The following is a 118,065-nucleotide window of genomic DNA, read 5'->3' as shown; positions in this document are numbered from 1 at the left end:
TATTATCAATCCCAACTTCCTCAGCCTTTATTTAGAAGAGGTAGTTTCATTCAAATTGGCTAGATAAAATTACCGACACTCATAATGCATGTTAATATATGTGTGTGTATATATATAGTGTTACATAAATGAAATTCTTTTATCAATAATACTTCAAAATTTGACATTCTACAATAGCATGCCTACAACATCAACAACCAAACTTCAGAATAAAACTAAAATAAACGTGTTTATTGTCCCTTGATTTTGGTTTACTTTTCGTTGTTCAAATCCTTCGAAGTAAACCATATATAACTTTTTATAAAATATGCAAATGTCGCAAAGAAAAAAATTAAATCGTAAATACTAAATTATGTGAATATATGTCTGAACTATGGTCAAGAAGTTACGATGTCAATCAAACTTCTATGTAGTGGTCAGTGGTCAGTTGCGAACTCCAATGGGGAGTCACGATTACAAACACCAAACAATGAAAGTTCTGAAATTGGAGATTGATAATCCATATTAAGAAAAGAAATTTTAATTTAATTAAAATATTGGAAATGACATTGTTTCAAATCTCCACCGCTTATTATTAATCTTGTTATAACAATTGCTATTTAAGTAATTATAGTTAAGTTATGAGATTGATTTAAATGATAATTATTATGCTGTAAAGTTATAATCAAATATTTATGTAACAATTCAACCCTTATATTTATATTTAAGTGAAAAATAATTTATGTGGTAACATTTTTTTTTAAATTAGCTATAAAAAATCCAAACAAATTAGAAATACAAAAACAATTTCGTCACTATCATTTATGAGTAGTTGCATACGCTACTTCACACGCCAACCACACTGTCGATTTTTTTCTTTGTCTCTTATTTAAGTACTAATCACAAGTCACTTTTATCGTTTTTTTTAATTAAGTACAATTATACAATTTTATAATCCAAAACTTTAAGATAATACGAACCTAGATCCAACCTAAATAATTAATGGTTTACGAAATTAATCATGCATGTTAAAGTAATATTTTGGTGCCGTGGTGCGCATCTCTTTTTTGAAGAGAGAGTTTTATAATTTATTATAGATGATATGTAAGCTATCGTGTCACTTCAATATTTATAAGTCCACATAATGACAAATTCATAAAAATGTATTTGTGGATAACGAAAGCAAAAGCAATGCAACAGTCATTTTGAAGGGTTAGGACTTGGAACAAAACCGTTGTACGGTTGTAGGCTTGTAGCATAGAGTCGGCTATAGATCCAGTTACCGAATTTACCGAATTTAAGTAATTATTCAATTCCTTGCATACAGGCGTGGAGTCTGTCAATCACCCTCGATCCTTCTAGATTCAATTACTGAATTCAAGTAATTTTTCAATTACTCGTGGATTGCCGTGGATTCTGTCAACAACCCTCGATCCTTCGACATTACATATACATATGATTTAAGCTATGAATTGTATATCTCCAAATTAAAATTCTAAAGTTTAATTTTATTCTCACGTTGAAACATACATTGTGTTTTGTACGACTTTTTTTCTAAGGTTTGAGTCATCCAATTTACCACAACCATTATTTTATTAAAATTTTTTGATAATAAGACATGTTTTATTTATAATTTTTACGTGTTAGGATATATTTATAAAAATCAAATATTGGTGTGATTTATAACGAAACAAAAACAAAATTGACAAGTATTGAGACTTTTCCTCTCTAGGAAATTTCTCGGATTCAGGAGTAGTAAATTAGTAGTACTAATAAAATATAATAAGTACTTTTGGAATAAATTTAGTGCAGAAAAAAGCAGTATATATATTGACTAACCTAAGTAATGTTTTTTTAAACATATTATAGATATTTTGAATTATAGTAGCAAATAAATATCAATAAGATACTATTAATTATATAGATTTACGATCTAATCATTATTATATTAACATTAGTATTGTGTATATTATGTGAAGTGCTATTTAAAGGTGAAAACTTAAATAATTTATTATTTAAACTCTATTATGTTTATCGAAATATATTACTATTAGCGAATATAATGTGGAGTATATGCAGTAAATATTCTGATTGGAATATTCCTTTTCTCTAAACAAAATGCTCTCTGCTTCCTCTGATTCCTCCCTCTATAAATATACCCCAAACCTCTCTTATTTCCCCAAAACACTGAGCTAACTTCCTAGAATATCATGTGCGAGAGCCTCAAACAACACTACCAACTCTGCGAAGAGCTCGGCCGCGGCCGATTCGGCGTCGTTTACCGCTGTTTCTCCACCGCCTCCTCCGATTCCTTCGCCTGCAAATCGATCTACAAGCACTCTCTCACCGACGACGCCGACCGCCGCTGCCTCGACGCGGAGCCGAAGATTCTCCACCTCCTCTCCGCGTGCCCTAGCATCCTCCGCCTCCACGACGTCTACGAGGACGACGACTACATCCACCTCGTCACCGATCTCTGCGACGGCGGCGATCTATTCGACCGGATCTCGTCCGGCGATCGCCTCTCCGAGCCCGACGCCGCCGCGATTCTGCGCCAATTGATGGCGGCGGTCTCGTTCTGCCACCGGATGGGGGTCGCGCACAGGGATATCAAGCCGGACAACATCCTGTTCGATTCCAGAGGCCGGCTGAAGCTCGCCGATTTCGGATCGGCGGAGCTGTTCGACGTCTCCGAGATGAGCGGCGTGGTTGGAACGCCGTATTACGTCGCGCCGGAGGTGCTGATGGGGAGGGATTACGATGAGAAGGTGGATGTGTGGAGCGCCGGCGTGATTTTGTACATAATGTTGGCCGGCGTGCCTCCGTTCTACGGCGATGGCGCGGCGGAGACGTTTGAGGCGGTGCTTCGGGGGAATTTGAGGTTTCCGCCGAAGATTTTCCGTTCCGTGTCGCCGGAGGCCAAGGATCTGTTGAGGAAGATGATCTGTAGAGATCCTTCTAGAAGGCTCTCGGCTGAGCAAGTCCTCAGTGAGTATTATCTCTCTACATTATAGATCTGTTCAATATGTCAATTTTGAGTTTAATTTTCATCTTGATTGCTAATTTTAGGGCATCCGTGGATCATAAACGGAGGAGAGATGTCATCAATGGCGGAATTAACCTAATTCACTTCTGCTGCTGCTGCACCAATGGATAAATACGATCACCGGAGCTGTACATAGAGGCGGCGGGGGCCAGCCCGGCGGCGGTGGTCGGAAACATCATGGTGAAGCAGAGGAATAATAATACTACTATCTAAGTTCTACTGTATGTTATGCGGCTTAGAAGATGAATCTCTCACCCTTTTTCATCAGAGGCAAATTAATGGCAGATCATCTCTTTGTTTTGGATGAGTGGTGGTTTTGGATCATACTATTTCCTCTAGTGGTGAGAGATTTGAGAATAGTTTGTGGCAAATAAATGAATAATGTATGCATCTAAATCTGATTTAGGTGTTGAGTGTCTTCTAATTTTCCATGCCTTTGTATTGTTTTTTGGTAATCTGAGGTTTGATGGAATAAAGGAGAAACTTTGTTTGATACTCTCTTGCTTCTCATTTTTCGGCAACGAAAGACTTGTGTCACAGTGTATTCGAACTCGAGACCAAAATTTCTTGTTTTTCTTTTTTTTATATATTAATCTTGAGACTTTCAAAATGTATGTGCTTGAGAGAGTTCTATTTCGAGTTGTAGTTTTTTAATGTCAATAATTACTCGAACTTTAGACATATTGAACGAAGGATATCAGAAGTTTGCGTTTCATCTTCAAATGGTCTCTTTTGTTTATGAAATTGTTACTTGGGATTTACATACCTATCTCTTTTGTTTATGAAATTGAGACTTCAGATTTGGAAATGATAAATTACTAGGCATTTGATAATAAATATTAGATCAATCTGGGATTAAAAGTCACACCTTGATATTATCTCGAATTAAATGCCAATTTTGACTTATCATAAATTTAAAAAATATGTACGTGATTCTCATTTTTATTTAGTATTTACTTTAAATGGATATGGCAAAATAATAATGTAGGACACTAATAGTGGATAGAAGAAATAATGTAATTATCTTCAAAACACAAGGGATTAATAAAAAAAATGGCAAAACACATTCTTAGATCTTTATACTTAAATCAAAATGTTTATAGGATTCTCATACAATTTTTTCGTTTTAATAGGTTAATCAATAATTAATGCAAAAATTGGTAATTCCGTTGTATTTCCAAAGTATACTACATGGATTTATATTCAAATTAGGTGTCAAAAGGAGAAAAAAAAAGTGAGTAAGACGTGACATTTAATGCACAAATTCATAAATCCTAATTGTTGACAAAACAAAGTGCCTAACTTGATAAGCAGCCTGGCTATTTTGATAAGATAAGGACATCTAGAATCTTCTTCATAATTCAATTATTTAATTATTTATTTCTGGAATAATGTCTGCTACATTAATTTTGGCTAACATCTTTAGCATTATTTTATTCTCAGTCTCCAAGAGATTCTTCCACCAATTAAGGATGATGCTTAGCTGTTTGAAATTTGAATTTTAGTCAAAAGCATGAATCAGTACTCCACAATTTTCTTTGCAACTTGTGGAAAAGAAAAAGCCATGCCCCATGTGATACGGTTGAGGGAATATTATTTAGGATATGCTTTGGACTTTGGAGTATCATATTGAGAAGTTGACCCCATCAACCATCACTTATCACCTTTTCTTAATCTAAAGATAATTAATAGTAGTACTTAGTACGTTAACTTACCGTTTATCACAGTGATTTGAACTTCGATGAATAAAGTAGTACTCATCCATCCATAAAAGAGGCCACCCTTATGGGACGAAACGAGATTTTAGGATATTTTATATTATGTATTAAGTGGAGAGATAATATAATACTGTATTTATATTAGCATGAAAGAAAACTTTTTTCTATAAATGAAAACGTGAAACTAAAAAGGAAAGTGGGTCAAGAGCCTTTGTCCAAGCGGCAAGGAGCTTAGACATCAATGTATGAGGTGTCGAGTTCAAGCCCTCTTCTTTAGACCAACTTTGCCAGTGCGGCACGATCGACCGCAACATCATTATTGCATTTAAAAAATAAATAAAATCAATCCATGCAGTCTCTCTCTCTTTGACATAGGTCGGTTAATTAGGTTACACAGGTCGAACAGTCTTTCCTCTCATTTTACCACTCAGCCAATGAGATTTGCCATTTTTATTTGATATTATTTTTTTTATAATTAATATATCTTTAATATATACTATTATATTAAAAATTATAAGTCATATCAAAATTCAATTTTTCTTCCTCTATAAATAGTGGCCACATTTGCTATAGTTTTGCATACAAAAAATATCACTATAATTCTTCTTGTTTATAAAATTTCATATTTTTTAATTTCTTTTGTTGCTAACTATGGAGGATGATGAGAATAATATATTCTCCGATTCCTCAAATTTCTATCCTTCCCAAAACTTCAACCCTTCCCAAAATTTCAATCCTTCTCAAGATTATTTCCCTAGTTTTGATGATTTTTCGAATTCTGATCAATTTCAAAGTTCATTTCAAAACCAATATTCAAGCCAAGGCATATTACAAACCAACTTGAGTGCTTCAAACACTCCACATGGTTGGAGTGAGCAAGAATACATGACATTAATGTCTGCTTGGTGTTTCGTGAGCGTGAATGCAATTGTTAGCACCAACCAAACTAGTGTCCATCTATGGCAAAATGTTATTGATCTATATGAGCAAACAAGAAAATAAAATCCAGGAATGAGACAACAAAGAAGTTCAGAGTCATTGAGACAACGCTACAAATGACTCAACACAAATGTCACAAAGTAGGTTGGTGCATACAAACATGCGCATGATCGAGCTACGAGTAGCCAGTCTAAAGAGGACATTGAGAAAACCGCTCAACACATGTATGGTAAGAGCAAATTTACACACCATAAGGTGTTTGAGAAGGTGATGAGACACAATCCAAAGTGAGAATTGAAATTGAATAGCACCGATTAACGTGTTTCCAGCCAGACGAAGATAGTCTCGAAGAAAGTTGTGGGAGTCGTTCTTCAACATTGCAACGTCCTATCGGAAGAGATCAAGCTAAGGCTTAGGCTAAAAGAAAAGGCAAAGAAGTTGCAACAACACCATCATATACAATCCCTAATGATTTCATTGCAGCACTGTGTGAATGAGAGTCACATGTGAAATGGAATGTGATATTCAGGAACGGAAGATCAAGGCAGCTAGTGATATTCAGGAATGAAACATCAAAGCAGCTATCCTTATTCCGCTGATGGCTAGGAGGGACTTAACCCCAGAAGAAGAAGATCTGAAACGCAATCTAATAGAAGAATTGTTTGGGAAGCAATCGTAATTTATCTGTTTCCAATGTATGTTTCTTAGTATGTACTCCCTCCGTCCACGAATAAGAGTCCCGTTTTTCCATTTTGGTCAGTCCACGAATAAGAGTCCCGGTTCATAATTACCATGAATGGTAAAGAGACCCCACATTCCACTAACTCATTTAACTCACATATCATTTAAAACTAACATATACAAGTGGGACCCCTATTCCACTAACTTTCTTCCACCCACTTTTCTTAACATTTCTTAAAACCCGCGCCATTTAGAAATGAGACTCTTAATCGTGGACGGAGGGAGTAACTTTCAACTTCTGTTGCTTAGTATGTAATCTTCCATTTCCGTTGCTTAGTATGTAACTTTTAATTTTTGTTGCTTATGTCAGGGACGGAACCAGAAATATAAATTAGCCGGTGCTAAAATTTAATAAAAAATAATATTATTTAAAATAACATTAATATTAAAAAAATTAATTTATTGATATACTATACAGTTTGATTTATTGTTCATTCAAATTTTTTTTGAATAAAAATATGCAATCAAATTTAGCAAACCTAATATTTTATTCGATATCCGAAAATAAACTAATGTATCTATAAGAGAAATATTAAAATAAAAAGTTAAGCCAAGATGTATTTTATTTAGGTATGTTTTAATTGGATTTTATGTTTTTTTCAAATAACTAAAAATAATTCAAATTACAAAATCTATGAAATTGATGATTAGATCATGTTTGTACTCAAAATATTTTATCTATGAAATTTTAAATTTAAGGTAAGGATGTTGAAAATATAGAGTGTGCAAACTGTATATTCTTTTAAGAATTAAAATTTGGACAATTTGGTTACAAGTGTCCTACTCATGATTAAAAAGGAAAATAAAATGAGAAAAAAAAGTAAATTAAAAGAAGAAATCAAAAATTGTGAAAAAGAATTAATGCTCGGCTGCATAGCATGTGGGATTTAATTGTTGGGTTTTACTGTTTATGTGTTTAATTGTTTAAACTTAGGCTTGTTTTATTATCGTAATATTCAATAAAAACATCCCAATAGTATATAAAATTTAAGGCCCAATAGGAAATTAATACTCCAACATGAGTTCAAACTTCAAACCCATTTTCCTTCATCTTCTTTCCCAAATCTGGCGACGCAGCTTCTCAACTTTGAACATTTCGCATTTGAAGTCGTGGCGCTGGGGCGCCGCGGCGGAGGGCGACCATGGGTATGGAGGTTCCGGGACCGGCCAAGCCATCGCTCCAGCGGGTAAGCCCTTCAATCAAAGCATGAATAGAAGAATTGTGCTCATACGTGGTGGAAGAATCTAATGACATCCATGTGATCAAGAAAATCAAAGAATCACTAAATGACAAGTCATTAACTATCACAAGTGGCGGTGGAATCCAATAACAACCCATGTGATCACGAAAATCAAAGTATGACTACACGACAAGTCATTTTCTATCACAAGTGGTGATGGAATACAATGACCACCCATGTGATCACGAAAATCAAAGTATGACTACACGACAAGTCATTTTCTATACAAGTGGTGGTGAAATCCAATGACAACCCATGTGATCACGAAAATCAAAGTATAACTACATGACAAGTCATTTTCTATCACAAGGACATCCCATGTGATTACAGAAATCAAAGAATGACTACATGACGGAACAATTTCTTTTTACGAAAAAATAATATCTAAATATTTAAATAAAAAAAATATTATAAATAACTTCTAGTACTTATCTCACCCAAACTTCTCGTCGCATCCTCAGTCCCTCCTCTTCAACGTGGACAACTACCTCTTCTAGCTTTTCCCTCTTATATAAAATATAGATATAGAAATATTTTATTTTTAATAAATTAATAACGAACATACTTGATTATTTTTTTCATTCCGTAAAACAATTATGTTAAGATATTTTGCTCATCATAATATTAAAAAAAGATCTCGGCCCATTTGCAATTCTCCATAATCCATTATCTAATTTTTGACCATATTTAGCCCAATTAAAATCGGCCCATTACTAATCTGGGAAGAAACCTCCATAACCATGGCGCCTCCATCTTCAACAAAATTCTCTCTTTTTGCAGAATCCAATTTCTCCTTCAGCATCAATTGGCGCATCGCATCGTCAATTCTCCATGTTTCGATGGTAATTTCCGCCGTTTCAATAAACGAAGCAGCGCAGCTCCACCTCAATCCAAGCATCTCGATGCATGGCAAGACTCCTCAGTTTCAGAAACCTTCTCCTCCTCCACTCGAATCCATTCAAACCATTCTCCTCTTCACCCCTCTCTCCCAATTCGGAAACCAACGCTTCTCATTCCGTCGCAAGCAGAGCTCTCCATTTGCTCCAATGCTGCAAGACCTCAATCCATCTCTTCCAAATCCAATCGCACTTGATAACATCCGGCCTCTTCCGCGACTCCTCCTTCGCCGGCCGCCTCCTGAAGCTCTCGTCGAATTTGATCAACGATTTGTGCTACACGCTACTGATTTTCAAGCGCGTTGAATCTCCCGATGCATTTTGCGTCAACACCGTTATAAAACAGTATTCCTGCAGCAGCTATTATGAGAAAGCTGTGGTCTTCTATGTGGAGATGCTGAGAGTAGGTGGATTCTACCCCAATGGATTCACGTTTCCGCCGTTGATCAGTGCCTGCGCGAAATCGGGGTGTTTGAGCTCGGGCCGAATGTGCCATGGGCACATTGTGAAATTGGGTTTTGACAGTGTTTTACCGGTGCAGAATTCGTTGATTCATTTCTATGCTTGTTGTGGGGTTATGGATGTCGCGCACAAACTGTTTGTGGAAATGGTTGTTAGAGATTTAGTTTCATGGAACACTGTGATTGATGGTTTTGCGAAGGCTGGTGAAATGGGATTAGCGCATAAGCTGTTCGATGAAATGCCTGAGAGAAATGTGGTCTCGTGGAACATTGTGATTACCGGGTATTTGAAGCTTCGGAGTCCGGGGAATTCGTTGAAATTGTTCAGAGAAATGATGGGGCAATATGTAAGGAGTAATGACACTACCATGGTGCAAGTGATCACTGCTTGTGGGAGGTCTAATAGATTGAAGGAAGGGAGATCTGTTCATGGATTTCTCATTAGGTCCTTTTCGAGTTTGAGTTTGAGTTTGATTATAGATACAGCTATGATTGATATGTATAGCAAATGTGGTAAGGTCAATTCGGCTCGACTGGTTTTTGAGAGGATGCCGGGGAAGAATTCTGTTTCTTGGAATGCAATAATTTTAGGGCACTGCATTCACGGCAATCCAGTTGAGGGACTTGGTCTATTCGCAGAAATGCTAGTTGAAATTAGGGGAAACGATAGGTTAGCTGCAGATGAACTTACCTTCATTGGAGTTTTATGCGCTTGTGCGCGCCTAGGGTTGTTGGAAGATGGGAGAAATTACTTCTCCCAGATGACCGATGATTTCGGCATCAAACCTAATTTTGGTCACTACTGGTGCTTGGCTAATCTGATGGCCAACGTAGGTCTAACGGAGGAGGCAGTGAGTGTTTTGAAGAACATTCCGATTGATGAGGGGATGTCGCAAGAATCCTCAACGTGGGCGGGGCTGTTTGCCTCATGTCGTTTTGAAGGGGACATGGCGATGGGAGAGCAGATAGCCAAAGACTTGATCGAGCAAGATCCTCATAGCTTCTCCGGTTACAATATTCTGGTTAATGTTTATGCTGCAGCAGGGAAGTGGGAAGATGTTGCTAGGGTTAAGGAGATGATGAGAGAGAGGGGAATTCAGAAGGCTCCTTGTTTTAGCCTTAAAGAGTTAAAGGAAATTGTTGAGCAACGTTGAAAATGGCATGAGTAGGCTGTACGGATTGCTCAACAGTGCATTGGCTTGAGCTCGTGGTTCTGGGAAAGAGAGCTAGCTAGACACACTCTTGATTGTGATTTTTTGATGGTAGAGATTTGAGAGCCAAAATTTATGCCAATGTCACATAAATAGATTCATGTTTTGATCATTGCTAGTTTACATCGTTACAGATTCTTGTTTGTGATTTCCAGCCTAAGCAAATCCATGAAATCAAGGACTTCCTTGTCGCTGCTAGAAGGAAGGGCGCATGCTCTGTGTAAATAAAGGGGAGCAAGGATGTTGCAAAGCTCAAGATTCGTTGCTCCAAGTATCTTTACGCATTCGACTCTGAGAAGCCGAAGCAATCTCTCCCAACAGGTACCCCTTGCTATCCAAACTAATAACATATTATTGGTGATCATATCTGTGATGGTTTCTCACTAAGTTTCTCGATATTTTTGTCGAATTTTGATTACGGGCTTTGCAACTGACACTGTCGTTTTTTGATAGGCTCGATCGTGCCAGAAATCGGGGGTGGAAACTGCACTTGCTTTCAGTTGTTGGCTTTACTTGACTTGCATTGTTTTCCTTTAGGATACTATGGTAAGTGATTTTGAAGCCATGGGGCACAATTTTGAGCAGTTACTTATCAATTGAATTAATCTCTCTGAATTTGTGTTTTAGTTATTCACAGTATATCAATCACTTATCTTTACAATACGAACAAAGTACTTCCTAAAACTCGAATTTTTCCGGTTTTACATTAACATAGGTATCTAGTTCGGGTTTGGATCCCCTGCCGTGACTCCAAGCACATCTAGTTCTCTATAGCTCCCAATCTTTGTGACTATTTTTTATGCAAAACACTAGAAAAGTTGCACCACATTCATATCTAAAAATGTCACCACATCATTTTCATAATTCCACAAATAAAATAAAAAACACAAAAAAATGTAGGTAGTAATCGTATGGCTTTGCTTTGCCCACATATACCACTCTCTCTCACCATAAACATTCTCCATAGCCAAATAGATCAAACAATATCCATCACTCTCTCCAAATTCCACACAAATTCGCCGCCGCGATGTTGGTGTCTGTGCTGCTGAAGTTCCTGTACCCGCCGCCGGTGAGCGTGGTGATAACGGCGATGTCGGTGATCAATGTGCTGTCGATGAGCAACGCGGGGTGGATGGAGGCGAAGGGGAAGAATATGCAGTACTCGAAGCTGCTGCGCTTGGACGACGACAAGGCGAAGGAGAAGCCTAGAGTTTCCGGAAAAGTAGGGATGATCGCAGTCTACACGCCGGCGTTTTTGGCCGGAGTTGTCTCTCTCGTCGCCTTACCTCTCGGAGATCTGCGGTTCACACTGCTCCGTGGTGCTATCACCACACATTTCTTCAAGCGACTCGTTGAGGTACCAAATAAATCCTCTTTTTATATATTGCTACAATTACAATTTTGCAATTTGATATGCTATTAAACTTCTAAATTTAACATTTTGTTTTGTTTCACAAGTCTTATTTCACTAGTTTATTATATTATATTATATAATCATAATATAATAATCATTTAAATTATAAAATTTGATTAAATTTTGATTGATCCCACAATGTTTGGAAATGATATAAAAATTTAATTTTTCTCAACTTTCTTATTGTGTACAAAATGAGATCTTTTGGGATGTTTAAAATGATATTATTTAATAGTCTGCACTCTCAACAAAAGACCACTTATTTATATATGTAAGGATTAGAAAAATTTGTAATTTTGTGATTTAATGTTTCGTTTTTAAGCTTTATGAGATTCATCGAAATTGATTAAAATTTGTGACTTAAATTTTATTCTCACTAAATTAATGTATAAAAATGATAGGCTCATTATAAGTCAAAGTAATACAGCTAAATTGAGTCTATAGTATTATAGTAAGAGGCATCACAAATTCAAAATTAATTTGCACTATCATATTTAAAGACATGGCTATTGAAATATTTTATGTCGACATGAAAATTAAAAAACATAATGTAAAAATGTATTGCACATCACGGGTCCAAAACCACCTAAAATAAACTTTGGAAACGGCTAATACAGTAAATATACTTTGGAGTATTACAAAAATAAATGACGGAGGACAAATTTTTGGAATGTGTGTTTTGGAGATAGAAACTTCCTACTATTTCCTAAGCAATACAAAAGATGAATTCTTGTGCATACATGTTCTTAATAATTGAGATATAACGTTTGAATTTATAACTATACTTACCAACCACATAAATTAACTCTAATCAAGATTATATTCTAGTTAACACTAATTAGCACTAATTAATTATTACTAAGTATACTAATTAAGTTAGCATGGCTTCTACCATTGCACATACGTCCGCACACGGCACATCATTATTCTATTCAGTTTCGAAAACTCTTGAAATCTATAAGTTTGTTTAAAGAACTATTTTCAATTCTCCGATAGGTTCTATTCGTTCACAAATACAGTTCAATGATGGAAACCGAAGCCATGTTCGTCATCTCCACGGGCTACTTCCTCTCCTCGGCAACCATGATCTACAATCAACAACTAATGCTACAACTCCAAGAGCCTTCTATCGATCTCAAATACATAGGAGTGGCATTATTTTTAGTGGGAATTGGTGGGAATTTCTACCACCATTTTCTTCTATCAAAATTGAGAAGCAAAGGTGAAAAACAGTACAAAATTCCACAAGATGGCCTCTTCTCTCTAGTGATATGCCCCCACTATTTATTCGAAATCATTGGATTTTGGGGAATTTCTTGCATTTCACAGACAGTTTTTTCGGTTAGTGTTGGTCTCAGTACAACCTTTTATTTGATGGGTAGGAGTTATGCCACTAGAAGATGGTATCAATCCAAATTTGAGGATTTTCCTAAAGATGTGAAGGCTTTGATTCCTTTTATATTTTGAGATATGAGTATATGTTAGATTTGTTCGTCCATTATTTTTCTTATGTAAGAATTTCTGATTGATCATTTTGCTTTTGTCATTTATTGATTTAAATATAAATGAATAGAAATTTAAAGGATGCGTTATGATGGATTCGAATTCAAGACCTTTGGCATCATACATTAACCGCAATACCATCAGACCAACACACGTATTATTCTATTGTTCGCCAGTTTTTGCTCTCAACATTTCTTTTACTCAAGGGCATTGTATGGCCCTATTTCAACATTCTTGTAATTTAGGAACATATTAAGATATTCCCTAAGATTCTCCAACCTGTTATAATTCGTTGTTAATTATGACGGATTAACAACGGATCTCTAATGGGCCTTGGCGTGAACTGAACACACCAAAAGTTCCAATTACATTACTCACGAGCTACTAATATGCCACTTTTACCGGACCGATACTATTGTACTATATTCACTAAAAAAGCAAAGATCAATTAGCAACCGATTCTCTAATGGATACAATTCATCTTTCATTACTGACGAATTGACGACGGATCTCCAACAAACTTTACTCCGAAGTTAAAGCCCAAAATATTCCATCAACATTACCAATATACCAATTTTACCAACGCATTTGGCAAAACAAATTTAAAAAATTATCGACGGACATGATTTACCAGTGCATTCCCGTCGGTAAATCTTCCACAACCTTTGCTTACAGACGACAACTCACCAACAACAGTCGCCATCGATAATCCGTCGGTAAAATTCATCGAAAGACTAAATCTATGCATTCCTTCTTCCAATTTATATCTTGAAACTAGTATTTTTATTCAATAGCCTTACTTTTCCAATTACACCTATCTCTCTTTTTTCTCTATAAATACTTCACTCCTCAGCCAAAAAAATCACACACTCTCCAAATTCCCTCCCTTCACAAAATCGCCTCACCGAGATGGTCTTCTCAATGCTGCTGAATTTCCTCTACCCGCCGCCGGCGAGCGCAGCGATAACCGCGATTTCGGCGATCTGTTTGCTGGCGATGATCAACGGTGGGTGGATGGAGGTGATCGGGAAGAATATGCAGTACTCGAAGCTGCTGCGCGTGGACGACGCGACGAAGGAGAAGCCTAAAGTTTCCGTCAAATTAGGAATGATCGGAGCCTACTCGCCGGCGTTTTTGGCTGGATTTTTCTCTCTCCTCGCCTTCCCCATCGGAGATCTGCGGTTCGCACTGCTCCGCGCGGCTATCATCCTGCATTTCTTCAAACGACTACTCGAGGTAATTTTTTTTTTTTCATTTTTTTTTGCTTATTCATATGCACTGTTACATTGGTTAATATAATAAATTTTGAATAAAATCTAACTAATCTTATTTTTTAATTATATTTTCACTTACTAAATTGCATCTAGTAATAACTAAGCATTTAATTTGAAATATTTATTTGAATTCAGGGATTATTTCCAATTTGATTTGAGTATAATATCCAATAGAATTAATGTTTTACACATATAGATGTTAATTTAAACGAGGTTTATTTTTTTAGTTATTGTGGAAGGATAAACGTATTGCGTTAGCGTTACTAATTCATTTTTAAATTGGTTAACGTATTGATGTTTACGCTTCTGCAATAATTTTAAATTAAACATCTGGAAATTAGGAAGAGATTTATTTATTTTATTGTATGCTGTCACTTTATCTGTTTATCATAAATCTTTCGAATCAAAACCTTTTAAATCATACTCCTAATTTATTGCAATTTAATACAGGAAAATAATTAATATTAACAATGATTTATATAAAATCCGTCCAATTCAATTCAATTTACAATTTATGTTTGTTTATCTTTATGCCATTGGTTGATTGTCCAATAGTAGTATTTCCTTGGATTTGCTTTGTACACACGATTTTCAAAGTATTTTAATCAGACTTAAATCATTCATATTTTATAATTATCTGGTACATTATAATTAGGGATCTCATGTAGGTTGCGTAAATAATAATATTTGAGATAGGAAGTTCTAGTTCCTAACAAATAGCTAGATAGGCTTCATTTTCAATTCCTGCCTCCACTATATATATGTTTAATAATTAGGCATTTCATTTATTTTCATTTCCATGCATCCACCATAGTATGTGTTTAATAATAAGGCATTTCATGTATTTTAATTTCCATGCCTCCACCATAATATATGTTAAACAATTAGGTATATTTCATGTAGGTTGTGTAAATTAATAATCTCGAATTTATACCAACGAACCACATAAATATACATTAATATGAAAAGACTCTCTTGCAGTCCCAAAAAATAATTATGCTACTACTATAACTAGTTACTTCTGTTCTTACTTATATTCAAATGTTTTCCATGTTCAACACATAATTTACGTGAATTATTATTTTCAATTAAGAAAACATCACATATATAGTCCATTCACTAAAGAAGTATACATTTTCAATTTTTCGATAGGTTCTATTCGTTCACAAAATGAGTGCGATGATGGAGATTGAAGCCATGTTCGCTATCTCCACGAGCTACTTCCTCTCCTCGGCAACCATGATCTACACTCAACAACTAATGATACAACTCCAAGAGCCACCTATTGATCTCAAATACATTGGAGTCTCATTATTTTTGGTGGGAATTGGTGGTAATTTCTACCACCATTTTCTTCTATCAAAATTGAGAAATAAAGGTGAAAAACAATACAAAATCCCACAAGGAGGCCTCTTCTCTCTAGTGATATGCCCACACTACTTATTCGAAATCATTGGATTTTTGGGGATTTCTTGCATTTCACAAACTGTTTTTTCGGTTTGTGTTGGTTTGGGCACAACCTTTTATTTGATGGGTAGGAGCTATGCCACTAGAAGATGGTATCAATCCAAATTTGAGGATTTTCCTAAAGATGTGAAGGCTCTAATTCCATTTATATTCTAAGAGACAACGTCTATGCGTCTCTTGAAATAATTTGAGCGATATTAGAGGATGGAAGGAATTCACATAGAGACATTGATTTTGTGCTCCTCTTTTGCTCTTGTTTTTTGGTATTCGTCAGTTGCTTTTCTTCTGTAGTAGTTTTGGATAGAATGTTTTCCATTTATATGTACGTTGATTTTGTTGCTATTTCCATTATAAACTTTTTTATGTACGTTCTCAAAAGGCAAATCAGTTCTACAATACAAAACACATGAGAAAGTCTACAGTCTAGTCCATCAAAAAGATCTAAGCAGCCCCAAACGGCCCTATAAATCCACCCAAAACATTGACCATTTATTGCTTAAATCCAAAAAGATATAAGCAGGCCCAAACACCCAATAAATCCACCCAAAACATTGAATCATATATGGAATGAAAAAAAGGGAGAAATGGTGATTTTTTTTTAAAAGTAGTTCTATTGCATTCAATTGGACAGTTGGTTGGTAATTAAGTTGCAATTTATTATTTGTTTTATTTATTTTGAAAAATGGTTATTTGAATTTATTGTAGATTTGATTTACCTATAGAGGTAGAAATTTATTAACCTATTTCAATATATTTAAGTGTATTTATTTTTATCTTTATAAATTTATCTTTAACTGTCCACATCTTTGATCATGCATTTAATACTTTGCTTTTGATATAGGCAGGGAAATAAATATCAAGGAGTAATGAAGCATGTGATGAACATAAATATTACCACAAGATAATATCACAATTCATTAAATTCCTCACTCAAACCTAATTAAAAAAATAGAAAAAACAATAGTTCTCCTCTTAACAATTACTTTTGCATAAGAAAGACAAGCTAGCTTCAAATAGAGCAAAAACAAATTGAAACACAAGGCAAAAAAAAAGACACCAATTGCAAACTAAAACATTTAATGAGGTCATCATGTCTGAGAATCCATAGCTAAGATGGTGCTGAGATTCATGGGATTCATGTAGCTCAAGTCTCCAGTCAAGATTTGCTGCACAATGATTCTATTTGCTCTCTCAGAGGGATGGAATGGGTCCCAAAATGCGTACACATCTCTGTTAGGGCACAGGTTGGAGAGCGGCGTGCATAGTCCTATCCCGTTGTACCGTCCCTGACCGCAGCACGCGACCTTCGATGTCACAAACCCTAGCCGAGAAAACGCGTAATTAATTAATTAGTACGTGTTCGTGTCATGTGTTCGTGTGTGTGAGAGGGAGGAGAGAGAAATATATATATTTATATATACCGAATGCTTGGGGGTTGTTGATGAAGTCGTAGTGAGTGAGTTGTGTGTTGGCGGCGACGAAGATGTCGCCACCGAGCTCAGAGTTGAGGGAGAGGAGCATTTGGGTGAGCTGTGGGTTGAAGAGGCCGGCGGCGCGTTGGAGTTCGGCCGAGCACTCGCCGTTTCGGCTATGCTGGGCTAGCTCGGCCGGGACACACCCGAGTGGACCGGTCCCGGTCACTAGGACCTTACGGGCGCCTAGGCCGTGAAGTCTCTGCATAGTCAATTTAATTTATTAGACTCGATTTAGGAGGCGTTAGAATGTGAAGTCACTAAACCCTGAATCAGACTCGATTTAGAAGGCATTGGGTTGGGACGTCGCGAAACCTTAAATCGGACTCATTTAGAAGGCGTTAGATCACGACGTCCCAAAACCCTAAATCAGACTCGTTTTAGAAGGCGGTGGATGAACTATCATTAAATGACTATAATTGACCATTAAGATTAGATAAAGTTACTTTTGTTGACTAAGTGGATCTATGTTGTTGATTGCAGAATTCAAAATATTCAAATTATTATATGAATTTATTAGGAAGTAGATAGTTTACATTTATTCCCTAATTCAATGCTAGTAAAGACAGCCACCAACATTTTGTACCTTGACAAGGACTTATCTTTAGACAATTAATTAACTACAATAATTTTATTTCACTTCTATACCTACATTTTAATTAAATGCACTTTTCTCGACAGCTAATAGTATTATGTTTTATCATGTCACACCAGTTCCATTTTTATCAAAACATGTCATGTACAATACTTATTTTAAATGGGGCTTAACATGAAAATGGTCATGCAAGCAAAATTAGGGTTTTAATTTTCACTACTAAATCAAGATTATCTTTTAATACCGATTTGAGATATTTATTTGTTCATTTGCCAACAACAATTAATAAAGACCGATCTAGCGAGAACCAAAATATGCATGAACGGCGAATGCTCATAAAGTCAGGAGTTTACCTTAAGAACCTTGCGATACTCGGAGATAATGAAGGGAACATAGTTCTGAAGAGTATATTGGCGCGACCGGGCGGAATATGGTACCAAATAATAGTTGTTAACAAAATCATTTCCCCCCAAAGTGATTAGAACCAAAGCTTGATTTACTAGTCTCTGAGCCTCAGCTGGTCCAATTATTTGACTCACTCTTGATTGATATTGTTGGAAATATTGCAATTGTTGCCCAATTCTAATTATATTCACCTGTGGAATTTTGCATACAAATTTCTATAAATTAATAATCAATAAAAAAGATAACAGATATTTAAAATACAAAATTTGGTCATGATATCATGATCTTAATTCCATATTTGAAAATAGAATATTAAATTATTATGTTCAGATTTTTCTTAATTGTTTGGATGCTCAAAATAGTAATTCTAGTACTATGAAATATGTACTCCATTTATTTTTATCATAAATACATCTGTCTGGTTTTAAATTTTGTGACACGTTTTCATACCTACTAAACACTTAATGCTCTGTGACACTTAAATGTGATTGTATTTAAATATTTTCTATATATAGCATTCCAAAATTAGATGCACTTCTCGAATCCATGAATACATAATAGCAAAATTAATGATTCAAATGTGGTCTTTTTTCTCACTTTTAAACTAACATTACAAACAAAAAATATTTCCTAACTCAGGAAAATAAAACCAAATAGATCTATATATGTAGGCTTTTCCAAATTTATATATAATACACTTTTTACAGAAATACAAAGAAAATGTCACAAAATAAGTGAAGAAACTGAAAACGATAACCAATAAATTCAATTAATTTGTGAAAGGAACTAAATATATATAGTTAATTCTTTTATAAACATTAAAGTCCAACTGATAATAGCACTACTGTCTACTAATCAAGAATGTAATATTATATATGAATCTTGAATAATCTCTTGAAATTAATCTAAAAGTACAAGTACATATAAATTTAGAAAAATAATTAAATGTATACTTACAAACTGAACTCCAGTGTCATTGAGAATTCCAACTCCAGCAGAAGCAAAATTTGCTCCAATTAGCAATTTTGATCCACTCATTGATGGACTCAAGTAGGGTAGAGGTGATTCACTTTGACCAATGCTCTGACCTAAATAAAAAAAATATTTAAAAATTAATTAGTCAAGTCGTGGTCTAATTAATCTCATACTTTATTTCATCAGTTCAAAAAAATATTAGTAAAAGATTAATCATGTCACGTGGTCTAATCTCGTACTACTACTTTATTTCGTCAGTTCACAGACACGGTCCGTGAACTGACGAAACGTAGCACGGGGAGGGGTTCGAGGCTCAACTGATGAGATCGGGGATGTTGAAGCCGTTGGAGAACCGGCCGGTGGCGCGGCGGCCGGGGTAGTCGATGCCGTAGGGTGGGGCGTCGGCGCGGGCGGTCGTCGCGAGGTAGTTGTTGTTGCCGGCGTCCACGAGCGAGTCTCCGAACACGAAGAAGGCCCGGGCTTCGACGCGCGTCATCGCCGTCGAGGCGAGGAGTGCGGCCGAGAGGAGGGCGAAGAGAAGGGCACTAGCCATTGCCTTTGAGCACTCAAGAAAATGCTCAAAATTGTTTTTATGGATTGGTTGAATGATAAAAGGGGGGATTGGGGAGTATTTAAATAGAGGATTGGTGATCAATGTGGAAATAATAAAATAAATAAAATAGAAAAAAAAACAAGTGGTAGTTTTAGTGCATTTAATTGGACAGTTGAGCTTGGCTGGTTATAACTTATGATTTCATAAGAAAGGAGCAACCTTGAATTAATTGTTACCATGTTCAAATACAAGTAGCAATAAAATCTTGGTTTTCATGAGGTGGTTGGTAATTATGTTGCAATTTATTTTTTATTTCATAATTTATTTGTTGTGGTAATTTTTTTGGAATCAATTGTACACATGTCTGATTAGGTGAAAATTGATTATTTTTGAATTATTTTCTGAATTTACTGTTGATTTAATTTAACGTTTCCGAGAGGAATTTATTAAGATTTTCAAAATATTTTGGTGGAATTTTTGAAAAATCTATATACTAATGTATGATGTGGGAACTATCTACTATTCCAACTTTCACACACCTAGTTTATATGAAAGTATGGTTTCAACCTCCATCTTTTGATATCAATTTTCCGTTTTTTGCTATTTGTGATAGACATATAATGATACGATGTGTGTTACTCCTTTACTTTCGTTTTGTTGTGCTCATCGCGAATTTTCTATTTCTTGCTATTTGTGGTTATCTGACAGATATGATCAGATTGTCGGACAACTTCAAACTTCATGTTCGTTGCTTTTCTTATATTGAGTAGAGTGAATTGCATGCTATTGTTTTACTTTGATTAATTCTGTCAAGCTCGGGCTTTATTCGTTTAGCTAAAATGCTTCACTAACAGAACCAGATTAAAAATATAATTAAGAAAATAACTATCAGTATTTCTCACCAAGTGTATGAATAATAATATCACGGGCTAATAATGGAAGGTAACTTTTATTCATCTTTATAGATTAAACAAACATATAAATTGTGGAGTAGTAATGTTTAAATTAATTCGATAGTACAAATATTATTAGATGTTTAATAATTAAGATTACGATTAACATATTTATTACCATATATAGGTCGTTTAATATATATAATTCTTGTGGGTGACTGTGCTCTTTTTAATTTGTATTTAATTAATTAGTAGCTAGCTTTATATTATTAACACGAATTCATAAATCCTTAAGCTGCGCTATTGCTTGTAATTATCATGCTATAATTAAAAATTATAGTACTGGTTAACTTATAGACAACACTACATTACTAGGCCTAGTAAAAGTGGGTGTGTGTGCTGAATAATTAGGTGGAATATTTAAATTATAGTAGATTTAATTAAGACAAATTGAAGATGATTGGTTCACATTGATTAGTTATTGCACTCACTTCTACCATCATAGTAATTAATAATGAAATCAAATTATGCAAACCTCGCAAGATTAGATTAATTAAACCAGCCACTAGTTTCATTAATTACTACTATGTAATTGTGATTAATATGCGTCAACTTCTAAAAACATTTATACAGAATAAACAATTATTTTGTTGGGAAAGATGGAGTATAAAATTTGATGCAAGTATTATACTAACTCTTTCCCGTGTTAATAAAAATTTCTAATGACGTTCAAGTTATATTAACTAGTATCTATCTTGCATTTTGGAACTCGCTTTTTTATTTTATTATAAATTTTTCGATTCTTAATATTCATGTATTGAACTTTAGGCATATTCTAATGAGACGGATCGAAGAGAGTAAAACTATACTTTTTACTTTTATCGAATTTCGTCATTCAAAGCAATACAACTATCTATCGATTCTAGAAATTAAGAGAGTTTTATGTGAACTCATCTCTGTAAATTTTATCCATAAATTCAAAGATAAATATACTAATTTTCTTTAAAACAGATGGAGCAATTACACCTCTCTAATTTTTTTTTTTAATTTTGAAATGTACAAATAAATCATAAATTCGAGCCGACAGTACAACACAACTTATAATGGAAAAGTCTGCAATGTAGAGTCGTGGTCATTTATGATTTTATTGTTAGAAGTACAAAATATATATAATAATACCAATCCAAATAGTAGAGTCTACCCGTTTTACAAAATTTTAAACCACATATTTATAATTTATTCGTTTTAATATAAGTTGTGATCCTTTTGTGTCGAAACTCTAAAGTTCCTTAAGTTGTGATCCTTTTTAATGTTTTATCAAACATAAAAATTATAAGTCTTAACTTAACATTAGTTGCAAATATCCCACACCGAAAAATTTTCATTGGAATGTAGATTAATGAATATTCTGAATATGAAGATTTAGAAATAGATATTAACCCAAATTTTGGCTTTAACAATTTCAAACAAAATTCATGATTTTTAATTGATGTTTAAAGTGAACTAGAATTTAACTAAATTTTATAGCAGTACTCTCCCCGTCCCACATAATTTGACCCAGTATTCCATTTTGGATCGTCCCATATAATTTGACACACTTCACTTTTACCAATTTTGGTAGCTGACCTCATATTCCACTAACTCATTCATATTCACATTTTATTATAAAACTAATACTTTAAAATTATGACTCACATTTCATCAACTTTTTCAACTCGCTTTGTATTAGATTTCTTAAAACCCATGTTGGGTCAAAGTGTCCTAAATTATGTGGGACGGAGCTCTTCCTTCCCAGCCGTCACTATCATGCAGCTGTCAAACTCCCTCAACCGACAAGTGTTTGATAAAAGTCCAGACTGCAGAATCTCTAGCGAATGCCAACTGTTTGACCTGAAGTTGAAGGAATTAAGCCGCAGACATTCCAGATTACGCACAGAAACTGTTCGATAAAAGTCCAAGGAGAATTCTAGGAGCTGAGCAAGTTCTGCTATGGCCTCCAGGTGCTCGCTGAATATCCTAAAGGAAAATAGAATTTGTTACTAGTGATCACGAAAACGATGAAATGAAGGGGTGAAGCAATATATATATATCTGAAAATAAAATAAAATAAAATAAAAAAATTCCGTTGCCGGGAATCGAACCCGGGTCTCCTGGGTGAAAGCCAGATATCCTAACCGCTGGACGACAACGGATTTTTGATGAAACTGTTATCTACAAATTATGTATCATAAACACAAAATGTTTATGAACATTTGTTGCTCCACTTGCGATTGGAAGAAAAGAATTTCACAAATCCACGAAGAAATAATTGACTTATTAAATTATCTATCTGAGCTATGAAAATTTTCAATGACGGAAACAATTGTGCTACTATTTGTTTTACGTCAAGCAAAACGCGGAGTATGTCCCGATATAGCAACAAAAGCAAAATGTGTAGGTGGATCTACTTATTAAGTTCGAAAAAGAAATTTGGATTGATTCTACCTCCTATTTTATGAAGAGAACTACTCCATCCGTCCCCGAATAATATGCATTTTGGGTTCGCCACGAATTTTAATGTAAAATTGGTAAATTAAGATAGAGTAGAGATAAAAAGTAAATAAAGTATTGTTGGTGGAGAATGAGTCTTATCTCGTTAGAGAGAAAATAGTTCCAAAATCAGAAAGTACATATTCTTGTGAGACGGACTAAAAAGGAAATAGTGCATATTCTTGTGGGACGGATGAAGTATTCTTTTTTTCGAATGATTAGAAAAAAAAAAGTACGGTTTGAACTAAGGAAAAGGGATTTGTAGTCCTCCACCTTATCACCAGGCTATGCCGCCAAAATGATACAAAGCGTAACGAACTAGAGTTGTGAAGTGCTCTGTTATTTTAGTTGCTTACTCTTTATATGGATCGATTTTATTGAAAAATACGGCAATATTTATGACTCGTGAGACTTGTTTTACTATATATTCCGGAGTAAATGTTAAAAGTTTTAGTATTTGTTCTTATTCTCTTATGCATTTGTCACATATACAACAACAAAAAAAAAGTACTATAACTTATGAGACTCGTTTTACTATAGTCAATGCTAGATTCAAGTGAAATCAATTAACTTCATTAATGGTGATGATGACAAAAAATACCTCCATTAATAACTGACATCGAATTATCACCGACCTCACGATGCCGCAACTCAACCTTCACCCTCCGGAGTTGGTGCATACTTTCGTTTTTTCTTTTATCCCCATCCATCATCAGCAATGTCGACACATCGCCTCAGCCTTCGACAACGCCACAACATTCCTATCTTGCAAAAAGTTTAATTTTTTGAATCTTTGACTTCAGTACTCCACATACATGAATTTTTTATGATCCCTAAAATAGTCAAAATTGGTCAACATCAAAAAACTTTAATAAAACGAAAATCGATTTGAAATCGAAAATTCTGATTTTGTTGGGAATGAAAAACGTATGCGAAAGCGTCACTAACTTTTTCTTTTTGGTTAATAATGAAAATCACAGAACTCAATTTTGATTCCAACACAACAGCATTGGTCCACAGTGGTCATCACCACTCAATGAGAAATTGACATCAAATCCACCAGCGCCGCCGCTTCAATTCCACAGATATGCTAAAGCAGCTCCACGCTTTTGGAGTGGAGAAAAACATCTGCTTCTCAAATCGCAGCTTCCAACAGAACCAAACAAATTCTCGAGCTCGCCATTCAAATCCCAGCACAATTCCCATGGCCCAGAATTCTTCTTCGCCGCTTCCGCCGTTGAAATTCGAAGCCAAACCCCCAAACCCCGTGTTTGATCCTCACGGTTTAGACTCCAATTTGCTGGAGAAAATCGCGTATGATGCTCTGGTTTGGAGCTCTCTCCGTGGGTTGCTTGTTGGAGACAGGGCTTCGCAGGTTTGTTTCGATTGAGCATCCCAAAATTTGATCTTACTTTTTGGGTGTCGATTTTCGACTTGATTTGGTGATATTGATTGAATTGGTGGAATAAGATGGTTTCTTTGCTTGAGCTGGAAAAAGGAGTGTTTTTTTTTTTGCCTTTATTTTGTTGTTAGTTCATTCATTTCATTGTAGGGATTGAAGAGTTTGTTAATGGGCACATTGAGATCATCCATTTCCCCTTTTTCGGATTGAGTTGAATTGATTCTTGATATTTAACTTTATTTCGAGTAATCTGTCAAATTGAATGTGTGGAGTGGTGAATTAGGTTGTATTGTTCTTGATTTGTTTGATGATGTTGATTGAATTGGTAGATTAAGATGGTTTCTTTACTTGTTTGATTAGCTGGAAAGATGAGTGTGTTTTTGTTTTTATTAGTTTATCCATTTCATTGTAGGGATTGAAGAGTTGTTAATGGGCACATTGAGATCATCAATTTCCCTGAACTTAATTGATTCTTGGTATTTAACTTCATTTTGACAGTAATCTGCCAAACTGAATGTGTGGAGTGGTGATGTAGGTTGTATTGTTCGATTGTCCGGGTTCCGATTCTTGATTTCTTTGAATTTGCAGAAATCGGGAACTGTTCCGGGTGTGGGTCTAGTGCACGCACCTATCTCCCTGTTGCCAATGCCATTTCAAGAAAGTCATTATAAACAAGCTTGTGAAGTAGCTCCCATATTCAACGAACTAGTTGACCGTGTCAGCTTAGACTCGAACTTCTTACAGGAATCGCTTGCCAGGTTAGATGGGTTGTGTTTATTCCCGCCCGTGCGTTCATGTTGTCACGTATCCAAATGTCGGAATCAGCCTCTAGCACGATGATTTCTTTATAGAACATAATTTTGTACTCGTGTGGTTTGCTTAGCTTATAGATCGATGGATATGATCCCCGAGCATTATCTTATACTATTATGCTTATAGTACTTTATCAGTTATCACCATGTTTACGACTTCTTGTTTCCCGAAATATGGCTGTTGGTGAACTTAAGATGTTGGATTTTCGCTATGTATACCAGATAATGTTAGAAGTCAGTGTTGCTTTCAGACTATAGTTTTGGAACTGTTCATTTACGAAGGATTTTCAGAAAGGAGGCTTTATTCGTAAGTTGGAAAGAACGGAGTATAAAATTCTATGCTATACTAATTTTGTTGCTCGTTTTTTTACTGCAGGACGAAAAAGGCGGATGCTTTTACATCCAGGCTTCTAGATATTCATGCCAAGATGTTGGATATGAACAAGAAAGAGGTACTTCTTCGAGATGCATTTTCTTGATTCCATAGTTGTTTCTGACCGTTGTCTTTTTCTCTTCCAAATCAACATCTTTCTTAAAAACGAAAGCATTTACTTTTATTGACATTCGTCTTTTCCTAAATCCAATGGACTCTTCTGGTGAGGATGCTGACATTGTTTGTACTTGTAAACTAGGATATACGCTTAGGACTACATCGCTCTGACTATATGGTGGATGAACACACTAATTTACTTCTCCAAATCGAGCTCAATACAATTTCTTCTTCATTTGCGGGGTTGAGCTGTCTCGTTAGTGATCTTCACAGGTTATTTTAGTATATATTGTTATGTCCTTTACCATCAGTTGACATTATTATTTCCATGGATTCGTCAATGAATTATACATATGGATGTTTCGAATTGCTCGAGAATTAAAAGTTAACTGCACTGACAAAAGGAGAAATGTACGGAATACATTTTCTTGTTTTGTGTATGTCGTATTATATTTCAACTTAGATTGACCAAATAGAACCATTTTTTGAGATTTCGCTGCTACAAAAGCAGATGCATTTGTACGTTGTATCTAAGCATTCTCTGTGAAAAGCTGTATCTTTAAAATAAGCATCTATAAGGAGGAATAGTTGAACTTTCAGGAGCTTGCTTCATCAATTCAAGCAACACCTTGCTTTGGATCCAGAGAGGATTCCCGAAAACGCTTCTGCTAATCAGTTTGCGGAAGCATTACAGAAAGCCTGGTCTGAATATAATAACCCCAGGTTGGTTTTCAAACGATGTTGTGCTTTCGAGACTTTTTAAAAGTTACTGAAGAAGCCGCTAATTAATAATTTCTATGCAGGGCTGTGGTTATGATCGTGGTTCAAGCTGAAGAACGGAACATGTACGATCAACATTGGCTTTTTACGCTCTTGATGGAAAAATATCCTCTCTTGGCTACTTTTTCAAATTTCGACATGTATAACTTTGATGATATTGTTGATAGATCGTATGTGGATTTACTACTATATGTCTTGGGCTTTTTGATATTTCTTAACTCGAACGTACATATCAAGTTAGAAGTATTAGGAAAACCTTAGCAGAGATCGATGCACAAGGGGAGCTTCTGGCAGACGGAACTCTTGTTGTGTAAGCATCTCGAGGAACTGAGTTGCATTACTACGCTACTTGCTATCATCGTTTTTTACGTTTTAAAACATTTACAATTGCAGAGATGGTGAAGTAGTTGCAGTGTCTTACTTTCGAGCTGGATATGCACCTACTGATTATCCTTCAGAATCGGTAACTCGATTCTTATTTAATTAACTTCTTGTTCAGTTGGCACATCGTAGTGCACTTCTTCTATGGTTCTCGTTATGCTATCTTAAGGCTTATCTATTTTCATATAGGAATGGAGTGCTAGGCTTTTGATCGAGCAGTCGTGTGCAATCAAATGCCCTTCAATCGCATATCACTTAGCCGGCACCAAGAAAATTCAACAAGAGCTGGCGAAACCCAATCAGCTCGAAAGGTTAATATTTGCTACTCATACAAAAGTTTAATTTGTCAAACTTTCTCCTATAGCTTTTTTCGTTTTCTCGATTCCACAAAAAACAGATTTCTTGAGAACAAGGACGACATAGCCAAAGTACGCAAGTGCTTTGCCGGATTATGGAATTTGGAAGATTCGAGCATTGTCAAGGATGCAATTGAGAGGCCAGGACTATATGTCATGAAGCCCCAGAGAGAAGGAGGAGGTATGATATCTGAAATTGCTACGCTTATGCTGCCAAATTCGCTGTCATCGTTGAACCCATGCGACCTTTCTGCACAGGGAACAATATTTATGGAGACGATGTAAGGGTAGCACTGCAAGAAATGCATAAGAAAGGCACAGAAGAAGATGCGGCTTACATTCTTATGCAGAGGATTTTCCCAGCTACTTCGCCCGCGATTCTAATGCGCGAAGGCATCTCTCATAAAGAGCAAGTTCTATCAGAACTCGGGGTATATGGAACCTATTTAAGGTAAATCATTGGCAATGATTTTTTTCATTATCATTTCATGGTTCAATTAACCATTATCTGAAGTTTGAAGCAAAGTACAATAATGTAAGTTCTAAGAGATAACTGCATAAAATAGGTGCTAAGTTAGCTAGAAAACATGAATCAATATACAAAATGCTAATAGTTATTATAAAAAAATCATGGTTTTATATTTTTTTTTTCGGTTTATTAAAAATCACACAGGCTAGTCACATAAAGTTTGAAAATGGAATATTAAATCACAAATTTTTAGTTTTTCTCAGTTGTCTCATTCGTGTACAAAATGGCGTCGTTTAGCGATGCTTAAAATGATGTTTTCTTAAAATAAGAAAAGAAGGAAAAGAAGAGAAAAACAGTTGTTTTAATGAAGCGAGGTCGTTTTGAGAATCATATAAAACATCGTTTTGCACACAAATGAGACAATTACGAAAAATTGAAACTTCGTTATTTAGCATTTCATTTTCAAAGCCTGACCGACAGACCAAAATCTGACCAAACTTAATGATATAATCGACTATTATCCCCTTTTTATACAAAATATGGTGATTTTTATTACCAAGAATGCAATCCACAGGAACAAGGAGAAGGTGATCATGAATAACCATTCTGGTTACCTGATGCGAACAAAGGTGTCGTCTTCAAACGAAGGTGGGGTTGCTGCAGGTTTTGCTGTTTTAGATAGCATATATTTGGTGTGACTGTTGGATTTTGGTGGCTATGCTACTTTATAATTGAGCATTAATTTCATCATGCCTTTCCTGAAGAAAAAAGCAATTGTTGCAGTTCTTCTCGTTGAGTAGGAAAAACAAGAATGTGTGGATGATGGATATGTCTCACTTGTTGAATATTTTTAAGTTGTTTACAAATAAAGTTGAACTATATTATTCTGCATATTCTCAATATTGAAATTTATCTCTCATTTTCTTTCCGATTTCGTATGTGTTTAGTATATAAAATTTGATTTCTCTCAATTTTCAACACATATAATGTCAGAAACGGATATTTGTATAAACCTAAAGAAAACAAAGCATCAATTTATAAAAGTAGAAAAATATTAACAATAACTATACAAGACTATCCTGCAAAAATGGCTATGCTAGAAAAAAAATGAAGTAAAATAACTGAACCTTTATTTTTACAAAATTTCGTTCATGTTATTCACGTCACCATCACTCCAGCCATAGCCCAGCGCTCGACTCATCCACAGAGCCGTAAGCTTGCGCTCGTCGATCAATTCTGCTCTGGCTATTTCCCTTGCAGCCTCGCACGTCTCTACCGCTGCGATGCATTTAGCTGCCTCTTTCTGGAAGTGCGAAGACGCTCTCTTGGCGCTCGTAATCAGCTCATTTGTGCGTTGCAAGCTATCACCGGTCACATTTGCGTGTAAGCCGATTTCCTCGGTTAGTAGGTCGATCATATTCTTCTTCATTTCATCCCTTGTTTCAGGATCATCTTTACCACAGTCTGCAAGCATGTTGGGAAGATTTCAGTATATAACTTGGAGAAATACTGATTGAACGAGAACATTAACAGCGTCCTTTCAAGACAGGAAGTAAATGTGTAATTGTTTTCTGAATTCTGGACATAATCTCGTTGTCGATTAAAGAAAACAAAGAATGAGCATGGAAAGGAGCACACCGGATTTCGAATAGAGATTTCTATGTTATATGGCTCTTATAGAGTCACAGGGAATAAGACATTCATATCAAATTGTATATACTTATTTATACTTATAGAACTCTGATGAAGAAATGGGGAAGACCGGAAGACAGAGAAGCTATAACTGATCATTATTATGGACAGTGAAAACTAAACTGACCTGCAAATGAGGTATTGAAGAGATCTGCAAAATAACAGAAAGGAGGTAAATTACCAACATGAGCCAACAATAATATGGTCCGAAGAAACATCTTATTTCAAGAAGAGTGGGATATATAGGTTATGACGGAAGATTCAAAATAAGAGAAATGCATAAGAATCTGCCAAAACAAAAAGTCAAGTACATTTACAGTAAAAGAAATGGAGTACTCTGAACCTTCAGCGAGCATATTATTATAAGTCTATGGTATCAGCATGTGAATGATAAATCCATTCAAGGAGAACAGACAAAAGAAGGCGAAAATAGACAAAGAAGTGCAGCAAAATCATGTTTATTCTTTACGAAACTAGACCTTTTCTGGAATTCATAGAAAGGGATTGGAGTCACAACTTCGGTGAAAAAGACTATACTCATTTCTTGTAAAGTTTTACAACAAACAAGGAAACACCTTACATCACCACATCCATGCATTAGAACTTAGAAGCATATCCATTCACTGCCTTCACCAGCCCATTACATCAACATCAACACATCTTCTCAAGAGCAAAATAGTTTTCTAAAATACATCTTCAAACGATTTGCACAAAAAGGGCTTGTCTTTCCTACTTGCCTCCCTAAAATGAGTAGTTAGTTGTTTCACCCCTAATCATTAAATTGATGTAACTGGTGACCAACCCGTGTTATGCCATAACAAAACTCCAATTCAAGCAGTCATAGTCATAGAATAATTACTAGGTACTACTACCTTATAACCAAATAAAAGTGCCCCGGATCAAGCAGTAGTCTATCACTCCAAATTAATTTTTCCCTAAATCAACAATAAGCTATTAAATCTTTTCTACAAACAGGAAGCTAAAAAACTGTTCTGTTTCCATATACTCTATGCCTCTGTAACAATGTTGATCCAACTCTACTTTACACCGTTAAAATCAACAAATAAACTTCGATAACATTTTCAAAAAGCAACATTAAATTTACACTAAAGGTGTTATAAAATCATCCAGCAAGCATAAAATAAAGATGCAACATAAACTAATTCCACACACACACACTCACTGCGTGTAGAATGTGAATACAAACTCACCAATCGGCGAAGACGCGAGGGTGGTGTCGGAAACACAGTCACAAGAGCAAGGCGAGCACGAAATCGCCAATGCAGCTGAATACTTTCTCGAATGCATCTCCATATAACAAATCATCAACAATCCTACTAACACTAACACCATCCTCAAAACCTTGACGCGGTTCACCCTCAAATCCGACGCCGAGTGCGAATTCGCCATAACAACCACGTCTTCTCTCGCCTGAACTCAACAAAACAGATCGCATATGCAACAGCAATTTACACAAATTCGAAACAACAAAAATTGGGGAGAAATAGATTGGAATCGTGCATTAAAGTATTGCTAGAATGCGGAAACTCACAATGTGCGATCGAATTCAGCACCTTTCCTCCGTAGCGGCGACGATAACTGGAGAATCGATCATAGTTTGATACCTAGATTTTGGAGATTGTTGAGAGTGAGAATACTGCCGATGAAATCGAGGCAAAAACAATTAGAGCACTCCCAATGGAGTTCCCTAAAAACTCCCTTATTTCTCCCTAACTCCTGCCACATCAGCGCCACATCAGCACCAAAATTTATCCCCAGTTTTTAGCCAAGTGCTACATTGGTTTCTCCCTTATTTCTCCCTTATTTCTCCCTAACTCAACATTTCATTTTTACATCATTATTTTTTATATTATTTAATTTTCCCTACAAATGTATTTAATAAATAGACTAATAATGAACAATTCATCGTTGTATTAATCATTGGAAAATATAATACAACGAGAAAAAAAAAACTACAAATAAAAAACGCAAATAAACAAAGATTTAAAAAAAAAAAATCTAAGACGGAGGGGCCGGAGGGGCGTCGGGATCGAGCCCCAGCGTACTCTGCAGGTGTTGGATGCATTTCCAGAGGGCCGCCTTTTCTTCAGGGGTCCCGCCGCCGGTGAAGTACAGCGTGTACATCTGGGTCAGATTGGCGACATTGCTCGAATAAGTGGCTTTTTCTAAGTCGATGACGGATTCCGACGCGACTTCCGACGTTGCGCCCTTCCCCTTCCGCCTCCCCTTCGCCTTCTTCACTCCCTCCGGGCGCTCGTGCGGACCATCCCCACTCAAGTCGATGTGGGCCGCGCTCCCCTCGCTCTCCGAAACGCTAAGTCGCGAGCGCACCGATTTCCCGTGCAGCGCGTCGTGCATTCCCGTCCGGAATTTGGGGAGATCCTTCAGCTTATCGTAGATGTTCCAATACTTGAAGCCCTTCGTCGACAAGTACTGGCTACTATACATCCGGATGGCCTCATCTCGGACCATGTGCTCGTTCTGGCCACTCGTCATGTGAGTCATCAAGTTAGAATAAATACCGTTGAAGTGCCCGCAGTCCCTCATGAGGCGCTCCCAATGCCGACGGATCGCCTCGCTGCCATGGTCCTTCATTGAGGCAGTCTTGTGGCTCCTGTACTTCGCGGCAATCCGCTCCCAGAATATGATCTCAGTCTGGTAGTTGCTGCGCTCCGCGTCCTGTGACGTGTCCGCCCAGCAGTCGGCTATCAGCTCGGACTCTTGCAGAGTGTAAGTAGTCCTTACCCGCTTCGGCCTCTCATCGGAACCCGTATCAGTCGCAGCCGACGACGCCGGCGCCTTCCCCCTCCCGCTCCTAGAAGGCGGCTCGGTGGGCGTTTCTTCCACCTCGAAGTCCTCCGCGCTCAGTGTCGCGGCCTGAGATTCTTGGTCGCCTGGGGTTGATCCGGGGGTGTCGAACTGGGGCCGATACACATCGTCGGCTGGAAAGGGCATTCTGCCGGCAGAGTTGAAGTACGGAGAAAGTCTCCGCGCCGGAGGAGTCTGCAAAGGAGACGGACCCCCGTATGGAAGTTGGCCGGGAGGAGAACCCATCGCCAACAACGACTGCATCCACTGCTCGTTTGCTTCATCCGTGTTGGGAATTTGTGAACTCGACTCTTTCCCCTTACCCTTATCCTTACCCGATCGGGAACTTTTCTTCCAAAAGCTCATAATTTTGATGAAAATTGAAGATTGGGAGAAGAGATTGAAAATGGAGAGAATGAAGATTGTGGGTGATGAATGGAGGAAGTGGAGGAAATATTTATAGGGGTGGAATGTAAAATAGCCGTTGGGTTCAAAAAAAAAAAAAAAAAATTTTAATTATCGCCGATTATCGCCGAGCGTCGCCACAGTGGCCGGCGATCGCTCGGCGATAATCCGGCGTTAGAACGCCACTCGGCGAAGCAACGGCAACATTATCGCCGAATTATCGCCGACTTCGCCACAATGGCCGGCGATAATTCGGCGATAACCGGCGATTTATCGCCGAGAATTCGCCACCTCCATTGGGAATGCTCTTACTCTTTGATTAATCGCAGATCCACTTTGAACGTGAAAGAGTTTTGAGTTTTATGAGTGTAGAACAAATCCCTTCAATTTTTCTGCTTTTTTGGTTTTAAATATTTAAGCAAAAGATTAGTGTTTAATCATTGGATTAAATATGTCGAGGGTTAGATTGCTATGGTCACATATTAAAACAATAATTAATGTTGATATTTTATCAGGAAGTAAAATATACTATATCTCAAGTTTAATTTGGTTTTTATATTGCTAAAACTCTTTAACAAAAAGTTTTTTGCAAATTTTTTTTGTCGTAACATAATACTATATTCAATGTGCATGATAATGTGATGCGGGTGAGCACTTTCTGAAACCAAGCATGGCTCAAAGCTTTGAGGATAGTGAAATGTGCTTATAGAATCCTGAATGCTCTTTTGATATCTTTCCAAGCGAATCGCAAAAAGAGTACGTTTGGTTTTTGTCGGCAATTGCGCGGCTTTACGAAGGCCAGCCAACTCAGATAGGTGTCATCCACTTATCAATCCATGTCGTGATGTCAAAGTGGTCGATCATGTTGATATCGTTGTTTGATTCAGGGACACTGAAAAATGCATGCCAAATTTATAGACTATAATCAGCCACCGCCTCTAGCACTATCATCATGTGTGAGCCTTGCTCTCGCTCGTGTATGCCCCGCCTCCCCTAATCCGCAGTGACGGATTCAGGAATTTTAGATTGGGGTTGTGATAAATAATTAAATCAACTTGAAGATAAAAAATTTAATTTGATATTTCTTCTTCTACTATATCGATAATGTATAATTTCATTGTATATAAAAAACAAATTATTTTTAGTGTTATTGCTCGATAATTTTCAGTATTTAAAATAAAACAAAAAACTATGTACATCATATATAATTATATGATTTTGAATATGAGCACAATTAGAAATCATAAATAAATATCTAACATGGCTTTTATTTGTAATAAAAATTGCGAAAACAATAAATTTTATATTTAATTATACATTATTTAGAAACATATAGTATAATAGTAATTGATGATCAATATTTAATCATATGCAACGAAAGTAAAACGGCAACGGATAAATAATTACTTCGTAAATAATAATATTCATTCATATGTATGTGTAACACGAGTAAAACAAGCACTCCATCCGTTTCTTCATAGTTGAGTCATATTTTCTCGTTTTTACTTTACTCTCTCTTACTTTATTATCTCTACTTTATTTATTTTATACTTTATTCTTTCCACCTTTTGCATCCCTCTTACTTTTTTATCTATTTATTTAACACACCCAACATTCATTTCTAAAATTACGAGTCGAAAAGTTCCGCCTTAACTATGGCGAAACGGAGGGAGTACTAGTATAACTAGATAATATTCATTCATATGTATGTGTAACCAGAGTAAAACAAGAACTAGTATAACTAGAAAGATTAACAAAAAATGCTCATGACAGAACTCAAACATTTCACCACTAGAGTATTCACACTTTTGGGATACAATTATCCCCCATTGTTCTTAATTGCATCCGCCACTGCTGATCTGTCCCTCCGGCATGTGACTGGGGCATCCTAAAAACTTTGGCACATGCCCTAAACCCTTTGAAACATATTGAATCATAAAAAAGAAGTTGAAGGGAAATCAAAATCAGTTACAACTATTTACAAAATCAAAAGTTTGAATTTATTCAATGAATAAAATCAATTTATAAGAAGAAATAAATGATAAATAAGCGACACTGTTAAGAAATCGCCCAATTCCCTTCTCTCTCTCTCCAATCGACTAAAGCATCCAAAATTTGAAACCCTAGAATCAAAGGTAGCGAAAAAACCAGAAGCAGAAAATCCGGTGGTGAAGAAGTAACGATGAAGAGAGTGTTCGGAGCGAAGAAAGACAAGGAACCTCCTCCCTCCGTTCAAGATACTTCCGATCGGGTTCGTAATTTAATCAGCTCGATTTGCAGCTCTCTGATTTATGATGAATTTCCGCATCTAACTGTTCGACAAATCGCTATTTAAATAGTTGAGCTATGCTCGTTTTCTGGTGCTTCTACAGTGAGTATAGCTGAATTAGTAGATGCTTGTAATCGAAGCTATATTATTCGCGTTGGTGTATTTGCTGCTTAGATTGACGTATCCGTACATAATTTTCCTTGTAGATCACTAAAAGAGGTGACAATGTTGAGGAGAAGATAAAGAAACTTGATGCTGAATTAGCTAAATATAAGGAGCAGATCAAGAGGACTCGGCCAGGCCCGGCACAAGAAGCTGTTAAAGCTAGAGCAATGAGAGTGCTTAAGCAGAGACGAATGTAAAATGCCTTTTTCGTGTGTTTTTAGCTTATGTTAGTTTTGTTTACCGGCGTGTGGGTGTAATTGGGGGAAGAACAATGCTACTTTCCTCATTCTGTGCCTGAGCTTGTCGACTAACCTTTATCTCTTTATCTCTAGATAACGTGCGCTATTTCTCCATATTTTTTGGACAGGTACGAAGGTCAGCGTGATATGCTGTACAATCAGACGTTTAATCTCGATCAAGTCGCATTTGCTGCAGAGGGAATAAAGGATGCTCAACAGACAGTATGTCTTATAGCTTGATATGCTTTTTAATAGGAGTATTAAACGAATTACTGTTGAAGGCGGTAATCCAATGAATCTCGATCTAGTTGCATTTTGATATTCAATGAGTCGATCAAGTTGCATTTACTGGTTTTTTCGATGTAATCTTGTGCCATGCAAATAGAGTGGTTTTTTAGGCACATAGTGGAATTTATGGACTTGCTATATCCATAGTCTTGAATATATACTTTTTTGCGGTGATTATGACATGCTAAGGTTAAATCAGTAGTTTGATGACGGTGTTATGACTGACAAGTGACAACTTGTTTTATTTTAAATCTGTGCTGTAGAGTCAGTCAGAATATGTGCCTCTTTCTTTATGATTGCAATTGTTTTTAAGTAACAGTATTCTTGGATCATTAAATTCACCGTAAAATCTGTTTCCCTTGGTAGCGCTCTACAGGGCAAAGTTCAAGGCTTGCCACGCGGAGCATATTCTGTAACGTCCTTGGAACCTGCTGCCTACCTCCTTAGAGGTAGGAGGACCCCCCATTTGTCACAGAGAAGGAAATCTCGTTGTCTTGTGATTGCTTATGTCTTAGTATCGTTGTTGCTCTTACCTTTTCTGTGCGTACACAAAGTTGATTTGGATGCTTATTTTGGTTCTTTTAGAAACCTAGATGCTTGGATTACAGTTTGATTTCTTCTGTGACCAATTCCACACATATTGCAGATGTCAGCCTTGAAATCGGCAAACAAGGACCTTAAGGGAATGATGAAGACTGTGAACATCCAAGACGTTGATGTTTGTACCTCACTCGTTGTAGCTTTCACATGCACATGATGATATATATTCTTGGATAACCTTTTTATTGCTGGGTGGGCTTGATTTTCTCAGAGCCTGCAAGATGAGATGATGGACCTCATGGATGTGAGCAGCGAAATCCAAGAGAGTCTGGGGAGGAGCTATAATCTACCTGATGATATTGACGAGGATGAACTCCTGGGTGGTAAGAGAAGATTCTCTCGTCGCCTCTATATTAATTTACAATCTTAGATGTGAAATCCATTATGGAATTTGGAAAAGCTTTATGGATTCCTTGAAGCAGTCAGTGTCAATGATATCGAAGATTTTGGTTGTCTTTGTCGTCCAATAACGAGTTAGTATTACTGTAATGCAGAGCTTGATGCACTGGAAGCAGACATGGGGTTTGAGACCGAAGGTGGAGTGCCTTCGTATCTTCAACCTGATAAGGAATCTGATCTCGAGGGAGAGCTCAACTTCCCATCAGCACCGACTGGACACGCACCCGTTCCTCCTGGTAGAGTAAACATGCAGGTAATGCCATATGTCTTTACCACAGGAATTACAATGTCACATTCTTACGCTTCAAAAAGCATCAGACCTTAGATTGCATCATCATAATTACGAGCATTTTATAGCATAGCACGTAGGGGTTGGTCCGTCTTTACCTTGTAATGCTCAGTAGCATCTAATAATTGATTTCGATGTTTTGCAAGGCTGAAGATGAACTAGGGTTGCCAGCAGTTCCCGGACCTTCCCTCCGAAACTAGACAACAAGTCGGTGTGCTTATATGTGTGTTACTGTAACTCTGTAAGCACAAACTACAGAATCTATCATTGTATATGTGGTTGTAAGACTTTTGGCTACTGCACAAATAAGCATTGGACAATTCGAAACGCATATATATATATAGGAAAATTGAAAAGTTTGTTGTGTATTTCATTCATTTTTCAGCCCCATACAATAAATATCGAATTAAACGTGACACACGTACATATAATGAATATCTAATATTATCACATTATTTAAAAAGTATTCACCGATCTTAACCACTCCCTATGTCACTACTCTTTGATTGAGTTTTTCTTCCTTATACTACAAATTAAAAGTGAGAGTTTTTAAATAAAGTGACTAGAAATTAATTAGGAGTTATTCTTAGCAAACAAATCTGATTAGTCCAACAAATATAGCTATACGTATATACCATTGAATCATGCAGATCGTATATACCATTGAATCATGCAGATCGGACGTGTGCCTTTTTTAATGATTTCTTGTTATAAAATTCATGAGAATCAAGACGTTACAAATAATATTGTAGATCAACAACCTTTTCTTTTATCATCAAATCAAAACTTCACACATTTTAGGTCTCTCAAATCTTCAACTCCATTCTGAAAAATATTACTCCACTGTATTAGTAATAAATTCGTACATTAAATTATAATCTTATGTTTTGGGATTGGAAATATGTGGGTAAGCAATTTCACATGGAATGTAATTATTTTTACAATATAGAATTGATAATACAAAATACGTGGTAATGTTATAATTAGAAATATAAATAAGGTTTATGTGTAATATTATTAATGAATATAATAACAATTCAAATAAAGAATTACTGATTTTAGGGTAAATTGTCAAAAATCAAAACTTGATCAAATTATGATAAGTCATGCATCTTTAAAATCTTTAAAAATCAGTCGAGAAAATAATAAAGTTTGAATTTATTCTTAATTATTTCATAACGAAATTTTTTTGATCAAACACATGTAATATTTATTGATGTTTTATCAATCAAACGACAATATTTTATTTATGAATAGACAGCGTCATTTAACTCGTCAGTGATTATGTCACATATGATTAATTGACTTCCATATCTTATAGAATTTCACCAAAAAATAACTTAGTGATTGAGAACAAACCAATATTTCATAATTTTTGGTAGATTATTAAGTTACGAGAAATACCAGAATTTGTCCAAATTCAATATTTTTCCTGCAATTTGCCCAAAATTTTACAATTTGCAATGTGTACAGTAAAACGTTAAATATTAGTACTCCAATTTGCCTAAAATAAAACAATTTTTTACTTTCTATAGAAATCAGGATAATTCCAGTTTTTTTAGATATTTTTAAATAAAGTACTACATAAAACATTAATCGCAATTAAATTAGGAAAAATATTTTATAAAAAAGGCAAATAACAGAATTAAATCAGATAAATTTAAAAGTCCAAACAAAAATAGGAAAGAAATTAGAAGCGTGTCATCAGGAAAAGCTCTAGAATGTTCTATACTCTTATTTAATCTCAGCCGTCCAAAAGCTCATCCCCTCCTCAATTAAAACCGCAGATCTACACTGACCTAATCTCTCTCTCTTTCTCCTTCGCTCCACCTTCGACGCGCCTCCGCCGCTCCGTTACTCAGCTGTAAGCTCTTATATATATGTGCTAATTCACACGCGCATCCATAGATCGATACCTATTTATCAATTTACAAGCCGATTTTACTCTGCTTGTTTGTTCGATTCAATTTCAATTGATTTTGAAGGATTTACAGAGCAGCAGAGATGTTCGGGAGAGCGCCGAAGAAAAGCGATAATACCAAATACTACGAGGCATTGGGAGTGCCGAAGAATGCTTCGCAGGACGATCTGAAGAAGGCGTATCGCAAATCCGCGATCAAGAATCATCCCGATAAAGGCGGAGATCCGGAGAAGGTAGCTTCTTGTGGAGTTAATTTGGTTTTTATGTGTTCAATTTTTGATTGGTGGAGTTCTAGATCGGTGAATTTTTATTTGCAATGTTGAATGTGTGAAGATATTAGTTTTATTTTATGTAGGGATGGATGAGTTTTGTTTGATTGCATAATTTGCTCAATTGAGCTGTTTACGTTATTTGAGTTGTTATTTGAAATAATTTTGGTTGAGATAATCATTCAAGAAGTTTAATATGCTGCCTCTTTTTACAGGAATAGTGATACTTTACTCCCTAATCAGCTCAATTGAGCTGTTTAAATTATTTGAGTGGATATTTGGAATCATGTTGGTTTAGATATTCATTCAAAAAAATTAATTTACTGTTTCTTTTTATAGGAACATTGGTTCTTTGTGCACAAAGTGAGGTCAATCAAATTGGAATACACAATGCTGTAGCTGTAGTAATTTTCAATAGTTTTGATCCTGTGAATTTGGTTTAGTTCTCGATAGCAATTCTTTGTGATAGTTTCTTAATGCCAACTATGGTATCTAAAATTGATGATTTTGAGTTGAGCTGTTCCTCCTACTGCTTTTTCTAGCTTTGACCAACATTGAGGTATTAAATTTGTTTGGATGCAATATAAGAAATTATCTTTCTGGGTGTTATAGTTTAAAGAGATTGCCCAAGCCTATGAAGTACTGAGTGATCCGGAGAAGCGTGAGATCTATGATCAGTATGGTGAGGATGCTCTCAAGGAAGGAATGGGTGGCGGTGGTGGTGGAGGCCACAACCCCTTTGACATCTTTGAGTCCTTTTTTGGCGGTGGCAATCCATTTGGAGGTATGCAATTATGCATTTGTTTTGCCATGTCTTGAATTGACTTGATTATGCAAAAAGTAAAAAATCTGTATTTTTTATTAATTTTTTTTGATTGTTGACAGGCGGTGGAAGTAGCAGAGGTAGGAGGCAAAGAAGGGGTGAGGATGTTATTCATCCTCTCAAAGTTTCTCTGGATGACTTGTATAATGGAACATCAAAGAAGCTGTCTTTGTCCCGCAATGTACTCTGCCCCAAATGCAAGGGGTGAGTTTTATTGTGTCATATGAAGTCCTGAGTCTTCATTGTAATTGTCAAGTTGGTCGTTACTGAACTATTATGTGTTTGCTGGGGCTGCAGGAAGGGGTCAAAATCTGGAGCTTCATTGAAATGTTCTGGTTGTCAAGGATCTGGAATGAAAGTGTCTATTAGACACCTTGGCCCTTCTATGATTCAACAGATGCAACATCCTTGCAACGAGTGCAAGGGTACTGGTGAAACCATTAGCGACAAGGATCGCTGCCCTCACTGCAAGGGTGAGAAGGTTATGCAAGAAAAGAAGGTTTTGGAAGTTGTGGTTGAGAAGGGCATGCAGCACGGACAGAAAATCACGTTCCCAGGCGAAGCTGATGAAGCGGTATCTAAGAGTCCTTTTTAGTTGGTATTTACTGAAGTAGCATCTTAAATTTGTGTTGTTTCTAACTGATGGCTTGTATTTTTGCAGCCTGATACTGTCACTGGAGATATAGTCTTCGTACTTCAACAAAAGGAGCATCCTAAGTTCAAGAGGAAGGGTGATGATCTTTTTGTTGGGCATACATTGACACTAACCGAAGCACTATGTGGCTTCCAATTTATATTGACTCACTTGGATGGCCGCCAGCTCCTCATTAAATCCGAACCTGGGGAAGTTATCAAACCTGGTGAGTTAAAATGTCGTATAGAAATTGCAATTTGGACTTAGTCCGACCTATGTTTTACCTTAATGTTTCTTTGACTCAGACCAATCCAAGGCGATCAACGATGAAGGGATGCCAATGTACCAGAGGTCATTCATGAAAGGAAAATTGTATATTCAATTCACCGTTGAATTCCCTGATATGTTGAGCCCGGAGCAAAGCAAATCCCTGGAGGCTGTACTGCCCCCAAGGCCTACAACCAAGCTGACGGATATGGAAATAGACGAATGCGAGGAGACTACCCTGCATGACATAAATATGGAAGAGGAGATGCGCAGAAAGCAGCACCAGCAGGCCCAAGAGGCATATGATGAAGACGATGACATGCCGGGAGGCGCTCAGAGAGTGCAGTGTGCCCAGCAGTAATGACTACTCGGTATCGCTATCTCTTTTCCTTTCCGGGGATGGCTTGTTTTTTTCGCAAGTTAGAAAAGACCATACTATATTCTTCAGTTGATTGATGTGTATTAGGAATTATCTGTTTTCAAAAAATTGGTATTGCAATCTTAAATCTATTTCATTTCATTGCTTAGTGAATGCGTTTATATAGTCTTAGCTCTATTTGGGAGCTTTGACTCATTGATAACATTATGGATATTATTGGTTTTTTCTAGTGAGATAATCAAAAGTCTAGTTCAGTTTTTCTACTAATCCACATATTACCTTAGCTTACATGTCTAGCATTCATTTCGTTATGAATTTAATCATTAAAGTCTTGGTTTTTGAGAAGAAATAATGCAATTTTTAATACTATTACTTGTCAACTCTACTAGATTATCTGCTTTTCCTCCAACTTGTTTGGAATTTATTAGCTTTGTTTGCACATATAATAAATGCCCAACAAATTATTAAAATGTGTGTTGAAAGCAAATGAGATTATGCTTATATTGTCCATTAAATTAAAATTCATGGTATTAAAATTCCCGACCAAAGCAAATGAGACTTGCAAGAGGAAGAATATTGTTTGAAATTGTAATTGGGTTCAATATTTTACTAACCTTGTTGTTTTGGTGATTAAAACTAATAATTAATCAAAAACACAAAGGTCATTAATATGATGTCTATTTTTTCCTAGAATTGTAAGTGACATTCTGACCAAACTTGTTGTGGCTCGTTGACTGTCGTAGTTATCAACTTGTTACAATAAACCTCCACTAGATTTATCAAACTACAAGATCAGCCAATGGGATAAGAATACCATTATAGTTGACCTCTTAGTAATACCAACATTGTCAATGTACATATCATATGTTGTCGACAAGCCCAAATAACACAATCTCTATTCTTTTTAAATATTTGACATAGTATTAAATTTTAGTATAAAGTTCATTCATCATTTATCAATAACAAACATATCTACTAATTCTCTCGCTGATCTGTAGACGGTTAAAAGTGTCATTAATAATTCATGAGTTTTCACTGATAAATATACTAACTAATTCTCTCGCCGATTTATAGACAGTTAAAAGTCAATGAGTCATTAGTTTTAGATGACAAATATATCAATTAATTCTCTCACTGATTTGTAGACAGTTAAAAGTCAATAACACCTCCACGAGGATTAATCCTCCCACATGTGAAAATTTTCTTTTTTTTCAAGTGTATTATTTTTAAAAAGGGGGTCAATTATGATTATATGTTTATATTGTGATAACTCGAACACTTAATCTTTTAAGCACATGAAAAACATTTTACAATTAAGTTACGCTTCATCGTCATCCCCTCCCGCTTTCAGTTAAAGAATGGATGAGTCTCCAAGTAAATCATAATTATGAAAAAACCTCATTTTATCCCCCTAAGATTGAGTTGACTCCAAAAGGCAAGTAGGAGTAATTAACTAATATGAAACCAAAACCAAGTCTCTATATATACCCCTATATCATAAAGTTGACTAGTGGAGAATGTCTTAATTGAGGTGGGCTTTTTCCTTCCATCTTTTCTCTCACCAAAACACAAATAAAATCTCCATAACCTCCAAGTAAAAAAAGCCACCCTATTCTCAAACAAATGAGCAACACCGCCGCCACAGACGACTCCGACAGCCCCATCGGGGACACGGCCCTAGGCGGGTTCGGGTACGGAGTGGGGCTCTCCGTGGCCGTCCTCGCCATCTTCGTCGTCATCACCTACTTCTCCTACAAGTGCAAGAAATCACCACCCCCAAATTCCCTCTCCTTCTCCTCCTCCTCCTCCTTCCGCAGCCGCTACTTCGCCGGCGATCACGGCGCCGGCGCGCCGGTGCAGGTCGTCGTCCGGAGCGACGGCCTCGACGCGGCCGCCATCTCGGCCATCCCGCTATACACCTACGGCGGCGCCGGCGCCGGCGCAGCCGCCGCGGGCGGCTGCGCGGTGTGCCTCGGGGATTACAAGGAGGGCGAGGAGGTGAGGCTGATGCCGGAGTGCGGTCACGTGTTTCACCGGAGCTGCATTGATCCGTGGCTCATGATTCACCCCACCTGCCCTGTCTGCCGGAGTACGCCGGTGGTGGCGGTGGCGGCGGTAGAACAGCCTGCAACAGTTGCCAATCAATAATGTATATTTTTGTTTTTGTTCTTTTTTAATTGTTTGATGAATGGAAACAGTCGTATGTAAGTATTTTCTTTTATATAATATGTTGAATTAGTAATAGAAATATTTTGTGCGTATTAGCCGATATTTGAGCAATGAGAAAGTTTGGACATCATTTAATACAATTAAAATCTATAATTGAATGAGTTGCCTCATTTGTGGAGGTGCCTACAGATTAGTGTGTGGAATAGTTACTAGGTCTGTCGTGGTTCAGTAGATACCTTTGGTAATTACCCAAAAAAAAAAAAATCTATAATTTGGTGTGTATTAATCTTATTTAGTACTATTGTATTAGAACAGAGAACCAGTTCAGAAATATGAGCGTATTTTATTTATATAGAGTCGAGAGATGATATAGAAAAATATGGGGTCTATAATTTATCAGAATTTAAGAAGACAAATTATCTTGTAATATGATTTGATGATGGAACTTTTTAACTAAAACTTGTACAAAATGTCGATGATTTGATGGATTTATATGAATAATTAAATACTCAATCCGTCCACCATTTAAAGAACCATTTTGACACGACACGGATTTTAAGAAATTACTGTATTTGATTTTGTGAAGAAAAGTAAAGGGAGAAAATGAGTAGAATGTGAAACCTGTATTATTTTAACATAGATTGTAAATATAAAAAATTAGTGTAATATGAATTTCAAAGTGAAATAAAGTAAATTATTCTATAAATTGCAGAAAATCTATATAACAAAGTGGCTCTTTACGTGATGGACAAAGGAGAATCTATTTCTTGGTTGCATTATTTTCATAATGGAATTTTCTAATAATTTCGTGATGATTAAATCAGAGCGTTTTACAATTAAGTTTCGTGGTAATTACGTATATAGAGGATGGTTTAGTTACCTAAGTAAATCTTGATTTGGAAAAAAAAAACTCATTATTTACCTAATGGTAATAGGACTAAGTAAGTCTATATATATGATCATAAAGTGGAGAGAAAAAGAAGTCCACAATCACAATCTCCAAGTAAAAAAACCCTATCCTCCAACAAATGAGTAAAGACACTGGCCTCGGCCGTTTCGTGTATTGCGTGGGGCTCATCTTCGCCGTCCTCGTCATCTTCGCCGCAGTCACCGACATGACATCACCAAGTGCAAGAGATCATCTCAGCCCATTTCCCTCTCCTCCGCCGCTGATCATGCCGCTGCCGCATCTGTCCACGTCGTCAACGACCTTGACGTTGTCCCGGTCTACACCTACGCCCGGCTCGGGCCCGTGTGCCTCGTGGAATATAAGGAGAGCGAGTTTTACCACCATCTGTGATCGTCCCTTAAAATTAGACCAATTCTAGTTAATAACGAACTTTTTTCTTTGTATTTTTTTGAAGGACGGGGAAGCTAGAGTATTATTATTTTTATTTTTTCTAATTGTTTGATGAATGGTATGCAAGTATTTTTATTGTATATATGTGAAAACTGAAAACCAAAAGGTAACTATAATCATATTCATATATAAGATGAGGTCTATTTTTTCCTAGAATTGTGAGTAACATTCTGACAAAACTTGTGGTGGCTCGTTGATTATCGTAGTTAGCAACTTGTTTTAATTAACCACCACTAGACCTATCAAACACAAAATCAACCAATGGTATAAGACTACCAAGATAGTTGACCCTTTCTAGTAATATCTAAAATTTCAATATAATGTAGACATACCCAAAAGAACTTAATATCTAAAGTTGAGGATCAAACCCTCTCACATTTTTTCCCCTTTCCTTTTTTATAGTGCAATTTTTTAGATAGTTCTATTTAATTTGTGATAATTCAAACATATGTTCTATTATATGCATAATGCCATACAATTAAGTTGATCTCCTCTGATTTAGTTAAGGATATGTGAATTTAAGTAAAGGTTAGGTTTAGAAAAATCCTCATTATTTCCATAAGATCAAGTTGACTCCATAAAGTACTAACTAATATGAAACCAAAACCAAACCTATATGTATATGATCACAAAGTTGACTATTGGAGAATGGACCTAATTGAGGAGGGCTCTTTTTGATTTTCTCATAATTATTCTCCAAATCACACACATATATAAGATTGGGGAGAAAAAAAGAACTCCATAATCCCGTAGTTAAACAAAAAATGAAAAACAACACCACCACCACCACCACTTTCACCTACTACGGCGACGATTCCGACAGCCCGATCGCCGACACCGCCCTCGGCGGCTTCGGGTACGGCGTGGGGCTCTCCATCGCCATCCTCGCTATCTTCATCATCATCACCTACTTCTCCTACAAGTGCAAGAAATCACCCCCCAACTCCTCCCCCTTCTCCTCCTCCTCCGTCCGCCGCCGCTACTACGCCGGCGCCGGCGATTCCGTCCACGTCGTCATCCAGCGCGACGGCCTCGACGCAGCCGCCATCTCCGCAATCCCGCTCTACACCTACGCCCGGCTCGGGGCCCACGGCGGCGCCGTCGCCGGAGGCGGCTGCGCCGTGTGCCTCGAGGAATATAAAGAGAGCGAGGAGGTGAGGCTGATGCCGGAGTGCGGACACGTGTTTCACCGGAGCTGCATTGATCCGTGGCTCATGATTCATCCCACGTGTCCTATCTGCCGGAAAACGCCGCTGCCGGCCGTGGCGGCGGCGGTAGAACAGCCTGCCAATCAATAATGGTCTATCGGTCTCTAATTTTTTTTGGTTTTTCTGATTGTTTGTTAGTTGCAACAATCGTATGTAAGTATTTTTTTTTGGTGTACGAGAATTAATGTTGAATTATTAAAAGAAACATTTTGATTAGAGCCAATATTTGAGCTACTAGATATTTTTACATGAGCATCCGCAATGGTGCTTAGGCCAGCCATTCTCTCCCCTGCCACGTCAGCAACAATAAAAAAACTACTTGCCACATCAGATTTAGGCCAGCCATAGGCCAGCCGCAATAAAAATAATTCAAAATATACCACATTTACGGAATTAAAATTACGATTAAAATACGGAATTAAATTTACGACACATATACGGGAAAAATAATCCATCCATTAAAAAAAAAGTACAAAGATTAAAAAAAAAAGTACATAAATAATTCAACACACGACCCCCGCCACTCTCTACTCCTCATCGCCGTCGCCGTCGTCCTCGTCGTCGCCGCCATCGCCGCCGTCGCTGCCGCCACCCGTGGTATCTGAGCCCACGTCGGAACCCCCCAGCCGTGACCTCGCGATCTCTAAATCAGCACGCATGCTCTCGAGCATCTCGTAAAGAAACCTCTTCTCCGTGGGGTCAGTGGCGTTCTTCCACTCTCGGAAGACCTGTAACATCTGAGCCCGCGTTTGGTTACGCGAATGGAGAGTGTACTCGAGTGGGGCGGCTGGGAGGGCGGAGGACTGGACCTCGCGGGGCGATAGGGGGGATCCGCCCCTCGCAGCCCGTTGCGCCCGCTTCTGTCCAACCGGGCGGGGGCGACCAGTAAATGAAGGAGGGAATGGAAACTCCTCAGCATCTAGGGGGAGGTCGTGGGATCCGCCGCTGCTGCCACTGTAGTCGCTGCTATAGTTCAGTCGCTGCTATAGTTCAGTCGCTGCTTCTTCGGCCACCCAGCGTCGCACCCCGCCCGGAACTTCTCGGAGTCCTTCAACAACAAGAAGCACTCCCAGAAGGTGAACTCCTTATACTTCCCCTCCAAGGGGAACTGACTCGCGGCTATCCTCCGGGCGTCGTCCTCAGTCCCACTTTTGAGCTGACGGAGGGCGTTGGCGTACAAATTCGCAAAATGGCCCACCGCGGCCCTGGTGCGCTCCCACCCCTTCCGGACCTCCTCGTTGCTGAAGTCCTTCCCGTGCGGGCAGTGCCTCTTATAGGCAGCTCTGATCTTCGCCCACATGTTGACGACCCGCTGGTTGTTCGCAACCAGCGGATCGTCGCACACCTCCAACCACCCCTTGGCCACCCCGGCGTACTCATCCTCCGTCCACTTCCTCCGGCCAGTGGCAGCGGGCTGCGATGACTCGCCGACCGCCTTGCCCTTCCCCCTCCCCCTCGTCTTCTTCTTCGGCGCGGCCGGCGTCGCTTGAACGGGAGTATCATCGTCCCCGAGATCGATCCCCATATCATGCAATGACAAAAGGTCATCGCCAGATAACTGCGTCTCCACCGGGGTCGACGTGTGAGACGAAGCCGTCAAAAAATCAAGCGAGGGTCGATATACCGCGTCCCCTCCCGGTGACCCCTGCACCCCCCCCCCCCCCGGCATCCCGGGATGCATACCGTGCGGCATCCCCCCTTGCCACATCATCCCCATCATCTGCTGCTCCAGCTGGGGCATACCCCCCCACCTGGGCGCTGACTGCCCGCCGCTCCCCTGCCCGCCGCCCGGCATCCCCCACGGCATACCCCCGACATACCCCCCTGGTTCCCCCCCATCACCCCCCCCCCCCCGGCGCACCAGCAATTATCCCCATCATCTGATTCCAAGGGATGTTAAACCCCGAGCCCATCTGCCCCCATCCAGATCCCACTGGTACCGTGGGAGTCTGAGATCCACTCGTCGCTGGACTGGACTCGTTGTTGTGATCCATCGCTCGATGATGCTCTTGTACAGAAAGTTAGAGAGAGAGAAAACTCGTTAAAACAAGTGGTGCAAATGAAAATGAAACGAAAATCGCGTTTATATATGATTTAAAAAAAAAAAAATTCAAAAATCAGCGCTGGCCGATCGGGCCGCCACAATGGCGGCTAGCCGATCGGCCAGCGACGAGCGATCGGCCAGCCCACGCCGATCCGCTCGCCGAAATCGCCCTCGCCGATTGCAATGGTTCGGCTAGCGCGACGAATCGGCTAGCCGGTCGCTAGCCGACCATTGCGACCAAAAAAATCTATAGTTTGATGTATATTAAAGTTATGAGCAGATAATTGGATATTTTAGGTAATTCACATTTATAATCGGTACATGATTTTTAATTCCTTTTAAATCAATTAGCATATTACATATTTATCCATTGAGAATAAATATACCATAAATGACTTTTCTCTCATAGTAAATTCATTTTCTTGTATTACTTGCATATGGATGAATACTTTCATCCTTCCGCTGTAATGCAAATAAAATACAAAGAGATGGAGGACTATTTTTCCTCAAGTTTTCGACAATGGGAGTTTTCTTTACCTTGTAAATTTTCGTCCCTAGTTCTTTTGCTTTTTATAAAACTTATTTCCACATTTCCCCCCTTTATGTCAACACAATCAAGTGATCTTCGTCATATTAACCATGTCGGACGAGCAAACTAGATGTCAAAATTTTTTACTAAAGAGAACCTGCCAATTAGTTCGACATAAAAGACTATATGAGAATTGATTTAATTAGGGAAAAAAAGAGGATAGATGTAGAAGCAGAAGAAAAGATAGAGAAATAGTATATATTTATTATCTTTTCCAAATATTTTATTTCATATTTGCTTGATTCCTTATTTTTATGCATTTTGTTTGCTGAATATTTTATTCCATATTTGCATGATTCCTTATTTTACGTATTTCGTTGTAACTAAACACTACTTATTCGTTATTTGCTTGCTAGCATTATTTTATAATCACTTTTTTTTTTTAATTTATACATTTAAATAATATTATAAAATTTAAATAGATTTATAAATTAGCATATTTGTATCAGATTGTAACCCTGATTTATTTTTTTTAATATTTTTAATTCTATTTTACACTTTTTCTTTGTTTATTTAATATTGTCATTTAATTTTTTAAAATACTTTTCATGCAAATCTACAAAAATAAGAGATAGAAACGACATAAAATTGAAATAAACAAAAATAAATCAATTCCATTAACATAATCAATTGCAAATTAACAAATTGAATAGAAAACTAGAAAAAAAACAAGAATTTCTAGAAACTAAACTTAAATTAAAATGCACTAAAACATATCAATCCAGATCTATTATATCGTCAGATCTATGAGTTACTCGAGGTGGAGTCTCAACAATTCAACATCAACATAGATTGTATGCTCCTTTACATCTCGATACATAGTGTAGAGTTTGAGGAGAGGGTCGGGCTCGAGCAACATATCCTTTACACGATCTGAATGTAAACATGCGAGCAAGCGATCTTTCGATATCCTTACGTAGAGCCGTGTTTTCCTCACGTTGCATAAAATAGAGCATCTCCAAACTTTGAATAGAGGGTGAAGACGTCCACTCCGACGAGAACCTTCTTGGCACAGGGTGCTGCCTCGATGGTGAAGACTTGTTAGATGATGGGGATGACATTTTAGAAAATGGGAGAAGTTTGATGAATTTAAACTTGTGAGAAAAATTATATGCGAGTGACAAGTATATATAATAGTTGGACGTGATTTTCCATATCTATTAGTAACATATATTTGATTTTTTAGAGAGTTTTAAGGAGGTACTGAAATTTTGAAGTTTTGGTACCACCAACTAATATGATATTGATATTGATATCGATAAAATTGTATTGATATCTAGGTTTATATATATTCATTCAAAAATATAATATAATTGACAATTAATAAGTTTAATTTCGAATAATATCTTAAAATATGTATGCAAATATATTTTTGAATTGGACGTATAAAAACTTCTTGGTGTGGTACAAATTATTGTTCATAATTCTTTATTAATAAATTAATATTTTGGATACATACATTAATGATTACTATTAAAAAGTTAAGGACATTATGTACGCTAGAAATTATGTACGAATATCTTTTCCCATTATGTTATTAAATAATGTGTGTTGACATATTATACTCCCTTCGTTGATTTGATGGATTATAAAAGTAATTTTCTATTACTAATTAGAGCATGCACAATGGCAATATTGGCAGCAAACATCAATTTCACAATGAAGCGCTTCTTAATTGGTAAGACGTTTGGTTTGAAATAATAGATTGAAGGTCCGAATTACTATATCTACAATCACAAGAATAATTGAGAAACAATTATTAGTTACAACAAGCATATAATGACCACTTATTATATCTAAAATGACCATAGTAATATATCGAAACTTTCGATATATTGTGAGCATACCCTAATAATGCAATAAGTAATCCTTTTAAATATTTATTTAACACATTATTAGTTTATAGCAAAATTCATTTTTTTTCCTATTTATCTTCTAGTGTAGTATCATATTTCAACAAAGTCAATAATGATTTTCTATATATTTCGTAATGGCTCGAACACCTGACACATTTAATACTACATGCCATATAACTAATTTACGCTTTTGATGGAACCTTAATCTATCATTGTAGAGAACAAACATTTTGAAAGAACAATATTTTCCACACACGAATACAATGAATCATAAAAATATTGTTTTATTTCTTCTGATCAAATATTTTCCACATATTAATAATTTAGCTAGGAAGATAAAAACGAATATCTAAGAAAGTAAATCATATCCTAACAAACTATTAAAAACAAATAAAATACTTGAAAAGTAGTAAATCATATCCTTAAATCATACAATAAAGTTTATTAGCTCCTTTAAATATAAAATACGTACAAATCTAGGTCCTTCCATTATCAAATATGAATCCCTCATATATTGGTAAATTTTCAAGTCAGTCTTGATTTGGATGAATCCTTATTATTTACACAAAATCGAGTTTGACTCCGAAAAGTAAGTAGTAACCAATATGGAGTAAGAATCATTATATAAACCAAAACCAAAACCAAAACCAATTGAGAAAAAAAAACTCCATAAATCCCAAATTAAAGAAAAATAAAAAACCCTATTCTCCAACAAATGAGTGACTCCGCCTTCATCGCCGCCGCCGCTACCGCCGTCGCTGCCGCCGCCGCCTCGACCGCCAACTACGGCGATGACTCTGAGAGCCCGCTCAATGACAGCGGGGTTCGCACATTCCTCTATATCGTCGGCGCCGTTGCCTTAATCATCGCCGTCGCCGTCATCTACTACGAATACAACAACTACAAGAGCATCCTCTCCTCCGCCGCCCTCCACCGCCGCTACTCCGCCGGCAATCATGCCGCCGGCGCATACGTCCAGGTCGTCGTCAAGCGCGACGGCCTCGACGCCGCCGCCATTAACGCCATTCCGGTCTACTCCTACGCCGGCGCCGGTGCCGTAGGCTGCGCTGTTTGCCTTGTGGAGTATAAAGAGAAAGAGGAGGTGCGGCTGATGCCGGAGTGCAGGCACATGTTTCACCGGAGATGCATTGATCCGTGGCTCGAGATTTGCCCCACCTGCCCTATCTGCCGGAAAACGCAGCCGGCGGCGGCGGCACCACAGCCTGCCAATCAATAAATTGTCTATTTTTATTTATTTTTTATTATTATTTTTTTTGGTTTTTCTGATGGTTTGCTAATTGAAACAGCCAGTATTTTTTTTGGTGATGAATTTGTTAAAATATTTTGTGCATATCAGAGCTGATATTTGTAAGATTTATTCAAACAGCATTTTTAAGTATGTTTGTGGAAAAACTATGCCATACAGTAATGAACAAATAACAAACTTAAGCTCATTATAATGAATTATAAATTTTAAATTATGCAGGATGATGTCATTACTTTTAGAAGTTATTATAATGAACGAATAACAAATTTATAATGTCCAAAAATTCTCTTGCCTTGGGGGCATTTTTGATGCAAAATTTGATAAATAGTGAAAAAAGTCTCATAAATGTGATTATACCTTAGTTCAGGGACTACCTATGATATTTTTAAAGTTCAGAAACTGTTTGAGTGCAAAACAAATAGTTCATGGACCATTTGTATAATCCACCCTTGTTTTTAAATCTCTGAATTCCGTATAATGAACTACAAATAACGTTGTAATGAACTCTACGTTATTTTATAATGATGTGTTTATATTTTGCGTTTAAAACTAGTTTGGAACTATACTATTAAGATAACCCAACAGGACTATACAAAAAAGAAGAATTTGTAAAACAGTAGGCAATGCTTATACAATGTGATATTGAATTACATGACTTATTCTTCAACACAGCTTCAAGTTCAATTACACACACCTCTCCTTTCTAACAATATCAATACATTCTACAAAGTTTGTTCCTCTCAAAATTTCCATATAAGGAAGATGAAGAAGACATTGGTAAATCCGCAGACCTTTCCGCGGCGACCGACATCGAAGAGCTGATGGATGGATATCCCAAGCTTTTCTTGAATGGATATCACAAGCTTCACTTCTTCCTGTTTTTGTTTCTATTGACTTTCACAAACTTTCGACCCGACTTGTCGACTCCACCACTGCCCAACGAGAAGCTGCCACCGGCGTTGAAATCCAGACTATTTGATGCCTGAAACATAGAAGGGTTAGGAGGAGGGGCTTGACTTTGCTGACTGCCAAACGCGAAGGGGTTGTTCGATTGAGATGGAGCTGCTGATCCGAACATGAAGCCTGAGGGAGCAGGGGAGGCTTGGCCGAATGCAGGAAGAGACGGTGCAGTTGACTGCACTGGATCTTCGGCCATACTGTCTTCTCCGTTCATCTGAAAGTTGTTCCCTGGCGAGGAGGCTCCAAAACTGGGGGCCGGGTTGCCAAATACCGGCTGGCTGAGAGATGGTGCTGGTGAAGAAAAGACTGAAGCAGGGGCGGAGGAAAATGAGAAAGGGGAGCTCGATGGTTGAGCTGTTGACGAACCGAAGAGAGAAGATGCAGCATTGATTGGAGCGGAGGGTGTGGGCTGTGCACCAAAGGAAAATCCAGTAGCTGGAGACGGCCCAAAGAGAGGAGACGAAGGAGCTTGCATACTGGAACCGAAGGGATTAGAAGGAGCACTGTTGGAGCTAACAGAGGTGGTGATTGATGAGGATGAGGCCGAATAACTTGCACCAAAGCTAAAAAGTCCAGTGGCACCATTGCTGAATGGGCTAGCAGCGTTAGACGCTGGGGCAGATGCGGGATTGCTCAACCCAAAACTGAACGGGGATGGAGCCGCACCACCAGTTGATCCAACCGCACTGCTAGCAGCATTAGACGCTGGGGCAGATGCGGGATTGCTCAACCCAAAACTGAAAGGGGATGGAGCCGCACCACCAACTGATCCAACCGCACTGCTAGCAGCGTTAGACGCTGGAGCAGTTGCACCACCAGTAAAAGAACAGGAACTGCCGAAAGTGTTGGTGGTTGCTGGCGCAGGACCTGAAGAACTCGCACCAAAACTGAAGACTGGAGCAGCAGCACCACCAATTGATCCAACTACACTGGTCGAAGAAGGGGCACTGCTGAAGGAGCCGGTGGTTACTGAAGCAGGGCCTGATGAGCTCAAACCAGCACCAAAAACTGGAGCAGTTGCACCGCCAGTCGATCCAACTGCATTGATTGTAGAAGAGGAAGAACTTGCACCAAAACTGAATAAACTTGAAGTAGTAAAACTGCTAGAGCCACCGGCGCTGCCATTTGAAACAGCAGTAGGATTCACACCAAATAAACTAGATGCAGATCCGCTGCTAGAGGCAACTACACCAGTATCTGATGAGGAAGCTGACGGATTAAAACCAAAGGGCACGACCTGACCGGAAACAGGAGCACTGGACAAGGAAGGAGCAAAAGAAGTACTGCTGCTCGTATTTGATGCAAATGAATTCAACTGAGAAGATGTCCCCTGAGAAATAGTTCCAATAGCAGGTGCAAAAGATTTACTGGCACCACCGAATAGGGAACCCACTGAATTATTTGCAGATGGATTACTGGTTGATGAACTCAGTCCCGAAGTCATATTTCCAGAACTTGGTGTCCCAAACAATCCAAAATTGGTCAGAGAGCTAAATGAGCTTCCAGAACTTGGAGCGATGGTAGTTGACGCTGCTGATACATTAGTAGATGGATCAGAAGAGGCACCGAATTTGATTGCAGTTTCCCCTGAAACTTTAGGAGTTTCAGATGCTCCAAAAGTGATTTTCCCAAAGGTGGCTGCAGGGATGCTGCCTGTACCAGATGGGACAGAGTCCGAAACACTCACAGAAGAGGTAAAAATAGCAGGAACAGCAGTGGAGATGGGATTTGTACTGTTGATGAATGTGGCAGTCAATGACATTGCAGGAGTGCCTGCAACAAGCGGCCCATCAGATGCAGGAGAGGCAACAGTATCAGATTTTCCATTGGTGTCTTCAGCAGCAAGAGACTTCAGGTATCCACCTTTGCCTGGCTCCGAAGATGTCACCGGAGAGCTAGATGTAGCGAAAACATTCAACAAGCTGCACATGTAGTAAACAGGATTTAGATTAGGAACTTGACAAAAAGGGAAACCACTGGTAATAAACACTAAATATATAAGCTTAACTTTTATTGTAAAAACTTTAAATATATTAAGTGAGGTACAGAAGCTTGTTCCCAAAGTTTGGCAAAATAATTAACTTATTTGCAACAACTGACTCCATAGTCCATACACTAACAAAGAGCAAAGGATAGTTTTGAGTTCTCAAGATATGTAAATCGAATTTGAGCCTAAAATCGTAAAGTTAAAGGAGATCACAACAATAAACAAATGAGGGTGTAGCACGAAAATATCTTCAAGAAGAGGAACATAACCATATCCCTCAAACAGTATGATACCATTTTCGAGCTGCATGTATAGTATAGAACTAACCTGCTAGAGCTTTCTGGTTTACTGGTGCTTGATTCCGGCATCAAGGAAGGGAACTTATCTGTGACTTTAGAACTAAAACTGTAATGAGATGGTGGATTATTCATCTCCTTAGATTCATTAAAAGCAGCAACTGATGGAGGGGTAGAGAACTGAGTAGCAGCAGAAACGTTTTCTGAAGCAGGGGTTGTGGCGCCATTATTTTGTTCTCCTGATGGAGCAGCACTATTAACAGCACTGCTATCTTCGTTTGTTTTACTCAATATAAGGTCCGAATGCGATTTCAGTTCTGGCTGGATAGTTGTTTCAGACAGTTTGGTTTCTTCAGGAGGCGAGAACTTGCTATCTGTGAGATGGGCCTCAAGTGATCCTCCAATACTGGGCACGTCATCATCAAAATCGACATCATCCTAGAAATGATATCAATAAGAATTTCAAGTTCAACGAAAAGAGCAAAAGATAGGAAACTGTATTCCAGCGCCCATGGAACTCAAACAAGAAAGATATGCACTTCAAGCCTTGATAAAATTAAGCAAATTTAATCATACAGCTCTTAAACGAATACTAAAAAGAACTGGATACTCTAACGAATTGTCTTGATTTAAAAAAAATGAAGCACCCTAAGGATACCAAATAGAGACCTGAAAACAACATAAAAGTTCAATCTCCTTACCTCCAGCGCACTCATTCTAAAAGCTGCCTTGTTTTGAGGTTTAGACAAACCATTTTCTACATCATCTGAACTTCGACCTCTAGCCAAAGAAGCTTCAAAGGATACTGCAGAGTCACTGTTATTTACGGGGTCGGAAGGGGAAGAAGTTTCTACTGGCCCATTTTCGGCAGTTTTTACTTGATCTTGAGGCGTAGAATCATGAGTGTCCAATAAACCAGCGCCACTATCAAATTTGTAATTGTCTTGGGCATTCAGCAGCAACTCTGAAGAAGTGGCATCCTCCATGCTCCTAAGAGCCTGTCCACTAAGCATACTTGGCGTCAACATAAATTTTGACTTCAGAGGCACAGCAACCAAATTGGAATCTGATGATTTGGGCTTTAATCTTCCAAGATTTACATCTGCACCGTTGGACTTGGAAGGAACTATAGCATAACTAGTGCTTGGGTTGCTAAAATCAGTATAAGTATTTCCCTCGATAATTCTCTGGGTGTGCCCTCGATCATCAATCAAAGGAAGCTTCTGCTTTGAAGATACTGGACTAGCATCAGATTTACTTCCGACTCTATCAGAATGAATTCCATGTGCTATTTGATTAGATTTCTGTCGGATTCTTCGAATTGAACCACCAGGTCCAATTTCATCATCTAAGACAAAACTCCTACGCTTTAATGTCTGAAACACAAAATGTTGCATCAAAATGAGAACAATCAAAACTGCTACCGAAATTACAACAAAACTATTTCAGAACCAAATATACCATTGACTTGGGCTCAGATTTTTCACCATTTTCCAAAACCATAAGAGAAGTTGAGGGCACCAGGAATCCAGAATGGCCGTTATGATTGATACCATTACTCTGAAATTTACCAAATCCACAAAAATAAGCCCAAAAAATATGGAGTATATGAAAAAGCTAAGGACGTTAAATGGTACAAGTTACCTTTAAGTACGGGGTGCGAGCCATGTTGAAAATAGCAGATCTACCAAGAGATCTCGGGTTTGTAACATGACCATTACCAGGTGAACCAAAGCTGACTGGATACTTCGTTGTCAGTGACATGCTGACAGGTTTTGTTCTCATGTTACTAAGCATCTTGGTATCATCCCTAAGTGTAACTTGACTATGGTTACCTAGCACTGATGGTGATAAGTTTGAGGGTTTGCTGCCCATGTAAGCTTTTGCAAGTTCAGAAGGAGAAGCAATACTATCCCCAAGAACCTGAAGATATATCTATCAGCTATGCTAAATGACTTTGTTGTGAAATATGAAAATGGTAACGAGTGAATGACAAACCACAGCATATGATAAAGAAATGCAACATAATTCCCGTTACCTTTGAATCAACTCTGAGAAATCTATCCTCCTTGTTTCCATTTGCATTCATACCATTTTCAATTTTTCGATGCCTTCCAAAATCTGACACCGTCTCTTCATTTCTTTTTCCATCATCCCCAACAGAACTTTCTCCACCTCTTGAATGCAACAGTTCCGTCAAATGGTCAATTTCAGACCTGTAAAGAGTTTTGCTAGTTAACAACAGATGGGAGTGGGGAGGATAGAGAAAAATCATGACAACTTCATAGATTATAGTGAAGGTAACAAAAAATTTGGATAAAACCTCACCTGGAGAAAGTCTTTTGTTTCAGCAATTGCTCAAGGTCAGATATCCCAGTCCCGTTAGAACTTATTGGCTGGCGCTGTTCACCGCCTACAGGCTCCTGTAGACCATATTGATTCTTGAACCATTAAAGAAGATAAAAATAATCTTTCCTAATTTGATAACTACATAAAGAAAAAACACGATGGCCATCATTTTCAGAAAAAAGGATAAGCAATTGGCGGATCTACTTCTCTACTAGTGCCGCCCATCAAGAACATTGAATCAGACATCGTTCATTACTACTCAATGAAGAACCTGGCAGGCGACCTTTCCTATTTTCATCTTCGATTGGTTACTAATTACACAAATAAGAATACGGACACTCTAATAATTCACAACTCCAATCAAAACAGATTCCACCTATATGGGACATGACAAATACATAACGGGAAATGAAACAACGAAGATGGAAAAACAGAGGAGCCCATAGATCTTAAGACTTACACTTAGAACTGCGTCTGGACGTGCACCACTCAATACATGGTTTGACTCTGTTTACACCAACAAATACATCAGTAAGACTTCAAACTAGGTGAGGCGCGTCTAGACTTACGGAGTTGTCCCAGCCCAAAAGCACCCACCTTTTCATTGAATACAATAATTTAAATAAATCAGGCAATTACTGAATCTTGGCACACATAATGGCAGCTAAACTCGTAGCTAAGATCTCACATAATTAACATTTTCCAAGATCAGGAACTGAAAATTAACGCATCTCGTTCGAGAAAAATAAAAGCTTGCACAAAATCGAATAATTCAGGCACAAAATCGAATAATTCAAACGAATCACGAATTCGAAGATTCGCAGCTGAAATCAAAACATCAAAGCAAACGAAAAGAAGTAACCTGATATCTGCGGAGGAGGAGGCGGCGCAGGAAGGCGTCGTTTGCGGAAAACAGAATCAAAGAAGCGGCGCGCGCCATAGGAAATGAGCTTGGAGGCGGGATCCACCACCAGCTTCGTCAACCAGCTGGTGGTGGTGCTGCTGCTGCTGTTGCCGCGGAGGGCGATGGGAGGGCGCTCGTAAGGCGTCGTCGGTTTGCGGAATGGCTTCTTTCGGAACTTTCCCCCAGCTCCTCCTCCTCCGCCGCCGCCATAGGAAGGAGCTGCGGCGGTGGTGGTGGTGGTGGCTCCGCCTTGTTGCGCCGTCGCCATTTTGATTTCAAAAAAAGTTCGCCAAAAAAGAGAGGGGTGTAGGCGAATAATTAGGGTTTTAATTTGGTGTAGAGAGAGAAAGAGGGAAAGGGGAAAAAATTAAAAAGTGAGAAAATCAGAAAATAGAAAAATCTGGGTCTGGTAATATTAAATGAGAATATCTATTTTTTAAAGGAGAGAAAATTCGAAATCTGGGTCTGCTAATATTAAATACGGATTGGTACATATTTCAGTTTATTTTAATTATGGAGTATATTTTTAATTTAACTTTTTTTTTTTCTTGTGAACGTACATTTAGACTTGGATCTTAATTTAATACTACTTCATTCAAGAATGTTGATTATTGAAATACTCTGATCATATGGAACCTAATTAAATACTCCTTGGTTTCAACTTTCACCATTGAAGTCTCACTTTGAATTTAGAATTTTGAGACAATAATTTTTCTATATTTCGTTATAATGATATGCATTTTTGCTAAACGGTTTATACAAAATATATCTTATTATATTTATCGATATGATATGCGAAAATAGATCGTAGGAGTAGTAAAATTTTCTTCTCCTCTATCTTTATCGAAATGGTATCCGATCAAATAAAAACTTTTGTACTAATACATCCAAAAGGGGATAATATCAATTGGAATGCACTCCAGATTGACGGGTTAATATTGAAGTAGTTATACGTTCTTCGAATTTGTTTTCGGAACAATTTTGGCTTTTGTATTTTAGCGGGTCTCCATCGTCCTTTTGTTTTATAGTCAAATAAGTTAATAGAATGTACCTATAATTCGATTATTAAAAACATTAAAAGGTGATTGAGATCGATCAAAATAGTAAATAAAAACTCATAAGGATGCATGAATATATTCCTATAAGAGGAGTAAATGCTTGTTAAGAAAATAAAGGGGTTGATCTTACACAACCATAATCAGGATTATAGTGACAAATTGCATTTATTGCTATAGAATCATGAATAATTGGTGCCATAATAAATAATTTCGTGATTCAATGAATCTGAATCAATTAATAAGCTTCTGTGAACTTTGGTGCAAAAGCACCAATTAATAATTGTTTGTCATTTATTACTTGGGAGGTAATAGTTTAGTTTTCATTCAGAATAGATTAATTCACCATTTATTTTATTAATTCATAATTAATTATGTTTATAAACACAATCACAGACACCAACAATTAAATAGGAGCCAAATAAGATTTGAATTAGGACTATTATTTTACTACTAAGATACTGAATCCCAATTAAGATTTAGTTAAGAATCACATGCAACAAATCTTAAAATTATTCAATCCACCAAATTATGTAATGGTATAATCGGCATCGGCTTAATAAATTTATCAATCCAGCAAAATATGTAATGATCGACTTAGGCTAATTTGTCCAGAAATTATTCAATATCGACTTAACAATAACATGAGATTATCCAATATTAATTTAATATTACATTGAGGGTGAGATTGGTAGAAAATGGTGAGGTTTATGAATTTCCCATATAGTTCCTTTTCCTGTGATTTTAAATTAGCTAATCATTGTTATGATGGTGTTTGACTGTTTGGTACAAATGTTTTGTGAGTTAATACATCATTTGGTAGCCATTAGTCATTCCTCCAGAAAAATACTCCATCCGTCCCACTTAAGATGACACGTTTTCCTTTTTTGTTTGTCCCAACTAAGATGACACATTTCCTTTTTTGGAATTTTCTCTTTCTAATTAATAAACTCAACCACTTTTTCTCACCCCTATTAAAATATGCATCTTTCTTTCTCTATCTATTTTAATACTTTCACTCACTTTTTCTCTCTCTAATTAAACACATTAACTAATAACTCCTAAAATCCCGTGTCGGCTAAGGAATGTGTCATCTTAGCTGGGATGGAGATGTCCCCCTTGCCCTCCATCCTCCTTGCAAATCTGAAGCAATTGGAGGCAATCGAGCATCTCGAATTGTCCTAATTTCTTCACAACTCGGAGAATTTGTGCAGTCGTGAGGCCGAATTTACCTTTCTCGCCGGAGGTGGATCCGAAATGGCCGGCGTGCTTCGTCCGCAGCTTCGCGCGCTGGCCAATCACGGGGCTGATGCCCAGTTTCCGGCCGGCATCGATCACGACGTCGAGCTCATCCTCTTCCTCAAGCACGATCACGGAATAAAAGTGCAATTTCTTCGCTACAAGCGCGAGAGAAACACACCCTGCATCATTGAATCCGTTGCAGATCAAAAGCGCGTTGGGGCTTCCGCTGCAGAGACAGCTCATCGCTAAGAGAAGCTCCGGTTTGGATTGGTGCCGAGGCTGGACGCCTTTTTCACAACTTTCAGAAGATCGATCTCCTGATGAATGTGTGGTGCTGCCTCTGTGTTTGTAGAGATATAAAATTAGGAGGGCAATTTGGGCATAGAACTCCAAAACACAAAGTCGATGAAACTGAGATAACTTAATACCACAAAATTTGGGGCATGATTGGTAGCTAGTAAAAGCCCATACACACACATAAAAGCCCAAACTATGCGTAGCTGTATCACTTTGTCGACTGCTTGGTAGAGGCAGTCGAAATCAGGCGACCCGGCTGTAACACCTGTCTTTTTGCACCTTTTCACATTGAGTTTTGTTTTGAGAATGAGCGAGTGATAGACCTTGATTAAAATATCGTCCTTGTTTTATTTGGTTGCTTTTGGAAATATTAAATGAAAAGTAGTCGGCGAGTTTGACGTGAGAATCATCGATGAGAAAATTGGCGGTTCGTCTAAGTACTTGGGATAACACCAAAGTACTAAAATAATAAAACACCACAATTAAATCTAAGCACTAAATTTCATATATTTTTTGGCCTATCACTTTTGTTTTCATTCTTTTCTAGCTCTTTTATCCTAATTCAATTGGGATATTATTAATATAGCCATTTATTCATAATCCCTATTTAATTCATGCAGTCAAATACTCAGTCAAAAATAATTCCTTCTTCTAATCCTATTCTACACGTTTTCCTCTTCACAAAAAACCTCCACTCCCTAAAATCTCCCCAACCACTAAATCCATGAATATCTTTATCAGTTTTGCTTATAAAATACACATTCATGATCCTTTTCAGAAACGTGTTGCAGTTATTTCTTCTTTTTTTTACACGAAGGTAAATTCTCCTCAATCTCTTGAATAATAAACCTTCGCATAATCATATTAATTTTGTAGTCAATTCCATCGTATTGCAGTTCTGAATCGAGAGAGCTGTGGTATCAATTCCTCCAGTTCACTTACAAGCTTGATTCTTTCCAAAGGTATAACCTTTAATCTGAAATCCTCTCCTCATCATACCATGACTTAGTTCACCTATTCACACACGGGAATAAATCTTTTTGAAATTCTTGAGACTGTTCAATGATGGATTCGTGTGAAAGCCTTGATCTTTAACACCATTTGGAAGCTGCCATTTTGTTTTCCCTTCAATTCAATTATTGGAAATATTAGTGTCTGCCCAAAAATGTTTTAATCGAACACATGAGAAAATTTAATAAAAGATCAAATTCTGGAACAAGGGAGATTGGAGTTTTTTTTTTTTTTTTTTTTTCCTGCTATTGTTGTTTGTGTGAGGAAGAATTTGTTTGTGGATGGGATAGGTGTACTCGGAGGTGATTGGGAGTATATAGATATTAAATCAATTTATTTAGTTTTACTTTTGCTCTTTAAGTTTTGTGAGGGAGTATGCGTATTTATAAATCCTTTTATTTGGTTTTTGCTTTTATTTATTAAGATTAGTGTGAAGTTGGGACAGAGAGTGAGACAGAGTATGGAAACATGAATTACAGAAGTAGAGATAGAAAAGAATAGTAAAGTTTGAATCGTTGAGGAAGCCGTAGGCGACGACTCCCAGTATTTTATGTTTAATCGAATTCAGGTCCCAGTAGGACCGTAAACCCTGCTCGGACTAGTGTACACCCAGTAGATCGTGCGCTATCTATTTGGAGTTGGTCGGTCTAGTGACTTGGTTCGTGGCCACATTCCTTGTCATGTATGTTCAGATATGGTGATGGTGAATGTGGATGGAAAACGGTTGCAACCGAACTTGGGTTCTTTCTAAAACCCCCAAGATCACTCGTTATGGCTTGACAAACTGATTTGGCATGTGTCCACTGAGTGCATCAAGTACTCAGCCCTGCATATTTGTTTTTCTTAATGTGCAGATTGAGCGACGACGGGCGTGGAGGATGTTGAGCAGAATTCATGGATTATTTATGACTTGCTTAATGTCGTTGGATATGTCGTGTCTTCATACTCGGCATTTTCCGTGTCTTGAACGCTTCCGCAATGTGTCTTTTCTTTAAAATTCTTTTAGCATTGAGAGTCTAACTCTTTTCAAAATTGTTTACTTTCTAGTCTTTATTTCTTTAGAAGTTGGTACTTTGTTGAAATGATACTATGTTGTTTTCTAAGTTATTTCAATTATTTAAATATTTTGATCAAAGATGTGTGTTTTCCCCTTTCTTCCCCGCTTCTTTAATCATCCCCTAGTCGCGACCAACCGTGTTTTCTATCCTTAGAAAATACGGGCGTGACACCGGCACAACACAGTCGGATCTCAGGGATATTCAGACTAAAATCAGCGTTCCTTGCAATTCACTATCCCAGAAATTTTGAGGTATTACGTTTTCCTCGTTTCATCGATTTGTGGTTTATGCAATTTATCCCCAAATTACCCTCTTTTATCCCCGAATTGGCCCCTCCTCAATTCCTTCCCGATTGAGTACTTCGACTTCACGTCCTCAAACGGCTTCCCAAGTATGTTATTCAGTTCCAATCTCTGATTCGGAGTGTGGGGAGCTGGAATTGGCGGCAGCGGCGGTTGCTGAGCTTGGGACGGCGGGTGGTGTCGCCGCCTCTCAGGGATGGGGCGGTGTTTGAATTGGGTGGGGAAATCGGTTGGTGGTTTTTGGTAATTGGTCGCTTTTTCTGGTGTGTAGCTCTTCAAATCTCGGTTTTTTTAAGAGGATCGTCAATGGTTCCCCATCTACCCCCATGTTGAGTTCGAGTTATGGCTAGTTGCCGGCCAACTTCAGAGCTGGGTAATGGCTAGTCAACTTGCCAGGTCCACAGGGGAAATTAATCCCAGGTTGCGCCTCCCAGGGGTCGAACTCGTGACCTCCAGGATATGGACGCGGTATCCTTGCCCTTTACCGCTAGGCCAAAGGGCTTGGATAAAAGAAGCAAATATTGGATTGCTCTTCAAATCTCGGTTGTGGTGCTCCTTCTTGCTAAACCAGCCGCCCATTTTTGTCAATTTCTCTCTTTCTCTCCAAATTATGAACACAAAATCATTAAAAAAGATTGAATTTTGGAGGTGAAAAGAGGTTGTTCTGTGAAATCGTGAGTGGGAATGGTTGTGATTGTGAATGGGATTGAAGGAAACAGAATTTGAAAGAGAAATGGAGGATGCACGTCCTTATAAGGAGATCATGCGGAGAAGATGGCTCCGAGTGGGAAAACCTGCGCGCCAAATGTAGGAAAACATGGAACATGTGGGAAATTTGAAAAGGCTAGGCCTTTGGCCTTTCATCTTTTGGTAACCTCCAAATTGTTATGAGGTGCCTTAATGCAGAAACCTCTCATATAGTCACTCCTATCCTATAAATAGGTGTGGATATGAGAGATTGAAACACACCAACAATCATTCTCTCTTCTCTCTACCTCTCTACATCATAGTTCGCATATAGAAGCATTGCATAGCTCGGTTCTCGCCTCCAATTCAAGTTCGCCGGAGCCTACGAGTTTGAAGTGCTTCAACTCGGTAGGAGGAAAGTCGTTTCATTTTTGGGGACGTTGCGCCAATCCGTGAGCACTAGCCGTGGCGTATCTCGTCTTACGAAGAGAGAGATACCTCAACTCGACTTGAAGAAGACTATAGTTTGCTTCTTGTTCCTTTTATTGTATTTACTTTGATATATTTACCTTCTAGTTTTTGGTTCTTTTGTAATAGCAAGAGTTTGCCCGTGTAAAGGCTACACTATTTCCAACAATCGCAAGACGAGATAGTGTACTCTTGCCATCATCATGTCGACCGAAGCTGGAGGAAACATAAAATTCAAAGCTGGAATGAAACAACAAACAGACGCAATGTCGATGCGCAATGAAGTGGTTAATTTCTTGAGATCCATTGTCTTGATAATTGTGTTTATCGTTTGTCATTTGACAAGCAAGACCAGTTTTGACTTGGTAGTAATAATGCATGTGGTGTTGATTATACCAATGCACATATGGTTCAAGATAATTGTGTACTTATTGATGGAGACAATATTGTGCAAATTATTTGAACGTGTTGTTATAAACAACAAAGATCACGAGGTGGTCGCAATAGTCTCCGACGTAAACCATGGTAATAATCCAAATGAATGGTTTGTTGATACGGGTGCCACATGCCATGTGTGCTCCGAGAGAAGCGTTTTTTCTACTTGCAAATCTGTTGGAGGTAGAAAAGTACGCATGGGAAACCAAGCCTCTTCTGAGGTGGTTGGTGTGGGTAACATGTTCCTAAAATTAGGATCTGGAAAGGTTCTTACTCTTAAGGATGTGCTGCATGTCCCAGTCATCCGAAATAATTTGGTGTCAAGCTCACTTCTGATAAATCATGGATTTTCACTAGAATTTGAGTGTGAAAAGGTTATATTGACCAAGTATGGAAAGTTCATAGGTGAAGGTCACCTAGTGAATGGGCTTTTTGAGCTGAATGTTTTGGTCATTCACCGTGGAAAAGCAATAAGCAATAAGGAAGATGACACATCTTCTTATTTGCTTGAGTGCTGTGATTTATGGCGTAAAATATTGGGACATGTAAATCTAAATGCTATAAAAAGATTAGTAAATCTTGATTTACTAAAAGTTGATGAGTTTAATTCACAAAAGAAATGTGATGTTTGTGTTGCAATGACCCTTGAAGTTTGACAATGTGATGTTGTCAAATGGATTCACTATCAATGAGTGTGATAAGTATGTTTACATTAAAAGCACAGATAACGGGTTTGTTATTGTGTGTTTGTATGTTGATGATATGTTGATAATGGGAAGCAATAGTGCCATTATTAACGAGACTAAAAACATGTTGAAAAGAAATTTCGATATGAAAGATATGGGACTAGCTGATGTGATTCTCGGAATCAAAATATTGAGGACTAATGAAGGAATTTCCTTAACGCAATCTCATTATGTTGAGAAAATGCTTAAGAAATTCAACTCGTTTGATTGTAAGCCAGCAAAGACTCATTTGGAGCTCAATGTCCATCTAAGCAAGAATATGGATGAGCCTGTTGTTCAAGAAAAGTATGCAAAGGTTATAGGAAGTCTGATGTTTATCACGAACTGTACTAGACCAAATCTTGCTTGTACGGTGAATAAGTTGAGCCGATTCACGAGCAATCCAAGCAAGGAACATTGGAAAGCTCTGTGCAGAGTTTTGAGATACTTGAAGTATACTATTGACTTTGGACTGCACTACACAAGATATCCCCAAGTACTTGAAGGGTACTGTGACGCAAATTGGATCTCTGATTCAAAAGACTCATTTTCGACGAGTGGGTATGTGTTCACTGTGGGGGGTGGTGCTGTTTCGTGGAAGTCAGCGAAACAAACGTGTATCGCTCGCTCCACCATGGAATCTGAGTTTATCGCTTTGGATAAAGCAGGGGAAGAAGCCGAGTAGCTCAGAAATTTCCTAGAATGTATTCCATGTTGGAAGAAGCCAGTGCCCACAGTAATGATACAGTGTGATAGCAAAGCAGCTATAGGTAGAGCACACAGTGGCTTCTATAATGATAAGTCTCGACACATTCGTCAACGACATAATACCGCAAGGCAGTTGATCACAAGTGGTTATCGCAGTTGACTATGTTAAGTCAGTGGATAACAAAGCGGATCCATTAACAAAAGGTTTAAACCGTGATCAAATGCATAAATTGCTAAAAGGAGTGAGACTGAAAACCACATCTTAAAAGATGAGTATAGTGGCAACCCAACCATACGATTGGAGATCCCATGGGATTGGTTCAATGGGAAACAAAGCTATACAAATCTAGTTGTAAGAAGATTTTAATCTTCGCTCATTCTTTAGAAAACATTGGGTGTTGTAACCTGCACGTGGTAAGAGGTTAAGTCTTTTGACTTTTAATGATTCTTGAAATCTCAGGGAGATGAAGTATGGCAGGATACTCATGAAAGAATCACCTATGTAAGTGAGAAGTGGGCCCGCTTCGTGTGTGTGAGTCACTTATGAATTCCAAAGAGGTGTTCCACGGCCGAAATGGACACAAACGTGAGAACTGATGGAGTTGAGACAATATTGTGTTGATGCTATTGACTAGGCATACACCAAGGAGGAATAGTTCAAAGCATCACGTCCACTAGCCCGCCGGTATGTCCGATAGTGTTGACTATGGAAGGTTCAAAACCACAAGTTACCTCTCCAAAGACAGTATCGTTTCTCGAGAACTGAGCGAAGAGTCTGCATACATACATTTGTGTCTGGTGTTGGCTTGAGCTTGCAGCGCTCTAACCAATGTGGGGGATTGTAGGAAAACATGGAATATGTGGGAAATTTGAAAAGGCTTGGCCTTTCATCATTCGGTAACCTCCAAATTGTTTATGAGGTGCCTTAATGCAAAGACCTCTCATATAGTCACTCCTATCCTATAAATAGGTGTGGATTTGAGAGATGGAACACCAACAACCATTCTCTCTTCTCTCTACCTCTCTACATCATAGTTCGCATATACAAACATTGCATAGCTCAGTTCTCGCCTCTAATTCAAGTTCGCCGGAGCCTACGAGTTTGAGGTGCTTCAACTCGGTAGGAGGAAAGTCGTTTCATCTTTGGGGACGTTGCGCCAATCCGTGAGCACTAGCCGGGGCGTATCTCGTCTTGCGGAGAGAGGGATATCTCGACTCGACTTGAAGAAGACTATAGTTTGCTTCTTATTCCTTTTATCGTAATTACTTTGATATATTTACCTCCTAGTTTTTGGTTCTTTTGTAATAGCAATAGTTTGCCCGTGTAAAGGCTACACTATTTCCAACACCAAATATGCAGACAGGGAAGGACGAAGGAGGGCAAAGGGATCATTTGTCTTCTAAAAGGAAGGGCAAATCGGGCTTCACAATTTGTACTATGAGGATCCAGTAAACAGGCAGCGGTCTACCAAACGGTGGATTAGGCCCAAGATTGTTGCTACCAAACACCATCAAAGCCCACAAAAACTATCTGCAGTTGTGGGAATTTAAGTTAACTGAGATTTGAGCATAAGCCCAAGATTTCTACCAATCGCGCCCTTGTGGTATAGTGAATTGTAAGAATCGCCGATTCTATACTCAAATTCCACGAGATCCGGTGGTTTTGTGCCGGGTCTGTTGATAATTTCGGCCTCTACCAAACGGTGGAGAAGATGAGATAACTCTCCCACTTTTGGCCTTTTACTTGTATTTGTGGGTTTATAGGGGCTACCAATCATGCCCTGAGAGTATCCAATATTTATACTAATATTACATTGATAATAAGATTATCAAAGATTAATTTCGCCATCATCATGAGAAGATAAAAAAAGATAACTATAACACTGTCAGGCGATTAAGTATTATACTCCAAGAGGCTATTCTGTCAGTTGTCAAGATTGTATCTCAAGATTAAATTAACGTGTTTGGTTCATGAGATTGGATCTAAGATGGTGATCAGTTTCATAGATAAAACTTTCATAGATAAAACAATATATAGATATAATATAGGATTAAGTTGTTAGATTATTTTAGTTGGAAGATTTTGGCCTGACTAATATTGAGTTGTGGTATTGAATTTCATAAACTAAACACACTTCATGTTAATCCCGGAATACAATCTTGCAATCCGAACACCTACTAATACATCAAACCGACATATCACCCCAAAATATTTATGTAGTAGCATGTCTTAACTATTATCGAACAAATAATTGGCTTGTAGATAAAAGAGAGATTGAACCAATTCTTTAAAATATCTGCAACGATGAACCTATTTCTAACTAACAAAACAACCAAAACTGATTCAAGACATTTTTAATGAAAATCTACAATATGAAAATGTGAAAATTTCATTACTCACATCTCAAAAGTAACCAAAAAGATAAGACCGAACGTTTAGAGTCCAAGATTCAAAACCAAGAAAACAATAGATGGGATAAAGGCTTAATGCAATCAATTGCAGCACAACAACATAAGCACACCAATTAACCAAGGTTCCAAACTTGATCACCAATAAAACCTTCAATTTTAATAAGTAACATCTCAAAAGTAATCAAAAAGATTATACTCAAAGTTCAGAGACCATGAGTCAAAACCAAGAAACAAGACAAAGCCTTAATGCAGTCTATTGCAAACTTGTTCATCTAATACAAACTTGTTGTCTATTAAAAAAGTAACTGAGGTTCCGAATTTCATCACCCATATGAACTACTTGACTGCACAACTTTACTTCTCAGATGAATTTGGCCCCCTCTTCTTTCCAAAGCCAACCACTGCAAGAAATAGAAAAATTCGCATACATCATAAACAACAGATCTCTGAAGCTAAACATAAGCAGATCAATTCAAATTAAATTAACCATAAAATTAACCATAAACATCATATCCTACAGCTAAAACAGAGGCAGCTCAATTCACATTAATTAAACCATACTATCTAAAATAAAACAAAAGCAACTGAATTCACATTAAACTAAACCATAAACAACACATCTCTAAAGCTAAAATAGAAATAGATGAATTCACATTAAATTAAACCATAAACAACATACTCTCTAAAGCTAAAATAGAATCAGCTCAATTCACCTTAAATTAAACCATAAACAACATACCCTCTAAAGCTAAAACAGAAGCAGCTTAATTCACATTAAATTAAACCATAAACAACATATCTCTAAAGCTAAAACAGCAGCAGCTCAATTCACATCAAACTAAACCATAAACAACATCTCTAAAGTTAAAACAGAAGCTTCTCAATTCACATTAGAGTTAAACAACATATCTCTAAAGCTAAACATAAACAGCTCAATTCACATTAAATTAATTTCACACCACATACAATGATGTGGATTTTGATAGCATAATCACAAACATGTTCATGAAACAAAAATCAACTCCCGTATCAATTCAAATTCAAAAGACCTAAACCTATCAGAAAACAAAATCATCAAAAATCCAAAATTGCAAATCAAAATTAAGTCAAATATAATTTTTTGAGATTAACAACAATCATATATCCTTACATTACACGCAAATTAAACCGCAAAAAAAACAGAAAATTAAAAAAAAAAAAACAAAGGGGAAAATAGAGTTACCGGCTGTCACAAAACGGCGGTTGTATTGCATCCGCTTGTGAGCGCGGCCGCGGGGCTTCTTCTTCTTGTCCTGCTTGGCCACCTTGGGCGTCTGCCCCCTCACCTTTCCGGCGCGAGCAAGAGAACCGTGGACCTTACCTGCAAAATCCACTCAACTCACTACAAAAACATACCAAAAGTAACGTAATTCAATCACGAAGAAACGACCGAGATGATTTACCCATGGCTGATTGATTTTGATTGAGATCGCTAGAGCAAGAGAGATTCTGCCGGAGGGGATGAGAGTGCGGTGAGATTAGGTTTAGGGTTTTGAAGCTTTTATATTGTATGGATTGGACCGTAGCATATAGTGATTGGGCTTTTAGAAATTAAAATCCAATAGCAATAAACTTTTTCATTGTTATTCTTTTGATTAATACTTAGGTAACAATTAAATATTAAAATAAATAATTCTGATTCAACATACATAATTTGTACTTTGTTAATTAAATACATTGTTAGGTATTGATTTAAAACAGATAAATAAATCGCCTTTTGTAATTTTTACTTTTATGAAAATTTAATAACTAATAAGTTGAATATACAAATTATTATAGCAAGGGGTGAATAAGAAACTATTATTAATAATTTTTTTGTTAAATGGATATGCTAAAATATATTTGTTTGAGGAATTTTGACTTTTCCAAATTCGAATTCGTGATTTTAAAAGCCAAATTTTATAAGTGCTACTTTGTTTGGCTTACTACTCATATCAAGGTTCAGAAAAATTCAAAGTTAAATGTGTAGTAACATGCAACTGTGAGATGTGTAACCTTTCCAAATTTAGCGTGAGTGAAAATAAAGCATGCTAAAAATGTTTGCGTTCGTCTTTACTTATAAAACATGACCATAAACATATTAGCCAAACTATTTGGTATCATAAGTTGGATCCAATTTAAGTCCATAAATAAAAGTATATGTGTTATACTCCCTCTGTTCTGTGGTAGTGGATGTGTGCGGCATGCGATTTGAGAAAAATAGTGTTAAGCGAGTTAAGTAAATAAAGAATGAGAGGCTGATCCTCTACTGTTGTGAAAAACACAGTAGAGAATGTTGCGCATCAAACACACACCTTTACACATCATGTGGGCCCCTTGGCTACCTCCACTTGCTGTTGTTGTAAAGGTGTGCGTTTAATGCACGACATTTTCTACTGTGTTTTTCACAACAGTAGGTGATCTGCCTCCGAAACAATGAAGTATGAAATGAAAAAGGTAGATGGATAAAAAGAGAATAAAGGTCCTACCACAACGATAACACCAAAGGTTAAGCTGCACTTGAAAAAATTGCATATTTCGAGGGCTTTAGCAAACAAAATCCAAGAGGGTTTTGTTTTTAAGACACGCCCCAAAAGATCTTGTACTAAAAGAATATGGATGCATTTATATTTTGTATATTTCAAATTTTACGCTGCGAGATTGTTTGAACCCCAACTATTCGTAATATTGCTCGGACGTCGATTTGATGTGTCGCCAAATCATTATAAATGGGCAGCAAATAACTAATTTGTGTAACAAGTTCCCCAACATACCAAAATAATATGTCTATATGCATTAATGAAATACCTAAGTATTTGGACCACCTAACTACGCCCAACCGTCGCATCTGCCATATCCAACGACATATGCCTAATTCCTTAATTCACAATATTACTAAGAAGGGAAAGACAACAAATGTGACGCAATACATTACAAATTGTATGGTGCACAATTTTATTAACAATTAGAATATTCAAGTTGTGGCTAACAATTGGAATTTTGGAGTTGGGTGTTTTTGGTAGTTATTAATCTATTTGTAATAATTTGAGGAGTTTTATTTGGCTTGGATGATAGACCCTTGCCAAAGTCAATTAGTTATCATTTCTTGCTCCTTATAGTAGTTGTGGATACGAGACTCAGTTTTGCTGACTGATTCTAATAACTGTTTGATTGAACAAATCATAAATGTCTAACTTCACCATTGAGATTTATAATTAAACTAAAATTTTCAAATTCACACACATTTTTGGAGTAATCTAAAAGTGTCTAATATTAGGGTTGAATTTCTCATTTTAAGTGTCTTTTGGTTGGATTTTCCTCCTGTTTCGTCCTTGCATTTATTATTTGATGGTTGTGTAGTTGTTATTTTTATTTTTGTGTTTGAATTGGACATTCTAACTCATTAATTCATAGCTTAAGCGACTATGTTTCTTGCATCGGAAAAGCGAGTCCGTCGATAACACATTGTTGAGTTATATATATCTATACATGATGGCATATGAATCATACTATACAAAAGTGTAAAATTAGGAATCAATCATTTGAAAAACTAAAGTCATCTTATCACTTATAAATATGTTAGTATATGAAAAATTATTTGATCATTCTCCTATAGTATAATATAGGTCCACAAGCATGCTAAGAAGAAAATGACAAAATGGATGTACCCTTCTATCCTTAGAAACAGGGCATTTTTTTGCTTTAAAGGGGAAAGGTATGGGCTTTTCTTTCTTTAATATGCTTTTCGCAATTTTTTCTTATTAAAACCAAACAAAACATTAATACAACCTAAACTAGACACTTAAATTATCTTTTTCCCTATTCCATAAAAATGATATCTACCTCAATTTATTTGGCCAATCTATGTTTCATTAGTATGATATATCATGGGTTAATTATTGCTGATTAAAATATCAAATTGATTAAAGAGAGTTTTAAATTATGTACACATAAAAAACTCAAATAAAGCAACTTTTTTATTGTATTAATAAAGACGTGATTCTTGCAAGGTTGTTGCGTTTAACTTATTATTATTTCTGGTTATTTGAATTATTTGCATGTGCAAATGTGTTAAAATGGGTGTCTTGATTATGTTACAAAAATCACTAAAATAATTTCCCCAAAACCAAAGCGCTTTTGAATATCACTTTAGAGCATTCCCAATGGAGGTGGCGAATTCTCGGCGATAAATCGCCGGTTATCGCCGAATTATCGCCGGCCATTGTGGCGAAGTCGGCGATAATTCGGCGATAATGTTGCCGTTGCTTCGCCGAGTGGCGTTCTAACGCCGGATTATCGCCGAGCGATCGCCGGCCACTGTGGCGACGCTCGGCGATAATCGGCGATAATTAAAATTTTTTTTTTTTTTTTTTGAACCCAACGGCTATTTTACATTCCACCCCTATAAATATTTCCTCCACTTCCTCCATTCATCACCCACAATCTTCATTCTCTCCATTTTCAATCTCTTCTCCCAATCTTCAATTTTCATCAAAATTATGAGCTTTTGGAAGAAAAGTTCCCGATCGGGTAAGGATAAGGGTAAGGGGAAAGAGTCGAGTTCACAAATTCCCAACACGGATGAAGCAAACGAGCAGTGGATGCAGTCGTTGTTGGCGATGGGTTCTCCTCCCGGCCAACTTCCATACGGGGGTCCGTCTCCTTTGCAGACTCCTCCGGCGCGGAGACTTTCTCCGTACTTCAACTCTGCCGGCAGAATGCCCTTTCCAGCCGACGATGTGTATCGGCCCCAGTTCGACACCCCCGGATCAACCCCAGGCGACCAAGAATCTCAGGCCGCGACACTGAGCGCGGAGGACTTCGAGGTGGAAGAAACGCCCACCGAGCCGCCTTCTAGGAGCGGGAGGGGGAAGGCGCCGGCGTCGTCGGCTGCGACTGATACGGGTTCCGATGAGAGGCCGAAGCGGGTAAGGACTACTTACACTCTGCAAGAGTCCGAGCTGATAGCCGACTGCTGGGCGGACACGTCACAGGACGCGGAGCGCAGCAACTACCAGACTGAGATCATATTCTGGGAGCGGATTGCCGCGAAGTACAGGAGCCACAAGACTGCCTCAATGAAGGACCATGGCAGCGAGGCGATCCGTCGGCATTGGGAGCGCCTCATGAGGGACTGCGGGCACTTCAACGGTATTTATTCTAACTTGATGACTCACATGACGAGTGGCCAGAACGAGCACATGGTCCGAGATGAGGCCATCCGGATGTATAGTAGCCAGTACTTGTCGACGAAGGGCTTCAAGTATTGGAACATCTACGATAAGCTGAAGGATCTCCCCAAATTCCGGACGGGAATGCACGACGCGCTGCACGGGAAATCGGTGCGCTCGCGACTTAGCGTTTCGGAGAGCGAGGGGAGCGCGGCCCACATCGACTTGAGTGGGGATGGTCCGCACGAGCGCCCGGAGGGAGTGAAGAAGGCGAAGGGGAGGCGGAAGGGGAAGGGCGCAACGTCGGAAGTCGCGTCGGAATCCGTCATCGACTTAGAAAAAGCCACTTATTCGAGCAATGTCGCCAATCTGACCCAGATGTACACGCTGTACTTCACCGGCGGCGGGACCCCTGAAGAAAAGGCGGCCCTCTGGAAATGCATCCAACACCTGCAGAGTACGCTGGGGCTCGATCCCGACGCCCCTCCGGCCCCTCCGTCTTAGATTTTTTTTTTTTAAATCTTTGTTTATTTGCGTTTTTTATTTGTAGTTTTTTTTTTCTCGTTGTATTATATTTTCCAATGATTAATACAACGATGAATTGTTCATTATTAGTCTATTTATTAAATACATTTGTAGGGAAAATTAAATAATATAAAAAATAATGATGTAAAAATGAAATGTTGAGTTAGGGAGAAATAAGGGAGAAATAAGGGAGAAACCAATGTAGCACTTGGCTAAAAACTGGGGATAAATTTTGGTGCTGATGTGGCGCTGATGTGGCAGGAGTTAGGGAGAAATAAGGGAGTTTTTAGGGAACTCCATTGGGAGTGCTCTTATCCCTTGATTTGTGACACTGCATAATTTTGTCCATACACAAAGAGGATAAAGATATCAACTATTGCTTTTTTATTTTATTTTATCAATGTTAGTAATATATAACGACTAAAAATATATGAGAATCATAGAATGAGGCAATGAGCCATCCATTTGTTTTTCCAAAGACACTTTACTGATTTATAACGTCCCATGAAATAATAAAAAAAAATAGTAAGAAGCATATATTTAGGACTATTATTAGTCGAAGAAGAATGTATTTAAGACGAGTCATTTTTTCTCTTTATCTCTCTCTTAGTGGACCTATTTTGTATTGAAACTATATCGTCTATTATTAAGACTATTTGTCGTCGACGAAGGATATATAAGAACAAGAAATCAATAGCATCACCTAATAAACTACTTAAAACATCCAAAATTAATTGCCATTCCATTATCTCTACATACGAGAGTGAAAGAAAAAGAGTTTCATATTCATTCAAAATACACTGTACAAAAAAGGCATCGATCAATCGACCACACAAGAGAGAGAAGAGAAAGACGAAGACGCAGATGAGTACACAGTACTTGTCTCACCTGACAGTACTGTATCACACGTCTGCGTCTTCGTCTTTGCTGCAAAAGCCACTAACAAATCCACAAACGCACCAACAATAAATCCATGATTCATCTTCCGATTCATCCTCAAATACCACGACAACAGCTCCTCCAAACAATCCCAATCATCGAACAATCCCCGGCTCTCCACCATCTCCTCCATCGACCTCTTAAAATCGATGTACGGGTCGTCCGACTCCAGCGCCATCGCCACGCTGTCCTTGAACGGGGACGAAGCCTGAAGTCGTCGTCTCACGATGGAGCTCGTCTCCTCTGGCTCGAAGAACAGCCGCTCCGACAGCCTGGCGGCCGAGGGCGGGGAGGCGTCGTCAGGGAGGCGGAAGGAGAGGGTTTTGGGGTGGTGGCATGGGGAGGGCCATTGCCATGGTTGGTTGCTCTTGAAAATGGAAGGGATGATTTTCATTTTCTTTGACATTGTGGCTTTTAGTGTCATGCTTGTGTTTGTGGGAATTAAATATGTTAGGAGAATTAATTTAGTGGGTTTTTATTTGTGAGAAGTTGGGGATATTAATAGGGGTGGGGGTGGATAAAATGTGAGAGATAGGTGGGACAAAGGGAAAAAGGACCTAAGCCTAGGAAGTGGTAGGCCATTCAATTTATGGTTTCTATGGTTGTCATGTATAGCTATAAGGTTGTTTTCGATGGAAGGCAGAGGTGGTGCAGTGGCCGTCACTGATAGTAGATGGCGGACAACGAATAAAAATGAATCGCAATTGATGAAAACGTCTTAAAGTAGTGAGATTGGAAAGTCAATAATGTCATCATTGAGGTTAGTAAGGAGGGGTGGTGCAGCAGTCATCACCGACAATGGATGGCAGACAAAGAATAAAAGTGAATCATAGCGTTCCACGAAATGTTTGATGATAACTAAGATCGGTTATCGACCCTCAACCCCATCTACGTCTTGGACATATAGTAAGTATATATATTTTAGAGGATTTTGCTATTCTCATTAATGTAAGTAACTCAAGAAAATAAATCATATAGTACTATATTAAATCAAATAACTTTGTTTTGTCCTTTCCCCTAAAATCTTGATTTGTCTTTTCTAACTTCCAACGTGCGGTTGGAAAGACTCCACTGATGAGTTTATTTCCTTTTTAAATCCATACTTCGAATTTCTCAAGTTGAAATGCTAGTATCCCCTATATATTTATTGTCACTTTTACTTTTATTAGTATCATGTAATTATTTGTCGCATTTTATGTCACAATTTTTTTTATGAATATACGACTATATATAACTAATGAAAACTAGTGAATATAGAGAATGTTTATCTATATAATAATGTCTGTAAAATCATGAAGTTTATCACATTCTGATCTAGTTATGCATTTTTCAAAATTTGAATAACAAATCGCGAAATTTCTTAAAATTGCAATTGCCATACAATATTTTTTTTCAGGCAAATGCGACGTTGAACTGGCACACACATGCAAAATTTTGGTGATATGTATGAATATTGGCGCATACATGTATTAATGTAACCATGTGGACGACTAAATAACATCATTTTTAGCCTTAGAAAAATTAAAACAAAGCCAAATAAATTCCTCTCAATTTTCCCAATATCTGTCATTTGAAAAATGAAACACAAATAAGAACTGACTTATTTTATGAGATTTTATTGGTAAGTAACCCTATAATAAAATATGAGATTAATACCATGTGAGGTAGTGATGTATAGTTGGTTGAAAGTTGAATGCTTGTATCTACCTTTTGTTGTTAGATGCAATAGAGAGGCAATGTGTTAATATATGATAGACACTTAACTTCCTACTTTCTATCTCCGTTATATCTGTTTATGCAATTCAGGGCCCTTTGTAACTATTAATTACTAACAATTATTTTGGTGATTTAGTTGTCTTTGGTAAAGCTATGAATGCTATTCCACCAAATAAAAAAGGAATTTGTTTATGCTATCTTTGTCTTTGGTGATTTAGTTGTCTTTGGTAAAGCAATGAATGCAATGTGTTAATACATGATAGACACTTAACTTCCTAAGGAATTTGTTTATGCTATCTTTGTTCACTATATTTATGTAGGTGGTGAGATGACATAATTTCAAACAAATAAAAAACTTGCTTTACTATATTATGCTTGAAATAAAATCAAAGTTGAGACTATAAGGTTATCTCCAACTATTTATACTAAACTCAAACTCATTTTTCAGTATATTTTTATTTCAACCATTTACATCATATTTAAGTCAATATTACCTTATAAAATTTTTGCAATAAACACCATATTTGGTGTTATTTGATTGAAAAATAAAAAATGAATCTGAATTTGGTGTATGATTAGATAAATTGTCTATAATAAAATGAATTTTGGTGTATAATTGGAAATGATCACGTGAACAAAGTCTGAGTTCATCCTATATGTATTGAATTTTGATTTGAATCTTAATCGACTTATAGACCAATGGGTTTTTAAGCCCAAAACCCGATCACTCAATGAGCCCACATATTAGCCTTTTAAAGCCCTAATGTTTTTAGGCATAGCTCTGTCCAATTCTAAATTTGGGTGCGTTGAGCCGAGCCCAATTTTACTAAGGCTTATGGCACTACCATTAATTAGCACCAAATTCATGAACTAGTAAATTAGTTATGATGGTTAAATTTTAATTAAGATGATTAAGTGTTAATTAGGGTGAACTTTTTTATGTGCGCACGACGACCTGGAGAGCCACAAGAGAGACTCTTTTTCGGGTGTGTGAGTTGATCAAACGGTAGAGAGTTGATGTCTGAGACCAAAGATCTCGACTTTGAATCCTTCATAACGCAGTCTTTAAATTTATGTTCATTTACCTATAAAAGACTTTTTTTCTAAACATCCACACTCAATTTTCATGTTTCATAGTCTTTTTCACATTAGAGGGCGAACATTCCAAATTGAGATCGATTTTCATCATATACAAATCAATTTAGAAATTCAAATTTTGAGAATATTTAAATTCAAACCGATCCAAAGTAGTATATTACATTGAAATCGTTTGTGAAAATCCAATTTTTATAGTATTAATTAAATCTGCATGAAACAGAAATATTCAAAATAGTATCTGAAAAATGCCAAAATAATAAAATTCTCAGTTTTTAAAAATTACTAGTTAGAAACAATTTTTAGAAATAATAATATTTATTAAACATAAAACTTTATTTTTATAAATTTGTTTTGTAGCTACAATTTTTTTTCAATTCAAAGTTTGTAACCCTATTTTGTGCTCACTCAGTAGTTAGCTTTTTCTTGAAACCACACTTCCATTTTTCGCGTTTCAATCCACAGCTCTAAACAGATCGATTCATCCTCACAAAACGAAATGTCTTTGAGAGGTGTGTGGCAGCTGAAAAAGCTCGTTGTCAGTTTCTGCGATTGGGGCGGCAGTAGCAGAGGCATCAGGTGACTCTATATGCGATTTTTTTTCGATTTGTCCCGACCTTAAACATCAATTCACTGGGATTTTGGTTTAATTTCGGATGCTGTAGTGATTTTCTGCAGTTCTTGAGAAATAAAGTTAGGGCTTTTTGTTTTTTCTGTTATTGCTTTTCAGAAATTAGGATTAGGGATTTTAATTGAATGCATTTGGTATGAATTTCTTATATAATTGAGTTCCGATGAAAACCCCCCAAATCTAACATGCTTATATGATGATGATAATCTGTGAAATAGATGGAGATAGATGTTTAGGGATTTGGTAATTTGCATTCACAATTGATATTAATTAAAACACAGTAGCTCTCTTGTTCAAGCTTAATCACTTTTTAGTATTGTGATTTGTTTGATGAGGTTGCTGCTGATTGGACTTTATCGTAACGTGACCGTGGGTGAACCGGCAATGATAGATTACAATGTCGGATTATATGATAGGAAAGGGCCATTTGTAGTGAGAGGCTTATCGGTTTTTCATTTTACTCGAGTAACCGACCATCTCCATGGGATTCTTTGTTATAATCTTATATTTTTGTTTAAAACTTTTGATTAGAAATGGAAAAATGGAAAAATACATTGATGGTTCGACATGTTAGTAAGAATGCTTCCTTGAGATTATAGTCACCAAGAGCTAAACATTTGGTTAAGGAGCATCGCTTCATTATTTTTTGTTAAAAGGGTGCGTAGATGTTTTGGAAGAGTTATCTTCTCATTGTCATATATAGTGGTTGGGGTTGGAGTCGAAATGGGAAGGAAAAACAGCTTCGTATTGACCGTTTCTATATCTGATTTAGGGCGTTTATGGAGTCTGAGCTGCCAGCTTTTATAGAGAAGAATCCTCAGCTTGAGGTGGTGACTGAACTAAATCGTGGCTACCATCCACTTTTGAAAGGATTCTATAGTAAGACCTCTCTCTTTATCCCTTGTTGTTTTGCGTCATGTTGATCTGTATCATGTCTAGAAAGTTACTAAAACTTGAAATTAGTCCGGTTCCTGAATTGTGGCTGATGGTTATCAATTGTCTGCTCGTTCGCCTTCTCTTTCTTTGCATTTCTTATTAGCAAAATCATGCATCAAGATATAAAAGAGTTTTGAATCCTTTCATACTTCCTTTAATATGGATACCACGTTTTCTCTTTTCACTTTCTTATGAGAAACGAGATCATTCTCGTGGATTCTTATAGCTTGTGATCTGTGGTGTGCCTAATGAAAGAGAACAACGAATTTCCTCAAAATTCATTAAACTGAGGCATAAACATCGCATGTTTCCCTCTTCTGCTATGTGAGTGAATTATCCGAGTTTAACCAGAAACACGAAATGTGGTATTTATGCAGAGAACAAAAATGAGCGCGTTGTCTGTGTGAAGAATATGACTCCGGAGGATGTGCTCCAGTGTGCAAGCAGGCTTAGAAATTCTCAAGGAAGGAAAGTGCTGAAGCTGAAGACGAGACACGTGACTAAGCATCCTAGTGTTCAAGGAACTTGGTCGATTGACCTGAAGATTGCAAACTGAACAAGGGTTGGTTGCTTTTGGGATTCGACTCCATTTTCTGGACTTGGTGAAGAGTAGATGTCTTCTTTATACAGTTAAATCGAACCTTTGAGCCGACGATAATGTTCTTGAATTCTTCAGGCATCCGAGATGATTTCCTCGGGCGAACATGATTTGCATTACTGGCTGGTAGAATCTCGTGTTTTTATTAGTTGATCCACATGAATCCTCCAACTATAATGGTTTAGTCTTTTATTTAGCGTGAGTATACGGATTTAGAATTGGATATTTGCAACTTGTTTTGCATACAGAAAGAAATAAAAAGTGCTCCAAAAACATTTAATCAAAACAAACACGAATCTAATTTTTAATGAGGAAAAGTAACAAAAAATGAAAAACAAACAAACAAATACACAAACAAGATCTAAGATCTACCCATTGTTGCAACAAAAATTCCACAAGAGATACAAAAAAATCCTACTAATCATCTTTCACTGATTTGCTTGAAGATTGTTTGAACAGAGGGCAAAATACATGGCTACGAATAATATTGATCATAACAAAGGTATTGGCTGCCAAGAAGAGTAGACTTGCCATCCATAGCTGAAGGAAGACGTTCTTACCTCGAAACTCGAGCAAGTAGCCCCACATCAGCCAATGCGTCTGCGCTCCAATCCACACAGACACACAAGCCAGGCCTCTCCATTTGAGCCTCATATTGCTCCACGGGAGTATTAGAGGTAGTAGACAGAAGAACCACACGAAGTACTGCGCTGTTATGACCTGTAACGAAAGACGAGAATTAGACAATGGTACATGTACATTGCTGAGGAAGTGATATTACATTGTCACTAACCTTGTTAAATGCTACAAAAGCCACTGTCTGAAGAAACAAACAGAATGGCAAGTCCGGGGCGAAGCGCAGGATTATAATCAGCTGGACTATGAACTGTGGAAGAAAGGAGATGAGTTTTTCAAGGATTGAAAGCTCGTGTTCGTAGTGGAGGTATATGTGGTAGAAATAAATCGAGAAGTTGTGGCGAGGGTCTGTGCGTGTGAGATGGTATAGCAGTGCCTCGTGCAAGAAATCCCATCCGTATAAATAGAAACTCAATCCTGTAAAGATTAGGAAAGTAGTTCCAGACAGAATCCCAAACACGACCCGTCTCCATGTTATTAGGCTTCTGAAAAAGTTCCAAAAACCAGTTTTTTCTGCGTTGCTTGAGTCAAGGGATGACTCTGAGGTTCTAAAACTCCACTTCCCGAGGGCTGGCTTTTTACCGTGTCGAAAGTACAGTGGATCAAGAAGTATGATGATCGGAAGTGCATAAATTATGGGATATATTCTCAAGTGAACAACGAGGCCATACCAAAATGCAGCCTGTATGAGATTGTCTGTAGTCCACAGATAGATCACACAAATTACACCACTAGATTTTAACCCCAATTACACCAATTACTAACAATAAATATCTAACAAAATTTAGTTTTCATGCATATGTTGAAAATTCTTGTTTGATTTCTAACAATTATGGTATTTCCTCACCGTCACACGATATTGTTTGCAGCGAGTTAACAACTCCTCAAGATGATGAACTTCCACTGATGAAAAATTTACCTAAAAACTTATTTGAATGTTCCCATTCACATATCTAATAATTCAGTTTTACATAAGTTCCTCTACGACTGTAGCCTATTTCGTCATAGTGCCCTCGTCACTGTATTTGAAACAAAACTAATCTACGTAAGTACAATCATTTCAAGTGCCTCGTTGTTCCAATTTAGCCAAAAATGCAAGATACCTGTGAATAGAACATTAACCAAAGCTCTGGATTTAGCACACAGCTTCCATTTATGTTATTTAATGTTATCGTCATTATCAACTCTGCCTCCAAATGTCAGTGGACAATTCTAGTAGATTTACTGATTAAGATTTTCCATTTGCAGGTAGACTTAAGTGATATGGAGCCTAAAGAAACACAGGTTTACACTAACAAGAAAGCAATCACAGCTAAGTATAGAATTTGTACCTTTCATCAGACATATCAAAATCCACAGAATCATGGAGCAAACGATGGGCTCACAGTTCCCACGTGTTCCAATCGTGAAGGTGAACGGGTTGAAAAGCCACACCATTGCCGAGTAGGTAGACAGTTTCTCAGGAACTCCTCTTAGCTTCAGAATTCTGTGGATAAGCAACCCCACAAGTAGATCTGTCAATTCAATATAGTTATGATAGTTCATCGTCTGCATCATCGAGGATTCCATAGCAAGCAATTCATAACTTAACACAATCAATTCAGCTGCATTTTTCAGATGTTCAACAAGATCTCCCCACAAAGAAGAGCCCTCCATACTTCCCTTTTTTTTTGTTGCAAATTATGTCATCATTTCGGTAACAAAAATCAACTTTATGTTTGCTTCTTCTATCCAGAAATTAGTTCATCTAGTTCAATCAAACATTATGCAACAACCACATCTAAAACGAAGTAAATTAAAATCCTAATTCAACTGACAACAATATTCAAATAGAGATTCTACCAAATCATCAATAACGCAATCAAAATTAAGGTTCAATCTAATTAAAAAGCTTCTTTGAAGCATAAATACAAACACACCTGATGCAGAAAACAAAAATTTTCCCCACGACTGATGCAGAAACGAATTAGGCGTCAGAAGAAAAGCTAGCAATGGCGAATACCGATACGTCGATCTATCATATGGCGATTTTCCAGAAACCATTAACGCCGCGGCATCGGAGAAAACGAAGTAGTCGATGTCAGTGTATCTAACCGCCATGTGAGCATCTTGCCACTCGCCGTAGAAAATCAAAACCACGCGAAACACTGCTGAGAGGAGAAGCACGGATCGGAAAGTTATTTCCGCCATTGCTCGATTCTCGATGCCAATTCACAGGTGCCTTCGTTGACGCCGAGCTCGGCTTTCGGATGTTAGGAATCGAAATGTGAGATAAATCGAAATTTGTAGCGTAACTCGAACAAGAAGGAGGATTTGGAGTCGGAAGATTTCCTTCCAGTTCTAGTGCGCGGCGGCGGAGGGCGGTGAGGGTTACCGGCGGTGGAGATTAAATTGAGTGTGGAGTAATTTTTTTTAAAAATATGATCCTTTTAATTTTATTTTTATTTAGTACTCCTACTACAGTAAATAACTAATGGATACCCGATCCGAAAATTTCGGATATCCGATCCTAAATTTTTCAAAATCTAATACCTGATACCCGATCCGAAAATTATTTCGGGTATCCGATTGTGGATTTTTAAATATTTTTTTAATTATTTTTTAAGAAAAAATAACTACAAAATTTTAGAAATACAAACTTGTAGTTCGAATTGGATTCAAACTTGAAGTGGTTCGAGTTTAAGCTAAAAAAAACTACTACGAATTATTAGAAATAAGAAATTCATATCATTTATCCATAATAAACATCACATTCATACATTAATCCTAAATGTGACTTAAGAGTGAAGGATTTCGGGAGTACATTTTATTTTATAAACAATAAAATAGATACATAATTTATTAAATTTAACAGAAATTAAAAAATTCGAGTAATTTGGGTATACCCGATCGGATATCGGGTTACTTGATACCCAGTAATCCAAAAATCCTATACCCTAACCCGATTCCGAAACCCGAAAAATCGGGTATTGGATATCCAATTACCCGATATTTCAGGTTCGGATATTGGTTATCCAATTCCCGATATCCATTTTGACACCCCTTAATGCAGTCTCATTGTGTTTGTGTTGTGAGTAGGGGTGATAAATTGTGCGTGTTGGGTCATTATCGGGTCAATCTTTTAATGGCACCTAACCAATAAGGGTAAATACAAACACGGCCAGTTAAGAAAATTACGACATGACACGATATGTAATTTAAGTACTAACAATTTTAGACTTAAGAAATCAAAATTCACATTTCACTTCCATACCATAACTCAAAATTTAAAATATTAAACATTAATAATATCATAATATTATTTCGAAAACGAATAATCTAAACCCGACACGAATAATTGTCAGCCCTAGTTATAAGGGGTGCAATACAACCATTCAAGAATTTGTCAGTTTGAGTGTGGAATGGTGATAGCCCTTGTGCAATGCAACCGATTCAAGAATTGTTATTTTGATTTGCAAATAGTGTTTGCGATTCCAAGGAAGTGACATCAAAATCGCCCTAATTTTTTCATTGATTTTTCTCTATTTTGATCCAAAATCAACAATTAATCGTGATTTTCAATTCGTATGTATTGAAATCAAAATTATATCAATAGAATTAATGAACCGACTTTGTTTAAGCTTGTAAAAGCTAGTTACGAATCGAAAATCGAAACTAATAATTGAGTTTTATCAGACATCTCTAGTTTCGGAGCGGCTCACCTACTCAAAAAATGGTGTACCATCCCGCTCTAGTTGAACGTACTTATTAACGCCTTGTCACGAGACATGGCCATCTAAGTCACCGTAATATGACGTACCATTCCCGTTCGAAACCGAGGTTTGAAACATAATTTATTTTTACTAATATAATACTATGCCTGAACGAATATAATTTTTGGATACGAAAATAGCCATAAAATATGTCAATTTCGTAAATAAAAAGTGATAAGTATCCAAAACATGTCAAATTTAATCAGAGGTGATAGTTATCCAAAGTAATAAAAAATTCATTTTCATGAAGGTTCCTCTCTAACTACACATACATACACACATCACAATTCACATAGTTGAGGAAAGAATTGAGGTTTATGGCGCTGAGATCAGTCGTTTCATGTAGTAGAGTGTGTCGTTTAATGGAAAGCAGCGGTCGGTCTAGCCTTCGCTATTTCAGCGAAAGCAAAGGGCGTGTGTTAAGTGAAGAAGAAAGAGCTGTGGAGACTGTTTATATTCAGGTTTTCTTCTTTCTTTTTATTTAATCATATAATATTTCCAAATAACTTCACAAAAAAAAGATGTATTCAAATGTTTGTTATTTTGTGAATGAAGAAAATGGAGAGGGAAAAGTTGGAGAAGCTGAGGAAGAAGAAATGGGAGCAAGAGAGAGCTGACAAGAACAAGTCTGAAAAGGTAAATTTTTTATTTATTGATAATTTGATGATCAAAAAACATGAAATTTTGGGGAATTATTATTTATGATTTGCTCTGTTCAAGTGAGAATGTAGTTTGATTGTCAATTTGCACCTTATTACCTCAAAAATGGTGTCTTTTTTTAAATTTGGCATTGATTATGTGTATAAATGGGAGATTGTGGTTTAAATTCATCTTTTGCAATTTCCTAACTGCAAAATCTATTATCATAGAGTTGTATGCTTAGTCGATTCAAATTACTTTCTTGATCAGTTGTGTATAGATGAAGAACTTGTTGGTAATGTTCTTGAAAAAATCCGGAACTAATTGGGGGTTTTCTTCGTTTTTTTCATCTTTTCGTTTACTAGAAGGCCGAGGAAGGTCCTCACAAGATGTGAAGCCGGTTGGATGGCTCGTGAGCTTGTGCGTTTTTGAGCTTGTTGAGAGAATAAATGTAGCTTGCTGTGTGTGTGTGTGCATCTTTCTGTCTTAGGGTGGTTGAAGTTTGTGTAGTTAAGGCCGTGTGTGAAAATCTCGAGCTCGTTGCACTTGTATGCTATGGATTTTCTTTCGCCTACTTGCTTGTGAAAATCTCGAGCTCGTTGCACTTGTATGCTATGTTTCCTTAAACTTCGTTTTTCCCCTCAATCTCGAGCTGGTTGCACTTGTATGTTACCTAGTTTCTATTGTCTATGTGCTTGTGAATCCACGAACATGTTTCTTTGTGGTTCGTTTTGTTGGTTGTTTCCCTTCTCGACATGATTCTTTGTGCTCGATCTTTCTTTCGTATATGTCTACAACTAGATAGCCAGATAAACACAGTGACACCTGAGAATTTGTGTAGTTGGGGAAACTGATATGGAGTAAATGATAGTTGACACAATTAATGAAAACAAAACATAAAGAGAAAATATGGTCCGGAACCCCAAAGAGGCTCCAGACAAACAATCCTCCGAAGAGGTCTACGGTGGATACCGTCCTAAAACAATTTATTTTCTGAGATGCATGTATCTCTCCTTTAGAAAGTAAATCACCATAAAACTAGCAAGGAAACAAGTCACACTGAAAAAAAACAAATCAAAGCACATCATAATCATTATCATGAAGCATCTCCCAATCAAAAAAATTGAATCTTGAAAACGATTCAAGATTCAATTTTTCGATATCCCAATTATTTATAACAGCAATTTTCTCAGATCCCATTTGTCTGAATCATGTGATGAAGTAATGTGTCAACATAAGAGATGCTTCTGCTCTCACTCCCAAAAAATTCCTTCATCTTTCTTGCATTCGCTCTCACTGATCTTCCCTCTTCCCCCACCAATGCCGTCCTCACCGTCTCCGCCACCGCGTCGCTTGTGAACGCTCCATCGACCTCGTTTCTTGGTATTTCGATCCCCACTTTCTTTGCCTGCAGGAGCCTACAGTTAATCCCCTGATCATTCATGACAGGGAACAGGATCAGCACTAGGCCGAACCCAAGGGCCTCCGCTGCCGAGCTCCATCCGCAGTGCGTCAAGAATCCCCCGACCGCGTCATGGCCGAGAATCTTGACCTGTGGCGCCCATTTCGAGTAAACGATGCCACGGTCTCGAACTCTGTCGCCGAATCCTACGGGAAGCTTCTCATAGCCTTTGCTCAACACCCAAAAGAAAGGTGAACCACATTGCTCCAATCCAAGGGCAAAATCTTGTGTTTCTTTATGTGTTAATACAACTTCAGATCCAAATGCAACATACACTAATGAGCCCTCCTTTTGCCGGTCGAGAAACTCTCGGATTCTCGACCACTCCGTATCGTCGTCTCTGCATTCTTCGTCCCCCGATGGGAGAACCCCGACCGGGAAGACCGGCTTCCCGTAGAGGCGGCGGACGGTTTCCAACCACTCCGGCTCGAACTCGACGCATGATTTGAAGATGACTATGTTGCTACCATCGATGGTAAGGGCAAACCGGGTCCAGTCCATCGTGCCCGAGTCGTACCCGTCCTCATTTGGATCTGTTCACAATAAAAATATTACTACTATTTCCTTTCACAACCAATAATCATGTTTTTTAATTTTGGGTTGTCCACAAAAAATAGTCTATGTTATTTTAGGTTAAGTTTCTTTTCAGTCTCTTACTTTACCTTGTTTTAAAATCTGCGTCGTCTACTACCAAGATTATTGGTAGTTAACGGGGGTAGTATAATTGAGCCCCACGTCCCCTTAAAAAGGCCTTATAAGGGGAGAGTATACTCTAACTATGTATTATAGCGGAGTCGATGTGAGACAAGAAAGTGTAAATTTCACCTTTTTCGAGGTACCTAGCCATTTCATAGTGGCGGAAAGCCATGCCGGAGGAGGCAGGGAGCCACTCGGGCACGACTGTAAAGTCTTCCGCAGTGACCCTGGCGTGTTCCTCGCTCAACAGCGCGGACGGAGGCCCGAGAAACGCCATGACCGCGGCGGTGAAGATGCTGAAGTAGGCCCTTTTAATGGCGAGTTCCTCTGCGATCCGAGGCAGCCAGTGGGGGGTGAAGTCGTAGATGATCCAATCGGGCTTAGGCCTCACGTTCTCGAGGAAAGAACGCAGCTTCGGCTCGAGCATATCAAAGGCCACCTTGAGCAGCTGTCGCTTGGCGTGAGGCACGTCCATGGAGGACTCCGCGTCGGGCGGTAGGTGGTCGACCGGAGGCAGGGGGACGGCGACCGGGTCGATGAGGTGGGAGAGATTTCGAGGCACTTTGGCTGTTTTTTGAAGGTTGATTGGGGTCGAGATGAATGTGATTTTGTGGCCTTTTCGAGCTAAGTATTTCGCTAGCTCGAAAAATGGCTTAAGATGGCCTATTGCTAGCCATGGAAACATCACTATGTGGAGATTCTTGGCTTGCTCTTCCATAGCAGAAAAGGAAGGAATTGCAGATTTGAAAAATGGTGTGGATTTTTTCAATCTTATTCAACAATTTTTTGTTTGTGTAATGGATTATGTTATCAAGTTGAATAGTTTTTTAACTACAAATGTCAAATTGTAATTGGAAATCTGTGGTAGCATATGATTTCCTATCCTAAATAGTCCTAAATAGTCGATATATTGAGTAAAGTAAGTGAGTACTCCCTCCGTTTCTTCATAGTTGAGGCGGAACTTTTTGGCATGGAGTTTTAGAAATGAATGTTGGGTGTGTTAAATAAATAGATAAAAAGGTAAGAGAGAGGAAAAGATAGAGAATAAAGTATAAAGTGAATAAAGTAGAGAGAATAAAGTAAGAGAGAGTAAAGTAAGAAAGAGGAAAAAGTTACCATATAAGGAAACGACTCAACTATGAAGAAACTTCTCAAATTGGTAAAATGACTCAACTATAAAAGAACGGAGGGAGTATTATTCGGGATGTAACTACTACAAATTGATTCGAAAATTCGATCTAAGAGAATATAAATTCGAAGTGATCCAAACTACTGTTTGAAAATTCGAAGTCTGTTACTAAACCCAAGCAGGGCCATAAAATCCTAAATATCTGAAATATTTTTAAAAATTATAAAAATAGATTGTGAACTTGCACCTTATTACCTCAACAAATGGTGTCCTTTTAGAATGTAGCATTATGTATGTAAGTAGGGAGAAGATTATAGTTTAAATTCAAATTTTCTTGATTGTTTTCCCTCATTCATTGTGCTCAATCTCGAGCCGGTTGCACTTGTATGCTATGGAGTTTCTGTCGTCTACGTGCTTGTGAATCCACGACCTGTGTGCTTTTGTGATTATGTGTGTATAGATGAAGAATTTATTGGTTACGGTATGTTCTTGAACAAATCGAGAACGGATTGAGATTTTCTTCGTTTTTTCACCTTTTCATTTACTAGAAAGCTGAGGAAGGTCCTCACAAGATGTGAAGCCAGTTGGGTGGCTCGTGTGCTTGTGCGTTTTTGAGCTTGTTTCCCTTCTCAACTCGATTCGTTGTGCTCGATCTTTCTTTCGTATACTGAAAATCTGAACTAGATAGCCAGATAACACAGTGAAAATCTGAGACTTTGTGGAGTTGGGAAATTGGTATGGAATACTGAACAAGGAAACAAATCAAAGCGAATTGAAAAAAAAAATCAAATTAAAGAACATCATAATCATTATCAATCAAAATAATGATGGACAATTGTAACATATCATGATGCATCTCCTTATCGAAAAATTGAATCTTTAGAACGATTCAAGATTCAATTTTTCGATATCCCAAGTATTTATAACAGCATTTTTCTCAGATCCCATTTGTTTGAGTCACGTGATGAAGTAATGTGTCAACATAAGAGTTGCTTATGCTCTCACTCCCAAACAATTCCATCATTTTTCTTGCATTCTCTCTCACTGATTTGCCCTCTTCCCCCACCAATGCTGTCCTCACCGTTTCCGCATTCTTCATCTCCTGATGGAAGAACCCTGACCGGGAAGACCGGCTTCCCGTAGATGCGGCGGACGGTTTCATACCACTCGGGCTCGATCTCGACGCATGATCTGACGATGACCATGTCGCTACCATCGACGGTAAGGCCGAACCGGATCTTGTCATTCGGGCCCGAGTTGTACTTGTTCCCATAGGGATCTGTCCCAAAGAAAAATAGTCTTGTTAGTGGATAACACGAGTGGAAATGTAAAATTAGTAAAGTACCAGAGATATATAGAAAAAATATGGAATATTGCTAGTGAAAATGGAATATTGCAAGTGAAAAAAGAAGGGACTATTTTTTGTGGTCGATTGAAAATGGAAAAAACATAAACATGAATATTGGTTGTGGACAGATGGAGTATATTAAAGCATGATAGTTTACTACAAACATAGTGGCTTTGAACAAAAAAGATCAAGATTTTCCATGTCAAACTAAAAGAAAATGAAAAATTGCACCTTTTCCAATGCTCCTAGTGATTTCATGGAGGCAGTAAGCCAAGCCTGAGGAGGAAGGGAGCCACTTGGGCACGACGTTGTAGTCCTCTAGGATGACCCGGCCGTGTTCCTTGGCCAACAGGGTGGACGGAGGCCCGAGAAACGCCATCGCTGCTGCAGTGAAGATGCTGAAGTAGGCCTTCTTGATGGCGAGTTCCTGCGCTACCCTCGGCAGCCAGTGGGAGGCATAGTCGTAGACGATCCAGTCGGGCTTAGGCCTCACATTCTCGAGGAAAGAACGCAGCTTCGGCTCGAGCATATCAAAAGCCACCTTGAGCAGCTGTTGCTTGGCGTGAGGCACGTCCATGGAGGACTCCGCGTCGGGCGGGAGGTGGTCGACCCGGAGGCAGGGGAATGGCAACGGGGTCGATGAGGTGGGAGAGATTTCGAGGCACTTTGGCTGTTTTTTGAAGGTTGATTGGGGTCGAGATGAATGTGATTTTGTGGCCTTTTCGAGCTAAGTATTTCGCTAGCTCGAAAAATGGCTTAAGATGGCCTATTGCTAGCCATGGAAACATCACTACGTGGAGATTCATGGCTTGCTCTTCCACAACAAAACAAAATGAAGGAATTGCAGAATTTGAAAAGTAGTGTGGATTTTTTCAATCTTATTTACTCCTATTTATTGTTTGTGTGCTGGAAAATGTGATCAAGTTGTTTACTAGTACAATGCTAAATTGTGATTGGATATGTGGTGGTACCATATGAGTTTGTTCTGTCAAATGTATTAAATATCCTGAGTGAAGTAGGTGTATAAAATCCTAAATATCTGAATACTTCCAATAATTCTAGAAATAGATTGTTTAATTACTATATACTATATACTATATACTTACAACCTTTAAGCATACTTAAATCAATTAAATATATATATGAAATATGATATGGATTTTTTGCTTTTAAAAACCAATCGAAATTGAAAATTTGAATTTTGACGAAGAAAAAATTCGATCAAATCTTATGATCAAACTGAATTCAATATTTCAGTTTAGTTAGTACTCAATCCGTCCCATAAAAATCCCATAAAAATAAAGACATTTAAGATGCTGAGCATCATTGATAAAATAAAAGAGATAGAAAGAAAGAAAATATTAGAGTATGTTAGTAAAAAATATGGCATATCTCATTAGAAACAAAGAAATTACTAAAATAAAGTGAACTATTTAATACTCCATGAAAAGTCAATGTTAATAAGTCTATCCACAAAGTATTACAGTCCATAACTTTCATTCATTTCAAACTGCAACACTATTCTCATTTTAAACATGTTAATGAGCACTACAAAGAAATGATAATAAGACATGAATAAAACCAAAAAAAAACAGAAACAAATAAGCATCACCAATTTTTTCAACTATGTAATCTCTTTACAACTAAATATTTGAGACTTGTGAGTTCTAAAACCTACTAAACTCTCCAGTCACAATTTCTATTGACTATCTCTTTTTTTTAACATACAATCATACAAAACTAACTTTACAAATTTTATCTGTTAGTCCTAAATGAAGCTATCATATATATTACACAAATATATTATATACCTTTCTAGCTCTTCACCTCGGCATGGAGAAGTTAAAGGCTTGGTACCCTCCTTGACTAGGCAGACTCGTGGGCGCGGGAGGAGGAACAGTTAAACTGTCCATGGCGGTAGTTATATCGTGAATGCTCGACCTTTTCCTTTCCTTCTTGCCTGAGGTGTGACGGAGAAAATACTTTTGGGCATGGCTAGCTACTTGGGTTGGAGTTCTCGTGACCACTACGTTTCTTGATATGCTTCTCCAGTCGCCTTTTCCATACCGATCAAGCCCAATTAAAAACAACCTGCAAAAGTTTGAAGTATATAATCAACAAATTTGCTGATTCCAAACACATCGATACACTCAATTTCCGCTCCCATTCAAGAAAACGATGATGCCAAACACCCGAACTCAATCAGTGATAGCAAATTCATCATGAAACGCACGACAATGAATTGAAATTTTACCCAAATGCTATCTAGTTCTTCATTCTCCTACCGTAGTTTTGCCACACAAGCATATACTCCAACGATTTCTAAATAGAAAACACACAAACACGACCCTCGAACCTCCCAAAAATTTCATTACACGAATTTTTCTTTAAAGAAACTTAGCCACTCATTAAAACTTTACTCAATCTATTTGATTTTTCCATCAACAATCTCAATCACAATCACCCAAAAACCAGAGGTTCATTTCCAACATCTCCCTAGATTATAATGCAATTAACAAATCCACAAGAAAATTTGAAGACCAAACATTACCAATTTGCAAATGCTATATAGAATCAGAAATTTAAAGCATTAATGCCCTTATAAATTAGTTAACTGAATAAAACCTCTAACCACAACATTTTATACTAAAATCTTGCAACATTTATCCCAATTCCCAACCTTCAAAACTGAAGAAAAACACAACACAAACAAAAATTGATAAAATTCAACAATTAAACTTAATCCCCCAAACTTCAAAATTCAAGAAAACACACCACAAACAAAATTCGACAAAAATCACATCAAAATCAGCAGGAATCAAACCGAATTCCTCCCCATCCACAAACACACGCCTCAAATTCCACCAAAAAACGAAGAAAACAAAAAAAAACCTGTGCTCATCTTCAGTCCACGGCGTGCCTTTCTTCCTCTCCACATCCAACTGCCGGCTCCGATTCCCCGGCGCGCCGAACGAGATCTGACCAGGCGTCCCCGACCTCGAGCGGTCGCTCTCCCACCCAATCGACTCATCCGAGTAGCTCGGCAGCTCAACCCTCCCCGAGTCAATCTCCGCGATATCATACAGCAGCGCCTCGTAATGCGCCTCCACCTCCTCCGGCGACTTCCCCGGCAGATGCTCGGCGATCGCGCGCCACCGATCGCCGAATCCCTCCGGGAACTCCACCAGCGCCTGCTCGAAGACCTTGTCCTCCTGCCTGCTCCACGCCGCCGCGCCGCCGCAGCTAATCCCGTCGATGCCGCCGTACATGATGATGTTTTGGTGGAGATTCATGCAAATCTGAGGCGAATTTCGATGGGGTTTGGGTTTTCAGATTGAATTTGGTGAGTTATGATTTTGCGGTGGAGTTTGTTTTTTGGGTTTTGTGGGAAATTGGAGGTGGAGAATTGTAGGGATTATATACCGGAGGGGATTTTGGAAGGTAGTGAAATTGTTAGTTTTAAAAAGAAATGAAGCACGTTTTTAGATGGGATTTTTTGGAACTGGAGATTCATTCACTGTACGCAGACATCTGGAAGGGAAATTCACATTTGACTTCCTTCTCTCAACTTGTTACAATTATTACTGAGCTCATCCACCGTAGTGTGGACTCAAAATAATTGTAATACTAATATCAACCTATTTAGTAGTACTACAAAAATTCATTTTTCAGCTGTCACGATATATTTTGTTCGGCTTCATTTGAGTCACAACTCATTATTTTTAAATTTTTAGGGACTAATAAGAAATTCTATTTTCTTGCCTTTTAGTACCAAAGCAACGAACGAACAAATTATCACAACCCAAATAGCACGAGCATTAGCGACAATCAAGGGTTGGCCAATCAGAAAAAAAAAAATGACTGGTTAAAGTTAAACAAATTTTCAAAAAGAAATTGTCGATCGTTTCAAGGCTTGTAGTACCTTTGTGAAATGACAGCTCGCCTTTGACGCTTGTAGTTGGGTAGCGAACCAGAGCACTCGCGGCAGATGCAGTTTGGGCTCCATTGCAGATGCTCTAAATATTCAATTTTGTCCCCTCATTTTTTGTGTTTTTTTATGAAAATATCACAGTTTTAAAGTAATTGCAAACTGCTGAGTTGTCTCTCTTGGACACAAAGAGTAAAGAATAAACATGTAGTGAATTAAGTGGAATGATAAATTACCTAATTTCATTTTTAACTTACAATGATTCATTAAGAGATGATGAAATTATCCCTAGAGCTTGACAGAGGTGATGAATACTTCAAGAACAATTTGGTTCGGAATATTTTGGCTGGACTTATGTGCTTTTTTCAATTACTCTAATACTAATATTTTTTTTTAAATACTATAATGATTGGATAGAAGTGGAATATTTATCCTAAGTTTTCTTACCATTATTAAAAAGACTTCCTCTAATTTCTTGAAAGACATGTAGTTACAACATCAATTCAATCAATTTAGTACCATGTGAAATGCTCGAGTGATTACTCAACTTACTACAATGTGAAAAACTTTAGATAATCAGGTAATTTATATTAGTCAATATGAAATCATTTTGATTTATGTTTGTGGCCGCTACAATTGTCACGACTTACAATGACATCGACTTATGTTTTGTTTTATTAGTATTTATATAAAAAAAATGAGTATATGTGTGTCTAATACATAGAAATAATTGAATGGATGAATTTCTTTTTCCATCCCAAACTCAAAAACATATATAACTTGTTTAGTATAAATTCGTCCATGAATACATTGAATAGTAGACAACTCAGTGGCTTTGTTGCTTTGCATTTTGTGCAAGGTAATGTTACTTATACCTAGTGTGCATAGAACATTTGTGTTGATAATGCTTTTAGTGTCCAAATTTTTATTTTTTTCTCTCGGACAATTAGCAGAGAATCTGAACGACATAAGAGTTTGATCGGTCGAAAAAAAAAGAAAGAAAAACTGAATGTGTTAATATTGGAAATTCCAATATGTTATCTCATCTTTTGTTGACATCGGAGCAATATGGAATTTGTGGTTGCCTTCTTTCTTAATATCACTTCTAGCTTTCCTTGACTCGTTCTCTGTTTTGTTGTGATTTTGCTTGGTTAGGTTTCTGGACAAGGGTGCTATCGACTTGCTTTCTTTGTGTTCTTATTATTGAGTTGTTTTTCTTTATTTATTTTTTGTCTACGCTAATTTAGTGGCTGATGTCTTTGAGACTATACTGCTTATTGAGTTTGAATAAAATGATGGTACCATTTTGTTATGAGAAATTAACAAAATGGATGGATTGTTTTCTTTCTAAATAGATGGACATCATAGAATAAAAATCATTAGCTTATTGAGTTTGAATAAAGGACATTATTAATTTAGTGAACTCTGTGCATCTTTTCACCATATTTCTAGTTTATTTTAGCTTTTGTAAGTAGATTACCTAAATTTAATTAGTTACGTTGAAACAAATATAAAATAAACACACGCATGCTCACAGAAGCACATGTAGTAAAACTTGATCAATCTATTACAATACTCATTCTTTACTCTAAAGTAGTTTTGTTGACTGAATTTAATTTAATCTATTACAAAAATGAAAGGTATGCCTTCATTCGAAAAAGCCGTCATACACAAACACAAATCAACTCAATTATTGTATAATTAATATATAAATATAGTAGTAAATGATTTCTTGATCCTTCCTGTTTTTCTTACGTTTTAAATTCAATGTATGTACGGATCATCTTACGTGGCACAAATTAGATAAGTGTATTTTTTATTTCGAAATTATTGATCTTTGGAATAATACATATAAAATATATTCCAATATATCTGTACTATTAAAATGCAAAGTAAGGAAATAGCACTCCATAATTTTCTATGCAAAAATTGTTTATATTAAAATAAATATTATTGAGGTGTAAATTAAGTTCCATAGACCATCACTTTATTAATTACTAATTCCATGTAATAATAAATATTTATTTGGTTGGTGAATGGATAATTCCTTAACAAAGGTACATAGGCTGTGTCATGAACTACTATAAAATAACAATAAGAAAAAAAATTAATAAAAGAAGTCGGCAAAAACTTTGAACTTTCCAATCAGATAATAGTAAAAGTGAACTTTGGAATCTTGTGGATTGCCACTAAACACCATGCATTAATAATTATGTCACCTTGTTATTGGATAGAATATTTTATAATATATGACTATTGTTAACACAGTCACTATTATCTTTTTAAATTATTTCAAGAAACAAAAATTCAATCCTCAAGTGGCTGGAGTCAGAAGTCGACCAATGAATTTTTTTGGAACAATGTATTTTGAATGTAATAGTATTAAAATATAAGAAGAAAATATGAAAAAAAAATGTAGAGATACTTTATAGGGTGGCTTCACTAATATAATGGATTAAATGTTCGAAACAATGATTTAGACAAAATTAGAAGTGCTATAATATATTTTTATCGAGATAAGTTTGCAACGATTTACTAAAAGTCAGACAATGGTACTAGCTAGATGAACCTGCTTGTTCTTCATGTTGTTTTGGTTGTTTCACGATCAATTTTTCCATCGTTATTTTTCTAGTGTCATTTGACGTCGTTATTTTTGATATTATTTTCTGTTGATTTTGAAAAATAATTATTCAAGCAACTAAGAATGCACCTTAAAATTAGTTCATAATAGTTCTATATTGGAACTAACGCGCTAAGGGGAAGTTAATTTGTTTTCATATTGCTAATACTTAATTAGTAAAAAATTTGCCAAAGTGGTTGAAGACAAGCTTGATGGGACATCTCTTAATCATGTCTATGACAATTGAATATTAGTAATAATTACTATATACTATGTCACAATCAATTACTAGGTTAATTACAACACCTTAGATTTGAGTAATTACTCAAACACGTAATTGAAGTTATTCAAGTTTGTAATGATGTAATCTTTATTCACATAAAATAAAAAAAACAAATAGTGAGGTTGATTGCTGGCTTAATATATGCTAAAGTTTTGCAATGATGCAATCTTCCTCTAAATATTTGTCAAATTGTGTAGCCTCCAATAAGCTTTAGACACGTTTGGCAATTAAAGGAGTCAAATCCAGCTTGCTTCAAATTATGGATTTTAATAGTTTTAGGAAATATCAAAGCAAAGCTGTCACTTATCTAGAAAATGATTCAATTGTAATATTTGTAAAGGGTAAGGGTATATGAGTTGTAGTAGTATTAGTTCTTACACAATCTTTAATTAGGTCAAACTCACTCTTTTTAACACTTATTAACAAAAATACATAAAGAAGAAAAATGTGAGCATTTTTTTTCTCCAAGAAAGAGTTATACAAGTTAAATTTTAAAATATTATGTTATTTTGTTAAACATGACTATTGACCTAGGGAAAGTGGAGCATGAAATCGAGCAACTAAAGGGGTTAATTTTTTGTGTTTTGTGAGCTCATGTATTTGTATGTAGTTGTAGTTGTAGTTGTAGTTGTAGTATATTCTATATGTAATAATTAGTGAAAATTTAATTATTGATTATAAATTTAAATTTTTGAATAAATATATGAAATTGGAGAATTTAAAAAAGAATTTAAAAGCAAATGATAGACCATAGTAGAGATTTGATTGAATTTTTTGGTCACCTAGCTGATGACATAGTGAATAGTAGAGATCCAAAAATAAAAGTTATAGTTCTCATAAAAAAATGATCATTCTTATGAATTAAAGTGATAAACTGTCGCATATAAAAAGGTTACACCTCTTATGATGAAAATTGATTGTTGGAAATATAATTTTTGTTGTTAATTAAAATTACTATATAAGTATTTTTAAAAACCTTAAATTTAGTTCTATTGTCAACGAATTAAATGATAAGATTGTGTAGTTGACTAATGATAATAATTATTGTCTACAGATGAATAGGCTATATACAAAACATGATTGACTTTGCGAAGAAATGTTTATTCAGCAATCATGACTATAAAATATTTATAGAATTAACTGAAAATATCTATAAATAAATAGTGCCAAATTTATCATTAAAATGATACATGTATTTTAAAATAGTGATTTATCTTTTAAACACTAAAACCAATATTACCAGACTTCAAACTATACATTGTAGATGTAAATTTATCGAGTTTAATTGTTACACTCTAATGTATGATTGAATCCTGGTCAAGTTATAAAAGACATATGTCAATTACTCCATCTTATAAAATAAAACTATTATTTTTCTTTTGTTACATTAAATTTATTAAGATTAGCAGGTTCTACAATCTACTATTCCTTTTTTTTGTCATATATTTATTCGATTTAAATGGAACAACAGATTCATTATTTTTGGAATGTACATCAAATATTATCTAGCCAAGTGTGTGCACCTGAATTGGACCAACAAGATAATTTTTAGTTGCATAAATTGGACAAATCTAGAGTCAATTTTGTAAATAAAAAACAATAGCTAACACCAAATAATTTGCATTCTTCTCGAATACAAAATAAAATGAGTACAAACATTGTGAATAAACACACATAATAGTTTTCTTATTGACGATGACACACCAAGAAAATACAAAATGTAATAAAATTATGTTAAAAAAGGAAAAAAGATAAAGATAAGAATAAAGCTTAAAATCTACCTTCAATAAGGAATAGTGGTTTTGGTTTTTTTTTTCGTCCAAAAAAATTAGTCTTATTATGCAAATGCTGAGTGACATTAAAGATAATGAACATATTATCAAATGGTGCTTTTAAATAATTATCATTAAAACTGCATAAAATATTCCTAAATTTTCTTTTAATCATTTTTACTTTTTATTTTTCTTTGCTTTGTAGGAGTATAAAAACTCGTTTAGTATAGTACCAAAATGAAAAGTTTGTAATCCATATCTCTACAAAACACAGTCTCAGCTTTCAATTTTCATCCGTCCACTATAATTAGTCTCGTACTAAAAAATAGAAACCGATTATCATTTAATTACTCTCTCTTTCTCTTTATCTTTTCAACTTTGCCATAGTTTCTCTTTCTCTCTTGAATTTAATTCACCTTATATTTTTTATTTTATAATCTATGAAATTTATATTAAAATTCATATCATTTCTTAATATGATTACTCCCTCCGTCCTATAATAGATGTCACATAAAGTTTTCTCACACAATAATATAAATATACTATTTTCTCTCTCCATTTAACACACAAAATAACATCTCCCAAAATTTCGTGTCATTCTTTAACTATGTCATCTACTATGCGATAGAGGAAAGTGTATTTTTTATGGGTAGTAGAATTTATTTATTTATATTTTTATATTAGTAATTCGGTGAAAGCTGTCATCTCAAGAAAGCCGGCCTCTCAACACCTGGTTGGGCAACATGCTACGTGGCCGAATGCTGTGGTGACGCGTGTAATTGATGAGTCAAACTTACACCACAAAGACAAAATCATGTGGATAAGATGGTCGGCCACGTCATCGTCCCCCAACAAAAGTACAAAATACCCCCACGTTTTTCAGCCTCACTCCTGCGTGGAAAGATGAAATATAGTTGGTGGGGACAGGGGTAGTTTGGTCCGATTGAATTTACGCCGTTGGTTTTGGATAATGAGATCTTGTTGGGATGGGACCCACCACTCATTAAATAAAAGTCGGCCGCTTTGGAATCAACAACTGTTAGAGTTGGTGTGACGAAGGTGGGATGTGAAAAATGGTGATCACTCATCCTAATTTAGTTTGAGTAAAAATATTTGGATTAAAAAATTTTGTTGAAAAACAATAGAAAATAATAAAATAAAAAAAATAAAAAGAGAATAAAACAAGTGATTGAATAAAATAAAAGTGATTAGATATTTCATTTTTAAAAATAACAATGACCTAACTCAATTGAAACATCTCAAAAAGAAATATACGACCGAACTTAGTTAGAAATGCGTATTGATTTTGAGGTCAAATTTGATTAATTCTATTCTCGTTGCATTATAACTTATAACTGAGACATCTAAAAAAAATTACTCATACTATTTAGTGAATTATAATTGAGACATCTTATAAAAAAAAATCTTACAGTTCAATGAAAATAGAATGTTTAGAACAATATGAACTTTTACCGTTAATAAAATATGAATGATATAGAATTAAAATGTGATTGAAGTATTATTAGTTGAGATCCATCTAATTAGAGAGAAAAAAATATCCAAAATATAAGTAAATTATTTTTATAGGATTGACAATAATGAAAAGAATTTCTATTTTCATAGAGATTCTGGTACTTTTTACAAACTTTAAAATGATCTAAAATATCACAAACTTTATATTTCGTGTGTTATTTTTCAAGGATGGCCAATTGTCATATCCAACTGACATATATAGATTTATTATCATACTTGACACAACTAAACCACAATGACTTTCTGTGTAGTCTTTTATCATATTTGTCACGAACTTTAAAGTAGTCTGAAATATCATAAATGTTTCATGGCTGTGAATATATCTAAAATAATGTTTTTTGGTCGTTATATCATATTTGATTTTGTTATATCAATTTCAATTGTGACAATCATGACAAACTTAAAAAGTTACTATGAATTTATATTTTTGTTTAAAAATTATGAAATTGAGCAAATATTAGTAATTTTTTAAATTTAAATCACAATTTTACATGTAGAAAATTATCCATCTAACTCATTCGTATTATTCCACAAGCCCACACTTTGTGCTTTCTCTCACACGGAAGAGAGGAGCTTAATGGGCTTTTATTTTAATTTAAGGCTCTATAATTTGGACTTAGCTAACTTGAAATGAAGATATTGGGCTTGATATAAGGTTTGGACTAAAATTTCAACAAGATACATGCACCTTTCATTGAACTTTTTTGTTAAATTGAAAAACAACAAAAATACGTGTACATAAAATAAAATAAAAAAGAATAACTACAATGTTGTGCTCTAATCCAAAGTCTCAAAATACTATAATTGTAAATTAATTAACATTCCACTTCATCAAGTTCTAAATTCGATCAATGTAAGCAACACAATTAAAAAAAATAATTAAATGATTCCTTTCGAGTTTCGACCTCTTATCTACGAATCATTCATTATATCTAAATCCAAATGCCCAACCAATATTTTTGTTTCTAAATGATTTTAATTTTGACCAGAAAATGATTGATGTGATTGCCCAATAAGATACCTGAGTACATATCAAATAGAAAGCGTGGGATCATTTTCATTCCATCTTTAAAATGCTTCGACAGTAATAATATTCTTTAAATTCACATCCAATCAAATTGAAGAAAAGAGGTCTTTAGATTTTTGGACAGCCAATAAAAGTGATTTCTTTGTCGGAATGAACTTTTGCTAATGCAAATCTTAAACCACAGTAAATACACTCGAATGTGCCAAATTTTATCACAAAGCATCATTTTTTAGATTTGGGTGTGCTTGGTCGGTGGTGATGCCATGGCGGCTGTAAATTGGTATTTTTTTTAAAATTTTAATGGTAAAATAGTTATACTCTCTTTGTCCATATGATAGTTATGATATAAATTTTAATGCAATCCAGCGTAGCTCAGCCTGTCCTGGCTCGGACCACTTCACCGATGGACCTGAACTGAGTTGGATCCAAATTTATAGAAAAAGGCCCAGCCCAGTTTAGGAGCGGGCCCAAATTTCCTAGCCTGTGTCGGGCTAGCTGGTCGTATTTGACAATTCCAAGGAGAGCGAAGGAGCCGGAGGAAACACATGGCTAATTGTACCTAATTTTTATTATAAATAGAAGTGATTCGACTATAATGGGATGATTGATAATAAAAATCTTCGAGTCTTTCATATATTAGAAAAGTTCATTTCGCGGTCAATATTTCTGTATATGGTATTTTAATCTTTTGTTTTTCTTGAATAGACATGTTATTTTTTTATTTTTTGTCTAGAGAATATATGTAGTATAGATAGATTGTAAATGTTTATAGCCACTAACAAATTGATGATTACTAGATGGCTAGAGATTAAAATAAGTTAATGAAATGACATATTTAATTAAGATGGAGACTTTTACATTATTAAATTCAAGATCATGGTATTATATAAATAACTAATTTAGTTTGACCAGGGAACATTAATTGCTGCTCGAAAACGTAGTCAAAAGGATGTTTGAACTATAATGACTCATTTCCTCCTGCCATTATCAATAAAAAAAAATACATATTATACTCTATATCATTGTAAGAAAAATTTTACACTCATAAAAAATTATACTATACACTGTATATCATAGTATAGGGATTAGTAAAATTAAAATACTTTTTATAATGCAGATGAAATTTAGTGTCACATATTTTGTTCCACTTCATGCACTACCTATTATTTTTTCCTTAATTTCAATTTGGTATAGTTTAGTTGTTGCACTTGTACGTTAGCGACTTGAGTTTACAACACCAAATTATGCTGTATAATTAGTTTTTCATAATTTATTGTCATTTTTATTATAGTTAATAAATTGAAAAACAGGGTATATACTTTTTAAAATTTATATGTAATGTAGGATAACATTTTTTTATATAAAAAATATCAAAATAATTAAATGAAGACAGAGATACGGTAAATGAGATGCACTAAAAAACGCCAAACAAGAATTCATAATACATTAAAAGTGTAACAAAACAAAAAGATATAATCCTAATCCGGAGCTTAAAATAAGTGACAACAACGGTAAGACTAAAACAATAAAAAGAAAAAGGCTAATTAAGAGCTAAACAAAAGAAATGGTTTATATTCAAAAACAAAAAAATGGTTGGATTGTTCAATCAATCATGCTTAGGCTCATTAAATATTATGCCACGTGTTTTCTATTATATGATTTCACATTAATTTTTGTGCAATCTTGAGTCACAGAATCACATTTTGATCTCACCTAAATTTCCTAAATGACGTAGAATCACAAGCCCAATTGTAGTATTTTCATTATTTAAATTTAAAGTTTTGAGAATGTGTTGTAATTTCATATATTTTCAACACATATTATATACAATTAATCTTTTGATGCAACTTTGTTGAGAAAACCTGGAATAGACTAAAAATTGCACACAACTTAATAATTTTTGATTGACTGCTAGTTTCATTGAACTTTCCCATTTTTCTCTAAGTTTGATCATTCTCAATATTTTTGAGATGATGAACTTAAATGTGCTAATTTCTTAAAAGTTTAATTATAGATACAAATAATATTAATTCAAACATAATTATTTATCTTTTACAAAACCACATTATTCATATTCTTGTGACAAATAATTAAGTTAATGTCAATTCTTATTTTTTTTCCTGACTCCACTAAAAGTGGATGTAAATAAGCTTGCACTCAATATTTTAGGTTTTATCAAGATAGATTTTTATTGTATATATACATTGAATATATGTGCATGTGATAGTACTATTCTTGATTGCTTAGGTCAACACCATGAATATGTAATGCCAAACCTTTTCTAAATATCTGAAATCAGCTGATTATGTGTACCAACAATAATCTAGTGCATCCCTATAAAAAGGAAAAAAATAATATATATCGTGCACTTATTTATTTAGGTAAGAATGCAAATTGAATGACTTTCTTGAATACCTAATTTTCTTGTCTCTTGAATGTTATCTGAAAAGTGCATGCATTGGTCTTGTTTTTAGGTGAAAAGATGCTGCATTTTTTATTGAATTATTTTTGAGAGGTGAAAATTTTGTTGTTTATTGTCAAGTCATAATTTTATTTGGCGTCTTGTTACCTGAATTTAATTTTTGTAGTGTAGTGTATATATACATATCTAGCTAAAACAAATAATTGAGGCAAAGTTTCGATCCTTATATGGATTGAAAATTGAATGTGATCATTTTAATAGGGCATCACAAATTAAAGAAATCGATGTAGATGCAGAGAATTACCCTCTAAATATGTACAAGAATCCCAATCGATTTATTACGTACATGGTTAATAATTGGACCTATTATAAAGACAATGATGATTTAAGGAAAGTAGATTAATGGTTGATTCATGATTTTTGATTTAGGGAAAGTAGATTAGTGGTCGATTCATGATTTTTGAAAGTAGGTCAGTGGTCGATTCATGATTTTTGATTTGGAGGTGCGACAAATAATTACATAACTTGTTGGCGTCAGAGCAGGTCGCTATCGAGTGGCTGTCGACAGGTAGCACCAATGCCTTTTTTTCCCTTCGTTTCTTCTCACTCACCATCTCATTAGACGTCATTTTGGATATGGATGAGATAATTAAAAAATTTGAAACTTTGTAATTTAATATTTTATCTTCAAATTTTGTGAGATTATCAAAATTTGATCAAATTTCGTGATTTATATGACTGTTCATGGTCATTATATGAAAATTCTGAAACCCATGCTATGCACGGGTGTTAATACTAGTTTCTCCTAAATCATCAATTGATGAGGTTCTAACTTTCCACTATAAGAAAAAAAGGTGTCACACTACTTAAATTTACAGATAATAGTCATTTAAATACACATTATCTTTTGTTTTCTTAATTATTTCATTTCCTTTTACATCATTGGGTTGCTTTCTTCTTATTCACATGAACTTAATAGAATCTTGACAAAATACAATCAACATACTAAATATATTCAAATGATTGGAAGTCCAATAATGTCACCATCATTAATTTCTCATTTGGTAGGTTATTGAAATGGACAACTAAGTTTTGATCAATACGCTATTTCTCAACCTATGTACAATAATACAAATAAATACTAATTACTCATAATCCATAAACATTGATCAATACACAATTAAATATGCATTATACTATATTCTTGCTATGAACTGGTAATTAAGTTTGTTTTATATCTCTATCAAGCCACAAAATACTTCTCCCTCCGTCCCAAGTTACTTGAGTCAGTATTCCATTTTGAGTTGTCCCAAGTTACTTGAGTCATTTCTCTTTTTAGTTAAAAACAAAACATTTAATTACATCTACTTTATTCTTTCTTTTACTTTATCCTCTCTCTTCTCTCTTACTTTATTCTTTATTCTACTTTATTTTACTTTATTTAACTCACTAAACACTACTTTCTTAAATCCCTTGCAAAAAAGAAACGCCTTAAGTAACATGGGACGGAGGGATTATTATTTAGTGATTCAAACAAAAAATTAAAAAAAGGGGAATTGTGAGGCCATTTCTCTCTCGCAATTTGACGGATGATTTGTCGAGATGTGTGCTGCTGAATGATTTTGGATGGAACGATTGCTTCTGTATTTGTATTTTATTTTCTTTATTTTTCATTGTTATTTATGTTATCAACCACTTCTATATTTGGTTTTACACTATAGACTCTGTTATGCTACTTTATTGTTCACCATATATTACTTTAATAATCTTTCTATTAAAAAATAAAATATGAAAAATAACACTTACTAGTATACTGTTAATTTATTTATATTGATGATCAGTCCACCTCAACAAATACCAAATTCCTCAAACACTATGATTAACACCTTTAAATAAAAGGGGTCAATGTAGAACTATTTAATTAATTTAAAAATAGTTTTCAAAGAAGCAAATGTCCACTGAAATGGCCTATTTTATAGGTTAAATGGGAGAATTTGACCTACATAAAGTAAGTCCTTAAATAGGCATATGATGATGATTACGCAAACTTGAGCTCAATATACTCATATATACCATTGGCTATATTCAAACCTATGCTCATAGAGTCAACTTTAATATAGACTATATTTTTGGGCTTATTTATCTAATGATAAAATCACTTCATGGATTGGGTTAATGAAGCATTTCTTTTATCTTACTAGAATTATATGATCAAGCTATATTGATAAATGATGTCAATTTATTCTTATTCACAGCTTTTTATTTTTTAAGATTTATATATACGCAGCTGAGATGATTAAATTTTTTTATTTATTAATGGAAGAGAAGCGTCTAATCAATTAGAGGTGAACATAGGGAAAAATGTCCTATTTTCACTCAAAACCTCTAACACATATTATCAAATGAGCCACGCTTCATCGTTTTCTAAATCACAGACTTAAAATTCATCTAACTCCTTATACATATAAATAAAGTAGGATTATGGATCATAACATGGTCCGTGCTACCTATTTGGGGGCACATTGTCCCCATTTATAGTATGCTTTCTTATATTCAAACTAGTAGTACTATTTATCATCCCATGCAATACACGAGTGTCATTTTTTTAAGTTAAAAATATTATGTAGTTTAGTATACAAATATGTAGGCCGTAATGGGTCAATTAAACAAAAATTTATGAAGGTACAAATTTTTTTTTTGGTACTATAACACAAAATCGCCCTATCAAGATTAAATTATCACTAGATTATTCAGAATCAGCATAAAATAATCTGAAACTAATATTGTTAAGACTAGTTATAATATTATCCTGATTCCTGAAATTGAGTAATAAGTCATATATCAACTCAGTCGAACATTATTCATAAGACTCGATTTTATTTAATCTATGAAAGCTGAATTGACCAACATTTACAATCATCTATATCAATAAATTTGGAGATGATTAAATAACGATCGATATAGTAATATTTTTTGTAATGCATTTGCTTTCTTCAATAAAGATTTTAGAAACTTTAGAAAACTTTTTCGGACTAAAGACTTTAGAAACTTTATAATTTTAATATTTATATGCATATGTATATAGCTAATAATCTAATGTCAGATTGCAGCAGTGTTACCACAGTCCACAGCCATTGAATGGTGGTCTGAATTTGCAGAGAAATAATCCATTGGAAGAGGGAAAGATCAGTGGGAAATGAGATAATATTTTATAATCCAATAGTTTAAACCAAATAATTATTTTTTCATTATTATTTTTATTTATTTTAAAAAAGACTCAAATTGGTATTTGACTCTTGAAATCGACTGGGGTCATAAAAATGAGGTGCAAGTTGGAAGGGAATTTGGTAATGGGACATAATATCCACTCATCATTTTTAGTCATCACATACTATAATTATGGAATCTCTACCCCTAATTCTTGGGGCTTTATGCTACTTTGATGATTCATAATTTATATTCAATAAGTAATTATATAAAAAAATTCAATATATCATTGCTTATTAATGTTGAGTTTGTTCTATGAGTTTTGCCTTAGGGATATTTTCTTAAATTTCTTCCACTTAGTTTGCTTAGTTGAGCTGCATGTATTTCCACGGTGCAAAGAAGAATGTTGTCGTTGACGGCAGAGGGTATAGGTGACGTGTGACGATCGTAGCTGAAAATGGATGATGGGCAAAAAATGTAAGCGAATCTCAATCCCAGGGACAAAAAAGCGAATCTCAATCCCAAAGTTTGAGGCAAAGCTGCTACACTGTGAAAATTGCAGTATTTTCAAAGATCGATTTTACTGAATTACCCCTCCTAGACCCTTCATTGACTCTCAAGGGAAGTGGTCCTGTTGCAATGACCAATTATTTGTGAAATCTTTTTTCAATAATATGATATTAGTTTTTAAATTGGTATTTTCTATCGCTTACATAAGTATAAGTAAATAGTGTAACTTGTACTTTGTAAATCCCTTGGATTAAATTAATTTAAAACTTTTGGTACTTCCGTAGGTTAAAGTGACATTAAAAAAGCAACTAACAACTTTTGCATTTTATTATACTGAATTTATAAATGCCGCCATAAACTTATACTATTTGTTAATGGCCCTTTTTAATTTATTATGAAATTTAGAAACATCCAAAATTTGTCTAGTTTATATAATGTGGTTGTGTCCTTCACTTCATAAAAGTACGTTGGTATCACAGTCCATTATCTCACTCTCATCTCTATCAATATTTTTAATAATAATAATAATAACACTATTATCATTGTTATTATTAATAATTATTATTAGTGTGTGTTTTAGAAGTAATGGAATAAACTTTCTTGAAATGGGACGTGGAGGAACAAATATTGCAATTCAAAGTCTAACTAGTGACATTTTCTAAAATATGTTAAAAGTGGAGATACAAAAACACTCTCAACCTTTTTGATATTGTTAAAACAATGTCGTTTCACACTTTAGCGAGATAAATCAGCTTTTCGTGACCTAATTTTTGTATAACGGAACATTTCATAGAAAATGCTGAAAATAGGCGTGATCTTTGAGTGAGAGACGACACACATACACACAAAACATCTCTCTCGTGAAGTTCACTCACGCAATTCTCCATTTAGTAACGCTAGGAGCATTGTCTGCCTAGTTTCCGTAATTCCATTAAAACCATATATGTCTAGTGGATTTGACGTGCTTCTATGCACTACACTAAGTAAGAAGTCGTTTGATCTCAAGAGAAACTACATCAATATGAGAGCATCAACCATAGCATAATTTTTCTTGTAGAAAAATGTTATTTTTTTCTGACTCGACTTAATAGTTAATTTATTATTTATTTCTCCGTAGTGTGATTGTTTATTTATTTCTTAGATTGTTCAAATAAAGCACTTTCTTAGCTACGTGCGTTACTCGACACCAAAATCAAACTAATTTGTATTCTTCTTCCTATTCCCAAAAGTTGCCAATATCCCTCTTTCTCACTAATCCAATAAATCATCAATTACTTGCTCAAAATGTGTAAATTAACATTATTATATATTGAAGATAGCAAGAATGAGTTGGATGGATATAATTAACCAGTAGTATGTAAACTTGGTGCTCAACTTTTCATTTTGTCTTCTCATAATGAGAATTGTTAAAATGGAATTTGCCCCATTCACAAGTGATTTGTTCGAAGTGGAGCTTTATATACTCTTAACTGTGTATTGATGTAATTAATAATACACCCACCAAGTACAAATTTTATTAATTATGTAATTTATAAGAGATTGCAGTGTTCCATTTTTGTACATATTGGTATTTAGTTTCCTCTTATATCATATTGACACACACATGTCGATTGGTAGAATCTAGAGTGAGCAAAAGATTAAATTAACATGCACATGATCATACATATATTAATCTCCAATCAAAGTTTGTGATACGAAGTTTAAATATATTATCAAAATGAGAAGAACACATAGTTTAATCAAGTGGAGGCTTTGAATTATTTTTAACAAAATTCTCTTAGTCCTTCAAAATATTGTCTATTTTTTCATTTTAATCTGTCTCCGAAGTATTGTTCTCATTTTCGAGAATCCTTTAGGGATGAGGTTAGCGCAAAATACGCTAAACGAATTCGGCCCCCTTTGCTTTTGTTTCATGCGTTCGTCCACTACTTTTCTTGTATAGTTGTTTCATATGTCGTGAATAATAAGTTGTTTCATTTGGTTAAATTCATCGGATAGAATTTTCAAAATCTTCTTCAACAAACTTGATTTTATGTTTAGGTATTTATTTTTCAAGACCAAATCCTCGTAACCAAAAATTAATATGGATGCAAAGGAAAGTTAAAACATAAAACGCGAAAAAAAAGCGCTTGTTTGGACTATGAACTTTGTAATATATTTGTGTTAAAAGAAAATTGAAGGGTAATTTAGTTATTATCTATCATTATCTCTCGCAACTTATTATCGATGGTGTTACTAACACTTTATTGTTATAGCTTCTCTCATTCCCTAATCCATTTTTCTATGGCAACCCTCTACGGCAATACCGCACTACTTCTCGTGACGCCGAAAAATACCTCACAGTTGTTAACAGTGGCATTACTAAAAATTTTCTTCTTAGATCCATCATCAAAATCGAGGCTCCGCCACCCCCCTCAACTATACAAAAAAGCTTCCACTTTTAGACCTAAAATAACCACTACTAAAGAAACAAAAATGTATTACTCCATATATAGCAATCTCAATAGCAAAACGGAAATGCTTATATCACCTTTAATAGCCATAATCCCATCTCCCCACTAATCCACAATATCAAATTCAAAAGAAAACAACACTCCCTTCGTCCATGAAATGTTGTCCTGTTTTGCCATTTCAGTCCGTCCACGAAATGTTGACCACTTTGCTTTTTTTCTATTTCTGTCTTTCTGATGAAAGGATTCCACTTTCCACTAACTCATTACAATCATATTCTATTATAAAACTAATATATAAATGTGGAACCTACATTCCACTCACTTTCTTCACATTTTAAACCTGCGCCGAGTCAAACATGAACAACATTTCGCGGACGGAGGAACTACTATATCAATTGCCTTACTTTCACCCCACCCCACCCCACCTACACATATAAGTATATATATACACACTTTCACCCTTCTCCATCTTCACCCCCATTCACACACCAAAAACACACACAAACAAAAAATGGAAAGCCATTCCTCCTCTTCTTTCTCCTCCTTCAAATCCTACCTCCACGCTCTCTCCGACACCCCGAACCGCCTCTCCCGCCGTGCCTGCTCCGCCTCCGCCTCCTCAGAAGAGACCGCCCGCGCCCGCTCCGGCTCCGACCTCCGCCGCAGCCTCCGGTGGCACGACCTCATCGGCTTCGGCGTCGGCGGCATGGTCGGCGCCGGCGTCTTCGTCACCTCCGGCCGCGCCGCCCGCCTTCAGGCCGGCCCCGCCGTGGTCCTCTCCTACGCCCTCGCCGGCCTCTGCGCCCTCCTCTCCGCCTTCTGCTACACCGAGTTCGCCGTCGAGATGCCCGTCGCCGGCGGCGCCTTCAGCTACATCCGCGCCACCTTCGGCGAGTTCCTCGCCTTCGTCACCGGCGCCAACCTCGTCATCGACTACGTCCTCTCCAATGCCGCCGTCGCCCGCGGCTTCACCGCCTACCTCGCCACCGCCCTCGGCCACCCCGGCCTCCGCCTCACCGTCCACTCGTTCCCCGAGGGGTATAACGAGATGGACCCCATCGCCGTCGCCATCGTCCTCCTCCTCACCTTCATCATCTGCTACAGGTATGGTCGCACGAGATTTTATTCAGTGTTATTTTCTCATGTAATTAATTAAAAATTAATTAAATAATTTTTTATTATAAATTTAAATGAAATGTTTCAATTTTTTTCGTAGCACGAGGGAGAGTTCGTGGCTGAACATGGTGTTGACGGTATTGCACATCTTGTTCATAGTGTTTGTGATAGTGGTGGGGTTTTGGAGGGGGGATTTGAGGAATTTTACGCAACCCGGTAACCCGGAGAATGCGGGCGGGTTTTTCCCGTTTGGAGCCTCGGGGGTGTTCAATGGGGCAGCGATGGTGTACCTGAGCTACATCGGGTACGACGCGGTTTCGACGATGGCCGAAGAGGTCAAGAATCCGGCGAAAAACATCCCGGTCGGTGTCTCGGGATCCGTGATTCTCGTAACGGTTTTATACTGCTTGATGGCTGCTTCGATGTCCGCACTCTTACCGTATGATAAGGTAATGTACACCTCTCAATGCTCATGGTACAGTCTTACTATGCCATGGGAGTCATATATTAGTCAACGTCAGTCTGTTTTTGACTGATTGACTAATTTGGTCAAAATGTTTCTTGGTGACAGATTGACCCGGAAGCCCCCTTCTCGGGTGCGTTCGAGGTGGGGGCCGCCGGGTGGCGGTGGGCCGGGAACATGATCGGGGCTGGCGCAAGCATGGGAATAGTGACGTCATTGCTAGTGGCGATGCTTGGGCAGGCGCGGTACATGTGCGTCATTGGGCGGTCATGTGTGGTCCCCACGTGGTTCGCCCAGGTCCACCCGACCACGTCGACACCTGTCAACGCCTCGGCCTTCCTCGGTGAGTCAACATCTCATCATTTTTCTTTAACCCCCACCAACCACTTGGATTTTTTTCATTTTTTTTCTTCTCTTTTCCCCTTTTGGAGAAATATTATGGGGCTTCACTTTGCATATGATGATCATCGATGTACTTTGTAGCCTATATTATTTGGAATTGGATGAGAATAAAATAGACCCCAACGTGTGGTCCTAGGTTTTGAAGTCACATCATTTAGATTCGGATGAATAATATTAGTGCTTGAGGTGACATGTGTCTTTTTCAATATTTTAGGTTGGATTTAGGCTTAGATTTATATGAATCTACATGATTATATGTGATTTATGATTAGGACAATATGTGACAAAAATTGATTATTATTTATTCCTTGCAACTCAAAAAATTGGACATAGGTACATTTTGTTCTAAAATCATCTTGATTAAAATAATTTTATGTTACATCTAACTTCATGATTCTAATTGATCATATTCAATGTCACACCACAGGGATCTTCACTGCAGCAATAGCCCTCTTCACAGACCTAAACATACTCCTAAACCTCGTCTCAATCGGTTCGCTCTTCGTGTTCTACATGGTGGCGAACGCAGTGATCTACAGGCGCTACGCGCCCCCTCATGGCACAAGCAACCCATGGCCGACTCTCTCCTTCCTCTTCTGCTTCTCCCTCACCTCTCTAATCTTCACTCTCCTCTGGCAATTTGCTCCACCAGGCAAGCCCAAGGCCTACATGCTCGGCTCGTGCATCGCCCTGGCTTTCGGGGTTGTACTCTTGTTCCACTTGATGGTACCTCAGGCTCGAAAGCCCGAGTTTTGGGGAGTCCCCTTCATGCCATGGATCCCCTCCATCTCCATTTTCCTCAACATTTTCTTGCTTGGCTCTTTAGACAAGCCCTCCTATGTTAGGTTCGGGTTTTTCTCGGGCCTCGTTGTGCTTGTTTACGTCCTCTATAGCGTGCACTCGAGCTTTGATGCGGAGAGGGAGGGGATTCTTAGTCGAAAATCGGTCGAGATGGCGGTCGAAAACGGAGATGAAGATCAAAAAGTTTGATGTGTTTTTTTCTTGGTGTTGTTGTGTTGTAGTAATAAGTTTAGAGGGAAAAGAATGAGAAAAAGAAAAGGAATAGGGAAGTGTATAGTCTTTTTTTTTCCAAAGTAGGGGTTTTTAGGTTTGATCTCACTTTTTTGCATATGTTTGGCATTTTGATCATCAATTCTTGTGCACCTTTAACTGAAAAAGATCATAAAGTCAATGAAATTTATGGGGTCCCACTCTTTCCTTATTCTTATTTATTAGTTGTAAAAAGTCCAAAAATTTTACATACAACGCGCCAAATCCATTCAATCTACTGAATATAACAATAATTTTTTTTTATGATTAATAGATATGATCAAATCTATCATGATCTCGTTTCATCAATTTTATGAATTTATCGAATTTATCTCTAATTTTTATTAATATTAATTATAGTTAAGTTACTATTTCTATGACGATCTTTAATTACAACTTATACCAATTTCAATTATTAGATTTTCACTCTAATAGTTTAGTCATGAAATGACGCGTCAAAAACATGACCTGTTATTTTTTTTTTCTAAAAGTAAGTGTATGTAAAAATATCAATATTTTATTTTTTAAAAAATATTTTAAGCTCCGAGATAAAAATAATTAAATTGAAAAATTAGGATATAAATGATGAAAGTAACTAAATACTAAGTACAAAATCGATAAATTTCAATATTTCAAATAAAATTGGTGAAATCAATAAAGATCAGGATAGATTCGATCGTTAATCATGTTAGGTTTGGTATACTGAAAAGCATGTTTCGAGCAAGTTTCGCTCGAATAGAATCTTGCTTGTATACGTAAAACTCTATAATCCACTTTTAACCCGATTCAGTATTATTCGAGCAGTTCCGCACGAATAGAATCACTATTATTATTACATTGTGTTTGCTTGTGCATTTATAAGATGTTTTATAAACATTTAAATGCATAAGAAGTAAACAAAGTCTAAGTCTTTTGCTTAGTAGACCGGTTGTGGGCGTCGTCCACTTTAAGGTAACACGGTCAGATCTATGCAATGCTTTGCAAAAGAAAAAGAAGAATTTCACAACCTAGATAGGCTTTGGCTACCTATCGTGAAAGGTTGCAATGTCAGTCCGCATATTTCTAAGCCTTACTGAAATAATTTGACATTGGTGTGGTATAGCACTGAACGGATCTAACAGCAAGACGTGTCTTTAGGCTATCTACTGAAAGGCGAGGTCTTGATAAATATTTATTTCTTAATCAATGTAGGTTAGCATTGAGCATACGGTATTGATTATGCACTACTTTGACTTATCAAATGGTGCGGGTTTTTCGCAACCCAATAATCCTGATATATTGAGTAGTGGTGATTAATATCTAGCGATGCTAGGATTGCTATTATGTTGAAACGTGCACGAGGTGAGTCTCGTTTGATAATGTCCTCAAGAGGAGCTCGAACAAGGTTTTATTATTCGGAAAACTGGCCAGTTGGAGTTTTATTACTCTATGAATAATAAATAAATGTTTCTTGCTAAGTCCACTCTTGGAATTAATAAGATATTAATTAATTAAGTCCATAGCAGACATTAATTAATTAATGGACATTTATATCTTAAGCGCGGGAAATAAATAATAAAAGTGGAAACCCGGATTACTTGTAATTTCGGATTTGGATGGGGAGAGTTCAATATTACTTCTGTAGTGGCTGCTCGTAATATTCCAATATAAGCTTGTATTAAATTGTGGGTTCAATTTAATTAGTAAAAAGCTAATTGGGCGAGCCCATATCCAAAACCTTCCATAGATCCCTGTCTGGGCCCATAAGGAACTTAATATAAATAGGAGAATAAAGGAGACAGAAATAACACAATTTTTCATTATTGTATTTTTCGAAAATTTCAGCTCCTCAGCTGTAGGAATTTTCGAATTCCACTCCTTTTCCCAAAAGGATTTCTTCTGTCTTCTTTATTCGAGTCCTAGTGTTTTGATAAGATCAGCCCACCCTGATATCGAGATACAGTTCGGGAACCAGAGAGAAGATCCGTGGTCTAGTATTGAAGATCATCACGTGGAGAAGGCGCGAGCAATCGACGATTCTTTGGAGAATCAAATCGGTAACCCTAAACCGTAGAATTCATGTTTTAGGATTTACTTTCTTAGAGCATGAATTATTTGCGTTCTAGCATGCAATTATCTGTTTAACATGTGAATTGATTAATCGCATAATCGGTCAAATAGATCCTTGTCTGATTTATTTGTTTTGTACAAGTCTTCCGCTGTGCAAGGGGCAACAAACCCCATCAATTGGTATCAGAGCCAATTTTTGGCTCTGATTACGTGAATTAATTATGTTAATGAATTGATGAGTAATTAATTCAAGATACGTAATGGTTAAACCTATGTAATGGTTACGTTGACTTCAACACATATGGTATCATTACTTGATCAATTATATTTGCCTTACGTGAATTTGAATTCCAAGTCGGCAAATCAAGAATTGTTGCGATTGCGACATCAAGAATCCGTCGCACCGCAGCCATGGCTGCGGAGAGGTGTCGACGCAGCAGCGTCGGAGATCACCGGGCAGCAGCGCCGGCGGCTGCAGAGACGACGTCGCACAAGCGACGACGCAGCAGCAGCGCCAGAGGCGTCGCAACAGCAAACAGCAACACCGGAGCAGCTGCGACACGGCGGCAGCGACGTCGGAGATCTCGCAGCAGCAGCAACGGTGGTTTCGCGAGGCAGCAGCACCGTTGACGCCGGAGACGCGACAGCAGCTCCAGCGGAGCGACGTTGACGCAGCAGCGTCGGAGACGTCAGGCTCGGTGGATGCGTGAGACAGAGAGGGAAGGCTAGCTTGATGCACGAGGCGACGGCTTTTCGAGTGGGAGCCCTTCTTGGGCAGTTTCCGGGCTCGGAGGAAGCTGTTGTTGTAGCCGCTGCGAAGGCGACGTTGCAGCAGCGAAGGCAGAGCGACGTCTGACGCAGCAGCGTAAGAGGCATCAGGTTAAGCGGCTGTGATTCGAGTGGGAGCTCTTCGCGGGCAATTTCCCGGACTCGAGTTTGACGTCGCGTTACCTCGTCCCGTGACATAGCTTTCCAAAATTGGTTAGGGTTTCCAAATCCTTGGATTCAATTTTGGAAATAATTCAAGATTAAATTTAGAAATAAGATTTGAAATATATCTTGTGGATTTTATATATTATATAAGATTTGATTTTGTATTAAATCATGGATTAATTATTGATTTTATCCTTATTTTATGGATTCGTAGGGATTTAATTCCTAGACAAAAATCCTAGTTAAATTTGGATAATGACAATCTAATATTTATCTATATCCTATGGATTAATGTGGATTTATCCCTAGACAAATCCTAGTTGGATTTAGATAATGATAATATTATTTTATTCTTATCCTATGAGTTTAGATGAATTTATTCATAGATAAATTCTAGATGGATTTGGATAGTGATTATATAATATTTTATTCTTATCATATAGATTTATATGGATTTATTCCTAGATAAATCTTGGATAGATTTGAATAATTCGAATATAATATTATTTAATTCTATGGATTTATATGGATTTACTCCAAGTTAAATCCTTGATGGATTAGGATTAATATTAATATTGATTTATTTTATCCTATGGATTTGAATAGATTTAATTCTATTAAGACAAATCCTAGATGGATTAAAATAAGTATTAATCCAAGTTATCCTTATCTTTGGATTTATGTCCTAGATAGATTAGGATAAAGATGATATATAAGAAAATCATTATTTAATTGGATTTAGATAAACTAATTTATCTAAGAAATCCTAAGTAATGTTTGATATATTCTGGATATCTATTCTAAATAGAATTAAGATTTGTATAAATCTTGGTTGATAGGATTTTATTTTTATCTTATGGATTATGATGGGATTATTTCTATCTAGTAATATCCTAATGCGATTTAAATAATGATAATTCTAGATCAACGTTATCTTGAATTGTAGGATTTGATTTTATCGATATAAAATCTAGAATAGTCCTAAATGGATTTAGATGGTTTACAATATCTTGATAAATCCTAAATCAATTTGGATAAAGATTATCCAATATAAAACTTAATTATTTAATTGATTCTCCCATGACTAGATTAAATAATTGTCGATAATTATCCTATGTGTTTAAATGCCATGCATTAAATGGATTTATCTGTTTATTTGGTGTTTATCTATTTTAAAGTGGATTATCTGTTTTATCTGCTTATGTGATAATTATGCAAAAACCATATAAAAATATCTAAGTGATGATTACAACAAGTGCGTTGTATATGGTCTCCATCGGTTGGACTGCCAAATTTTGTGAAGCTGATTTTCTAATATTATCGCCACCTACAGAGTAGGGACAATAATCCTACGAAAATAGTAAGTTCATAAGGGCGGACTTCTCACATAATAAATAGAATGAACTAGAAAGTGGTTCCCAATATTATTGCCACCTGCAGAGTGGGGACAATAATCCTAAGGAACTGCGAGTTTCAGGGTTCAATCAGAATTTATGAGATAGCTTGATTTTGTTATCAACACATGAACATTGTTATGGGAGTGTGTTGTAGAAATAAAATTCTGTAATGCTAAATCTGATGGTCGTGCTTAGGCAGCATTAGGCGTGTCAACCTCCAGAGGAGGAAGCTATTGATGCGTCGGTGTTGTGACCAGGAAAATTGTCAAAATTTTAATGCGTATTAACCTCCAGAGGAGGATACAATTTATTAATTTTGCTGTTGTAAGATACATAATTGTTTTGTGGTTATTTGTGATTATGTATTGAGCATGAGTATGTGATAATAAGTTTATTTGCCAAATCTCCATTATGTCATTTAATGTTTGTCTGCGATCCTTAAAGAAAGTAAACTCGAATGCCTAAATTATGTAGACCGGAAACAAAAATGGATAAGATTCTCATCGCTGAAAGCTTGGAGTTTATACTCAATGATTCATGTCCTCCATTTCCTCGTCATAATTCCACGAAGAATGTTCGAGAATGCATTATGCATGTACTTGACAAGCTCTTTGAGGAATAAGGTCAAGCTATTTTCCTTTAAGTAGCTCGACAAGTCTTGGTTAATGACGATGAAAGATGGATATCAATAGAATCTGTTAAGATGATTCGATTGGAATATCCTAGAGTGACAGAATGTTTTGAGGATCT

At 36.6% G+C, this 118,065-nt stretch overlaps 21 protein-coding genes, 1 non-coding gene and 1 pseudogene across 28 annotated transcripts; 13 read left to right on the top strand and 10 right to left on the bottom strand.

The window, feature by feature from the left end:
• The first annotated feature begins 2,151 nt into the window (after positions 1-2,151).
• On the top strand, positions 2,152-3,520 carry LOC125202570 (phosphoenolpyruvate carboxylase kinase 2-like). Its single transcript, XM_048100993.2, has 2 exons — positions 2,152-2,967; positions 3,049-3,520. Exons 1-2 carry the CDS (start codon positions 2,190-2,192, stop codon positions 3,102-3,104), a joined length of 834 nt encoding a protein of 277 aa, XP_047956950.1. The 5' UTR covers positions 2,152-2,189; the 3' UTR covers positions 3,105-3,520.
• A 4,895-nt stretch (positions 3,521-8,415) lies between these two features.
• On the top strand, positions 8,416-10,862 carry LOC125201367 (Pentatricopeptide repeat (PPR) superfamily protein). 2 transcript variants are annotated; one of them, XM_048099446.2, is made up of 3 exons: positions 8,416-10,283; positions 10,388-10,553; positions 10,686-10,862. In XM_048099446.2, the coding sequence occupies exon 1, from the start codon at positions 8,571-8,573 to the stop codon at positions 10,173-10,175; it is 1,605 nt and encodes a 534-aa protein (XP_047955403.1). In that variant the 5' UTR covers positions 8,416-8,570; the 3' UTR covers positions 10,176-10,283; positions 10,388-10,553; positions 10,686-10,862. The 2 variants fall into 2 exon arrangements, with proteins under 2 accessions (XP_047955403.1, XP_047955402.1); XM_048099445.2 differs by having other exon boundaries at positions 10,367-10,553.
• On the top strand, positions 10,512-13,231 carry LOC125201368 (uncharacterized). The gene is made up of 4 exons (XM_048099447.2): positions 10,512-10,553; positions 10,686-10,778; positions 11,200-11,589; positions 12,643-13,231. Exons 2-4 carry the CDS (start codon positions 10,776-10,778, stop codon positions 13,111-13,113), a joined length of 864 nt encoding a protein of 287 aa, XP_047955404.2. The 5' UTR covers positions 10,512-10,553; positions 10,686-10,775; the 3' UTR covers positions 13,114-13,231.
• A 747-nt stretch (positions 13,232-13,978) lies between these two features.
• On the top strand, positions 13,979-16,249 carry LOC125200886 (uncharacterized). The gene is made up of 2 exons (XM_048098708.2): positions 13,979-14,385; positions 15,576-16,249. Exons 1-2 carry the CDS (start codon positions 14,059-14,061, stop codon positions 16,044-16,046), a joined length of 798 nt encoding a protein of 265 aa, XP_047954665.1. The 5' UTR covers positions 13,979-14,058; the 3' UTR covers positions 16,047-16,249.
• Positions 16,250-16,769: 520 nt separating this feature from the next.
• LOC125222938 (GDSL esterase/lipase At5g33370-like) lies at positions 16,770-19,952 on the bottom strand. Its single transcript, XM_048125842.2, has 5 exons — positions 19,656-19,952; positions 19,320-19,450; positions 18,311-18,553; positions 17,312-17,564; positions 16,770-17,211 (listed from the first exon to the last, which is right to left on the bottom strand). The coding sequence occupies exons 1-5, from the start codon at positions 19,888-19,890 to the stop codon at positions 16,979-16,981; spliced, it is 1,095 nt and encodes a 364-aa protein (XP_047981799.1). The 5' UTR covers positions 19,891-19,952; the 3' UTR covers positions 16,770-16,978.
• Positions 19,953-22,903: 2,951 nt separating this feature from the next.
• Positions 22,904-22,975, bottom strand: TRNAE-UUC (transfer RNA glutamic acid (anticodon UUC)). The gene has a single exon. It is a non-coding gene; the product is annotated as a tRNA-Glu (tRNA).
• Positions 22,976-24,302: 1,327 nt separating this feature from the next.
• On the top strand, positions 24,303-28,893 carry GSH2 (glutathione synthetase 2). The gene is made up of 12 exons (XM_089065611.1): positions 24,303-24,687; positions 25,303-25,472; positions 25,903-25,978; positions 26,159-26,289; positions 26,617-26,739; positions 26,820-26,905; positions 27,031-27,106; positions 27,190-27,259; positions 27,367-27,488; positions 27,575-27,714; positions 27,792-27,984; positions 28,577-28,893. The coding sequence occupies exons 1-12, from the start codon at positions 24,400-24,402 to the stop codon at positions 28,698-28,700; spliced, it is 1,599 nt and encodes a 532-aa protein (XP_088921737.1). The 5' UTR covers positions 24,303-24,399; the 3' UTR covers positions 28,701-28,893.
• A 96-nt stretch (positions 28,894-28,989) lies between these two features.
• On the bottom strand, positions 28,990-31,375 carry LOC125202310 (uncharacterized). The gene is made up of 4 exons (XM_048100687.2): positions 31,247-31,375; positions 30,906-31,125; positions 29,822-29,845; positions 28,990-29,466 (listed from the first exon to the last, which is right to left on the bottom strand). The coding sequence occupies exons 2-4, from the start codon at positions 31,102-31,104 to the stop codon at positions 29,138-29,140; spliced, it is 552 nt and encodes a 183-aa protein (XP_047956644.1). The 5' UTR covers positions 31,105-31,125; positions 31,247-31,375; the 3' UTR covers positions 28,990-29,137.
• Positions 31,376-34,981: 3,606 nt separating this feature from the next.
• Positions 34,982-37,533, top strand: LOC125210124 (vacuolar protein sorting-associated protein 60.2-like). The gene is made up of 7 exons (XM_048109703.2): positions 34,982-35,179; positions 35,404-35,555; positions 35,730-35,823; positions 36,536-36,607; positions 36,701-36,812; positions 36,984-37,141; positions 37,324-37,533. The coding sequence occupies exons 1-7, from the start codon at positions 35,111-35,113 to the stop codon at positions 37,375-37,377; spliced, it is 711 nt and encodes a 236-aa protein (XP_047965660.1). The 5' UTR covers positions 34,982-35,110; the 3' UTR covers positions 37,378-37,533.
• Positions 37,534-38,905: 1,372 nt separating this feature from the next.
• LOC125200601 (dnaJ protein homolog) lies at positions 38,906-41,618 on the top strand. Of its 2 annotated transcripts, none has more exons than XM_048098266.2 (7): positions 38,906-39,041; positions 39,172-39,331; positions 39,980-40,151; positions 40,253-40,394; positions 40,488-40,764; positions 40,852-41,050; positions 41,130-41,618. In XM_048098266.2, the coding sequence occupies exons 2-7, from the start codon at positions 39,182-39,184 to the stop codon at positions 41,450-41,452; spliced, it is 1,263 nt and encodes a 420-aa protein (XP_047954223.1). In that variant the 5' UTR covers positions 38,906-39,041; positions 39,172-39,181; the 3' UTR covers positions 41,453-41,618. The 2 variants fall into 2 exon arrangements, with proteins under 2 accessions (XP_047954223.1, XP_047954222.1); XM_048098265.2 differs by having other exon boundaries at positions 38,918-39,041; positions 39,163-39,331.
• Positions 41,619-43,009: 1,391 nt separating this feature from the next.
• On the top strand, positions 43,010-43,731 carry LOC125191193 (RING-H2 finger protein ATL63-like). The gene has a single exon (XM_048088697.2). It carries the CDS (start codon positions 43,094-43,096, stop codon positions 43,616-43,618), a length of 525 nt encoding a protein of 174 aa, XP_047944654.1. The 5' UTR covers positions 43,010-43,093; the 3' UTR covers positions 43,619-43,731.
• A 2,026-nt stretch (positions 43,732-45,757) lies between these two features.
• On the top strand, positions 45,758-46,424 carry LOC125191184 (putative RING-H2 finger protein ATL71). The gene has a single exon (XM_048088684.2). It carries the CDS (start codon positions 45,764-45,766, stop codon positions 46,295-46,297), a length of 534 nt encoding a protein of 177 aa, XP_047944641.1. The 5' UTR covers positions 45,758-45,763; the 3' UTR covers positions 46,298-46,424.
• Positions 46,425-51,411: 4,987 nt separating this feature from the next.
• Positions 51,412-51,933, top strand: LOC125191176 (RING-H2 finger protein ATL40-like). The gene has a single exon (XM_048088673.1). It carries the CDS (start codon positions 51,412-51,414, stop codon positions 51,931-51,933), a length of 522 nt encoding a protein of 173 aa, XP_047944630.1.
• A 618-nt stretch (positions 51,934-52,551) lies between these two features.
• On the bottom strand, positions 52,552-58,840 carry LOC125217518 (uncharacterized). 3 transcript variants are annotated; one of them, XM_048119037.2, is made up of 9 exons: positions 58,418-58,840; positions 58,016-58,062; positions 57,535-57,629; positions 57,245-57,422; positions 56,851-57,129; positions 56,668-56,766; positions 55,908-56,582; positions 55,238-55,644; positions 52,552-54,845 (listed from the first exon to the last, which is right to left on the bottom strand). In XM_048119037.2, the coding sequence occupies exons 1-9, from the start codon at positions 58,725-58,727 to the stop codon at positions 52,829-52,831; spliced, it is 4,107 nt and encodes a 1,368-aa protein (XP_047974994.1). In that variant the 5' UTR covers positions 58,728-58,840; the 3' UTR covers positions 52,552-52,828. The 3 variants fall into 3 exon arrangements, with proteins under 3 accessions (XP_047974994.1, XP_088921490.1, XP_047975002.1); XM_089065364.1 differs by lacking the exon at positions 58,016-58,062 and having other exon boundaries at positions 58,418-58,638; XM_048119045.2 differs by lacking the exons at positions 57,535-57,629; positions 58,016-58,062; positions 58,418-58,840 and having other exon boundaries at positions 56,851-56,971; positions 57,042-57,129; positions 57,245-57,260.
• Positions 58,841-68,972: 10,132 nt separating this feature from the next.
• Positions 68,973-70,430, bottom strand: LOC125205929 (small ribosomal subunit protein eS30z/eS30y/eS30x). Its single transcript, XM_048105147.2, has 3 exons — positions 70,302-70,430; positions 70,082-70,219; positions 68,973-69,260 (listed from the first exon to the last, which is right to left on the bottom strand). The coding sequence occupies exons 1-3, from the start codon at positions 70,303-70,305 to the stop codon at positions 69,214-69,216; spliced, it is 189 nt and encodes a 62-aa protein (XP_047961104.1). The 5' UTR covers positions 70,306-70,430; the 3' UTR covers positions 68,973-69,213.
• A 4,864-nt stretch (positions 70,431-75,294) lies between these two features.
• On the bottom strand, positions 75,295-75,963 carry LOC125195424 (transcription repressor OFP15-like). The gene has a single exon (XM_048093601.2). The coding sequence runs from the start codon at positions 75,934-75,936 to the stop codon at positions 75,394-75,396; it is 543 nt and encodes a 180-aa protein (XP_047949558.1). The 5' UTR covers positions 75,937-75,963; the 3' UTR covers positions 75,295-75,393.
• Positions 75,964-78,701: 2,738 nt separating this feature from the next.
• On the top strand, positions 78,702-80,713 carry LOC125201199 (mitochondrial ribosomal protein L51/S25/CI-B8 family protein). The gene is made up of 3 exons (XM_048099217.2): positions 78,702-78,902; positions 79,727-79,833; positions 80,268-80,713. Exons 1-3 carry the CDS (start codon positions 78,823-78,825, stop codon positions 80,444-80,446), a joined length of 366 nt encoding a protein of 121 aa, XP_047955174.1. The 5' UTR covers positions 78,702-78,822; the 3' UTR covers positions 80,447-80,713.
• Positions 80,714-80,763: 50 nt separating this feature from the next.
• PNT1 (mannosyltransferase family protein) lies at positions 80,764-83,520 on the bottom strand. The gene is made up of 4 exons (XM_048099214.2): positions 83,044-83,520; positions 82,456-82,638; positions 81,282-81,820; positions 80,764-81,208 (listed from the first exon to the last, which is right to left on the bottom strand). The coding sequence occupies exons 1-4, from the start codon at positions 83,312-83,314 to the stop codon at positions 80,906-80,908; spliced, it is 1,296 nt and encodes a 431-aa protein (XP_047955171.1). The 5' UTR covers positions 83,315-83,520; the 3' UTR covers positions 80,764-80,905.
• Positions 83,521-85,110: 1,590 nt separating this feature from the next.
• LOC125201420 (uncharacterized) lies at positions 85,111-86,160 on the top strand. Of its 2 annotated transcripts, none has more exons than XM_048099514.2 (3): positions 85,111-85,337; positions 85,432-85,512; positions 85,884-86,160. In XM_048099514.2, the coding sequence occupies exons 1-3, from the start codon at positions 85,194-85,196 to the stop codon at positions 85,908-85,910; spliced, it is 252 nt and encodes an 83-aa protein (XP_047955471.1). In that variant the 5' UTR covers positions 85,111-85,193; the 3' UTR covers positions 85,911-86,160. The 2 variants fall into 2 exon arrangements, with proteins under 2 accessions (XP_047955471.1, XP_047955470.1); XM_048099513.2 differs by having other exon boundaries at positions 85,115-85,337; positions 85,881-86,160.
• Positions 86,161-86,371: 211 nt separating this feature from the next.
• Positions 86,372-88,459, bottom strand: LOC125201419 (UDP-glycosyltransferase 91C1-like). Its single transcript, XM_048099512.2, has 2 exons — positions 87,803-88,459; positions 86,372-87,510 (listed from the first exon to the last, which is right to left on the bottom strand). Exons 1-2 carry the CDS (start codon positions 88,389-88,391, stop codon positions 86,705-86,707), a joined length of 1,395 nt encoding a protein of 464 aa, XP_047955469.1. The 5' UTR covers positions 88,392-88,459; the 3' UTR covers positions 86,372-86,704.
• A 1,115-nt stretch (positions 88,460-89,574) lies between these two features.
• LOC125201375 (UDP-glycosyltransferase 91C1-like) lies at positions 89,575-91,621 on the bottom strand (annotated as a pseudogene). Its single transcript, XR_016136059.1, has 2 exons — positions 90,382-91,621; positions 89,575-90,081 (listed from the first exon to the last, which is right to left on the bottom strand). The product of XR_016136059.1 is annotated as a UDP-glycosyltransferase 91C1-like (transcript).
• A 125-nt stretch (positions 91,622-91,746) lies between these two features.
• On the bottom strand, positions 91,747-93,548 carry LOC125201376 (transcription factor SRM1-like). Its single transcript, XM_048099458.2, has 2 exons — positions 93,043-93,548; positions 91,747-92,241 (listed from the first exon to the last, which is right to left on the bottom strand). Exons 1-2 carry the CDS (start codon positions 93,441-93,443, stop codon positions 91,974-91,976), a joined length of 669 nt encoding a protein of 222 aa, XP_047955415.1. The 5' UTR covers positions 93,444-93,548; the 3' UTR covers positions 91,747-91,973.
• Positions 93,549-110,381: 16,833 nt separating this feature from the next.
• LOC125216038 (cationic amino acid transporter 7, chloroplastic-like) lies at positions 110,382-113,108 on the top strand. Its single transcript, XM_048117644.2, has 4 exons — positions 110,382-111,009; positions 111,122-111,470; positions 111,593-111,827; positions 112,314-113,108. Exons 1-4 carry the CDS (start codon positions 110,417-110,419, stop codon positions 112,874-112,876), a joined length of 1,740 nt encoding a protein of 579 aa, XP_047973601.2. The 5' UTR covers positions 110,382-110,416; the 3' UTR covers positions 112,877-113,108.
• The last annotated feature ends 4,957 nt before the right edge of the window (positions 113,109-118,065 follow it).

This window comes from Salvia hispanica, chromosome 2, assembly GCF_029641045.1.
Source record: "Salvia hispanica isolate PSC_SH4W2 chromosome 2, Shi_PSC_v1, whole genome shotgun sequence".
Lineage (NCBI taxonomy): Eukaryota > Viridiplantae > Streptophyta > Magnoliopsida > Lamiales > Lamiaceae > Salvia > Salvia hispanica.
The sequence above is the reverse complement of the archived record's forward strand: the minus strand, read 5'-3'. Positions and strand labels throughout refer to the sequence as shown.

Bases quoted from the DNA above. Each gene is read 5' to 3' on its own strand.
- LOC125201367 (XM_048099446.2), top strand. From the start codon at position 8,571: ATGGCAAGACTCCTCAGTTTCAGAAACCTTCTCCTCCTCCACTCGAAT.
- LOC125210124 (XM_048109703.2), top strand. From the start codon at position 35,111: ATGAAGAGAGTGTTCGGAGCGAAGAAAGACAAGGAACCTCCTCCCTCC. The intron at 36,608-36,700 runs GTTTGTACCTCA...TGATTTTCTCAG, and splicing joins TGAACATCCAAGACGTTGAT to AGCCTGCAAGATGAGATGAT. The intron at 36,813-36,983 runs GTAAGAGAAGAT...ACTGTAATGCAG, and splicing joins CGAGGATGAACTCCTGGGTG to AGCTTGATGCACTGGAAGCA.
- LOC125191193 (XM_048088697.2), top strand. From the start codon at position 43,094: ATGAGCAACACCGCCGCCACAGACGACTCCGACAGCCCCATCGGGGAC.
- LOC125217518 (XM_048119037.2), bottom strand. From the start codon at position 58,727: ATGGCGACGGCGCAACAAGGCGGAGCCACCACCACCACCACCGCCGCA. The intron at 55,645-55,907 runs GTAAGGAGATTG...TATCATTTCTAG, and splicing joins TTAGAATGAGTGCGCTGGAG to GATGATGTCGATTTTGATGA. The intron at 54,846-55,237 runs GTTAGTTCTATA...CTACATGTGCAG, and splicing joins AAACCAGAAAGCTCTAGCAG to CTTGTTGAATGTTTTCGCTA.
- GSH2 (XM_089065611.1), top strand. From the start codon at position 24,400: ATGCTAAAGCAGCTCCACGCTTTTGGAGTGGAGAAAAACATCTGCTTC. The intron at 26,906-27,030 runs CTCTCTTGGCTA...AACGTACATATC, and splicing joins GCTCTTGATGGAAAAATATC to AAGTTAGAAGTATTAGGAAA. The intron at 27,260-27,366 runs GTAACTCGATTC...ATTTTCATATAG, and splicing joins CTGATTATCCTTCAGAATCG to GAATGGAGTGCTAGGCTTTT.
- LOC125222938 (XM_048125842.2), bottom strand. From the start codon at position 19,890: ATGGCTAGTGCCCTTCTCTTCGCCCTCCTCTCGGCCGCACTCCTCGCC. The intron at 17,565-18,310 runs GTAAACTCCTGA...TTGACTATGCAG, and splicing joins AGTATCGCAAGGTTCTTAAG to AGACTTCACGGCCTAGGCGC. The intron at 17,212-17,311 runs GTATATATAAAT...TTTCTCGGCTAG, and splicing joins CAACAACCCCCAAGCATTCG to GGTTTGTGACATCGAAGGTC.
- LOC125202310 (XM_048100687.2), bottom strand. From the start codon at position 31,104: ATGGCGAATTCGCACTCGGCGTCGGATTTGAGGGTGAACCGCGTCAAG. The intron at 29,846-30,905 runs GTGAGTTTGTAT...GTTATTTTGCAG, and splicing joins CCTCGCGTCTTCGCCGATTG to ATCTCTTCAATACCTCATTT. The intron at 29,467-29,821 runs GTCAGTTTAGTT...ACATGCTTGCAG, and splicing joins CTTCAATACCTCATTTGCAG to ACTGTGGTAAAGATGATCCT.
- LOC125191176 (XM_048088673.1), top strand. From the start codon at position 51,412: ATGAGTGACTCCGCCTTCATCGCCGCCGCCGCTACCGCCGTCGCTGCC.
- LOC125201368 (XM_048099447.2), top strand. The intron at 11,590-12,642 runs GTACCAAATAAA...ATTCTCCGATAG, and splicing joins TCTTCAAGCGACTCGTTGAG to GTTCTATTCGTTCACAAATA.
- LOC125216038 (XM_048117644.2), top strand. From the start codon at position 110,417: ATGGAAAGCCATTCCTCCTCTTCTTTCTCCTCCTTCAAATCCTACCTC. The intron at 111,010-111,121 runs GTATGGTCGCAC...TTTTTTTCGTAG, and splicing joins ACCTTCATCATCTGCTACAG to CACGAGGGAGAGTTCGTGGC. The intron at 111,828-112,313 runs GTGAGTCAACAT...GTCACACCACAG, and splicing joins CAACGCCTCGGCCTTCCTCG to GGATCTTCACTGCAGCAATA.
- LOC125205929 (XM_048105147.2), bottom strand. The intron at 69,261-70,081 runs GTAACTCTATTT...TATTTCTTGCAG, and splicing joins CCGCCGTTTTGTGACAGCCG to TGGTTGGCTTTGGAAAGAAG.
- LOC125195424 (XM_048093601.2), bottom strand. From the start codon at position 75,936: ATGACACTAAAAGCCACAATGTCAAAGAAAATGAAAATCATCCCTTCC.
- LOC125201376 (XM_048099458.2), bottom strand. From the start codon at position 93,443: ATGAATCTCCACCAAAACATCATCATGTACGGCGGCATCGACGGGATT. The intron at 92,242-93,042 runs GTTTTTTTTTGT...AAACTTTTGCAG, and splicing joins TGGACTGAAGATGAGCACAG to GTTGTTTTTAATTGGGCTTG.
- LOC125191184 (XM_048088684.2), top strand. From the start codon at position 45,764: ATGAAAAACAACACCACCACCACCACCACTTTCACCTACTACGGCGAC.
- LOC125200886 (XM_048098708.2), top strand. From the start codon at position 14,059: ATGGTCTTCTCAATGCTGCTGAATTTCCTCTACCCGCCGCCGGCGAGC. The intron at 14,386-15,575 runs GTAATTTTTTTT...ATTTTTCGATAG, and splicing joins TCTTCAAACGACTACTCGAG to GTTCTATTCGTTCACAAAAT.
- LOC125200601 (XM_048098266.2), top strand. From the start codon at position 39,182: ATGTTCGGGAGAGCGCCGAAGAAAAGCGATAATACCAAATACTACGAG. The intron at 40,395-40,487 runs GTGAGTTTTATT...CTGGGGCTGCAG, and splicing joins CTCTGCCCCAAATGCAAGGG to GAAGGGGTCAAAATCTGGAG. The intron at 41,051-41,129 runs GTGAGTTAAAAT...TCTTTGACTCAG, and splicing joins TGGGGAAGTTATCAAACCTG to ACCAATCCAAGGCGATCAAC.
- LOC125202570 (XM_048100993.2), top strand. From the start codon at position 2,190: ATGTGCGAGAGCCTCAAACAACACTACCAACTCTGCGAAGAGCTCGGC. The intron at 2,968-3,048 runs GTGAGTATTATC...TGCTAATTTTAG, and splicing joins CTCGGCTGAGCAAGTCCTCA to GGCATCCGTGGATCATAAAC.
- PNT1 (XM_048099214.2), bottom strand. From the start codon at position 83,314: ATGGCGGAAATAACTTTCCGATCCGTGCTTCTCCTCTCAGCAGTGTTT. The intron at 81,821-82,455 runs GTACAAATTCTA...TGTGGACTACAG, and splicing joins TTTGATATGTCTGATGAAAG to ACAATCTCATACAGGCTGCA. The intron at 81,209-81,281 runs GTTAGTGACAAT...CTTTCGTTACAG, and splicing joins CTTTTGTAGCATTTAACAAG to GTCATAACAGCGCAGTACTT.
- LOC125201419 (XM_048099512.2), bottom strand. From the start codon at position 88,391: ATGGAAGAGCAAGCCAAGAATCTCCACATAGTGATGTTTCCATGGCTA. The intron at 87,511-87,802 runs GTGAAATTTACA...TATTGTGAACAG, and splicing joins GGCTAGGTACCTCGAAAAAG to ATCCAAATGAGGACGGGTAC.
- LOC125201420 (XM_048099513.2), top strand. From the start codon at position 85,194: ATGGCGCTGAGATCAGTCGTTTCATGTAGTAGAGTGTGTCGTTTAATG. The intron at 85,338-85,431 runs GTTTTCTTCTTT...TTGTGAATGAAG, and splicing joins TGGAGACTGTTTATATTCAG to AAAATGGAGAGGGAAAAGTT. The intron at 85,513-85,880 runs GTAAATTTTTTA...TTCGTTTACTAG, and splicing joins ACAAGAACAAGTCTGAAAAG to AAGGCCGAGGAAGGTCCTCA.
- LOC125201199 (XM_048099217.2), top strand. From the start codon at position 78,823: ATGTCTTTGAGAGGTGTGTGGCAGCTGAAAAAGCTCGTTGTCAGTTTC. The intron at 78,903-79,726 runs GTGACTCTATAT...TATCTGATTTAG, and splicing joins GGCAGTAGCAGAGGCATCAG to GGCGTTTATGGAGTCTGAGC. The intron at 79,834-80,267 runs GTAAGACCTCTC...GTATTTATGCAG, and splicing joins ACTTTTGAAAGGATTCTATA to AGAACAAAAATGAGCGCGTT.